The 143,699-nt window shown below is 45.3% G+C and overlaps 2 protein-coding genes across 3 annotated transcripts in view; one reads left to right on the forward strand and one right to left on the reverse strand.

Annotated features, from left to right (window-relative positions):
• The first annotated feature begins 2,607 nt into the window (after positions 1–2,607).
• Positions 2,608–118,431, forward strand: MYO1E (myosin IE). Its single transcript, XM_034660908.1, has 28 exons — positions 2,608–2,709; positions 7,860–8,003; positions 15,534–15,623; positions 17,767–17,861; positions 39,301–39,388; positions 42,936–43,025; positions 47,321–47,452; positions 49,244–49,378; positions 50,635–50,767; positions 56,759–56,955; positions 59,809–59,889; positions 60,187–60,273; positions 62,682–62,768; positions 63,984–64,151; positions 65,284–65,369; positions 67,750–67,831; positions 72,518–72,624; positions 78,982–79,080; positions 86,013–86,157; positions 89,628–89,742; positions 89,954–90,123; positions 90,207–90,352; positions 97,597–97,743; positions 98,598–98,755; positions 99,711–99,803; positions 102,347–102,548; positions 113,427–113,596; positions 117,336–118,431. The coding sequence occupies exons 1-28, from the start codon at positions 2,623–2,625 to the stop codon at positions 117,410–117,412; spliced, it is 3,411 nt and encodes a 1,136-aa protein (XP_034516799.1). The 5' UTR covers positions 2,608–2,622; the 3' UTR covers positions 117,413–118,431.
• A 5,261-nt stretch (positions 118,432–123,692) lies between these two features.
• CCNB2 (cyclin B2) overlaps positions 123,693–143,699 on the reverse strand; it is a 20,754-nt gene continuing 747 nt past the window's right edge. Inside the window, exons 2-9 of one of the 2 annotated variants that reach the window (XM_002926550.4) lie at positions 141,702–141,830; positions 141,486–141,596; positions 132,883–133,053; positions 132,621–132,779; positions 130,724–130,960; positions 130,280–130,420; positions 125,057–125,167; positions 123,693–123,971 (exon numbers count right to left, since the gene is read on the reverse strand). In XM_002926550.4, coding sequence (XP_002926596.1) covers positions 123,861–123,971; positions 125,057–125,167; positions 130,280–130,420; positions 130,724–130,960; positions 132,621–132,779; positions 132,883–133,053; positions 141,486–141,596; positions 141,702–141,830 — 1,170 coding nt within the window. In that variant the 3' untranslated portion in view covers positions 123,693–123,860. Of the gene's footprint in view, positions 123,985–125,056; positions 125,168–130,279; positions 130,421–130,723; positions 130,961–132,620; positions 132,780–132,882; positions 133,054–141,485; positions 141,597–141,701; positions 141,831–143,699 lie in introns of both variants that reach the window. The other variant, XM_011233985.3, reaches the window with a different exon arrangement.

The following is a 143,699-nucleotide window of genomic DNA, read 5'->3' on the forward strand; positions in this document are numbered from 1 at the left end:
GAGATTGCTTTAAAGAAAGAAAAAGACATCCTAATTACAGAATATTAGGATATGAAGAAAATGCATCTTGGAATTGATGAACTGTGTTACTGTTCATTTATAACATCTTGATTTACGCTGTCCCTTGATACAGAAAAATGGTCCTTTGGGAACAACATTTCAGGCTAAGTGAAAGAAAGTCTGCTGCTTTTCCTTCTGGGGGTCCCTTGCTGTTTAAAGACCATAACTGCAACCCGGGATGGACAACAAGATTTGGAGACCTGAGCTGACACGGATTAACAACAAATATGGAAAATAGTGTTGTGTATGTGTTTCATTTCACTTCACAGAGTACTTTCCTGTCCCTTATCTGATCTTTTTTCCCTGAAAACCAGTATATATGTGTGTGCCCATTTTATAAATATATGCTCAGTAGAAAAATAAAACCATACAGAAAGGACACGTAGAGATACAACTGTAACCTTTTAACAACCGTATTTCCCACAGACACTTCATATAAAAATATCACATATGCAATTAAAATTTGGGCACTTCACCATCTCTCATTATTTGTTCACACACCTTTTTCCCTCCCCCCACTCAGTGTTGCCCGCCTGGTATGTGCCATCCACACATTGCCCTCTGATTATGTCATCGCATAAAACCAACTCTACCCCGAGAGCCATTGGGGGTTGGGGCCATTGGCAGTCTTACTCGATCTTCAGGATCTTCATGGCAGCCCCTGGGGGGTCGTGTGATGGCAGGAACCTCCTTCTGTTGAGCAGGTGGCTCAGAGGTCCCAGAGACGGAGCGATCTGTGACAGACCTGCGGTTAAGTAGCACAGGATCCTGGCTGGGAAGGCTTGTCCTTGAAAGCTGCTCGTGACTTTTCTGAGATCAAGTTGGTTCCAGATAGAGCCATGCAACCCGAGACAGCCCGGGTTCATGCCTCACGTTCCAGCTTTATTATTAACAACACTCCCTTCTGCACTCAGAGTGTCCCTGTTTAGATGATAAATTACGTCTGCTCTAGTTGCTTCCAGGAAGATTGAGTCGGGCCAACCCTGGCTAGGAGGCTGCTGGCCCTAGGGATCCTGGAGTCAACATCTATCTACGCTTGGCCTTGACGATCCTGTTGGAAGTGAGTTCTGGTGTAGCAGAAAGAATAAAGACAAGGAAGTCAGCCCTGGCCCTTTGTCACAGGGATTAACTGAGATTGTGTTAGTGGAAATGTTACACAAATATGGAACTTTTGGTCAGGTCGCATACACTTAACATGAACGATAACTAATGAGCACATCTTCTGTATTCCTTGAGGGCTGCCCACACTGTGTGTGCAAACCCCAGTGTACTTTCCCTTCCCCAGCCTTTCCAAGCAGAGGCAACTTGGTACATTATAATCCCAGGACTCACCATTTGTGAAATAGTGACAGAGGGATTATAATATTCATGTCTTGCAGGGCCGTGAGAATTAAATGAGATCATGTAAAGTACATTGGCACGTCTTTATGGGTTCAGTAAATGTCAGTTCTGTTTACCCCAAGGATTGAGGGAATTGTTGGCTACAGACTGCCTCAACCCCACCCCACCCTACTCTACCAGAAACACTTCTTTGCACTCCGGTCACTGCAGTTCAACATACCCACACATGCCTGCTTCGAATATACATGTTCGCATCACCAAAATAGTGGAGGGTCTGAATTCCATAAAGTTGAAAGACATTGCAAGCCCAGTATGGGTTTACAGTGCCGGGCTCAGAGGAAACAAATATTTATGGTTGATTTTTTTTTTTCTCCCATCATGTGCCATAGAAGTGTTTCATTCCAGTTAAATAGCAGAACTTCAAAAGGTAGAAATCCTAGACTGTCAATTAAAAGATTAAAGTACAACAGAGAGTTCTGTTCCTTTCCTGTTATGACTCACTAGGACAGAAAAATCCCATTAAAGAACAAGCCCCGTTCAACAGCAGGCCAGAGCATTACCCATTGTCCATTGTTCACACTCAGAATATGGTTTATCTGCCTTTTAGGGTGATACACTTGAAACATTGGGAGTATTCTAGTCCCAGGTTTTTTGGAAATCAGATCTGCTGTCCTGTTTTGCTTGGGGACCAGCTAAACGTCCCGGACATGATGATATCTTGTCATCCAGGCACCATCTCCCAATCCACTGTTCAAACCTGGAAGGGGCACAGAACCCAGGTTTACGATGATGATCCCAGCTTTGGGATAGGCCCTATCAACACCCTGGCATCACCCCCGGAAAATTCTCGAATGTATCGGCAGCCTTTTCAACATTTCTGTTTATTTGGTTATTTTACTAACACATGCCTATATGGTTAGGAAAAAAAAAAAAGTAAACTGCAGAAAAGTTTAAAATGGAAAGTAGAAGCCACCCTTCTCCCAAAACCCCAGGCTTTCTTCCCTATGGAATCTTGTGTATTTTTCAAGAAAGCAATTAAACACGTGTCTTTTAAGAACTTTAGACAACGGCAGTCATTCTATGCTTCAGTCCACACATTGGTTGTTGTTTTCATGAAACTGGGTATCTTGAAGATGTGTCTATGTCAGCATAAACAGATTCCTTTTAATGACTGCCACGACTTCTTTGTAGGGTCTGCCATACTCTCATCGGCCCCAAATCATGTGTCCAGTTTTCCCCTACACAAACTTTGCAACAGTGAGCAGGCTTGTACATACATCATGGCATACACACTTGGTATATTTTAAGGTAAATTCCTAAAAATAATTACTGCAACAAAGACTGTGACTTTTATTTTTATTTAAGTAACTATATATTGGTCTGCATGATTAGAATTTTGATACCTATTTCCACAATGCTCTCAAAAAATACTGTGCAGTGTACTCTTCCTGGAAGAGGGTAAGGTATTTATGATCACCCCCTCCCAGCCAGGCCCTGCCCAACACTAGGCCTATTGCATTTACACAGCGCATTTCATAGCCTCCCTGTTCTGGGTGTCTGAAGGGCGTTGAAGACTGTAGTTACCCAGTATATGGTCTCCTCCTCGCTCCTGGATGAACCAAAGAAGAAAAACGCTGGCTGAGACACTAGTGAGAGTGTCTGCAGCACCGCGGCTGTGGCAGGCCAGGGCTCCCCCAGAGCTGAGAGAAGGTAGGGTTTCAGTGGAGAACAATCCCTACCATTGTGTGCTGACTCACCTTTGCTCTTCCTGGTCCCCACCCTGGTAAACACACACCAGTGAGGGACACTCCACCTTCTAAAATCAGAGTCAGCGAGCGGACTTCTTCCTTGGCATGAGGGACTCCTGCGTCTTGGTGCCATCTCGTAAATGTGAGGAACAAACCAGGCCATTATGTGGACATGGGTATACTCCACTTTCTAGAACTTGTGTGTGATTGCTTTTCAACAAACTGAATCATCATTAGAAACCACATGTGGAGGGGCACGGTGGTGGCAAGTGGCTTCAGCAACTGACTCTTGACTTGGGCTCAGGTTGTGATCTCAGGGTCATGGGATCAAGCCCTGTGTCAGGCTGCTCGCTCAGCTGGGGTCTGCTTGAGGTCTTCTCCCACCCCCCATGCTCCTGTGCACGCGCGCTCTCAAATAAATAAATAAATAAATAAATAAAATCTTTAAAAAAAAGAAGCCAAATATGGACCCAAGAAAGTCTGCATTCAATCCTTATTAATGGGAAATAGCTCCCTCCCTCATAATTTGTAGGAACTGTCAGGGCTAAGAATAACATATCATCATCATTACTGTGCTTTTTATGATCATTTTTATTTCCTAGTTCGCACATCAGCAGCTATATTCCTTCCTTTGTACAGTGAGGCCGTGCTCTTTAAGGACTTTTGAATGTGTAATTCCTGAGTACCCCTACTTGTTTAAAATGTTCCTATTTTTAGTGTGGAAACAAAGGTGAGCTACCTACCCAAGAAGAAGCCCACAGAAGAGAAGGAGGCTGACTCTTGTTAAGAGGGGATAGCCTGGTAAGCCAGGCCTTTGCCAGGTGAAGAAAATGGCCCTTCTCCCACAGATGGGGAAGTCCCTGTCACTGTCCTTCCTCGTCCCAGCACACATGGCAGCCAGTCCTGCTACCACCCTCTCAGTCAGGAGGGGGAGGAAGAAGCAAAGGGGTGAAGGTTATTTGTCAGAAATACAGTTCCTATTCTTGCAGTCGTAGCACAGTAGTTTGTGGTCTGAAGGTCATGTCCAGCCTCTGCTTCTGGGAACATTGTCTAGGATTGTAAAATGATAACCATTTCCCACTGTGTTCTCACTTGCTGCCTGTCCGCAGCTGTGTTCCAGGGAAGACCTCTAGAAAAGTCATGCTATGATCAAACTCGATTGTCCCCTATAGAAAAACAGAAAACAGTTTTCTGTTTCACTGTGGGGAACTTTCAAGAAAGGATGAGAGCCTGCGTATCTGTGTTCAGTTCCTAGCTTCCCTGACAAAGTTCTCACCCTGTGCTAGAATGGCCCAGCTTAGCCCTGGCCTAGCTTTCATTTACCTACGGGGTGGATTCTGATCTTGTCCTTGATAATCCAAGCAGGTCAGTTTTCCCCCAAAGACTCTGATTATTCCCACCATTTCTAGCTACTTTCCCTCCTTCCCTTTACCTCATTTGAATTGTTTTTTTTAGGGGGGGTGATATGAGGTAAGAGGAAGGAGAAAGGAATAGTAAGGTGGGGGTCATTAAAGACAGAGAAGTTACAATTAGAAGACCTTGGACAATTAACAGTTTTTTTCATTAGTAAAATAGAGATAATCATATACAGTATGGGGAATGATTGTGAAGGTTGAATGAGTTCCCATATATTATTTCCTCAGGGAAGGAGGGGCAGAGAGGCAAGGGAGGGAAAAGATACATGTGACCAGCTGGATATAGGAAATGCGTCAAATAAAAAATAACTCCCGTGTTTTAGTCTTTGATGCTAGGAGAAAGTGGTCATTAACAAAGATTATAGGTCTTTGTAATGATGTATTCAGTTTGGGAGACAGTCTATCATTCTGTGGCCATCTTAAACTTAACAGGTGGAAATATCCAGGAAAGTTGCCAGGGAGACAGTGTGAAGAAACTATGATGTTTGAATGAATTTGCAATCATAGAGACTTGGGTTCACATCTTGCGTTTGCTGCTTACTGGTTGGGAAGTCTGTTTCCTTCTACGTAGCGTGGGAATATTAACCCCTCTCTCATTGAGTTGATTGCAGTAGTAAAAGGAGCAGCCACCGCAAGTCAAATGGCTGATTGCTTTGCTTATAGTAACTGCTCGGTGTCACTATTGGTTCCTTATCCTTTTATGGATAGAGGTCTGGAGACCCACACGTGGGACTCTGGTGTCGAGGGATATTTGAGACCCTGAGAGTCAATGAAATCCACAAGGAGCCCTGTTTTAATGAGGAATCACTGCCATTAGAAGGAGGACAGTGCCTCTGGAATGGGACAGACAGTAATATATCACTCTGCAGTGAGACAGAGAAGACAGTTGGATTGGATACCAAGACCAACTTGGGTTACCTTGAGAAGGCAGTTTCTGTGGATCAGTACCAACACATACACTGTGACACAGAGCTCCTCCATTTCTTGTCCTTCACGGACGTTAAATAACAGCTTGTTAATACCCTTCTGTTTTATTAAACTGTGCTTACATTTTTCAAAGAGAAAATAACATTTTTGGCCTCGTAAGTAGGTGGATATTTATTGGGATTAAAAACAACCAAACATACCTACTGGTTAGTTACTCGGTGGCCTTAGTTTTCTATGCAGAATAATTTTTGTGAGTGCCCAGAGAATAATCAAGAAAAGAAGGGAAGGCAGAGGAGGGGAGGAGTTGCCAGGAATCTTTATCTGGTTGGCAGTAGACTGTGGACATTTGATTGAGATCCAGTGAGTCATGCGGTAGCCAGTGCTTTTTCTCTTTTTCTGCTTTGCCACAAGAGGAAGAAGGTGTGGTGAGGTCAGGGGTAGTTTTGTAGAAGTGATGCCGCATGTGGTTCTGCAGAAGCCAAATATATCATATAAAGAGTCCCTGTGCAAGGCAGCATGGGTAGCAAGCCTTCCAGAGCCCTTTTCTGGAGCATCAACCCATGGCACTGGTTTCCTGGCTGGTTTTTAAAAACTGCTTTTCCCAGAGCCCCTTAGAATTGCCCTTATAAAGGACCCACATCTTCTACAGAGAAGACATTGAGCAGTTTTTTTAAAAGTGAAATTTAAAATGGTATTTATCTTGTTTCCTTCCACCTTCCCTTTCTCTTGAAGAACCACCTTATGACTCTTTCTCATCCTACTTTTGTAGTCTGAGCATGTGGCCTTTCTAGATACCCTTAATCAGAAATGTCTCTCTCCTTTATCTAAACTCCCCAAAACAGTGAGCTCCCAGGAAGGGGGGCAGGAGCTGAGTCTCACTCAGGTCGATGCCTAGCACACTCGTGTAGCACGTGACATCTCCAGTAAGATGCATGAAGGGTGTGAAGGGAAGGGAGGATCTTGTCATGTATCGTTTGCCATTATCTCACATGTATTAGATTGTTGCCCTAGTGAGTGTAGATTACAATGACTGTCCCTCCTTGTCTCGTCTTTTCTGGCAAATGAAAAATATTTTAGATCCACTTCAAATGGCACTTTCTCCAGGAAGTTGGTCTGTCTTTCCTAGGACAAAGAAGTCGTCTGCACTCCCGAACACCCGTTTGACATGTGTTTACGTATTAACTGTTGCTGAAGCATGAGTTACTAGTTCTGTCAATATCTAGGTGTCCGTCAGTGGACATGAGCTCCCCGAGTGCAGCCACCACGGTGCTTCCAGCCGCCTCTAACTCCAGGACTTGGCACGTAGCTGAACATACAGGGATCCCACTGCAGAAGTGCCAAGTGGAAGGAGGTCCTGCAGGCCACAGGGCGGTCAGAGCCATTTCTGGTGTTAGGTCGTAAATCCAGGGAGCAGACAAGGTTTACAGCTTCATCTCTCCAAGGAGGCTGTGGGGCTGGATGAGGTCCTCCTGGCCACAGCATGTTCTGTAATCACGTTTAGGCTATCTTGTCCATTTCCTTGTTAATATCAGTGATCAGCCATCAAAATGTAGCTTATCTTTTGAATCTGGAAGGCCAGTATTACGTTGACAGTGATAAGTTTATGGAGGGAAAATAATTTAGAGGGCTTGAGAAATTAGGCCAATGTGACCTAGCCATTGTGTGATACGTATTGCTTCTGCTTCTGAGTTCTGTCATACAATTTGCAAAACAAGTCCAGAAGGTTTCTGCTTATTTTATTGTTAATTCTACAAAACAGTAAGGTTGAAGGAATTACTGGAGACCATTGATCATTTTTTAAAAAGATTTTATTTATTTGAGAGAGAGCATGAGAGAAAGAGAGCAGGAGTGGGGTGAGGGGCAGAGGGAGAAGCAGGCTCCCCGCTGAACAGGGAGCCCAATGTGGGACTCGATCCCAGGACACTGGGATCATGACCTGACCTGAAGGCAGTTGCTTAACCGACTGAGCCACCTAGGCGCCCGACCATCGATCATTTATTGTGTTATACTCAAGATACTCTTTGGTACTTTATATATGTTATTTTATTTAATCCTTACAGCAACTCTATGAAGTGGGTCTTAATTTCTCCCATTTTACAGATGAGGGAAGAGCAGCTTAAGTGACACAGTGAATGTATATAACTTTTCCGCACTTCTCTTAGTTTGTAGGTGGGCAAAGCTGAATTTGAATCCAGGTCTTTTTTTTTTTTTANCCAGGTCTTTTGATAACAAAATCTTTGTTCTGCTCATTCTGCAGCATTTGATATAAGGAATATTTGGGAACTTAGTGGATTTTTTAGTTGTTGTTTTTTTTTTTACACCAGGAGAAAATAAAGCATCCTAATAATTGTGCATTCTCTGTTCGCAGGGAAGCAAAGGTGCCTACCGTTACCACTGGCAGAGCCACAATGTTAAGCACAGCGGCGTGGATGACATGGTCCTGCTCTCCAAGATCACAGAGAATGCCATTGTGGAGAATCTAAAGAAGAGATACATGGATGACTACATTTTTGTATCCTTTATTAGTTCCTGTGGACTTTTCTAAGTAAGACGACCATATCCGTAGTAAAATGCCATGTATTCCCAGCGTGAGAAGATCTATCTGAAATTCTGAACCTGACACTAGGTGCTCAGGTCCTTTTCACCGTGTCAGAACGTGGTTTTATACTTTGCTGTCCCTTTGTGGAGGTTGTGGGAAGGGCAAAGATGACAGTAAATTATTTTCCTGGCATTTCACGAAATCGAGATGCAGCCGGTATTCATCTGTTTCAGTCGATGGCGCTGTACCTTTGACGAGCTTTAGCCACGCACGTGGTGACTAAAACGTCTGCTGTTCCTAGGGGAAAGTCCTGATCTGCAGAGAAGTCTGTCGATAGAGCTCCCTAATTGCAAAGCAGACAGTTAAGTCCAGACCTAAAAGGTTTTAAAAAGATTGCCTCATGCAAAGAATATGCAATTTTGCCAGTTTTTCTGCATTCTTATGTTTACTAAAGGAAACACGAGAAGTGAAGATCAACTATTGAAAAAGCCTGACATTCTTGAGTTGTTCTTTATGTTTCAGTTTTAGCTTGCCAGATGCCATTTTTTATAGGGCTTTAAAAAATTCAGAATGGAAATTTGATTCAAATGTGTGTTGACTTCATTATAAACAGAGAACTGTGATATTTGCTTAAGTTCCTACAGGATTCAATTTTGTTTGGTACAGCTATATAAAGATCTCTTAGTGAGATTATTGTAGAGTTTTAGATATGCAAAGATCTGTGCAAATCTATATTGCAGTACCAGGAGGTTTAACTGTGATGCACTTGGTGACTTCTAAAGGCCTGGTGACGCGGAGGACCATTAGAGGTAGAGTCTTTGTATCTGTTGTTGCATACATTTTAGATTTTCACCCCCAAAGCTAGAAGAGGTATAGTTTTCACATCTGTAGCTTCTGTTTGTTATTTATACCACTCATTTGACTATTAGTTAAAAGTGCCCATATGTATGCAGCAATACTTTGCAGGGAATGCCTTTCGCATCATTGGTGAGTGGGAAGTTCCACACACCAGGATAGACTAATACATATATTCAGTACATCAGGCAATGCTAATTAACAAAATTATTCCAAGACACTTGGATGGTTCTGACCAATACTGTGCTATTTCTTACTTACCACAGGAAATTTTACCAAATCTCTGCATAGTTAAAGGCCTAAACCCCTGCTTTTAAGCATTAACAGATATATTTGGATTTGTTAGCTATGTTAATAATAGCATCTTGATTGGGGGAGGTGGTCTACCGCCTACAAATGAAATCTGCCCACTGTCCATTTTATACCAAAGGTGTTATTGAAATATAGCCATACTCATTCTTCTACTCATTGTCAATGCCTGCTTGCAGTCTACAAAGGCCGAGGTGAGTCATTGCCACAGGACCATAGGGCCTAGAATAATTGCTTTCTGGCCCTTTACAGAAACGTTTTGCTGACTCCTAGATACCGGTGCAGGGCTGCCTTTTAATTTAATTGTATGGAAGCAGTTGTTTTCAGTGGTAAGTTTTCCTTTCATTTGGTCAAACTTTGAAATACGCTCACTTTAATCTGGGCTTATCATCATGAAAACGTGTTAATCACTTTTACGTGCAAGTCCCGTGGCACAGGTGTGCAAGTCTCGTGGCACAGGGGAACTGGCAGGGGCTAAGGGTTGGGTGCAGGCGGTGGGTCTGGACAGTCTGGCTTCAAGCCTTACCCTTCACAGCCTTGGTGACCTCATGGAAGTTTTGTGATCTGCGTGCCTTGATTTCCTCACCTGTAACACGGGAATGATAATGAAATCTCCCACATGAGGCTATTGTAGGGTTAAATGAAATAATGAATGCAGTAAGTAACAGGAAGCATTACTTGTTATTATCATATACGAAGGCAAGTGTGTAAGTTCCTTCCGCATTTCTGAGTTATGTTCCAAAAATTCAATTTTAAAGTTGCTTATTGAAAATTCAAATACATTTTACCATAGAAACTGTTTTAAATGGAGGATTGGTTTATTGACAAGCCCATAAAAGGTGAATTTCCACTGAATATAGTTGAACAAATTATTTATTGGAATGTTCTTAGAACATGGGCTCAGCTTATTATGTTATTTACATAGAAACATGGTTTTTGAAAAACCGAGTAAGAGAAAAAAATGATATTAGTGGCTATCAGCAGCCAGTCCGTTGTCAAGCCGGACAGACTCACTTCTCCCCATAAAGATAGTTTACCTCTAAAACTAGGGACTTTCTTTCATGTCCTTCTTAAAAACCAAAAACTCTTTAAGGCAATACGTGTTCATTTAACATGATTTAGAAAATGCAGTCAACCAGAAAGGAGAACATTAACATCACCTCCAATCCCACCATAACCTCTTGATGTATATTTTTTAATTTAACCACATATAGACATGCATACATAAATATAAATATACATATTTGGGGAGTTTCTTGTTAATTTTAACAAAAACGGCATCATCTTGCCTTGCATATTTTTTAGTTTCTTGCATAATTCTTGGCATGGTACATCGTATTAAGTATTCATTGAAAATCCATTGACTATCAAGATTTGCTTTTTATATTCAGACAGCAGAATTTTTAAATGACTCACACGGAGGGGGCTGATTACGAGCCTTTGAATTAATGCATTTGAATCCATGGCTGAGTAATCGTGTCTTCTACCAAGGAAATGAGTTAGTTGACCACTAATGGCTTCGTGTTTTAGAAATCTCTACCCACTCAGTACACGAGAGACTCAGCATCCGTGTGCTTTCCATCAAGAGCACAGAGCAGCTTTCAGCTCTGAGGAAGCTGGATGATTTTTTTGGGTGTTTATGAAATAATACCCGGGGTCTAACTGTAGATCCTTGCCTCCGCTAAGTGATAAAAGCCTCCTTTATCTGTTCAAGGCTGCGGGAATATTATTAGGATAGCGTAAGATTATTTTAAACAAGAGGATTTTTTCCCCTCTCACTCCTAAGCTTAATAGTTAAGGCAAGAAGTGATTCGATTTCAAATTAAGTTATAAATTGCTTATTGTATCTCTTCTATGTCCAATGCCAGCACATTGCTTCATATTGAAGGTCCGCGCTTGAAACAATCGGTTGTTAATGCATTCAGGCTGAATGCACATTTCTTTGTTCTACATTAGGGAAAATATCTGCTTAGAAAATGCTAACACTGTTTACCAATAAAACCCTGTAATTTTCAGCTATTTATCCTAAGACAAGGAAGGTTTAATTTGCCATCCGTTTTTTTCCTGAATGTTGCCACACTTCTTAAAATTACATTCTAAAATACATGAGGAAAACATTGCAGTATTCACTCTGGTGCTTGGCGAGACATCATTTATAGGCACTTCGCTGACGAAAATAGTTCCTGTGCAGAGCACTCCACGCTTATTTGGTCCAACTTTCTCCCAACTTGCTTTTACTCAAAGACCACACTCAAGTGTGTTTGGCATTTTCAGCCCTTGATTAGTTGAGGCTCTTGTGCCAGACCAACTGGAGCCCAAGGCAGTGCAGTTGTTTGCAGGGGGGTTTGCCCCACGGGCAGTCCGTTCACGTGGAGGGGGTGGCGTGCTGCAGGGACATGTGTGTCGGTCTGGTGGCTGGAGTCAGGGGCTCAGGGTCCAGCTCCACCGGTCTCCCCATATGTGACTTCAGACAAGTCACCTCACCATCCCATCCCTCCTCAGTGATAAATCCAGGGAAGTCAACTAGATCAGTGTGGGTGGTTTTGGGGGAATTCACCGACTATTAAAAACATTTTTTTAAGTTAAACTCAACTTGGCCTATAAGACCATGAAAAACAAACTTACAGAAGTTGTACTACCATCACATTTAATAGAAGGAAGACAATTCTAATACCGCAAAAGTAGAAAGGAAATAATCTAAGAATAAAGGACGGTCCTTTCTATTGAATACATTGAGCTTTTTGAAAAATTCAGGGCATGTTTCTCTTTTTGTCATCCTTGCTGCAAGAACAATGAAAATTCATAGATCCACCAAGTGTTTGAGAACCCATCAATGAGGGATCTGTTGGGTCTTTTCTGTAAATGGCTTGTATTTTGTTTTTGTCTGGTTGGTGCGTGTGTGTGTCTGTGTGTGTGCATAATATCATAGCCTCATATCTCCATACATTCTGGAAATTAACCTTGGGCCACACCTTCACAGCCAAGGGTAGAGACAGTTTACGTTCCGATTCTGCTCGAGCAGCTTTTTCCAAAGGCACACCTGAATTATGTAGTAGGGAGTGGGAGTGAGTTGTCTGGGAAATGACCCAACCCAGTAGGAGACCTGGGCTCTCAGAGAAGCAGCTGAGGTCTCTGTAGACACAGCAAGGTGGAAAACAGGGCAGGCCGTTAGACAAACAATGAGGCCAAATTCACACCTGAAATAACTAACATATGTGTGTTTTCTTCAAATTCTGAACTAATTCTCTTCTCTCAGTTCTTCTGACTTAGGTAAGTGTGTAGCTACTTAGCATAGACACCAGCGGCATTATGCACCTCAGACCAAACTTTATTTTTCAGGAATCCTTCCAAATACTATTGACTTCGAGGCCCCTACTGGGAGATGAAGGGAATAACTGTAATTTCCCCCCTTCTACTGAGTCATTGATTCAGGATTGGCTTAGCATAATCTGACAGAGGTTTTCTTCTGTCTTCTTACCAGACCTTTACCTAGAATTCATGTAGACAACTTAGTGAAAATTGAGACGTTCTAAGATGTTTTTTTCACAGAGCAGATTATTAATATTTAAAAAAAAAGAAAGAAAGAAAGTGTTGGTTCGTACAGGAGCTCTCCTGCAGCCCAGTCCATGTTTATCCAATAGCTAAGGGCCTGGTGGGTAGGAAGGGCTTGGTGGGGAGCTGATCCCTGTGGCTCATGTCCTCAGGCAGCTCTTTCTTTGCACGCAGTGCTGATTTCTCCAGGACAGGTGGCATTCAAAGCATTCCCTTTACAACTAAGGGAAGGTGCTCCCTCCTCCATGAAGAGATCCTGCTTGGCCAGGTGTGTTTTCATCTCGAGGTAAATGGACACCTAGACCTCTTCCCTTCTGAAATGAGGATGGCTGCAGCAGTGCTGTATTTCTTGAAAATTGGGTTTATCATAAGAATGACTGTATTTGTTTCGCATGAGAGTCAGAATGAGGGCCAGACCGCATTCATTCAGTTTTCATTTGGTCCCTATCATGTGAAAAAGATACTAAAAAAATCAGCCAAGGGTTGTAGAATTTTGAGTTCCCAAAGAATCACAGAATCTGAATTACACAAGACATAAAGCTATCAGATGGCGCCCCTGTCCACCCTGCGTGAAATCCCCGTGCTTCCAACCTCGCATTGCCAGGATGCCTGGTTAAATTTGAATTTCAGATAAACATCAAATTACTTTTTTAGTGTAAGCGGGGGTATGCTTGGGGCATACCCATTTGGGGGGTGGGGTGGAATATATATATATAAAACAAATTATTCATTGTTTATCTGAACTTCAAATTTAAATGGGCATTTTGTATTTTATTTGATAAATATTGGCAATGCTACCAATAGTAATAGCAATATTAACAGTAACAATACTTGCTAACTTAGAAAGACATGATAGCTTGTGGATTAAGAGTGGACTCGAGAACCAGACTGGGTTTGAATCCTAGCTCTGCCACTTACTACCTTATGACGTCAAGCGAGTTTTGTGGGGTTTTTTCCGAGCAAGTCTTAAAATTTCTCTATGCCTCAGTTTCCTCATAGTAAAGCAGGAGTAAAAGGGTAATAGGGATGTCATTAGGAGTTTAATTTGTACCCCGTAAGTGTGTTTGTGTTCGATTGGTGTTCCTATGACCAATACTTACAGGGTCCTGGCTACATCATGGGCATTCTTACCTGCTTAATAATTTTAATAATAAATTTATCTGTTCTAAATTTTGCCTCAAAAAACAAGGAGGGCACTACTAATCTATCATTGGCCTCACCTGACTTTGGCACTTGGACTCGGCCATTCTTGCGGTTCTTTAGTGATTTTCAGTTAGGATTCCCCAGGTCGTGGGCATTTGCTCTTAGTGCCATGAGCTGCTCCCAGCTTAGTGTTGGGTGCATCCCGCTGCTGTTCCGATGGCCCTTTTCTCCTTGACTGCTCTTTCATATGCAGCCCTTTCGAGTCTGGAGACTGTTCTGGTCAGTGAAAAGGGAAGCAAAATTGCCACGGAATCATTCCATGTGTCCACCTTCTTGTATAAATATTGATTTTCAAGTATTATCTGGCCCGTCCCACACTTGGCTCATTTGTGTTCAGTAATAATACCAAAGCCGTGTCTCACAGATGTTAGCACGGGGCACAACCAGCATCTTGAAGCAGACAAATCATGGAAATTGCCGAGCCTTCTATACTGTTGGTTGAATTCTCATTATAAGCCTATCAAGTAGGTGGTATAATTCCCCATCATCCATTAGCCACAGCTTAGCAACGTGACTTCCCAAGGTCAGAGGCCAGCTGGGCTTGGGGAAACTCAGGCAATCTGACTGGATTCCCTTTGCTGCCCTATTTGACACCCAGGTCCTTTATATAAATATATAAATGTCCCCTTTGGGGAGGAAATGTCACAGCTTTGCATCTTTAACTTCAAGTTTTCCAAACATTTTGAAATCATTGATTAAAAGAAACGATTTTGAGTATGTGGATCTTGTGTTTGTTTTCTCTCTCTCTCTTTTTAAATGATTGCTTTTCCTCTGTGAGGGGAGGGAGTTTAACTCTTCTGTCTGTTTTGTTCACCGCTGTATCCCCAGCATCCAGAACAGTGCCTGGTATGTTGTGAACACCCCATTCAAACTGGTCGATTATTGAATAAACGGAAATATTTTTTATGTTATAATAATACATCTCTTGGGGCATATTAAAGTGTATTGTATAAAACAGTTAAGACTCAGCATAAATGCTTTCTCTTCTGAAAGGCCTTCCTGGATTCCCCATGCAGAAATAATACCTTCTTCCCCTACACCTGATCTGTGTGGGTTGTGATTTTCTGCTGCAAATAACGTCTTACAGATGTAACTCAGTTCCCCATAGCTTCTCAGGAGTAGGACTGTTCGGTTCATCTTGTATCTCTCTATTTGTTAAACGAGTAAGTGAGTACATTTTTAGTCTACCTGAGAGATATGAGAGTTTCCAGGACAAAATATTATTTGAGCAAAGGAATGATAACTGCTCTTTTTACTCCTAGATCATTTCTGGTTTGTGTTGTTTTGTGTTTTCCTAGCCATACATGTCACCGGTGTTAAAAGGATGTGCTTCAAATCATGCAAAATAATGATTTCTTTTTGGAGCACCTTGGTCATTAAGCTCATTACTCTTCCTGGGGAGGAGCAAAGCCTGAGCTAGTTGGTAATTGCTTTTGTCTTTATTTGTAATCTTTTAGAAAACAAGTATCTGAGCTTTTTTTGTTTGAACAGTCATTATAAATTATTGATAACATCTGGTTACTTAATTTGAAAAATGTGTAGCTATGAAGATTAACACTGGACCTTAACTGGATATAAATTCAGACATATATAGGATCCGTATTAATCTCAGTCAACCCCTTCAAGCAGATGCCATATTTTGGGGAAAAGGAAATTGAAATGTACCAAGGAGCGGTAAGTTATAGGCCACATAAATTTCAGTAGTGTTTGGGGCTTTTATGATGCATGGGTAATTTTTCTTGAAGTTGGCAATACATTTGCATTTTCTTATTGTGAATTATTTATTGGGGAAACTCAAATGGGTGACGTAGTTTGATTTTTAATGATGTGCTGCTCTTTAGAATACAGCTCAAAAGAGCATAGGGCTATCTAGTATAGGAATATTATATACAGAATTACGCAAATAGGATGTAGGACCTACAGCTTGGGTGGGGGAGGGAAAGTTCCTCCTTCCACACAGGCCACAAAATTCTAAGGACTGAAAAATCAGTAATGGATAAAAAATAAATAGGGTGATGAGAACCATTCCCTCCAAATCAGAACCTTAGTTAAGCTGTGGCTCTGAATGGAACCTGGAAATTGAATCTTTTTATTACTTCTTTATTAATGTGACTCTGGTCCCTATTCGGATCCAGCTCCGTAGCCATTTTAGTTGTGTGATAAAAATAGAAACTGTAAATCTGATGACTATATTTCATTATGTGGTTCAGCACTTCTCCAGGCCTCCCCTTCCCTGCATCTTTCCCCTTCTTCCCTCTGCAGCAGAAGCACGAGAGCGTTCATTAATCCTGACCCCTGGAAAACAAACAAAAGAGAGCCCACACAAATTCATCAGTTGAAGTGGAAGGCAATTTACCCAGAGCAAGAGCCCACCCCATTGTTGCCAGATGAATGGTTCTGGTAGCTGGAGCCCAAGGAGGCTGCCACTGCCACGGGAAAGACCTTTGATAATGCTGCCTTTATGGGAGCCCAACACAAGGGAAACACTGTCAGCGGAGGCTGGGCCCTGCCTTGGCGCCCCGAGCCGCGAGGCCCCGGGGCAGCAGGCTCGGAGGGGGCTCGGCATTCTCAATGACAGCCAAGGCCAAGGTGGGGTGGCTGGGAGTGGTGCATTCATGCTGTTTCGCTCCCGTTCTCTGAAAAACGATGTTACCTGAGTCCCTTTTGGACCATTTATCTCTTAAAAAGTTCTCTTTAAAAAATTTGCCCTCGAATTTTTAAAAATACATTTATTCTTAACTGCTAGTGCTAAAGTGTTGTAAAATTGGTAATTGCTGAATGCTAGGTACCTTGTTCTGCCACAACCATAATTAAACAACCCTGGGTGCTGACTGTGTGTTACTGTGCAGCCCCATTTCACAGATGAGGAGAATAAGGCTCAGAGAAGTTCAGTCCGCAACTCTGTTGAGTGTGGGACAGTATTATCCCCACTTGAGAGATGGGACCAGGGAAGGGTAAGACAGAGTCTCAATGTCTTCTCACTGGGTCTGCCATGTTCTTCACTCTTTGATGTTAGATAGTCTTAAATGTAAGGCAAGTTCTTTCTTCGGCTTTATAGCACATGAAGTATTTTTCTTTTTAGTAATTTTTGAGGTAGTGGTGTTCAACTTCAGGAGATTGAGGGAAGTGGGGCCGAAGTCATCCTGACAAGATGAATGTATTGGCCAATTTGTATTTAGGCATAGCTAAGGTAAGGTAGCCCATGAGACTAAAGCACCAGGAGAATATCTTGGTGTGGTAGGATTTTTTTTCCCTGCCCATTGAGATGAAGCAAACTGGCCAAATCAGTTTATCCCTTCAAAGAGCTACCCCTCTTGCCCTCTTCTTAGAGAAAATGTTTAGGTTTTCTCCTCCTTCACACACAGTTTCACTTCATTTCCTCTGGGCTTCCAGCATCTCCAACTTACCTCTTAGAAAAAAAAATGACGTAGGAATTTAGAATTCTAGTAAAAGCCAGATCCGGGTTTTTAGTAGGCTCTCTTAAGACCTGTTGGCCAGATGTCTTCAGAAACATTTAGAGATGGAATGTCACCTGCAGAGGCGTGTGGGAGGAAGGGTATGGTGCCGCAGCGTCTGAAGACGTCTTCACATCTGAAGGCTGAATCACACACCTGCCGACGGAGGAGTCCTTCCCAGTCCCGTCTGCGTTTTCTTAGGTGTGACTCCTGCTGACCTAGGCAAGCTTATGAATTCTTGTGCTACCCAGGCCTTGAGATTGGAACTGTACTGGGGCAAATTCATTGCTAAGACCAAGAAAAGAAATGCGACGTGTTGTTCTATCTGACCATGGTTTTGCTTTTGTTTTTTGCTTCTCTAGGCACAGTATGAAAACCCACCGCATATCTATGCTCTTGCAGATAATATGTACAGAAACATGATCATTGACAGAGAGAACCAGTGTGTCATCATCAGGTATGGGAAAGAGCCTTATTAGGAATAGAGGGCATGAGACCTTGCCAGAGTGAGCGTTCCCGGTCAAGGACAGTGCTTTTTCATAGCTGCTGGTGTCAGAAGCTGGTTAACAGCAGGTTGTCTCCTTTGCCTTGCTTTTTTTTATAACTCCAGATCATAGAAACTTTGCTTCCATGGGGTTGTGGTTTATACTGCTGTGGCTTAGGGCATTAAGGCTCGAGGGCACATGGTGCTCGCCTGACCTCTTTCTGATTGGGCCCTGAACTAGCATCATAAGACATCTCTCCTCCCATTTGACCGTGGCTTCACTCTGAATTGGAGATCCTTTATGTCAGGAGGACAATAAATGTCCTTCACTATTTTATCAGCTGGAGTCCTTTTCCCTAGGTCCCTCTTTTTCCTTCTTTAATAATTTAGTAGTTCAAGTTTGAACGTCTTTAGTATACTTTGTCATTTGCTTTTAATCTTCTGAGGGCATCCCTGGCACACACCGGCCTTTGGTGTCTATGGCCACATCTCAGAATCCTTCTAACCCAAGCCAGCTCTGAGTCTTTGTTGGGTTTAAATGCTTTCAGGATTTTGTTTATTATTATGAACGTTTTCAAACATACAGAAAATAGAAGCATCCATATTCCCATCACTTAGAACTTGGCAGTTATTAACATTCTATATCTTTTTAGTTCTGCCATTTTTTAACTGAAGCACTTTGGAAAATTTTTAAGCTCTGGTTATTTACAGACAAAGGCAGGATGAGAAAGAGTATTTTAATAAGCTTCTGTCAATCTGTCACTCAGCTTGTACAGATAGTATGTATATGGCCAGTCCTCTGGTCCTTTCCTCCTGCCCCTACTTGGTTATTTAAAGCAAATCGTAGGTTGAGAATCATGTCCCTTGTCACTGAATTAGGGTGTGCCTCTCAACGATCATTCTCATCATACCTGAAAAATGAATAATCCTTTTAACATTATCTAATGTTACCAGTGTTCCAATTCCACATCCTGTTTATAGTTGGTTTGTTTTTATACTCAGGTGCCAAACAGGGCTCACACATGGCTCTTGGATGTATGTGTCTCAAGTCTCCTAATCATTGACAGTTTTCTCTGATTCTTTTGTTTACTTGGCACTTGTTTGTTAAAAGAAAAAGTTGTTTGTCCTGCAGAATTTTCCACAGTCCGGGATTGGCTGGTTGTGTACCATAACATTGCACTATCCCCTGTATTTCCTGTAAATTTGTAATTAGATCTGAAAGTTTGGTCAGGTTGAGATTTACTGTTTTGGCAAAAATGTTTCATCCATGATTCTGTGCCCTTAATGCCTATTGGTCTCTCTTTGTGTGATCTTCAGATTACCAGCGGGTCCGTCCATTATAAATTCTCATTTCACATTGTGGTTTAATTAGTGGTTGAAAAATAGCTATTTTCTAATTCTGTTATTCTTTCTACATTTATTACTTGGAAGTCTTTTATTTGGTTACCCTACAATATAATTTATTTAGGAAAACTAGATACAAGGCTTGATTTGTTGTCTTTATTTACCAAGTTTTGAGGCAATGAGTTGATGCCCTAGCAACTCCCAAGGTGAAATGTTATTTTCAGTATCTTTCCAAACTAATGGATTTTAAATATCTTACCTGTTTACTTACGTGGTGATTTTTCTTTGGGGCTCAAAAGGTCTTGTCTTTGGCCATTGAGAGCCATTTGTATTGGCTCCTGTGTCCCTTTGACAAGACCCCAGTAGATGTGGATAGTTTCCTTATTTAAGATGTCAGGATCTCAGGGTGCCTGGCAGGCTCAGTTGGTGGAGCATGTGACTCTTGATCTCAGGGATTTGAGTTTGAGCCCCACGTTGGGTGTAGAGATTACTTAAAAAAAAGAAAAAGAAAGAAAGAAAGAAAGAAAGAAAGAAAGAAAGAAAGAAAGAAAGAAAGAAAGAAAGAAAGAAAAGAAAAGAAAGAAGGAANGAAAGAAAGAAAGAAAAGAAAAGAAGGAAGGAAAGAAAGGAAAGAAAGAAAGAAAAGAAAGAAGGAAGGAAAGAAAGAAAAAGAAAAGAAGAAAAGAAAAGAAAAGAAAAGAAAAGAAAANGAAAGAAAGAAAGAAAAGAAAAGAAAGAAGGAAGGAAAGAAAGAAAAAGAAAAGAAGAAAAGAAAAGAAAAGAAAAGAAAAGAAAAGAAAAGAAAAGAAAAGAAAAGAAAGAAAAGAAAAGAGAAAGAAAGGTATCAGGCTCTCTTGTGCATTTTCTTCTGAGCCCTGGAGTCAGTGATTTGACCAAAAAGTCCTGGTTCATTTTACCAGGAAATGGCACTTACAGACCACCAATCTAGTCAGTAAGAGTGCTAAAAGGCAAAGAAAATGAACTTTTTTTAGAAAAACAATGAAACATGAGTTCATAATGATAATTTCCAGTTCATTTTTAAGATTATAGGGTTTTTACTTCTTTGATGTTTATAAGAATGAGTGAGAGTGAGGGGAGGGGCAGAGGGAGAGAATCTCAAGCAGAGTCCCCACCAAGCACAGAGCCCGACTCTGGGCTCGATCCCACCACCCATGAGGTCATGACCTGAGCTGAAACCAAGAGTCAGACACTCAATCAACTGAGCCACCCAGGTGCCCCTGTACCCCATTTTTCTTATGCTGAAAATCTTGGTTCCTGATGACATTATCACAATTGTTTGTTTTATACTGTGTGCGTTAAAAGTATAAATATAAATGAATAAGCATATATAATAGATAAAGCAAATAAGTAGTTTTGTTAATGCTTTAAAATAACTTCCAATATTATTAATAGTAATACTGAGTTCACTTCAAAATTTGTCACTTTTTTTTTTTTAAGATTTCATTTAATTATTTGACAGAGAGAGAGACAGCTAGCGAGAGAGGGAACACAAGCAGGGGGAGTGGGAGAGGAAGAAGCAGGCTCCCAGCGGAGGAGCCTGATTCGGGGCTCAATCCCATAACGCCGGGATCACGCGCTGAGCTGAAGGCAGACGCCTAACAACTGAGCCACCCAGGCGCCCCATAAATTTGTCATTCTTTTTTGTCCTCAGGATGCACAGTTAAAATATTGGGTTTTAAAAGAATCCTTTTCTGTGTCATTTGTGCCAACCTAACCTAAGAGTTAGGTTCATTTATTTTATTTTGGATTTTAGGGGTTTAAAATTTTGAATTTTAATTTTGTTTTATAATTCTATAAAACATTTACATGATTCCAAAGTCCAAGCTATAAAGCAGGAACACTGAAGCCTTTCAAGGTAAATACAGATTTCAGGTATTTCAAGGTAAATATGGACTTCGTGACCTTTTGCCTCTAAATATTTCCATATATATCTTTGGAAAATAAAAACATTTTCTTTCTCGGGCGCCTGGGTGGCTCAGTTGGTTAAGCGTTCCGACTCTTGGTTTAAGCTCAGGTCCTGATCTCGCGATCGGGGATCAAGCCCTGCCTTGGGCTCCAAGCTGAGTGTGGAGTCCAGTTCAGATTCTCTATCCCTCTCTTTCTCTGTCTCTAAAATAAATAAAATCTTAAAAACAAAACAAAAAACATTTTCTTTCTTAGCACCAGGACCATTATCACAACTAAATAATTAGTAGTAAATTAATATCGTCTAAAAATAAGCTGGCCACATTCCAATTTCTTTGATTGTTACAAACATGTCCTTACCTGCTGGTTTATGTAAATCAAGGAACACTGGATGCATGGGGTCATGAATCTTTCTTTTTTATTCTACCATAGTTTCCCTACTCCCACCATTGTTTTTTCATGATGTTGACTTGGTGAAGAGAACAACCCCATTTCCCTATAGACACACCTTCTAGATTTGTCTAATTGCTCCCTGATGGTCTCATTACACTAATTCCTTCAACGGGATTTTCTGTAAATTGGAAGTTAGATCTAAATACTTAATTAGATTCAGGTTAAGCCCCTTTGGGAGGGGTACTTGGGTGCTGAACAGTTATTGCTTAGTAGGAAATGCTTCTGTGTGTTTCCAAGTGGAGGTCACTGACCAGTAGATAGGTAGGATGTGTTTTCTTGACCGGAATTAAATGAGAGAATATAAGGTGAGTTTTCTGACACACTCCCTTGCCCTTTGCCCTTCCTTCTGGGACCCTAGTGAGATGAGAAGGAAGGAAGGGAATGGTCTTGTTGCCTGAGCTTCACAAGTCTGGAAGCCGCTTCAGAGACCCAGCCCACATCTCTCCCTCTCAAAATCCCCCTCATCGTCCCTGCAGGTGCACAGGCACTGAAGCAGGACACGTGCCTTTTCTAGAATCCTTTTTCAGCTGTTCAGTGGCAAAGACTTGAAGACCCTGCTCCAAGGATTTCTGCGGTGGCGGCTACGCTGTAATCCAGGAGTTGGTAGAACAGGGAGCTCCTGACACGAACTACCCAGCGTTAGGCCAAACTCCCCAGGTTAAGACAGAGTCCTGCAGAAGGCTGTGTGTACTTCAGACTCCGGCTGCAGGTTTGGGGGTTCCCAGGCCACCCTCACTTCTGACCAGCTGGATTCAAGTTCAGGGGTTCCCACCACCCTCTTGGGTTCAATAATTTACCAGATTGGCTCAAAGAACTTAAAAAAGTGCTATGCTTGCAATCCCAGTGTTATTATAGCAAAAGGATACACATCAGAACCAGACAAAAAAAGGTCTGGGATGGGTCCAAATGTGAAGCTTCTGGTCATCCTCTCCCCCTGGAGTCATGGATGGTGTTACCTTCTTCCAGTTATGATATGTGAGTTGGCAGTAGCCTTGCCAACCAGGGAAATTTACCCAAACCTTTGTTATCTAGAGTTTTAATCTGGGTTCAGTCACATACTGCCTGCACAGCTGACTTTAGTCTCCAGCCCCCCATGATGTTTCGGGCTAACACCTGTAGTCTCTAGTTCCTCCAGGGGCCAGTACTTCTATGACGCTTTCCAAAGCCCTTACCATAAATCATTGTCCAGTTCCCAAAGTCCACAGGCAAACAGAGGCACTCGAATCCAGGGCCCTTAGAAATTCCCTCCTGAGGCATAAGGCTAAAACCTGACGTCCCTTTGTGTTAATTCTTTACTACCTAAGAGCTATGCTTCATCTGCTCTGAAAAAGTAGTTTTGCTGTCTCTGAGGTGCTGTGGTTCCCTCTCCCCAGCCCTGGGATTCTGGGCAGCAAACCTAACACTTGTCTGGGCTTCAGTGCCTTCCTTTATGGGTGAGCTGGTTGACCAGATGACCTCTGAGGTCTCTCCTGGTTTTGGAACTCTTTCTTCAGAATAATACTAGAGGGAAGGGAAAACAGGGAAATGTCGTTTTTGGTAGAGAGGCCCAAGTTTGCAGCCACTGGTGCTGGGAGAGCTGAGGGCTGAGTGGAATGCTGCTTGCCTGAATGCATTTGGGAACAGAAAGCAAACCCATTTTCCTGGGGGCTGGAAGAGAAGCCTGCTCCTTGTATTAAGGGCTCCTGCCATGGCTGGTAAGATGGGGAGTTTTTAGAATCATTTCATTAGGATGTAAAAAATTAATGATGACCTCATCTCTCCCATGTTCTTATAGACCTTCACCTCCCAGTTTCCCAGGTGTGACTTTGTCTACACGATGAAATGCACACTCTTTACAGGGGATGATGGCAGCACATAGAGGCAGTATTGTCAGCTTCCTCTCAGACCTACTCATGTTTTCCTAAGAGGTGGATATGAGGACAGCATGGGTTGGCTGACTATTCCGGGACTAGAAATCAGTGTAGCAAATGGAATTTAAAAAGAAAGAAAGAAGTCAGGCTGCTTTCTCAAGTGAAGGCCTCCATCCAAGCTTTGGTCCTGAGTTTTGCAAACGTTTATAGACTTGCTTTGTCAAAAAAGATGGACTTGAGCAGTCTCAGGGAGACTCACTCTGGCCAGCCACACTCACGAATGAGTGTGCATTAGACTTCAGTTCGTGATTTTATAAGGAGAATTCTGCCCTGGACAGCTCAGTGAATTATTCCCCCGGGACATAGTCCACGAGGGGAGCCACATTCCCACTTTAGGGTGGACTTCAGGGCAGAAGGATGGACATATTGGCTCATGCCATCAGATCACGGCCCCTACCTCCGTCTGCAGACAGTGAAGTAGGGTGTTGCTCTACTCCTCAGTGGTCTGTGTGCCCGGGGAAAACCCAGCATTTCTGCTGTTTATTTTCCTGTCCTGACTCCCAGGTAGGTCAGCCCCCTTTTAGTAACCTACACTCTCCTGCCAGCCCCTGCCATCCGTCAGGTCAAGTCCTAGTCAGGAATACACACCCAGGATTCACCTTAGGTGATCCCCGAGTCTTCCCCAACACAGGCCGGGCGAGTGGCTGCTGTGGATGTTAATTTCATCCACCGTCCCTTGCATTCTCTAATTTAACTTTCCAGGGATAACAATTTCCAATTCCCGAATTGCCTTATTAATAAGTTCAGTGGCTACAAAGATATTTAGGCTCCATATCCAGAGATTCTGTTTCAACTGATTTATGGTGGTGGGCCCAGAGCATCGATATCTTTCTTCAAGCTCCCCAATTTTTCTGGTTGAGAACCAAGTTTAAGGCAACTGGAATCCTAATTCCTAGTCACCTCTTGTGTTGAAGCATCAATGGTGCGGGCAAGGTGCACTCCCCTGAGTGCCGGCCCTCTGCGGGGCGCTCTTCACACAGGTCGTCTCGTCCTCACAGCTGCTCTGCGGCTCGGCATTTTTGTTTCTCAAGGTTTCATCCAGAAAAGGAGGCTTAAGAGAACTCTGAGATCCTCTAACTAGTAAGTGGCAGAGTCTCTATTTGAACTAAGCCCATCTGACTTTAAGCCCCATGCACTTTCTCTGCACCCTACAGTCAGTGACAGCTCTCTGTGTCTCAGATGTCCCACATTTCCCTGGAGGTAGTAAAGCTTCCATATGCTATGAGGTCAGGTTAGTTATTGAGGAACCCCTATGGTGAAGGTCTCCCCCCGCAAACCACAGATGCTTGTTTTAACCTAATCCTCTCTAAGTTGTTGGCCACGATGCCTTTTGCAACCCAGAAGGCCAATGGTTGTGTGTTGTCATCCATGGAAGACAGACAGATGGACTCACTGAATGAACATGACCTTATGAATATGTCAGTTTCTTCCTGAGAAGTGGACATGCACGTATGTAGTAGATGGCCCTGCCTGGGCCATTTCTTTATCCTGGTTTACTTGTTCGTGCTGGACACGTGTGAGGGAATTATGGGTGTGTATTGATCCGTGCGTTTGGTGCATTCTGTTAAAGAAGGCTTCGTCCATGGAGGAAGCCAGCAGGTCAGTTTTACAGATAACCCTGCTTTTCACCCCATGCATGTAGCCTGCAAGCCATGTAGATTTACATGTGTGCACTTATCAAAGATACCCTCGTGTGCTTTCAAAAATTATGTGTATTTGGCACATAAAAATAACAGTGTACTATAAAGTTCACCTATAGGAAATAATAGAATTCTAATAATTATTAAGTAGACAGTTAATAAGTATTCATTTTGTTTATCTTTTAGAACTTAGGAAATCTCTTCATGATGTACATGGTTAATATCTGTTTAAGAAGCTATTTTGAGGGGTGCCTGGGTGGCTCAGTCGTTAAGTGTCTGCCTTCGGCTCAGGGCGTGATCCCAGCGTTCTGGGATCGAGCCCCACATTGGGCTCCTCTGCTGGGAGCCTGCTTCTTCCTCTCCCACTCCCCCTGCTTGTGTTCCCTCTCTCGCTGCCTGTCTCTCTCTCTCTGTCAAATAAATAAATAAAATCTCTAAAAAAAAAAAAAGCTATTTTGAAAAGTTTCAATGGATATGTTCTTTTGATAAATTTATAAGGAGGCATATTTAAATTATTTGAGTTCTTCTCAACTATAAGTTGGGATCATTCTTTATCAAATGGGCGTTAACACTATCATGTTACGTGAAGACATGGGAAAGAATTCCTATTGTGAGAAATGAGAGAGGCTCTATCCCTGGTGTAGGCCTTTCTCCTAACCTGCAGGTTCAAAAACTGTGGCCCATTGCATGTTTTTGTAAATAAAGTGTCAATGGAGCAAAGCTACATCCATTTGTGCCCATATTATCTTTGACTGCTTCTGTGCTTTAGTGGCACAGTTGGGTAGTGACAGAGACCATATCCGGGCCTTTATGGGAAAAGTTTGCCAACTCCTGCCTGAAGCACGAGTTATCATTGTAATAATCCCATTTATGTGACGTACCAGCATCTCAAATTTCACAAATCCATAATGGTTCTTTTTATTTTACCCCCATACTTACTCCTTCACCAGCTCTCTCTTCCAAACATGGTTTCTAGATGAAAGCTCTTAAGCTGTTGTATCATTTGAACAGTTCTGCCAAAACATCTCAGTGGCTCTCCGCTGCTTTAGGAGGGTCCAAAGTCCCTAGCTTGAGTAGAGACCAGAGTCCCTAGCTTGGCACACCTTCCACTCTGTTTTCTGCTTCTCTAACCAAATTGCTCTATTTTATTCCCCCCCAATGGGTCAGGTTCACTTCTGCTTCCAAGTCCTTGCCTGGGTAGTTCTCCCCGCCAACCCCCCAAACCTTTCTGATCAACCTCAAGCCAGTGCTCTCTCCATTTCCTGAATTTCAGTAGCACCTCACATGGCCCTCGTTTTCACCTACTTAGTATTAGGATTATTTAATTTGCATGTGCTTATTTTAAGCAGTTTTTCTTTCGATCCTTGATGACTAGAAACTGGTGTTAGGCTTCTTGGTTTCTCTGGTACACAATAAATGTTTATTTCATGATACTTTTGAAACCGAAACACTTGAAATAAGGTATAAATGCTATTTGCGTTTAGGTAAGGGGGAGACCACTTTGGACTAATACAGTCAGCAAAGGTGACATGGAGATGTTGGGGCTTGATTTGAGCCCTCCCCACCGGATGTGTAGAAGGAAGAAAACATGAATGGCTTGAGAGCCTCTGGAACCCACACCGTGTGATGGGGAGAAAGTGACGAGGGTATCAGTGTGGTTGTTAACAGTTTCTATTGACAAATTGTCCTTGTAAATTACTCGTGGGCCAGTCCTACTTCTGTTTCTATATTACAGCCACGTAGCATTTGTGTAGCAGTGCCGGGTTGGTCGATTTGGGGAGGTAAGTGTGATTGGGTGACAGGTCCCTCCTTGAACGACAGGCCATGTGATCTGGGTCAGGTAGACCTGCAGGCCTTGGTGGTGTCTTGCAGGTCTCTGAGCAGGGACATGATGCACAAAAGGCTGGTGGACAAAAGTAAGTCTATGGGTAGAAAAGAGATGGGATCTTGAGAGCATACAGATAGCTGGTGAGGTTATGAGGCCCTGACCTGGGCTGGAAAGGCGAGAAACTGATGTGACATTCAGTAAGCCCGTGAAGCACTAAGAGTACAGGACGGGCGCGGGCACTCCGGACAGCGCTGATAGATAAACACAACCACTCTAGGTCCATCAGGGTCATTGACGATGTTGAGCTCCTGAAGACACAAGTAGACACCTGTGAGTCCAGTACATGGCAGCCCATGTCCGCTTAGCTCATTCGTCTTCTGTGCTACAAAATCCAGAATTCGGATTTGTGTTATAGAATTACGTATGTGATGCCTTTGGCTCTCCAAGAGACATCGTTGCCAGTCTATTTAATAAAATTATCATATGGGCATGATCCCAGGGTCCTGGAATCAAGTCACGCGTCAGGCTCCCTGCTCAGCAGTCTGCTTCTCCCTCCTCTTGCTCATGTATGTGCTGCCTTTCCCTTTCTCACTCTCTCTCTGTCTCTCTCTCCCTCTCAAATAAATAAATAAAATCTTTTTTTAAAAAATTAAAATAAAATAAAATAAAATAATCATGTGATAAGAGGGGAAGAAGAACCAGCAAGTTTTTCGTGTATTCTTTACCGTCTCTATATTACCAGACAAGAGCTTGGCGGTATGGCTGGAGCTGTTTCTGGGGCCCTTGCCAGGTGACCTCTGTAGGGACATACGAGGCCATAGAGAACATAGATGTGGCAGTTTTACTGCTGCCATCAAAAGTGAATTCCTATCATAACTTTCGGCCCACTTCAGCTCTTGCCATCCTGGCTTGTTTTAAAACTGTGTCGTCAATTTGAAAGCATCACGTTGTGTGCAGTTCCTAATTTTAAATTTAATTTAAATTTAAATTAATTTAATTTAAATTAAATTAATTTTAATTTAATTTTTAATTTAATTTTTTAAATATTCTGCTGCAGTTGTCTTCCAAAGACTAGGGCCTTCTGTCCTTCGTGTGTCCAACACCAGTGTGTAAAGTCTTGGCAGGTTGCATCCTGAATCCGTGCCAAATAAATATTGTTTTAGGAATAAATAAAGACATGAGAGATTTTGAAGATACATCGCTAGCATTTGGTGACTGATTGAATATGAAAATTTTCATAGAGGAGATAGCTGTCACTATTGGGCCTAAGATTTCTGAATTATCTGCTTCAAAAAACATTTGGATTTGGAATCCCTAAGATTTGGAGTAGTAAAGGTTAAAGATGAAAGGATTAAAAAAATCAGAGCCCCTCTAACATTTGGCTTGTGTCCCGTCTCTGCTCTCTGCGTCTGCACCATCAAGTGTCTCATGGAGATTCTCAAGCTACCTTCCTGTCTTTGATGTATTTCAGGAACCTTTTATTATTAGCATTGGAACGCTTCTGTTTCTGTTGGTCCACCCAACTTCTTGTTTATCCCAGCAGCATTGGCCTTTGAGGCTCCCGGTCCCTCTGGTCTGGCTTTGGGAGGCCCTGGCAGCTCACACCCCGGACTGGGGTCTGCATGAGAACTGCCTTCTGGCTATGGGCTTGAAGAGCACGACCTCAAATCTACCCTTTCCCCCAAGCTCACTGCTACTCTTACCTTCCAGCCTGTGTGACTGTAGAAATTCCTTTATCACCAAAGAATGTTATTCAGGAAGGCTGACTCACTAGCTAATTAATATATTATCCCCAATCATAATAGTAGCCCCTTTTTGAGTCCTTGCTTTGAGTCTCAACATCTTTCACTTAAATCATTTACAACTTGGCAGACAAAGTGTTACTGCCCACCTTTTTTTGCACCTCAAGAAATTGAGTCTCAGAGGTAAAGGAACCATGTTAAACATCTCACATTTGCAATGTGGCAAAGCCGCGCTCTGAGCTGGGGCTGCCTGGCTCCATTGTTACACTCCTTCCACTTCTCCCTGATGCCCTGAGCCAGCAGGTGTCAGGTTATCTGGGTGATAATCTGTTAGTCACGTGGTGTAGTGGAAAGAAAGACCTGGGGGGGGGCGCCTGGGTGGCACAGCGGTTAAGCGTCTGTCTTCGGCTCAGGGCGTGATCCCAGCGTTCTGGGATCGAGCCCCACATCAGGCTCTTCTGCTGGGAGCCTGCTTCTTCCTCTCCCACTCCCCCTGCTTGTGTTCCCTCTCTCCCTGGCTCTCTCTGTCTCTGTCGAATAAATAAATAAAATCTTTAAAATAAAAAAAAAAAAAAAGNTAAAAAAAATAAAGTTTAAATGGTATTGTAGCTTCATGAGCCTTCTAGTGAACAGATGCTGTTAGGAAGACAAGCTCCCAAGCATCGACTCCATACAGCCTTGTGCAGATTACAGATCATAAAGACGACTACTATTCTAAACCCTGGGGAGCTTTCACTAGTAGTAAGGGGTAATCAAGTAGGACCGAGAAACATGGGGTTTNGTTCTGTATAAAGTGTGTGACCTCTGCAAGCTTCAGGCAGTTCATCTGCAAAATGAGGATTAATGCCTTAAAGGAATGTAGGGAAAGCCGAATAAAGAAATACACATAAATATGGGTTTTCTTAAAAGATTTTATTTTTATTTATTTGAGAGAGAGAGTGAGAGAGAGAGCGCGCGTGCGCATGAGTGGGGGGAGGGGCAGAGGGGGAGGAGAGGCAGACTCCCCACTGAGCAGGGAGCCTGACCTAGGGCTCCATCCCGGGACCCTGGGATCATGACCTGAGCCCGAGACAGACACTTCACCGAGTGAGCCATGCAGGCGCCCCAGAGATGTTTTTAAACTGTTAAGAGTGCTGCAGAGTATCTGCTAATCACACTGAAAAGAATTTCAAAGCCAGTACGCTGTTGAGCGGGGGCTGGAATTTGGTCCTCAGACTAAACATTGGGCTCTTCCTCCTGCGTCGGTTTGGGCCAAGAAGAGCGCTGCCATGAGGCCGTTTTCTTGGCAGACTGTAGGTGAACATTTTGTCTGCTTGACAATACTAATTGGGAAGAAATAAGAGCTCTCTGTCTTGTTCACACTTTCCTCATTATGTTGAAGAATGAATTCTTATCATTTACTCAGCAGCTTTAGCAGGTCTCTGTGATTATTTTACACACTCAGCTATTGCACGTACTTGAGGATTTCTTCCTCAGTGTCAGGACAGGGTCTGACAGATCAGCCCTTTCTCTGCAGCCCTGGAATGCCCCAGGTGGGTAACAGAGATGCTTCCCCTTGGACTTGCTTCTTTCCCAGGTGCAGTAAGGCTGCCAGGGAGGGAGCGTGTGAATTCAGTCTTTGGAGAAGGCTGTCCCGAACCTTCTCTGATGTATTTCTCCTTCTGGATCACATGTTGTCATGTGATCACAGGGATGCAGGCTATTATTTGTTACTTCTCACTGCATGTGAGATAATAGATGTTTTTGGCAGAAGCCTTAATTAAAGAGGTGTCTATCAGTAAAGACTCAGGGGTAGTGAAAAGTTTGATTATACTACGAACCGTGCTATTCATGGAGTGACTTTGCAAAGCACCGTAGATTGTAATGGACCAGCTAACCCATATATGCCCTGATGCGAAGCATTAGAGACAGGCTCCTTTCCTAGCAATGCTGCTCACTAGCTCTGTGTCCCAGAGCGAGTTGTGTAGCATTTCTCATCAAAGAACGGGGTCAGAGCACCTTCCCCACAGGGCTCACTCAGGTCAAATGACTGATGGGTGCGAAGCCTGTACAACCGTCCCTGGTATGCCTCAGCTGCTCGCTCACTGGGCAGTGCTACAGTGATGACATCCACTAGTTTGTTCCTTTCAGATCTCCTTTGGAATTGATGTTATTTCTCATCTTCTAGACTATTTCTCAGACACACATATGTTCATCTTTGAACTCTGGAATTGGGAAACAAATTTTTTCAACTATCTCTGTTTCTTATCCTTGGGTTAGACCTTTTGAACTAAGAGTCAAGTTCAGTACTGATACATCCCTATATCCAAAAGTAGGGCTCAAGCCCTCAAGGATCGGTGCCAGAAGATTTCAGAACTTCGTCGTCTTCTCAGTCTCCCTGCGACGTTGACACAGTCAGCCTCCCGTGACGCTGTATTCGTCCTCCTCCTTTCCCTCTTGCCTCTCCAGCCTTTCCAGCTTGTTCTTTCTCCTCAGTGCTCCCAAAATGTCAGTGGTCTCCATTTCATTCGACACGCTTTGAGCTGCCAGCAACAGAAAATCTAACTCAAAGTGGTTGAGAAATTAAGGCAACTTGTTATCCCACATAACAGAACATGCAGAAAGGTTGTGCAGACCTCAGGGCTGGTGCTCGGTGGTCCATTGATGTCATCAAGGACCCAGGTTCTTTCCAGCTCTCTGCTTCACAGTCCAGACATCCTAAGATTTGTCCTGGTTCCCCTTGGTGGCTGCGGGTGGCTGCCAGGGGCAATCAGAGTAACGTACTTCCTTATATCCTAGAGGGGAGAGGAGCCTCTTGCATGAGTCCTTCCCTTCCATCTAATGGGGCAGCTTTGTTCATATGGACTCTTGAGTTGCTGGGGGTGGCGGGTCAGGTGGCAATGGGCTCAGCTGAGTGTGGGACCAGCATCTCTATGCCTGGTGTCCCGGGCAAGATATCTGAACCAAGTCAGGAAATTGTCAGGCGAGGGGAGGTGGGGAAAAGAGCTTGAGTGGGAACCAGTAGTGGCCACTACAGTCCCCACGGTCCCAGTGCGGCCTGTGCTCAAGCATGCTTCTCCTTGGTAGTCCCACTTACTCTCACTCTCATCCTGGAATTTTCATCCAGAACCTTTCTCTGTGCTTCAGACTCACATTTTCAACATCTGCTGCCCATCCCTTTTAGCCACTGATCAAAACAACTTAAAAGGGGGAGAATATATATATATTCACATGTACACAGGTGAACAGATAATTCCTTCCATCTGCTTCTTCCTCCCCATCCTCAGATTTGCAACATTTCCTATATACTCTCCTTTAAACAATTTATTTTCAAATAATTCCAGTTGTACAGGAAAACGGGCAGAATAGTTCAAGCAACTCTTGTATCTTCTTCACCTGGTTTCCCCAGCTGGTAACATTTGACCACATTCATGCTCTCTCCCACCTCTTCCTCCAACCATATGCACCCACACTCAGCAATTATTGATTTTACCAGTGATATTAATATCTTTCTGAACGTTTTAACATCAGGCTGCAGTTGTGATAACTCATCACCCCTAAACTCTCCAGTGAGTATTTCCTGAAAACAAGATGCTTTCTACATAACCAGTTACAATACTCCAAATCGGGACGCTGATAAGGGTACAGTGCCACCTAACCCCCAGACCCCATTTACATTTTACCGGTTCTCCCCCAAATATCTCTTTCCATTCTGCTCCAGGATTCTTTCCAGGAATACATGTCTCTTCAGACGCTTGTCATTTTGGAACAGTTCCTCAGATTGCAGGGGACACATTGCAGGGTTTACCCAATATGTGTATTTCCTGCTCTTTCCAGTTTGGAAGAGTGCAGGCATTAAATGCAGTAGGCTGACCTCAGCGTGGCTCTGTCTCGTGATTCCTTCTGACCAGACTCAGGTCATTCCTGCTGAGCAGGACTTCCTCAGAAACAACGCTGTGCTCTCGAGCAACTGGTTGGGCCTGTTCCTTCTGATTGAGCTCACCATGTTTTCTTTTAGGACATGTTAGTGTTTTGTGGGCCTGTTTTGAGATGATGGCAGCATCCTGCTTCTCATCGAACCTCCACCAATCATAGCATCCAGTGATGACTCTGGCCCAGACCAGTCACCTAAATGACAGTCTCCAAATGGTGATGCTCCATTTTCATCATTTCTTCTTTGTTCATTAGTTGGCAGTCTGTGATAAGGAAGAGTTTTCCCTTCTCCCTTGTGAACCGATTTATCTTGTTTTATGGCAGTACGTACGGGCCATAGTCAGTGGGTCATAACCCAGTACTGTGACGCTCTTGATCAGCGGGAGCCCTTTCAAACTGGTTCTTGTGTGCTTGACCCTGTCCCCATCAGACACTGTACTTTTGTACCTTTTGACACAGCTATGTGTTCTAGGCTCGGCTTGCATTTTCCCTGGCCCAGCCCTGGAATGGACCATTTCTCCAAGAAGCCATGGTCCCTTCTATTTGTTATAATATATATATACACTATACACCACACACACACACACACACACACAGAGTTACGAAGTGTCTGTGTGTGTGTGTGTACTGATTCCTTTCATTCCCACAGTTAAAATGAATGCCTTTAATACCAATCCAAGCCCTCAGGGTTCTTTCTTCTTTTCAAATTTGTTATACTTTCTCTGACGAGAGTCTTGTTTCACATTATTTTCAATGTATTTATCTATTGGTCAATCTGATCAGTCCCCCAATCCCCAGCCATCTCTTCCATTCATTACCTCCGTGCTCCCCTCAACCCCCCTCAGTGGCTCTGAGACCCAGCCCACCATGCCCACTGGCCCCCACCTCTGGGTGGTCCCTCGGATGCCCTTCACAGCTCTGTGTCCTTGTCTCTGGGCTCCTACAACCACATGAGATAACCCCCAACCCTGTCCCGGGGATTAGAGAAACTCTTATCTTAGTATCTACCGGCTCCTGAGGCCCCAAACCAGGATGCCATTCTTCATTCCTTCTTATCCATCTTCTGTCAAAACCCATCCCTTGTGCAGTTCTACCAATTTTATTTCCTAATAGGGCAGGACTTTACCATCTTCCATCTTTTGCCACCAGCACTGCCCTCATGGAGGCCTTCATCCCCCCTCCCCTGGATCCTGCACACCCTTCTAACCTGGCCGTGTCCTTCCAGCGTGGCCTCCACGCTCCACACCTGCTTCCCGTTGATGACTGCAGCGCTTCCCAGCTATGCAGGGCGTGCGTGATATTAACGTACGAACAGAACACAGTCCCATGTTTAGTTTTATTTCAATGTTCCTGCTTCTATCAGAGAGTGAGTCTGTTTTGTGCTGGTATGTTTTAAAACCTCTTGCTGATCTCTTTGTTAAAGAGAGTGGGCTTCAGGCTCAAGGCTTTTGGCAAGGCCAGCTAGAATTCAACCACTTCCAAAATGGTTCATGTGAGCTCTTGAGGACATTAAAATTATTTCTGTAAAATACATGCACATTTAAAGAGTAAGGATCCAAAAAGATCACGCACCACTTCACTTTTAAGTTAAAAGAACATCCCCGGAGGGGCGCCTGGCTGACTCAGTTGGTGGTGTGACTCTTGATCTCGGGGTTGTGAGTTCGAGCCCCACATTGGGTATAGACGTTACTTAAAAATAAAATTTCTAAAAAAAGAAAAAGAATATCCTCTGAGCTGACCCTCCTTTTATGCTGTCCATCCTGGCTCCTTTCCCATCCCTATTCACAGGGAAATAACCATTGTCCTGAATTCTAAATGTCTCCTTCCCTTTTCCTTATGGTCTTACTACTTACATTTGCTTCTCTAACCAGCCTCTTGACTGTCTTTGCGTTGTTGAACTTGATGTAAATGGAATCCTGCTCGATGCGGTCCATGTGTTCTTCTGCAGCTTTTTTTTCACACAACATTCAAGTTCCTGAAATTTACGGAGAGAGTAGCTGTAATTTCTTTTTTTTTTTCCCTTCCAAGAATTCCACTTTTGAATATGTCACAGTTTATTTATCTAGTCTGTGTTGGTAGAAATTTGAATTATTTTCACAAATAACTTTTATTTTTGTGGTATTTATTTTTAAAGTTGCCAATTTGGGGCAAGCCCTGGTGGTTTTCTATTTATCATAGTCCTATATATGTTCCTTTAAAAAATAAATTTAAGTAAATTGAGTCAATTTAGAGAAAAATACTAAATCAATAATAGATCAGTTGGTCTTTAGAAGAGAGGTAAAGGCAAAATTCGTGAACAGGATGCAGAAAGGACTGGAGTCTGGTCTGTATAAAATCAAAAACACTGGCTGCTGCTGACCAGATCCCTTGGTCCTTCCTCAAAACCGATACCCAAGGCACTGTCCTGGAGCTTTCATCCCCTCCCAGCTTCTCTCCTATCCCTCCAGCTCCCATTCAAGTCCTTTTCCCCTGTGGTGGTTCCTTTCAGTTGCACCCAGTGGGGTTTTTGTCTGCAGCTAGGACTCAGGCTTCACCCTTCATCCCTGGGTCCGACTGCACATGGGCTCCACACCCCACCTGGCTAATGTTACTTGTCTTGTTGAGACTTAAAACAGTTGTGACTTTCTTTAAGAATCTTTTCTTAACATGCACTCCAATCAGGGATACATGTCCCCCAGGAGGCCCTAAAACCATACCCCCATCTACACGGTTTTCTTACAGCCTGTGTGCACTCCCCTTCCCCAGCAGACAGTGAGCTCCTTCGGGGCAGGAGCCATCTCTCCTTCCAGCCTCCAGCCCAGAGTTTGGAACGTGGAGGGGCTTAGACAATACATGTAAGGTAAACAAACACATATACAGTTTTTGTTTTAAGTGTTTATCCTTCGTAAAGTGCAAACAAATCTAAAGTTGGAAAAGCAACATTTCAGTAACACGAACTTGATCAGTTATAAAGGAACGGTAGTTACTGTGGTAAGAACTATTAGAGAGGGACACCTGGGTGGCTCAGTCAGTTGGGTGGGCATCCGACTCTTGGTTTCAGCTCACGTCATGATCTCAGGGTCCTGGGATCAAGCCCTGCATAGGGCTCCACACTCAGCACAGAGCCTGCTTGAGTTTCTCTCCCTCTGCCCCTCCCCTAGCTCTCGCTCTCTCTCTTTCAAATAAATAAATAAGTCTTAAAAAAAAAAAAAGAACCATTACAGATTATTTTGAGACTAGGAAGGGGGAGATGGGAGTAGATTGGTGAATCTTTGAGCAGTAGAAAAGATCGAATCTCCTTATTCTATGGGAAATCTGCCCGAAAATAAGACAGAAATGTTTTTATATTTGCTAGAGTAAGTTGAAATGAATTGAAAACACTATTGATTTCTAAGCGAGAAATAACTTTCAGACTTGTAAAAGCAATTGTGGTCCTTGAATCCAATTATTAATATACCACTGTAAGTAGCTTTTTCCCCCAGAACATTCTTTCCATTTCTTTGAAATTTTAGCATATGTTTCCATTTCTATAGCTAGTGCACACAGAACTTTATTTCTTAGTTGAATTGATATTTCCTATGAAGTCTGTCTTGACTTTGTTTTCAATTTGTTTGGTTGGGTCCCAGCCAGTTATATAAGAACTACAGAGTTAGTTAAAAAATCTTATTTCTATGTCCTGTCCTTGGAGACTGGGATTGGAGGCAGGTCAGAAAAGGAGCCCAAACATGAGCATTTTAAAAGTACTGTGAGGATTCTGGTAGGCTGCTGGATTTAGGGACCAACGGGGCATTTTTCTAATTTAAAGCACATACGCTTCTAGAGTATTTTTTGGTCCGCATTGAAGTCAAGTGCAGGCAGTGGAATTAAGAAAGACTGCCTGTAACCATAAGCAAAGCAAATTCCCTAACTGCTGTGAGATGCAAAGTAAATAATGTTGGGCATGCTGTATAATGTCTGAAGCCTTCACATTCTTTTAACTTGCGTTTTAGTCCAGAGGAAGAAATGATATTTTCCCATCCCAGAAGGGCCAGTATAGTTATGGTTGTATATACTATAAGCTTCAAGTAATTATGTAACATTCCATTATTGTACCATATTCTGAGCAAATTACCAACCTCTGATCAATAGAACTTTTTTTTAAGCGTTTGTAAATGGAAACCAAGAAATGAAATTTCCAGTCAATGTTCAGCCAGAACTAATTATTTTAAAGCTTCTGAAAAATATCACAATTACTAGAATGTCGATGTTCTATTTTGGACCTGGCATACTTATTTTAATACATGGAATGAATTATGCTCTATTATTCTTCTGTCCTTTTGCTTCTAACAAAAGAGATAAAATAGTTCATGTCTGATCACACTATTAACGAAAGACACAGTGAGGGAATCACTATACTTTTATTTCCTAATTCTAATAGGATTTGTTACTTTTTCCTTTCTCTTTCTTACAAACACACACACACACACACACACACACACACACACACACACACAGAGCTTGCTCCGAGGAATTCTGAACATGAAAATATGTTTATTCATCCTGATAAAGGAAGTTGAAGAATAATTTAAAGAAATTGATCAGTGTTAATCATCACTGTCATGTGTGGTTCCACTTTTTCCAGAAATCCTGTCTTTAAAAATCTGAAATATATGGGTAATTACCTCTCGAAAATTTAAGCGTAAAAAGAAATCACATCCAAAGAAAAAAGAATCATCTATTGTATCGGCCCCTCAATAAGTCAGAAATAGTTCTTTTTTAAAAAAATTTATGTATTTACTTGAGAGAGAGCATGGGAGCACAGGTGGAGGGGCAGAGGGAGAGAATCTCAAGCAGACTCCTTATGAGCGCGGAGCCCAATGTGGGGCACGATCTCACGACCCCAAGATCATGACCTGAGCCAAAATCAAGAATCAGACGCTCAACCAACTGAGCCACCCAGGCACCCCAAGTCAGAAATATTTCTTTTTCTTTGTTCCATTTCTATTCGTGTCCATACATTATTTTTACATAGTTGTGTTCACAGTATAGATACATTGTCTTCGGCTTATGTTGCCATGAACCTTAGCTGAAGTCCTGTGTATGTTGCCACATAGTTTTCTACTAGTTATTTTAAATGTCTGTGTGATATTAGATTAGGTGGTTGTCGCTTTGCACTTTTGGACTTTACAATATTCTTGAATGTTCACATTATTTACAACATTATAAAATGGAGTTTCATCTGTCGACAAAAACCTGTGCTTCCAGTGAGCAAGAGTGCGTGTTTTGACTCTGGGTCTTGCATATAAATCATTTGATTACATGGACCGTTTAAACCGATCATTTCCTCATGGGGCTGAAATATTTGCTCTACCTACTTGTGCCTGCGAGTAAGCATGTCCTCTAAAAACAATGTGCCATTTCATGCCAGATTTGCTGGTTTTCTTCTTGCCACCACATCTTAATGGAATTTCAGTTTGGGTTTCCTGGTCACCTGGAAGCCGGGAGCTCTGTGTGCTGGGATGGTGAATGAGTCGCATTGGTGGATTCAGAGCCCCTCAAAGAGTATTGTTCCCTTATTCTTCCCTCTAATCTCTCTAATTAAACGTGTATTACGTCAAGGAAACTCAACCAAGTTCTGAGTTCTGCTCTGATGGCTACCTTAATCCTTTTTGTGTTTGTTGTGTTTCGAAATAGCAAATTATTTCCAAATTTATTTCAGTTTCCTTTTGAAGGTAAGGGGTCACCTGGCTTGAATGTACCCTAAGCAGGCGTTTCCTCTTTTCTTGAGTAACCGAGCCGTTGATAACACAAAGGCAACCAGTAGCGAGATGAGAAGTCTGACCGACTTCAGCGTGTTGTGAGTTGAGGTCATCATCAGTTCGAGGGGATTTTGAAGGAAGAATGGGTATTTTGAAGAGCAGACTATACACTAATAACAAAAGGGTTTCCCCGTGCAGTGAGGCCCCCAAAACGGAAGGTAGTCTTTGTTATGCAGGATGTGATTAATATTGCCTCATCGTTTAATTTTAGAACTTCTAAAATAAAGTCGCTTGCATCAGGTCAGGGCACACGGTTTGAAACCTGAGAGTGCCTACAGTTTCCTTTTTTTTTTTTTTTAATTACAGAAGTAATTCGTGCATTACTAAAAGTTTGGGAAATAATGATCTGAAAGGAGTCTTCCATGATATCTTTCCCTTTTCCAGAACTTCTGCTAATATTTTGTGGTAGTTCTAGTCTTTCTCTTTTTTTTTTTAGTGTTTTTTTCCCTTACATTTTGTAACATGTTTTCATATATAATTTTATCTGATTTATTTCACTCAACATTATTTCCTATGCTTTTTTCTCTAAGTTTACAATCTTCCTGTCAGTGGTAATTTCTGTATAACATTCCATCCTTCTGATATCCCGTCACGTTCCTAAGCGTGTTCTCCATTCTTGGGCACGTCGAATGCTTCATTGTCTCTTCTGGACGCGATCGTTATCAAGACCTTGGTCCACAGAGCACGTTGACGTCGCTCATACACGTCAGCGAGGTGACCCCATCCTGGCACGGATTTGCCTTTCTCAGCCACTGCTGTGCATTTATTACTGAATACCTTTCTGCTTGCTTGCTTTTTTTGTTTTTGTTTGTTTTGTCACAGGGAGGGACCTGGTTGTGATCCACTTCATGGGTGGGTATTTTTGTCTGTCTTTTCTCAGTGGTGAAAGTGGTGCCGGAAAGACAGTGGCTGCCAAATACATCATGAGCTACGTCTCCAGAGTATCTGGAGGAGGGCCCAAAGTCCAGGTGAGTTCGTGAGAGGGCCCATTTTGAGGCCCTGTATTAGGCAAAATTTAAGTCTCCATTTGCTGTTTAAAAACATTTTTCCCCCACAGAAAAGACATAGGTTCTATAACCAAGCAGCTTGAAATCTGCAAAGAAATAGCAGGAGATGGAGACACCTCATATAGAATGAGCTCTTACAAATCAATAAAAAGCTCAAAAATCCAAAAAGGAAACAAATAAAGGGCATGAAGGACAGACGACTCATCAAGCATGAAAACATGCTCCCCTCATGATAAGAAGGGTAATGCAAATTAAGACCTCGCTGAAAAGCTATTTCTTAACTGTTGGAATGGCAACAATGTTCAAGTGTTTTAAACACTTTGTTGGTAAAAATATAGGAGCGTAGTTCCTCTTACACATTACTGGTAGGAGCATGAACTAGTATGCTTTTATGGAGGGCATTTCAGCAAAATGTGTCAACTCTGTGTGTATGCACCCTCTGATTCATCAGTTCTGCTTAAGAGAATATATCCTTTAGATGTACTGAAATGTATGTGAAATGATAGTTATTTGATATGGCATTTTTTAGTAATAGAAAAGCCTGGAAACAACTTGAAGGTTCATCATTCGGAGACTGGTGAAATAATTTATGGTTCATAATAGAATAGAATATTAGCCATAAAAATTAAACTTCATGTGTACTGATAGGGAATGATCTCCAAGATAATGACGAATTGCAAAAAGCAAGGTTTAAAAACATTGTGTATAATGTGTTGCCATTTGAGGAGAATAAGAGAACATATATCCATATTTGTTTGGGTAGGTATAACATACCTCTGGAAGGATAGATAAGAAACTGATAATGGGTTCTTCAGGGAGGGGAAACTGGGAGATCAACGGAAGGGCACACCCTCCCCTATATCCTTTTGAGACTTTTATATTTTGAACTATGTGACGACACTTCCAATTCAAGACATTGACAAAAATCTTAAAATAAAGTGGGGGAAGGGGCAGGGGAGAGAAAGGAAGAAGGAAAATTTAGAGGGTAACATTAGGAAAGCAGGAAGATCCAGAAAAATGAGGACGCAGGAGAGATGAAAAAGGAGAGGAATACAGTATGGGCCGAGAAGCAGCACGTTCAAGGGTGTGGTATGGAGAACAGTAGATACTGTCTGTCTTTAGTTTGACCCGTCAGCATCAGCAGGAGTGGGTGAAGCCCCCTCCCCAGAGAGCAATGGATGATGGCGGAGGTGGGCTAGGTCCACAGGGGTCTCCCAAACACATAGGGCTCATCGCTCAGACCACTGGGAGCACTTTCCTCCTGGTACTCATGCTCCCAGGTAGATTTCACCATCAATATTAATTTTTTAATCCGAATCACTGAGTAAGTGCAGTCACCTGTAGACTTTAAAAAGATACATCAAAATTCTTTTCACTGTGGTTCTGTCTGCTAATTAAATGGTGCTCTGTCATGTTATGTCCTGCTGGGTCAGAAAGCTTCAGGCAGCATCCAAAATTCCTTTCATAGAGTAAAAGGGTCTTAGAGTGGCCTCTTTCGCGGAATGAAAGGAAGGTCTAGAGTAGCACTGTCCAGTGGAAAGACGGCACAAGTCACATGTGTAACTGAACATTTTCAAGTGGCTACATTTTAATCAATTTTAAAATTAATTTTGATTAATTTTAATTAATTTTAAAATTAACTTTAAAAATACATTTTATTTCACTCAGCATATCCCAAACACGATCATTTTGGCATATAATCAATATCAAGAAACTACCAAGATATTCTACATTCTTTTTGATATTAAATCTTTGAAATCTGGTGTGTAATCTACACTTAACAGTACATCTCAGTTGGGAGTAGCCTTCTTGGAACTCAGTGCGACACGTGGCTCATGGCTTCGGTGTTGGACAGTGAGTGTGATTCAAGAACTTGGGTTGGTGTGATGCCACTTGATTGTCTCTGTTCATGGGATCACACTCTATCCCTAAAAGGTTGACACGAAGACAAACTCAGGATGCTGTTTTATGGGTGGGGGGCACCTTTACCTTTATGTGTTCTTTGTCTTTTCCCCAAATGCTGACCACATGCCACAGAATTCTGTTGGACATCTTGATAGTTGATGGCTGGATGGTGGATGCACGCATAGGGATTCTCAGCTTCAAAGTCAATAATTAAAGAAGGGAAGAGACAAGGAAGAGCCCTTCTTTTGTTCTGCCCCTATGAGAGTGTTGATAAAAGGTGTCCAATAACAGATACAAAGGACTGATGAAGAACCACAAAGTCAAAATTACAAAGAAAGCACTGTTTGTGTAAATCCATGACTTTTTAAAGGAGAGTAGGCAGCTTGGAAGATGTTTCTAAGCTTTGGACTTGACCCCATGGAGGGACCACCCAGAACTTGCCTTTGGTGCCATTGCTAACCTCCGTTAGTGAAATTCCCATTCTCGTTCCTCTCCTGCATGTTCGGGAGGGTGCCAACGGAACAGCTCCAGCTGTTACATAGTTAATTAGTAGTTAGTGCCTTAATCTAGTCCTGTTTGCTCCAGACCACGACCTAGTGGCCAGACTGCAGACGTTTATTGTTGACTTTTCCCTTCCTGTTTTCCTATGAGGACAATGATACAGAGCTCTTGGCTTGAAATTAGTCAATAGCTAAAGAGCACAAACCAAAGACTTGTTATTTCTGGAACATGTTTAACCATAGCATGTGAATAATTAGAACTACAGGGAATGACTCACTTGTTGAAAGACCTCTCCAACATCAACTCCTATCTGTTGAGCTGTCTTACCCGTAGAGTGTTTTGCACACTTTTCAGTCTGGCGCAGAAGTGGGGTGTTTGAAAAACCAAATCCTTCCTCTCTAGTAGGCCAGGAATTGTTCCATACAATCCAGTGTTGGCCCTTGCTGCTCAAAACGTGGTTCCACGCTGGCAAAACCAGTAGAACAGGGAGCTGGTTAGGAACGCAGACTCTCAGGCCCTGCCTCAGACCGCCTGAATCTGCATTTGCATTTGAACAAGATCCCTTGGTGATTCATGAACAGGAAAGTTTGGGAAGCACAGGACTATGTGCCCACAACCTTGTCTGGGAGGAGACACTATTTCATTTCCCCTAAGCTGCCTCTCCCTTGCAATGAAGAGGGTGGGGTGGGGATGTGATAGGCAGGTGGAGAAGGGGTTGGGGACAGTAAAGACTGGTCAGCGTGGCAACGAGATGCCCCTTCCTACTTCGTTCTCCTTCCCACTGTGACTCCTGGCATGCCTGTGAATGCAGGGTCAAGCTCCACCATCCAATTTGGAAACCCAGTCCTGGGACATCTGTAGATCCCATTTTCCTGCTGGTACCCTGGTTCCAGGGAATCAGGCATCAAGTCAAGGGAGTTGGAAGACACGAGCACACAAGCACGTTTAGGTCTGTTGAGAGAAAAGCATAAATCTTCCAGAAACCCCAGGACCGTGTAGATTTGAGACCTCATCTTATCTGGGTCCTTACGGAAAGTTTGGCTTCACGTTGCGTGGTTGGTGCTTGCAACCTTCCTAACCTCTGGCCTGTCTGCCGTGACAGCACGTCAAGGACATTATCCTGCAGTCCAACCCGCTCCTGGAGGCCTTCGGGAACGCCAAGACCGTCCGGAACAACAACTCCAGCCGATTTGTGAGTCTCTTCCCTGTTTCAGAGAATGTCACCTGATGGATGACATCGATATTCCTGATTTAAGTCTGGTATCCCCAAGGAAATGGGAGCTTTTCACATTTCATCAGGAGGCTGCCTTTTCAATCTCGTCTTCATTTTCTGTAGCGGTGTGCTGTCGGGCATCCATTTGCCCTTTCCCTGAAGTTAGTTTTAGCCTCGGGATAGAAGATGATTTTTGAAAACAGTTCTCAATGCAAGTTGCCTTACTAGGGAAAATGAAAATTGATAGAAGTGTCAGCTTTGGTCCTGGAGGGGTTTGCTTTGTGCCCTAGAGGAAAGACATTCTTTCCCAGACAAACAAGTGAGTCGACTAGATTTGCAGGTCTTCTTGCCTTACTTTTGCTTCCTGGAACTTGGGCCGTGGACATGCAAGGGAACAGAAACTTTGATCCTGTACCTTGGAGAGAACCTTCCTCCTCTCTGTCAGCCACAGTGAGCCAGTTGTCTACCCACCCCTCAGAGCTCTGTGTGTTTGTTTTAGATATATTCTTGTAACCTAATCACATCCAGAAGCCACTGGATACGGCCTGTCAGATGGCCTCCTAACTGGTCCACTTAACCCAAGGCAATGAAAGTGTCAGCCAAATGCATTGTCATGAATACCCATTTGGACATTTTTCTGCCCGAGCGTCTCCTCAGGGGGTGAATTGGAAAGCTTGGCAAGGATGCATATGAATATATTCCCCTTGACAAAAAGCCACATTTACAAAGAAATGGGTATTTGGCCAGTAGCTTTGATTTATGTAGATTTTATATCTTATCTCAACCATAGATTATGTCTGGCAGTAAAGCAGTCAGGGAGCCATCTGTGAGGCTGATTCCAGACCATTTTAAAATAAATAGTGGGAATTTTGGAGAAAAACAATTTCTTTTTCACCCTTCTATTTTGGAAGGAAGCTTCTATCTCCAAGAGAATTCTTACTAAGGTCTCATGCAGTGATTGTTAGATTCCCTGGTGAGTTATATCTGTCCTTATTGCCCTCACTTTCCTTGCTGTTCAATACTATTCAAACTATTTACTCATTCGTTCACCACTCATATTTTTCTGCGCGGTGCCTAGGTTGTGTTATCTTGAGGAAGTTTCTAGGTAATGAAATACAAAAGACAATGTGAATGAATTTTCCACTTGACCTTTTTTTCCTAATTGTCTATCTCAGTGTGCCCTGTAAAAATGCACTGACCAAATTTAAGTCTCTAGCTACCCACCCCCTTTTGCCTTCTTTAGCAAAAGAATAATTAAATCAGTATTTTGATGTTTCCAATATAAATTGTTCTTTATCCTTGGACAAGGAGGATACATCAGTCATTTTTTATAAAACAAAACAAAAATACCCAGGATTTATTATTTTTCCGATTATAAAATTTCACGTAACCCTGATGGAAAGATGAGAAAGAGTATGAGTGCGCAAACACACACACACACGCGCGCACACACACACACACACACACACACACACACGCAGTAATGTCTGATGGGGCATCCAAAGATGTTTCCATTAATAATGAGAGAAATGTAAATTAAAACCATAAATCATTTGCTGTCTTTCAGATGAGCAAACATTAAGGAGATTGATAATACCAGAGAAAACACACTATTGGTTGAAGCCTGACACATTCCCCTAGGAGAGCAATTTGGCAATTTTTATCAACATTTAAAATGTTCAGGGGCACCTGGGTTGCTCAGTCAGTTAAGTGCCCAATGCCTAATCTCGGCTCAGGTCTCAATCTCAGGGTTGTGAGTTCAAGCCTTGTGTTGGGCTCACACTGGGTGTGGAGCCTACTTTAAAAAAAAATTTGAAATGTTCGTTTTCTTTTAATTATTCTTTTAAGATGTTATATCTAAGTCCTGTTAATAATGACTTATTTAAAAAGATATCCATAATATATTATTAAATTTAAAAAAAGAACAGGCTACAGAACAATATAATACTTATAATATGGTCTCATTTTTTATTTTATAAGGCACATTATATAAAACTTAACTAAGGTGTCTGTAAGTCAGAGTTTGAATATACTGTTAACAAGTGATTATTTAGTAGGAGGGAGTAGAAGGGGCTTCAGGGTCGGAATATAGGTAATTTCTCCAGCAGGGGAGCCTGGATGGCTCAGTCCATAGAGCATGTGACTCTTGATCTCAGGGTTATGAGTTCGAGCCTCATATTGGTTGTAGAGCTTACATAAAAATAAGATCTCTGAAAAAAGGGACATGCGGTATGAATCATAAAAACTCCATATTTCCACTTACCAATCTTTTCAAGTTTTAAGAAATATATTATGAAATATTTCAAACACTATTTAAAAATAATACAACCAACACCAGCATACCCAGTACCTAGCTTAAGGAATAACACGTTACCAAGAATCAACGTTTCTGTCCATCTGATTATGAAAACACAATATCCTTTCTTCATACAAGTTCCTCTTTTCCCCCAGGCTGCTCTACAACAAAACTAAACTTTTGGTCTCTCATTGGGGTTTTAACTTTTATATAATAATTTTGAATTGTATAGTAGCATTTCTGTCCATTGGAACAGTGGTTCTCCACCTTGGCCACATATAAAAATCACCCAGGCTCTTAGAACTGCTCAGGTTTGGGTGCCAGTCCCTAGAGATGGATTTACTTCTCTGGGGCACCTGGGTGGCTCAGTCGGTTAAGCATCTGCCTTCACCTCAGGTCGTGATCCTGGGGCCCTGGGATCCAGTTCCACATGGGGCTCCCTGCTCAGTGGGGAGTCTGCCTTTCCTCTCCCTCTGCCACTCTCTCTGCTCTGCTCGTGCTCTCTCTCTCAAATGAATATATAAAATCTTAAAAAAAAAAAAAAAAAAGCCTCCCCAGCTCTTTGCAACAGGGCAGCCAAGGGTTCAAACCACTTCTGAAAGGGCTTGAGAGTTTGCCATATCCTACATCTGCCCTTCCTGGATTTGATGTCCTGTTTGGTTTCATTCCCATGGCCAGATTGATGGGGAATGGTTAGGGGGTACACATGGACAGACACTGATTTATTCCCTCCAAAACGTGACAAAAGGAAAAGATGGTGAAGGAATAGTCATCATCATAGGAAGCATGGGGAATCTTGTTCAGCATTCGTGTCTCCGGAAGCACTGTAATTTGGGATAGCAGTGGTTTGTGGTCCTTCTGTCTGTCTGGTGCTTCTAGGTGTTTGTTTTTGGATTTATTTGGGGGAAGGGGAGGAGTCATCAGAATAAGACACATAGACAGTTAGAGGGTGGCCTTCTTTTGTAGCCTTTCTGATACCTGGAATCTGCAGTTGACTTAGCACGAACGCAGCAGCTAGTGGAGGCCATAGGCTGCAGGAAAAACGTGAAATGTGCTTTGCTTGTCCTTAATGAGTTTATGGTTCTAGTCCCAGACTTGCGGCCTGGCAGGAGCCAGCCCTGAAATGGGTGGATTTCATCAGTGTACACATTTTAAAACTACTTAATGTTGTAAAATATTAAAATTTTAAAATGTGAAGCGCAGTTAGGCTGGGCATGCTCTCCAGTTTGACCCCAGGCCATACCACTCCCTAACACCCACATTCTCATCTTTTCCTTCGTCTACATTTACGCTCCTGGCCCTTTCCAAGGATGGGAGAGCAACCAGGTTCTAGTGAGAAAAATAGTGTCATTTCTTTAACAATCTGGACACCTTTCCAGCTAAATCCCAGGGCTTTATTCTCCTTTGTTCCTTCCGAGCAGTAATTTAAAAGGAAATAATTAACAACAGTAGCAAAAATCTCCACACCCACAACTAGCTGGAAAGAACATTGTTTATAATCAAGTGTTTTTACTTTATGTAAGAACGCTGGATGGTCCAGAGGTAAAAGGACGCCTTTTGCTCAAAGCCATGAAAATAGTCTGGCAGAGGGAAAATTTGCTCTCCCTGAAAGAGGCTGATAGAGTTCGCTCTTTTTAGATCAAGGGAACATTGAGATTTTCTATCCCATTCTTTACAGCTTCCGGCTTAGCAGGCAAGTACCCACTGGGGGGAAATGGGCAAGGAATACAGCATATCCTTATTTAGTCGGGCTAGAAGGGTGGATTCTCTCTCTCAGTGTAGAATCGTGTGAGTGGACAAAAGCCCTGATTATGGTCTGAAAGGAAGAAGTGAGGAAGTCTTGATCAGAACTAGGAATAATTCAGAATGTATCTTTCATTAATGAATTTCCTTGAATTATATGCTGTGTTCAAAGCCTGTTTGGAACATCATGTTTCTGCTCACCGACCATTGAAGGAAATCCCTAACTTTCTTGCAGGGAAAATACTTTGAAATCCAGTTCAGTCCAGGTGGGGAACCAGATGGTGGAAAGATCTCCAACTTCCTTCTGGAAAAATCCAGGGTGGTGATGAGGAACCCCGGAGAGCGGAGTTTTCACATATTTTACCAGGTTTTCCTTTATATTTTTTCTATTTCCTTATTCCTTCTCCACGTTAACAAAAAAATTTTTTTCCTCTCAGTTCCCAGGTTTAGACAATCTAGCCTGCCAAGCCAAGGGGTGTTTATTACTATAGTGTATATAAATCAGTGTGCAAAAAATGGTGAGGGTGTCCCTACCTGCGAGGAGAGTAAGTTCTTGGGTAAAGAAGACAAGAATTTCCCAAAGGTTAAATAATCAAGAAAGTGGTAATATAACGGCAGAACAAACATAGGAGTGCTTGATTCTTTGCCAGGCAGGAGTCCCTGTGGGGAGGTGTGGCTGGGAGGGCAAGGAGAGGTGCGGAAGGCGCACAAGGGAGCGAGGTGGGGAGTCTGCCCTGGCAAGTCAGGTGGCCCAAACAGCGCCTGGACCAGTTGGCAAGGGCGGAAGTCTCCCGAAGGAGAGCTCGGAGGAAAGACTAGAGGGGGCTAAGGATCTTTAGGAATCCTGGACCTGGACGTCCAGAAGCCACGGAGAGTGGGTCAGATTTCTTGATGTAGGAGTTTACGTATTAGCATTTCATATATCGGGGATCCACTCAGATTTTCTTTGAAGAAAGGCCTGCAGCTGTTTTTGGTGTTAGGTTTACTTTGTTATAGTTTGAAGATCATTGGATTAGAAGCAAGTTAAAGCTGTGTCGGGAGCTCGTACACAGTCTTTTCAATTAGCTAGCTCTCTCAGATGATGGCACATCACTCTTGCAGGTGGCTAGCGCGTGATGAGGAAGTCTGCTCTGAGGCTTGGAGAAGTTCAGAGTCAAGGAAAAGCTTACGGCCAAGAGCAGCATGTGTCTGCAGGCAGGAGAGGGTTGGGGGGGGTTGAAAATGGAAACGAGGGGCTCTGTGGTGTGGATGGGGAGGAAAAACAGAAGGGGGAAAATAGGAAGGGGGTGACACAAAGATATTTTGAGGAGGCAGAAGAAAGCGAAGGGACCCTGATGTCACGGGTGACCTAGAACTTCTCTGTAATGGAGATGATGTTCCCTCCTTGCGGGGTGTGGAGCTGAGATGACAGGAGGAACTTGACAGGGATGGAGAAGTGTGGCAAGGCCCTCTCTTTTCCTAAATCCCTCCGGACTGGAGCAGGTGGCTGCTGGAGCCAGCCTGCCCGGGCGAGTGCTTCCCTTCCCACTTCCTCCTTCGGTGCTATTTTCTTGGTAGTCTGAAGTCAGTCGTGGTAGGAGTGTTTACACCGTGACAGTCAGCAAACGCTACAAATCCATTCTTCTCCCCACGAGCTGATTGTTGGATATTTTTCTAGCACACCACTGGTGGGAGCCCTTTAAGAGGACCTCGCTCAGACCGAAGGTGAATATCAAAGTGGGACAGCCCGTTGGTTAGGAGGTTCCAGAACGCCGGAGAGCAGGACCCGGGCCGCTGCTCTAACAGGCATCCGTAGGGAGTAGCATGAGGGGCCGCTGCACTTCATAAAGCCATTAGCACGCTGAGCAGAAACGAAGTGCTTATAACCTGGCTTGTTTTCCGCTCTTCTGGGGGGTCTCACCAGCACGGCACCGCAGTTCTCCTCCTTGGATGCGGGGAAGTTCTCAGCTCTTGTAGGTCTCACCAGAGTTGAGAACGAGATTTTGCAGAGATGACCGGGGCTACCACAAGCAGAGCAGCCATCCTGAAGCCCACGTTTTGGAGACGAGGATCCCCGTCATTGTAGAGGGCAGGGTCAGAGCGTGCTCGTCGCCGGGGCCCGGGAGTGGGGCCTCGGCTTGGTGGGCCGCACCACACACACCCCGCTTGCCTCCTGCAGCTCATCGAGGGCGCCTCTGCAGAGCAGAAGCACAGCCTGGGCATCACCAGCATGGACTATTACTACTACCTGAGCCTCTCGGGGTCCTACAAGGTGGACGACATTGACGACAAGCGGGAGTTTCAGGAAACACTGGTAAGGGCTGGCTCAGGGCCACGCAGGAGGGGCTCGGCGGCGCTGGCGGGGCCTGGGGTAGGCAGGGCAGGGACGGCTAAGAGTGAAGAGCAGCCGCTTGAGGACCACCGAATGAGTTGCAAGGGGGGAAGAAGTGAATTCCCATCCCCGCCCCCACCCCGCAGGTGCTCGAACAGGTGAGCGCTGTTGTAGGTAGATTGACCATCCCTGTTTGCCTAGAGCTTATGCCCTTGCTGAGCTGCTTCCTCAGAAAGCTGAAGCGAAGACCGCCCTTCTGATCTTTTCCAACACCTCCAAGCGGGTTCCCTTCACCCCCACGCTGAACGGGCAGACGGCAGCCCTTGCCTCCATGTCCCTCACGCAGTGTGCATGTTATGGTCCCAAGTGTCAACCCCGGTACCTTATTGAGGGGTCACATCTTCAGGGAAACAACTCAGTAAGTCAATCTAGAACTTTCTGGGGCTGAGCTGTTCACCCGTTTAGCCTCAAAGAACTACATACCCTCTGCCTTTTGAGTCAGTTTCCTGCCAGGCCTGTCCCTCAGCCCAGACCCAGGTGTGAGGTGGGGACCCGACAGGGCAAGTGGGGGTGCGGTTTGAGGGGGGGCAGGAATGAAGACCGCCATCAAGGGGCCACATGGCTACAAAGGAGGGGAGAGAAGGAATGCAGATGAGAGGTCTGCATTGGTCCTAGCATATGTTTCTTTTAGGGTTCAGATAAATCTTGGCATTTCAGCTATTTTTACTGAAGTTAACGAACTCAGAAACAAGACTTTTCTATTGACGCTTTGATTTGATTTGCTGGAGGTCTTTAACCAAGATCCTTTCGCAAGTACCATCTATTCTCACCCTCCTGGTGAGGCGAAAGATCTCCAAAATCTCCTTGGAGTAAGTGGAAAGGGGGACCTCCGTGCCCTTGGAGGGAGGTGGGTGGCCGTGAGGACACTGCAGGGCACAAGGACAGGGTGCTGATTGTGGATATGGCTGTGGTCCCTGTGTATCTTTGCTCCTGGAGAGCTCCTGCCGGGGGATCGCGTGCTGCATCTAAAGACACAAGTGCCTTTCCAGCCTGCCCCTGACACTTGAGAAGAGGGGATGAGTGCCTTGGGCAGTGACCGCGTCCTACAGCGCCTTCCAGCCGCCGCTGCCAGCTAAGCCCCCTGTGACCGCACAACTCGGTCTAAGCTTTGGCTTCTTCATCACGTGCTTAGCAAGCTGGGGCCAACCCACCTGGATGATTTCTCGCTTCTCTCTCAGCACGCAATGAACGTGATCGGGATCTTCGCGGAGGAGCAGACGTTGGTGCTGCAGATTGTGGCGGGCGTCCTCCACCTAGGGAACATCAGCTTCAAGGAGGTTGGCAATTACGCGGCCGTGGAGAGTGAGGAGTGTGAGTAGCTCTGGCACGTGGCGGGTGAACAACCGCTTAGCTCTGCCCCAGGTAACCAGCCATGTCCTTTGCTAGGGTCTCAGCTGGGCATTTGGGGAAGACACGAGGAGTCTTCGGTCCTGTTGGGGCAGAACAAATGGCCTTAAGAGCGTCTGGGCCTCTCCTGGCCACCTGGCCTCCTCGCCACATCCCACACTGGTAGACCTTTCATGAGATTGTTTGTTTCAATGTGCCATCAACCTTGGGGGAGTCTGGCAGAATTTCACACCTAGGTTTACAAATAAAGTGATACTTCAATGACGATGAGAGTGAGAGCCAAATAACTCCACGAAGATGGGCCTCCTAAGAAAAATCTTCTCTGTACCTGACCTGGAGCGTCTCCATTCACCTCACGGTCCTGAAGAGCCGTGATGGGGTTTATGTCAGTATGGAAAGCTCGCAGGTGCAGCTTGTCTGTGGGCTGGTTTAGACTTCGTTCTGAAAACAAACACATGGGCCCTGGCTCTTGTGTCAATACTGCTGGCGATCACCTTTCATGGTCACCTCTCTAACAAAGCCTGAAGGCTGAGTGATCGGGTTTGTGCTTTGGGAAGAAATCGGTCCTTCCTGCGGGCACGTTGTTGGTTGTGTGAGCTGCAATCTGCCACTGACACTGTGACGGGCGACTTTAGCCTCCAAGGCATCAGATGGCTTTCCAGGCTGCTCTCAACCCACACAGCCTTTAACCACCCAGGAAGGCATTTCTTCCTTTCTCAGCATTCTTCCAGAATGATAAATTTAGATGCTTAGTAATAAATAGTATCCCACTCATTGCTGACAATGCAGGGAGGCTATTTCCATTCCAAATAAGGTTCTTTTTTTATATTTTTGTTTTCTTTTGTGATAAAAGAGGGAAGTTCTGCTAACTTCTGATGTCTGTCTGATAAAAAGAAAGATGAATTATGTTGACCAGGGAAGTGAGTGTGTGTTGGTGTGTGTGTGGGGGGAATGACAATGAATATACATGGTGTGCATAAAGTCTAGAAATAGCATCTAATAATAATCACTGTTTCTAGACTCATATTTTCCTTCACATTTAACAAATGCACATATGTATCCAGGAGGGTCGTTAACACTTGCCCTTTTAACAATGACCGTGTAGGTTTCTTGGTGGTTGCTGTGGAAGCAGAATGACTTTCTCTTGCCTTCTTGGGTAGTACGGTCCTATTGCCTCTTCATGCTGGGGAACAAAACAACTGTGACACAGCGAGCCCTCCCCCGCGTGCTTGAGCCAGGAAGTGGTTCCTTGCACACTGAGGTCTGGAGGAAGCAGCCCCCTCAGCCAACCGGGGAAGGCCCAGGATTGGCACCTGCCTGGCAATGCCCTGATTGGAGGTGCTGGCGTGCTGGAGGCCAGGAGAGGCTGTGCTTGGGCCCAGAGAGCTCGAGCAGAGACTTGGGCCCTCCTCCTGAGAATCCGTTTCCTGCTAACTTGGTATACCTTAACATGAGTCATTACCTTAGCAGAGTGTCGTGTCTGCCCCTTTGCTTGTCACCTTGTTCCCTTCCCCAGAGGGCACCAGGGTTTCCAGTCTCTTGTATTCCTTTCAGGGGATATGTGTTCCAGAGCCACAATGCTCATCCATTGTTTCTCACTTTTGTGCATTAATGGGAGCATAACGCATCACGTTCTATGGTTGCTTTTTCACTTCCCATTATGTCTTGGAGACTATTCTATTCATTAAGAACTTGATGAAGCTCTTTTTATTTTTTCTTTTTATTTAAAAAAAATTTTGTTAGTCACCATACAGTACATCCTTAGTTTTTGATGTAAAGTTCCATGATTCGTTGTTTGCGTATAACACCCAGCGCACCATGCAATACGTGTCCTCCTTACTACCCATCACCAGCCTATCCCAATCCCCCACCCCCTCCCCTCTGAAGCCCTCAGTTTCCCAGAGTCCATAGTCTCTCATGCTTCATTCCCCCTTCTGATTACCCCCCCTTTCTTTATCCCTTTCTTCCCCTACCGATCTTCCTAGTTCTTGTGTTCCATAGTTGAGAGAAATCATATGATAATTGTCTTTCTCTGCTTGACTTATTTCACTTAGCATAATCTCCTCCAGTCCCGTCCATGTTGATGCAAATGTTGGGTAATCATTCTTTCTGATGGCTGAGTAATATTCCATTGTATATATGGACCACAGCTTCTTAATCCAATCATCTGTTGAAGGGCATCTTGGCTCCTTCCACAATTTAGCTATTGTGGACAACGCTGCTGTGAACATTGGGGTGCCTATGGCCCTTCTCTTCACTACGTCTGTATCCTTGAGGTAAACACCCAGTAGTGCAATGGCTGGGTCATAGGGTAGCTCTATGAGCTTCATCCCTTTTTAGTTACATAGAATTCCGTTGCTTGGCTGTTTGTACTTTCACTGAACCAGTCATCCGTTGGTGGGTATCAGGGCAGAGCCTCTGCTGTTACAGCACTGAAGGCACACACTAAAATGAACTCACCTGGTTTGTGTCCTCTTTCTCATGTTTGAGTACATCCCATGGAATAAATTTTTTTAATCTTTTAAAATTTTTAAAAAGTTTTTATTGATTTATCTGACACAGAGAGAGTACAAGCATGGAGAGTGATAGGCAGAGGGAGAGGGAGACGCAGGCTCCCCGCTGAGCAGGGAGCCCAACATAGGGCTCCATTGCAGGACCCCGGGATCAGGACCTGAGCCAAAGGCAGACGCTCAACCGACTGAGCCACCCAGGTACCACCCCCGCCCACCTCAACGTGGACTAAATTTTTAGAAGAAAGTGTTAGCCCATATTTTTATAACAGAAGAAAGCAGACAGGTTCTCTAGCTGTTGTAGAAAAAAGATGGTAAGATTCCCGTCACAGCTGACCTAATAAAGCAAAACAGCCATCAGTGACAACAGATTTTGTTATTGACCTGACCTTAGACTAGTGGAGCTGTAGGATTTCCTGAGTCAAACCTGTATGTTGCTGAGAAGTCAAGAAAACCTCAGCTTAGGCACGTGTATATCCATCATAGTCACTATAGTAAGATGACATACTTTTGGAAACAAGTCTTGCTCCAAAGACGTTAACCTGTGAATTTTGTTGAAGGGAAAAAATACGTAAATGGGAATGGAAAGTACAAGGGACAATGCCCATCTTTTTTGCTGTGTACCTGATGGATTAGAGAGCATGGAACCTCAACACCGAAGACCGCCCACATTTACCTTGCCATTTCTTTTAGATTTGTAAAACAGCATTTTGTGTTTGCTACATCTTTTTAGTTTATCTCCTCTGTACTTCAGATGTACACAGAAAAGTTAATCCAACTTTGTCTTACACTTTAATGCAATAACAGAAATCTATTCTCATCAAAATGTGTTGAAGTGTTACTTTCTGGCAGGTTCTTTTATGTTCTCCATAACTGATTAACGATACCAGAGTTATAGCAGGTTTTTGAAATTAATCAGTGCCTCCTCCCTCCCTCGCTGCGTCCCCACAGCCTCCTAGCTTCTGTACTGACGTCCTTCTCCAGCCACACCTGCACACACCCTCATGGAAATTCATAGCCTGCAGGAAGTCCATATGAGCAGCCCTGTAATTTCAGCACCAGGGCAGCCACTGAAGAAAATGTAGGGCCATAAAAGCTTGTACTTGAAAAACATGGCATGGATTTTTTTCCAAGCAAGTACTAGATTTCCTCTCTAAACTTCTTAGGGGTCTCCCTAAGCTTGTGGCTCTGATTCTTGGCTAGATTCCATGCCTTGTTTTTCAAGTGCCTGTGGTCCTTCACTCCTGCCTTCCTCTGCAGTAGCTTGGGGGACTCAGACTTTAGTAAGTTTCTTTTTCAGTCTTATGTAAGGACCCAAGGACTTAGCCCTTATGTTGTGTTTCTTTAGTTATGGTCATAAAGACAATGGCATAAACATTTTTACCAAATATTTTAACTGTGTCCCTATTTTAACAAGATAGGGGCTTGGCAGAAGCCCACATTTTACAAAACAGACAAATGGAGGCTAATTATTCATTGTATCAAGGTATTCACTGTGTGTAGTTACCATGAACAGTGAGGGGCCCCTGGTGAATTTACTACACACCATTGGTAACAATATCCACTTTATCAAGTGAGATGTGTATGTATCGCCTAACTGCCTGGTGGTGGTGATAATAACCAACGTTATAGCTTCCCCTTAGTAAAGGCCTCTTGTATGTCAGACACTTTGGTAAATGTCTCTCGATTCTTCCAACAACCACGCATGAGTCTAGTCTGGCTTATGGGCATCTTAGGTCCTTGCCCTGTGCAAAGGTTAAGTTTCAGTTTTGTGGAAGACACGTCCAGATTCCTAAACATGTGTGTTAACATGAAAACCAAACTAAAGGAATTGGCCTTTGGCAAATGGCCCTTTGTAAAAGGAAGCCCTTCTACTAGTCAGAGCATTTCTGTAGAATGCTAGCATAGATAATAAATACCTTGTTCTGGCATTACGCTTCTTCAAAATGCATTCACTGACTTAATCTCGTTGGAAGGTACCTACTGAGAAATGTCAGCCCGTTCATTCTAACACCATCTGTGAAATTCAGATTATCTTTTATTGGGAGGCTTGTGATTTTTGAGCATTATCATAAAATGTTTAACAAAATCCTTTTATCAGAAACTCCTGATACAGTTTTATGGGGAAAAAGAAGACTCCTATCCAAGTTTAGAGTTTGGATTTGTGTGCATGAAAATCTTTCATTCATACTACAAAAAAATCTGAGCATTCTTTCATGACCCAGAATGGTGTCCTTTATTCACTTTAGAGTGTTTTGAGCAGAAATCAAGAAAATCCATTTATATCCCTGGTCCTCCTCTTGGCAAGTTTCATGGCCTGAAGCGAGTTACGAAGCCGCTCTTCAGCTCTTCTCTTCGAAGACCAGAGCTATGTTACTCCGTGTCCTTACGACAGGATGGGTCTGCTGTGAGATGAATAGCGCCTGTGCCTTCTTCCATTTTGTGCCATCTGCCTCTCCCAGAGAAATCTCATAGCTCCCATCCCCACCCCCACCCCCTCCCAGAAGTCATTCAGGCCCCCTTTGACTCCAGCCCAAATTTATCCTGCCATTCAAGGACCTCCACTGTCAGAGTTCACCCTAACCTTGTAACCACCTACCTTTTCAGCTAGAGCAGTGCTGGTCTGCTTGCTGCACCTTGACCGTGTCTCCTACCCTGCTTCCTCCACCCCATGCACATCCCGTTGCACTCCCCTCTTCTCTCTTCCTCTGCATCTGTACAAATCCTGTTCATCCTTTCAGGCCCCACAAGAATCCCACGTTTTCCTTGACTACCCCAGCAAGTCATAATAGCTTCCTGTTCTAAATGCCTCTAGGACTTTATTATCTAGACTTCTTAATTTGGTAAGCTATCCATGCCTCGTCTAGACTGTCTTCAAGATTTCTTAATATTTTGTGTTCTGTCCTCTCTAGTAACCCTACGTGTGGTAAGCACTCAAGAAATAGGTGATTATTATGATATTGTAATTATTACTTCATGATTCCAGGTGCCTCAACATCTTTGGGAATGATGCTATGAAAACACCATACAAGAAAGGAAGAAAACAATTTTTGGAGCCAAAGAAATGTCTCTTAATTTAGTTCCTTCCGGGCTGCCTTGCTGCAGGCCTGGAAAGATGTCCATTTTAGGCTTGTTAGCTGTGATCTCAGCAGGGGGGGTTGGTTCACCATCCTTCTTGGATCACCGATTGGTATTATTGGAAGTCTCAGCCGTCATAGGAATTGACTCATGTAATAGAACAATTGAGAAAAACAAAATGGATGTGTGTGTGTGGGACTGCAGATAAGCAGTCTCCAGTAGGGTGAAAGTTTTTTTGGAGGGGGGGGCAGTGCTGGTGTCTTGTAAATGTACGTGTGTGTGCGCGCACACAAAAGTGCCTCCACGTGTTTGCAAAATGAATTGTTAAAATTCCAAAGACAATCATGTTTTATTTTGTTTTCTATAGTTTTGGCTTTTCCTGCATATCTTCTGGGGATAAACCAGGACAGGTTGAAAGAAAAGCTTACAAGCCGGCAGATGGACAGCAAGTGGGGAGGCAAGTCCGAGTCCATCCACGTGACACTCAACGTGGAGCAGGCCTGTTACACCAGGGATGCCCTCGCCAAGGCTCTGCACGCCCGAGTCTTTGATTTCTTGGTAGATGTAAGTAAACACGAGTGAATGTTGGTGGCATTTCACATCTCAGCTATAAAGAGTAAAACTACCAAGGGCTTTGTTTTCATGTTTTGGCCTGTTCCTTATAACCATTAGCTTACTCTTCCACTTTTTATCCTTTCACCCTGGATCACTGAATCCCACTTTTGCTTCTAGAATTGTCCAGCAAGACATTTAATATGGTAACAGCTTCTTAGGGCCACGATATTTAGTAAAGCCAGAGCTACAGAACAGAAAAAGGGGAGACCCATGGTCATGAAACTTGGTTGACCCTTGAGCCTAAATCTTTAGAATACTGTATTGGTCATATTAACCCAAAAATTTAGTGGCTTAAAACAATAGACATTTTTTTTCTGTCACAGTTTCAAAGCAAGTGACTTAGCTTAGTGGTTCTTAGTGGATAAGGCCGAAGTCAAGATGTTGATTGGAGCTACGGTCATTTCAAGGCTTGACTAGGCGTGGAAGGTCTCATTCTAAGATGGTGCGCTCTTATGGCTGTTGGCAGGACACCTCAGATCCCTGTTGCATGAGCCTTCTTTTGGGCTGTTTGAATATCCTCCCAGCACGGCAGTTGGTTTCCCCCAGCGGGAGTGATCTAAGAGAGAAAACACAGAAGAAGCCACGAAGCTTTTAATTTGTAAGCTTGGACTCAAATATTGACACTCTGCCATATTTTGTTTGTTAGAAGCAAGTCACTAAGTACAGCCCACAGTTAAGGGGAGAAGAATTAAGCTCTACCTTTTTAAGGGAAGAGTATCAAAGAGTTTTTAGATATATTTTAAAACTATCATAAGGGCGCCTGGGTGGCTCAGTCGGTAAGCGTCTGCCTTCGGCTCAGGTCATGATCCCAGCGTTCTGGGATCGAGCCCCGCGTCGTGCTCCATGCTCAGCCAGAAGCCTGCTTCTCCTTCTCCCACTCCCCCTGCTTGTGTTCCCTCTCTCGCTGCCTTTCTCTCTGTCAAATAAATAAATAAAATCTTTAGAAAAAGTAAAAAATAAAAAAATAAAACTACCATAGACTGATTTCATAATGGCATAAGCATATATACTTGTATACATATCTATATGCATATGTATACATGTGTAACGCATATAGATTACGAAAATTAATCTTTCAGCAGTATGGAATTGCCAGTGTCCGGGTGTGCTAATCACTGTAGCCTGTAAATGGTAGAATAAAATAGCAAACACTTCTACAACCCTTACTACGTGCCAGATGCCATTCTAAGTATTTTAGAGGAAAAATAATGTGATTCTTCCGACCGCTGCGTGACTTAGTATTATTATCCCTGTTTCACAGACAGTTGAGGCACAGAGAGGCTGAGGGGCTTAGCCAAAGTCACCCTACTAGTACGTGATAAACCTAGGAATTACACCGAGGTAATTGGGCCGTGTTCTAGCTGTTCTACTCCTCTGCCTTTTATATCGTCAAGCTAGAAAGAACCGTAGGGGGACCCTCAGGCAAGAACAGCAGCATGGCCGTGCGCTCCAAAAAATCCGTTTGAATCCTGGCAACAAGGTCTGTAAGGCCTAATGTGTGGTTAGGTGTGGTTAGGGTTGAGTAGGGCAGGGCAGGGTAGGGTACTTATTTTGTGTACTTTCTGTGGAAGGTCAGGGTCATACTAAACATTAGTCATCCTTTTAACTTGTCCAGACTCCTCATTTTACTGACAAGGGAATCTCAAGCCTAGGGACTGGTGGATTTGCCCGAGGCCGTTCAGCAAGAGAGTGGTGCAGAATGGACAGTAGAGCCCACGTCTCTCGTCTCTCTCGTCTCTTTGTTCACCGTGCCTTCCGGTGCCGGGCTTCCTACCTGACTTTCTTTTTGCCTGCCCTTTATTGTTTGTGTGGTAAAAGCAGATGACGCCCCATGTAATAAGAGCTGACATTTCCTGGGCACTGAGCACGCACCAGGCACTGGCCGAGGGCTGTGTGTCATGACGCATTAGCTCACGAAAGAGGCCACGTCATTTTCTTGGCCCCAAATGCACCTCTGGTGCTTCCACACTCATCCAGGTGCTCACCACCCCTGGGAACTTTTCTCCCCTGTCCCTCCCTGCCTCGCCGCCCTTCCTGAGGCCCCTGGTGGAACCTGCACGCACCCTCTCTCGTTAAGTCTGGCCATTGGCTTGTGTGTCCCTTCTCACAGTGATCCAGAACACAGGTGTAGTGGACGTCATGCCATTCCAGGGAACCCCAGACCCTGCCTCTGGCCCGGGGCAGCCTTGGGGATTCTAACGTCACTGTCGTTGGCAAAATCATAGCAAGGATTCAATGAAACACATGGAAAGCGCTGAGCAAAGCCTGGCAAGTGAATGGTAAATATACGGAGGCTGCTTATATTCTCATCACTTTCATAATAGTTGCTGGTATTATTATCTGCAGCCCACTCACCCTCTCTCTAAGCTCCCGGCACCAGACATTGATGTCCCTCCCAGCTGTGTTAGGGGCCATTAAATGGCTACTGGACATGCTCAGTGGAAATAATACCTATTGGATGTTGTCTTTTTTGGTTTTTTATAAGAAGTAGGTTTTACTTCAGTCATCCAAGATGACATTTTCTTCCAATTCGCCAGACTTCCTGAGAAAAACGAAATGCTGGAAGTTAATAGCTTTCATCATTAAGCAATAGTAGCTTTTTCAGATCCTGGTGGTTTCCCGGAGTACTTGACCTTGCAGCAAACCTCTTTTTGAAGCTGCACGTCCCCTCTCTTCTTGTCCTGTTTCCATCAGGCCGTAGCATTTGCTGTTTATAGTCTTGCTTCCCTTTCCCCCCATGCTTGCCCCCTTTCTAATAGGAAAGAAAAGGAGTTAATTGCTGTGCTGCTTACTTTCTTCTAGTCCATCAACAAAGCAATGGAGAAGGACCATGAAGAATACAACATTGGTGTCCTGGACATCTATGGCTTTGAAATATTCCAGGTAAGACCAGTTTGAACAACTGGGGCCGTGGGAGGGTGATGCATTTCATCTGGCTTGAAAGAAACAATTCTAGGTAATGGGAAAAAACCCACTACAGTTCATTTTTGCCTCTGTAAGTTGTTCATGTCCCTTTACTAAATTAGTTTCTCCTAAATATAAGCTATGTTGCTGTCTACCGATGCCTCCAAGATTTCTGTTAAGGCTTCTCACATTGAAACATTGCACTTAACCACTTAAGAAATGACTTTATAATGATTTCACAGAAACAGTTACATGCAAGTAACTTTTTTTTTCCAGAAAAATGGCTTTGAACAGTTCTGTATCAATTTTGTCAATGAAAAATTACAGCAGATTTTTATTGAACTGACATTAAAGGCAGAACAGGTAAGCAGTCCCTCTTCTTTCTTCTTGTGTTATTTCCAGTGTGTTGTGTTTAAAAGATATGAAAGTCTCTCTTTTGGTACTAGATTCAAGTTTTAGTCTTGTATTAGGAAATGTACTTAATAAAGTCAGGCAGAAAAACCATATGCCATTGTGACATTTTAGTCTATGAAATGTAAACACCATCTGCTACAGTTTCTTTCTCTTTTAAGCAAATGATGTTGTGAAGTTGGACTTATTACTGGCTCCTTTTACTACTCTGACTCATTGACCGGGTGGAAAATGGAAACCTAGTTCCAACCCCAATTGTCGATGGCATGCACCGTGTTCCAGAAGAAAAACTTGGGTTTTCTCAGATTTGCTCTTCTCCCAGTCTCCCTTGAAAATCAGTGTGGCTTTAATGGAGCTCGCAGTTTTCATTCTGACTTGAAGTCACATGCCTGGTTATAGTTTCTCCTCAAAGTTCAGGACAGGCTCCCTTTGATTCTGGGTTCCACGTTGTTTTGGATTCCTAGGGTTGCTGTTCAGCGTACCACCAACCGAGTGGCTTAAAACAACAGAAGCATCTTCTCTCACAGCTCAGGAGACCGGAGTCTGAAGCCAAAGTGTCCCTAGGGCCACACGCCTTCCTGGCCTCTTCCAGTTTCTGAGGCTCCTGGCGGTGTTTGTCCTGTGTCAGGTGTAACTCTGGGCTCTGCCTCTCCATTCATGTGACTTTTCCCCCTGTGTCTCTCTGTGCCCAAATCTCCCTCTTCTTTCTCTTGTAAAGACACCAGCCATTGGATTAAGGGGTCTCCCTACATCCAGGATGACTTCATTTACAAGATCCTTAGCTTACCTATATCTCAAAGACCCTGTTTCCAAACCTCACATTTCGAAGTTCTAGGTGGACATGAAAAATCGGGAGACCCATTCAACCCACTACACAGGTGAAAGCTATTTGGGGGACATTAAGTCACAGAAGTGTTCGTGCCTCTGCTTGGGAATCCCAGTGAGCAACGGTTTCCACATAAATCTCTGCCCTGATGTTCTAGCCTTCCATCCCGTCAGAGCAGCTAGAGCAGAACAGCCAGGATAAAGGGTGGTAGGGACTGAGACTGGATGATGTAGGCAGAGGCTAGGTCATATAGGAACGTTGTCCAGCATGGCGAAAGCCTCAGCTTTTGTAGGAAGTATGATGGGAAACCCTGGGGGAATTTTGAGCAGAGTGACATGGTCTGATTTGTATTTTTGAAAAGGTTATTCAGGCTCTCTAGACTTATGGAGTGGGCTGAGGAGAAGACAAACAGGAGTGGAAGTTTAAAAACCAGTTAGGAGACTGGGCAAGAAATGGCAGAGGTGTGGACAATGATGGTAGCAGTAGAGGCGGTAATACCATGAGAGGTGGTCAGATTGGGCATGTGTTTTGGAAAGTGAGTCAACATGACTCGCTTAAAATAATTAGCAAGGAGCCAAGAAGGAAGGAGGAATTAAAGATGATTGCTCCCTTTGTAGCTTGAATCACAGGGCCGGTGGTGAGGCAATTTGCTGAAGAGTGAAATTAGGAGAGTTGGTTGGTGATGGTGGGGAAATGCAGAATCAGATCTCCGCTGAACAAGTTAGATTTATAAGGCCCATGACACATCTGAACAGAGACTCTAATGTATAAAATATGCATGACCCTGGAACTCAGTGGGGAGGTCTAGACTAGAGAAATGAATTCAGGGGACATTCACCTCCAGGTTCTATTTAAAACCATAGGATTGATTGAAATCCCCCTAGAGAAGCAGGGCTGAGCATACAGGAAGGCTGGAAGATTGAGTCCAGAGACTCCATCAGGTAAAGATCGGGAAAGAAGCTAACAAAGCAAGACTGGTGGGGAAGGAGGGAAACCAGAAGAACATGGTGGTGTTCATCAAGTTAAATGAGCAACTGGCCTGACTGATGGGCCCTCCCCTGGGGTTCCTAGAGGCTAATCCGTACTGCCGTCCTTACGTTAAATTCAGAGATGATTTTGTAACTGGACCTATAGGTTAAGCCATATTAAATTGCTATTGCTTCTATATCAAAAATGATTGTGTGGTAACAAATTTCATAGGGTTCAAATGAAAAATTAGACATCTGGCTGGCTCAGTTGGGAGAGCATTGGACGCTGCATCTCAGGGTCGTGCGTTCGAGCCCCGCATTGGGCGTAGAGTTTACTTTAAAAAAACAAAGAAAGAAAGAAAAAGAAGAAAAGAAAATTACCAAACAATGAAATGTCCCTTTTCTGTCCCTCTTAGAAAAAAAAAAAAAGAACATTCCCATTTTATGTCAAAGGGCATTCAGATTTTTCTTTCATGGCTATCTCTGTGCCTTTGGTAGTCGTCTGCATGGATCTCCAGCTAATCTTCACTGGGTCATAATGTGAGTCCCCACTTTCTGTCCCTCAGGAAGAGTATGTTCAAGAGGGCATAAGATGGACACCCATTGAGTACTTCAATAACAAAATCGTGTGTGACCTCATAGAGAACAAAGTTGTAAGTACCAGGCTGGTGTGTCTCTTCATTGCACGTGGATTTATGTCAAGTGGGTGTGTATTGTCTTGTGTCATTGTTTTAGAGTAGGGGAGGTGACAACTCTGATTTGCAGAGAATTTTAGCAATCCCATCAGTTGTGTGTATAGATGTCAGTGTAGTAATATGAACACGTGTGTATGAATAAAATGCCAATTTACAAATGGCAGTTGTCACTGAATTCTGAGAGAAGACGTCCATGACTTAAATGGGTAGCACAGAATGAAGAGGCACAGAATTGACCCTGCTTTCTGGACAGTCTATACAGCTTCTAGGACTTAGCCCTAAAATTTATCCAAAAGAAAACAAGAAGGGTGTAGGCAGCGATCCCCACAGTACTGTTTGTTTGGTTTGGTTTTTTACACAAGTCCAAAACTGGAAGCCGTAAAACCATCCAAAAGACAATTCAGGTGTTAAATAAACTATAGCATATCAGAGCAGGAAAATATAGGCATTAAAATAGTAAGTATGGGGGCACCTGGGTGGCGCAGTCATTAAGCGTCTGCCTTCGGCTCAGGGCGTGATCCCGGCGTTCTGGGATCGAGCCCCCATATCAGGCTCCTCCGCTATGAGCCTGCTTCTTCCTCTCCCACTCCCCCTGCTTGTGTTCCCTCTCTTGCTGGCTGTCTCTATCTCAGTCAAATAAATAAATAAAATCTTTAAAAAATAAATAAATAAAATAGTAAGTATGAAGGCTATGAAAACATGAAGATTGTTTATAAAATAGTGCTATGCGAAAAAATAATGCATGAGAGAATGTGTCCGCTCTGTAACTGTGTAAACCATGCCTCTGTGGGTAACAGGCTAAAAGCGAACATTAAGAAATGAATTAGGGTCAAGGAAAATGTCTTCATTTTTCTTTTGGGTTTTTAACAACTTGGTACAAATAGGAGTCAGCAGATAGTGATCCATATAAGAGTTTGGATAGAACTTCAGGGAAGTTAAACCTTTTTTTTGTTTTTTTTTTTTTAAATGGACTTTCCTCCATCATTAGCTCTAAGTGGTAACTCCCATATGGGATTATTAATGGCATTCTTGCTCAAAGGGAAAGACTGACTTTCAAGATGGTATCTTGAGTCTGGGGAACTGTTTCCTTGCTTAAGAAAAGACCTGATAAGCCACTGAACTGGGGCTTTCAACAGTCACTGAACTGGGGCTTTGCTGTCTTGGTCCCATCAGAACCCTCCCGGGATCATGAGCATCCTGGACGACGTGTGCGCCACGATGCACGCGGTGGGGGAGGGGGCAGATCAGACGCTGCTGCAGAAACTTCAGATGCAGATCGGGAATCACGAGCACTTCAACAGCTGGAATCAAGGCTTCATTATTCACCATTATGCTGGAAAGGTATGTTCAGAGAGCGGGGGTCCCACGGGAAAGTGGAAGTTACCCTTCCCAATGTCTGCCTTTATGTTTTAAGCCTTTGGGTCTGTGACCTGTTTTCTCATGAAGCAGCTGATAAATAGCCATATAGTTTCATCTGCTTCGCTGTATTTTGTTCATTCAGCATCCATCCATTCGTTCAACAACATGGGACCTATGGAGTACTTGCAGAGGCAGGACAAAGGGTAGTAGACACTACTGCATATTTTTAAATCATGAATCGCCCTGGCGTGTGTATTAACTGCTGAAGGAATGGATTTTCGTCTTGCGTCTTGCCGCAGTCACAAGCCTGTTTCCCTCACCTGCCTATGCCTGCTGGGAGTATACATAAGGCTTGCTTTGGGGTCCCCTTGGCTGGCTCACTGGTAGAGCATCGACTCTTGATCTTAGGATCATGAGTTCAAGCCCCATGTTAAGCATGGAGCCTACTTAAAATAAGTAAATAAAAATAAGGCTTGTTTTTGATGTTGGTCCTCATAAGATGCATAATTACTGGGTACCAGGCTTTGTCTAGGTGCCACCGATACAAAGATAAGTAAGTCGAGGCATGATATTTAGGGTTTTCTAATCCTATGGACATCCACTGGTCCCACCTTTCATCCCATCTAATCTCTTGTTAACTGGGGTCCCTGAGCATGAGTTTTATGCTGACTTGATCCAATTATGATGCCATTTGTAGAAAAAATTGCAGAACCTCAGATGACATGCCCCCTTTCAATGGATTAATGAGCAGAAGTTGTTTTCTTTTATTCTGCTGTAGTGAAAATTTAGGGAAAGAATTAGGTTTATTGCTTCGACACTCCTGTGGCTTCACTGGAGAAGGGGTATGTGGTCATGTTAGCTGAAGTCCTGGTCGTAGATCATCTGGGCCATGTAGGCAGCCGGATACCATTCATCAGCTCCACAGACCGTCACCACGTACGTTAGCTAACAAGTTAAATAAAACATGCCCAGCCTTAATGTGACAGTTCATGATGAAATCCCAGTTGTACATCTGGAAATATTCACATTCTGGTAAGAGCCATGCCAACTTGAATTTTTTGGTTCAATGAAATACTTAGAGGATAAAATTAGATTTCTTTCCATTCCTGGCCAGGTATCCTATGACATGGATGGCTTTTGTGAAAGGAACCGTGATGTGCTTTTCATGGATCTGATCGAGCTTATGCAGAGCAGTGAGCTGTAAGTGTGTTTTGTCTTATCTGACATGGAATAGAGGTCTGATCAAATTTTTAGTATTAAAAAAGAAAACAAACTTGTGGCATTCCAGTGGTCAGCAGTTTGTTCCTTTGAACTCTCTGGTGTGGATTATCGTGGACAATTTGGTTATTCAAAATAATTTTTTTTCTCCAATCCCATGTACTCCTAACCCCTCCTGCCTCCAGATTCTACATGCTATGTGCGTGCCCTTCAGGGCTCCTAGCTTCATCGTTTTCAGCAGTGTCATCAGGGAGAGGCGACTATCCTGGGGTTGGGTTGGGATGGCCATTTCTGACTAAGAGTGGAATGTTCTGGTTCTGTGATACTTTGCCTTCAGAATATCATCCTAAGAATTTTCCATGGTCACTTAATTTTTTGAATGGCTAATGGCTTAGCAGGCTGTGAGATGACGTGTCCCCAAAGCATTTGGGAAATGGCTCAAGAAGTTTGGGAGGGGCAACTTAAGAGGGATTTCCTCAGAGGTTTGTTTTAACTCCCAAGACCCTGTCTGAGCTCTAGGGGTAGAAACAGGAGCGGTGTCCATCTGCCTGGCAACCTGCAGGAGCTCCCAGGACCAGCCCTGCTCTGTCCTCTCCTCCCTTCTTCCCTGCAAAGGTTCCCAAGATCTTGGGTAATGGATATAAAGTATGATTTACACGGTCAGGCCTGGATATGCCAGGCAAACACAATATTGTACAATCTTCCAGATTTTACAGTTTTTAGAGTGGCCTCCAAGTGGGAGCTGCCCTTGGAGGCCCTGTTACTCAAGTTGTTGTAAGATTAAGGTGAACTTCCTTAGTTAACAGCCCTGCGCCTGACAATTTTCTAAAAAAACCCGAGCATGCTTTTCAGGCTTTGGCTGGAAGTTGTTCTTCTCCATTTCATTCTCTTCCCCTCCCCGCCTCCCACCTTCCGTGGCCCTCATCTCCCTGTGCCGTACTTCCCTGAGCTCACGCCCCCAGCTTTGGAGCTCCCGAATTTGTTTTCATTTGAAAACGCAGAAAATCGATTTGCTCCTCTCTTAAAAAGGTCAGCCGCAAGTCCTGCCTCATGGATTTTTATGCCTGTCAGGTGCAGACACGCTTTCAGATTTTATTTGAATTATTAAAATTCAATTTGAGAGCCGAATTTGAGAGCTGTTGACACATCCACGTAAACTCCTGTCCTATAGACACGGACTATTGTTTATTAAACACATTTGCTGCAAAAATCTATAATCGCGTCTGGTCAAGTTAAAAGTAGATTGTGAGGGGCGCCTGGGTGGCACAGCGGTTAAGCGTCTGCCTTCGGCTCAGGGTGTGATCCCGGCGTTACGGGATCGAGCCCCACATCAGGCTCCTCCACTATGAGCCTGCTTCTTCCTCTCCCACTCCCCCTGCTTGTGTTCCCTCTCTCGCTGGCTGTCTCTATCTCTGTCGAATAAATAAAAAATAAAAAATCTTTTAAAAAAAAAAAAAAAGTAGATTGTGAGGAGACTTCCTAGAAAATTCGAGATGGCTCCAGAGCCATTTAGGAGGAATTGAATTTGAGTGTCAGATTGCTGGTTTACATGGATGACTTTATTCAGTCAGCACATATTGTCAGGCACCCACTGTGTGCCAGGCTGTGTTCCAGGCACGAGGGACACTGAGTTTGCTGGGACATCGTCCCTGCCCTGTGTCTTGGTGCATACGAACAAATGCAACTCGATTGGAGCGACTAATGAAAATCTATTCAACATGCAAAGGCCTGGTGAATTACTACTGCTCTGCTTAAAATGACTTGTACTCAAAAGCACAGTTTGTCAGCGTTTTTGGCAGGGGTGAGAGGCACCGTGTACTACTGGCACCGAGTAGGCAAAAGTCACCAATGCTGCAAGATATCCTACAATGTAGAGGGCAGCCTACCCCTCCCCCACCGAAGAATTCTCCAGCCCCAGATCCCAGTATCAGTAGCGCCAAGGTGGAGGAACCCTGCCTTAGATCAGAGCAGAATCTGCACTGGATCTCAACAGTTCATACACACGCCCGAGCTGCAGTCTGTCGGACTAATCTTAACTCAGCAAATCCGTACTGACCCCTCCATGTGTCCTCTGGTCAAGGTGTACCTCGGTCCCAGTGAGTGGGCAAGTTCGAAAGGCAGAGTTTTAAAATGTATTTTCCAGGCTTAGATGCTAAGATCCTTAGATCTTAGAATTCTTCGTTGCTCTTGTCCACTGCTTATTTCCCTGGGTCACACCTTGATGGCTCGTGCTTTGAGTCCGATGGCCTTTCTGGAGCCCAGGTTATGTGCTTCTGGCCTTCCTTTCCATTCTCCACGGAAGCAGGCTTTCAGCCCCCGAGGTACCCCTGATTGCTAATCCGTTCTCTTTCTTCCTTTCCAGACCTTTTATAAAGTCCTTATTTCCGGAAAATCTGCAGGCTGACAAGAAAGGGCGCCCAACTACTGCCGGGAGCAAAATAAAGGTTTGTTCTATTTGGGGAGGTAGGGTTCTCTAGGAGTCGGGAACGGCACCCCAGGCCAGGATGAGGTCAGTGAGCTGCAACAGCCTGGTTACAGAAGATGCCCAGAGGTAATGCTGCTGCTTGAAAAAAAGGGACAGGGTGCAGGCCGAATATGACTCGGGCCATCCTGAAACCCCAAACGGATATTACATACCTCATAGCTTCATAGTCAGCAGATGGTAATCAGCTACTTTCTAAGAGGAAATGGTTGTAATCAGAATCTGGAATCAGAATTCACATTAAACGATCAGAGAAAATTTTAGGATGGCGAGCCACGTTTTAGATTTTGATGACCTTTTTCCAGACTGGACCCCAACACTTGCCGATTACAGAACTTCACGTACCTGGAGTCCTCCCGGGTCTCACGGGGGCGGTTTATGCCCCCTCCCCACTGGATGTTGCAGACCCCTCCTTCCTGCAGAAGGGAAGGGGCCTTGACGTCTAGAAGGAGTTCCTCCCATGATTTTGGGGGAGCCCCTGTGGAGAGTGCACTGTCATCTCAGCCACTGTGTGATGAAATTCATTGTCCCTAATTACACTCAGAATTTAGAGGTTGTGTCAAGCACACTTAATCATGTAATTCTGTGAGGAAGTCACTAAACTATTTTTAAAAAATCATACCAGTTAAGCACCACCCCAATTTTATAATCCATAGGGCCATCGAATGAGTAACAGTAGGGCTCGGGGCGTGGGGGTGCATCCATCGCATGTGTTGAAATCCCAGCTCTGGCTTTTATTAGCTGTGATTGCCAGCAAATTGCCTAAACTCTCGGGGCCTCTTTTGCTTCATCTGTAAGGTGGAGATCTGTGTACCCATCTCAAGGGGGGGCTGTGGTCTTGAATTCGAGGATCCATCTAAGGCATGTAGCACACTGCCCGGGACGTCACACACACCATGTACCGGGTCTCCTGTTACGCTCTGCTCCGTCGGCTCCTCCCCGTGCGCCACGCTTACTCCTCTTGGCTTCATTCGTGGTGGACTCTTGTCTGCGCGTGTCGGTGCCCCCTCCCTGGCTCTGTGCTCAGAGACCCTGCTCCACTTCCACAACCCCGGCCGTTGGACACCACGGTGGTTGTGGTCTGTTCTTGTCGCTGGCTCTCGGAGCGTTTCCGGTGTGGCAGCCTGCCTCCCCAGCCCCTGAGGGCAAGAACACTGGCTGGAGTAAAGGAAACAATGGATCATCAAAAGCTCATAGCAATGAGAAGATTCCAGGCAGGAGCAGCCTTCGGGTTTGGAGGAGGAAGTCAGGCGAGCTCGGTTTTGAGCTAGAGGGTAGAGTCCTCTGGGACTAGGGACAATCCTGTTCAGAGTGCTAGAGATGTGTGGTCGCCCTGGGCCGGTCTCTGGATGGGGTTCACTGGGGCAGGGAGTCCACGGCAGAGAGCAGATGCCATTCTCGTGAGGCCCCAGATAGTAATGTCTGTGTGAAGCTTCTGACTCATGCCTTTACTTCAAGGTCCTGGATAAGGATTAGCTCTGGGCTGGAAAATCTAGTCACAAGACTGTCACATTCAGATCCAAGGGCCCAGATCATCAAGGTTACGGTGACTCACTTTCAAGTGGTCTGGATTCTCAGTCGAGCTTATTCCCTATAAAACAGAGGGTGGAGATAGAGGCATTTTTCTCCTTGTTGGAAGACTTAACCTCTTTCTTCATATTCTGGTCCAGTTGAATGCTCAGAATTGCCACCTTCTGGGTCTACTCAAAATGCTCAGGATTGCAGGGACTGCAAAGCTGGCTGTTGTCTGGGGAAGTCCACCTCAAGTCAGCCAGCTTAAGTAGGATTGGTAATACTGTCCATATTCTCACCCCCAGGGGTCCCCTCCTTCATGGATTGACCCTTGTCCATCTGATGCTTTACCTCCACGTAGGAATGAAATCCTCCCTGTTCTGTAATCCCCTCTAGAACACCTCTTAGAGACACATAGCCATGGCTAATTTCTTAGACCTCTCATATCCACAGTATTTTGCAGATATTAAGTATCATCTTAATGATATCCCTGAAGTGCACACATTTAAAGGGACGTGGAATTCCTTAAAGGTGAAATTAACGTCCGAGGTAGTTTTCGTGTTGGGTATTCTATTATATTCTAATTCTTTAAAATCCAAACTGATATGTAGGATCTAACTAATGAATATTCATTTGGTGAGAACTCTGTTTTCTTATTTATAAATCATACTATGCTATATTTAATAGCACTTACTGATGTTGGGTTTTCACTAAATTCTATACTGTTGTGGTGAGAAGGGACCAGTTTTGTAATGAGAGTCAAGGAGCGACGCTATGGAAGATTGCACTGAGCTCAGCACTGCCCAGGGGGCCGGGCCTGCGGCTTCATCTAAGCAAGAGCGGACTCTGGAGGAGTAGATGTGTCAGGAGGCGAAAGCATCATGCAGGGACTGGACTCGCTGACTTTTAACATCTTTTCCAACTTTCAGATGAAGATATTAGAGGTCTTCTAGTTCAATCCACTTCATTTACAGATGGGGAAACTGAGGCCCAGAGAAATTTAGTGATTTGTCATGTAGCTTGCAAATAGTAGAGGCGGAACGCCAGCTCAGGCTTGCTAGTAATCTGTGTTGAAGGTGGAAGAACAGGGAACCTTCACCCTCACCCTTTTCTCGCTGTCCTGTCTGCATATTTTGCCTTATGCTTCTGTTGGGCAAGTGCCTTTGGTAGCCTTCTGTCCTCAATCCTGGACTGTTCCTGTCTAGAGTCTGGATAAATCCAGTTGCTGCTTCCCAACCACCTCAGGAGACATCTAAAGTTGACCCATAGATGAATTCAGGATAATTTGGATGGTCAGAGTATATTCCTATTTGCCAAACTGATTTTTTTCCCACAACCTCAAGGCTTTATCTACTCCTCACTCATTCTGTTAACTCCTCGTCTGTCACACCGAACTATCTCCTGTCTTCCTCAGGAAGGCAGGATAGCTTTGTGGTTAAGGAACAGACTTGGTATGCTGCACGCTTGAGTTCAAGCCTCAATGCTTGTCATTAAGTGCGCCATCTTGAGCAATACTTTATTTCTTTAGGGTGCCGTTTCCTTGTCTAAAAAAATCAGAATAGTAATATATCACTTAGAATCGTGAGGCAGAAATGAGAGGGTCCATGTGCCTCGCCCCTCGTGCACGTTCAGTAAGTGTCATCCCGTTACTGCTTGGAGCTAGGGAGACCCATGTCAGGTTCCAGGTCACTCAGTCACGCTTGCCCCTCTCTGCACTCACACTAAGGTGAAAAGAAGGTGTGCTGTTAAAAGCTTAGGACTGAGGAGTCTGCCAAGTCATTCTTGGAAATTAAAAAGGTTTGATAAAAGTAAAATATAAAAAATAAAAATAACAAGTTTGGGGACTGAAAAAGAAGCTTTGTTACGAGCAGGCCCTGCCCAGCTCCACCTCCAGTGTTGCAAAGATCATCAGATTTGTTCTCAAATACAATCGACTTCGACAGAGGAGATGGGAGTCCACTTACTTTTTCACTGTAGGGCTTTGCGTTGACCGTACCACCTCTGCAGCTTTGTCCTTGCTGCTAAGCATTGCCAAACATGCTATATTCTGCACATCTAAACAGAACATAATTCACCAGTGAACATCTTGCTTTGAATATACTCAAGAGTTTTTCTCAAGGGTTTCAGATTTCCCAAACCCATGAAAACAGCAAAGCCCTAATTGCAAGAGGGCCGTCTCCTGCAGACGGATCTCTTCTGCTGACTTGGTCATGGTTTTCCCTTCTTTCTATTTTCCTTTAGAGGTTTTCTCTCTTCACACTGATTTGCTCAGAAGGAGAGTTTGCGTGGGCCCCCTCCTCGGTCCCACAAGGGCTCAGCTGCGTGGTGGTGGGAATGCTGATGTGGGCCTTGCTCCTGTTTCTTCCGATTTGGAGATGCTCATGATGTGAAATGCATCATAAGCAATTCCAGCTTTATTTATGTAGCTTTCTCTGCTTGAGCGCAGTTTCCTTTCGGGAGCCCAGTACGCAGGTGGTGAGAGAGGATTTCATATGAGTATTTGGTGAAGGAGCAGGTTACCTACCTCTCAGAAGGCAGGTTTGTAAAAGGACATGCTGAGGAAGGTGAATGAAGTGAGATTTTTGATGTATGCCCCACCTTTTATGAATTTCCATCATTTTAATATGGTGATTCTTCATTGGTTGGATTGCCCAGAAAGAGAGTACAGGGGCCTTTGATGCTTTATTTTTGCAAATCGTTTCTCCTCCCCGCCCCATCCTGGCACCAAAAAAAGTTTATGAGAACCTTGTGTTTGCAAAGGCCCTCAATCAATATAAACTTAATTTGTTAATAACTGGCATGCTTCCTTGTTCCTCATGAAAAGAACTGTATGTGAAGATTTACTGGTTTTGTTGTGTTGCTTTATTTTATTAACAATACTAAAAAGACCTGGTTGTTTTCAAAAATCTAATTTCAAACCCGTGTGTGTTAAAATCATCATGTTAAAAATCATCATAAAAGTCAGTAGACCCTTAAGAAAGGAAGCAGACCAGAGGCAAGCTTAATGAACAAGTTGTCACGAAGGTTAATTTCTAGCTGTCTGTTTCTGCACTGGAGTTTCACAGCTCCCCTTTGAACGTCGGTCTGCTTGAGAGAAGGTTCCATGTTTCTGTCTGATGTTACTCTTCCTTTCTAGAAACAAGCCAACGACCTCGTGAGCACCCTGATGAAATGCACGCCACACTACATCCGATGTATAAAACCGAACGAAACCAAGAAGCCCAGAGACTGGGAGGAAAGCAGGTACGGTCAAGACGGCAGACGGGGAGGCTGAAGCCAGCTGAGGTGGGCCCCGCACAAGTTCCCTCTGCTCAAGACGTGCTACCCGATGCCAAGGGCAGAGGCAGTTTAAATGGTTTTCAGATGCATTTCATGTCCTTGTGTCTTAACTTTTTCATGACAAACAAGGCCTTTTCCCCCTTCCCCTTGTCTTTTCCTAAAATGTTACCAGTGCCATTCAGGTCAGAATTAGCAATTTATACTGTTGATCTTGGCTAGTCTGGGGACAGACGGGGGGAAAAAAAACAGCTTAATACTGCAGAGTCAGGATGGTTTTAAAATTAGTTTGAGGCCCTGTGTAGACATTCTTAGTCCACTTAGCTCCTTACTGGTACCCACAGGATGGGGCCTCGCATGCTCAGCTCAGGGTTCAGAGTGAAGGTCTAAAGAGCTGGTTACAAAGCAGTGTGTCATTTACTGTTGCTCTTGGGGGTCCTGGGGGCATACGCTAGGTTCGGTACCTGCCCCTGACGACTGACCGTGTTCCTGAGCAGAGCGGTGACTCCCACTGGAGGGAACAAGCCCCAGGGAGGCGTGTGACGTATGGCACGCTGCCAGCCCTCCCCGCTCTGGGTCCTGAGGAATCCTGGGCCACCATTCCTCCTCCAGCTGGCATTTAGGGATGTGGCCTGTGCAGGCTGGAATGGGGATGTTGAGTGGGAAAATGTTAAGGATGACTAGAGAATACAGTTTTATCCAACGGGGGGATCCATGGGCACATGGGGACCAGGACTGAGGCGAGGCGTTACGGTGATTGGACGGGCGGGAGGAGCCTGCCATTGTCACCGGACGGTCAGATCCCTGGACAGGAGCATACAGAATTACTGTCTTTTTTTCTTTTCTCTCTTGGAGAAAAGTAGATAGACTTAGGTGTCCAGTGACATATCAAGGTTAAGCTCCATGACGGCAAGACCAGGAGGGAAAGTCATGGCTGCAGCCACCCTCTCCGAGAGACGTGTGTAGGTCCATTCCCATCCTGCCGGCGAGATCCTTTCTGAGCACGGCAGGCGGACGAGACCTGGTCCGTTACAAGAGGGAATTCACTGTCGGCCGGTCGTTGTTTGTGTTTTGCCACTTCTTGGGCAGCCTGAGTCTGCTTTCTCACTCATGATGCTGCAGGACGTAGCAGCCGTCCGTTTCATCAGTCTGCAGTATTCTGGGGAAGCTCGTCAGTAGAGACACGCTCCCTCGAGTGTCGTTTCTGTCGAATGGCTGACCTGATTCCTCGTAAACACCGTCCGATCATGATACGGAGGCTCCATGAGCCACCCGCTGCCCCTAGCTGATCGGTCCAGCTTCCGATGACTCTTGCATTATTAGGCTCTACAGTCTTTCTCTCCATCGGTGTGACCTAGTCCGACATCTCTAATCTGCCCGAATAGTTATTCTCATGAATTTTCCATCTGACACCTTTTGTGTTGGCTCCCAGCAGTCATCACGGTTCCCTGCAATCTTCTCTCCCAGTGCAGTTTCTCTGGAGGAACCGGACGTGGAATCTGACCATCGCCCTTCTTGGTCATTCCCCTGGATGTACTTAATTTGCCTTCTGCTTTTCTGAAACGTGTCACTCAGTTTCTCCTTTGAGGCTAAGAGGGTAGTGGCACCATCACCCCTTCCCACCTGAAGATAGAAAATGTCTATTTATCTATCTATTTTGCCCTCCTACACTAGTCCTCAGGCTTGCGGATGCACCCGAGTGTCCCTTAGAGGCTTGTGAAAACTCCGGTTCCTGGGCCCTGCTTCTAGAGATGCTGATCCAGTGGGTCTGGGCGGGGCCCAGGAATGGGCATTTTTTTAACATTTATTTGAGAGAGAGCGCGCGCGCGCGAGCATGAATGGGGGAGGGACAGGGGGCAAGCAGACACCCCACTGAGCAGGGAGCCCGATGCAGGGCTCTATCCCAGGACCCTGGGATCAGGACCTGAGCTGAAGGAAGACGCTTAACGACTGAGCCACCCAGGTGCCCCAGGAACGTGCAGTTTTGAGAAGCTCCTCGGTGATGCTAGTGTGGATGGTCTGGGCCTCGTACTTTGACAACAGCTGATCTACAGCAAAGAGCTGGCCTGGGATTTGGAAGGACTGTATCGTGGTGCTGGCCTGTCACTAAGTGGTTTGAGTGAGAGACTTCATCTCCTCAGTCCTCAGTTTCTTCCTCAATAAACTAAGAGGGTCGGTTCAGATTTTGATCTCGTTCAGTCTGACAGAATGTCTCTCCCAGACCTGGGTGAGCTGTCAGCCTACCTCTGCCTGTCTCTGTGTCACTCCCACACTCCCCCCTCGCACATTCACGTGCACACGCACCGTTTACATCCTGTGCACGCATACACACACAGTAGAAGAGGGGTGACGTCAGCATCCTCGGAAACAGATTATGGGATCTTGGAAGCAGATGTAGTGCTAAGGGGTGTTTTAGGCCACCTGTCCCCCTACATCAAATCCCATCCAGCTCCCCTTCCCTGGCCCTTTGCAGTCAACATCATCTTAAATGAAAAAATCTCGCTCCCCCACAAATGTAACACCTCCCAGCACGCTCTCCCTTAGCCCGTATAGACGGCTCTGCTCCAAGTCCCTCGAGTACAGAAGTTTTGCAATAGCTGCTGGTTGAACATTTCCTAGTCCAGACGCTCTCTTCTCATAAAATCCAAACTGAGTCATTGAAATAGCAAAAACTGGAGAAATTAAAACAAAAATACATTTATTCAGTGAATCCCCATAGAATCCCCCACAGTGGTGTTTTCCATTTATTTATTTATTTATTTATTTATAAAATCACATCACTTACTTGAATTGCAGTAAGGAACTTCATAACATCCATTCGTGTAAACAGGTGTGAAGAAGTCTAAGGTATTTGTTGGTCAAGTGTTGATTTATATTGTATATAGGATTGCTTCTTGGGATGCACCCCTCCCCCATCCCGGTTTTCAGGTTTATTGTGTGATAGATGGTTTCACTTCCTCTGAGTGTGAAGAGTTAGGGGCTGTGAAAGGACACTGCTTCGTTGGTGGGGATTACACGGTCAATTGAAGTTCTCGGTGGACAGGGTTACTCATTCCACAAGTTTATGGGGTGTGGTTTATTTTTCTTTTCCTGTTGAAAATGTGTTTTTGTTTGGCTCTGGCAAAGTTGCCTGCCCTGGGTTCTGAATTGCTGTTCTAGCAGAGTTCTCAGGCCTTGACCTACTTGCGTTAACGGCCAAGGGAACCACTGGGCATTGCCAGCCTGGCTGGTGTTTACTGAGAAGGGGACAGCACTCCAAGGATGTGCAAAAGTCAACTTGGATCCTTTGGTTACATAAAATGCTAAATAGTACAGAATTTGCTAAACTGATCGTCCCGTGGAAGAAAATTTCTATAAGATAATTTCCCGGTGATGGAAGTTACTGTGAATGAAACAGTGTTTTAACATGAGGCATATTCTTTCCTATGGGATTTATGGAAATGAAACGTTTCTACTTGAACGAGTGGGTGATGCAGTCCCTGCCTCAAAAGCTTGGGATAAAGCCAAAATTTACGAAAAATACTTAAAATGAGCAAATACCCGGGGCACCTGGGTGGCTCAGTTAAGCATCCGTCTCTTGGTTTCGGCTCAGGTGGCGATCTCAGGGCCCTGGCATCAAGCCCTGCATCGGGCTTCTCGATCAATGGGGAGTCTGCTTAAGATTCTCTTGGGGTCCCTGGGTGGCTCAGTGATTAAGCGTCTGCCTTCGGCTCAGGTCATGATCCCGGGGTCCTGGGATTGAGCCCCGCATCAGGCTCCCTCTTCAGCAGGAATCCTGCTTCTCCCTCTCCCTCTGCCCCTGCTTGTGTTCCCTCTCTTAATGTCTCTGTCTCTGTCAAATAATAAAATCTTAAAAATAAAAAAAAGATTCTTTCTCCCTCTGCCCCTCCCTCTGCTCATATGCTCTCTCTCTCTCTAAAATAACATCTTTTTAGGGGCGCCTGGGTGGCACAGCGGTTAAGCGTCTACCTTCGCTCAGGGTGTGATCCCGGCGTTATGGGATCGAGCCCCACGTCAGGCTCCTCTGCTATGAGCCTGCTTCTTCCTCTCCCACTCCCCCTGCTTGTGTTCCCTCTCTCGCTGGCTGTCTCTATCTCTGTCAAATAAATAAATAAAATCTTTAAAAAATATATAAATAAAATTAAATAACATCTTTTTAAAAAAATGACCAAATACCTCTGATTGACACCCTCATGTGTATTTTCCTTAGCAGAGAAAAGGCCAGTGGTGAGTTTTGGATTTGGAGGATAGGAGAAAAGAAAATTATTTTCCTGAATCTGATTTCTACTCCTTTTATTAACCGGATACGTGTCATGAATCAAGTGTGGATATTGAATATTACGTCTTTCTATAATGGTTGTTTTAAAAAGTAATTTTCTTGAGGGAGCTGACATTTCTGGATACTGGTCAAGTAAGACCAATCAGACTCAAGACTTTTCTTACACTTCCCTCCTTGTGTGACCTCATCCTTCCCGGGGCAGTCTAGGCTGCACCCCCTCTTCCAGATTAGTTTCCCACCTGCTCCTCTCCCACCTCCCTGGGCCACAGCCTTTCCCGCCTCTGTGCCTTTGTTTCCACTGTGCCCTCTGCCTTTCCCTCCTCTGCACCTGGTGATTTCAAGTCCTCCTTCCAGACCCAGGCACATGTCACCGTCTGAGAATCTCCTCCCTCTGAGAAATCCATTTCTTTCTCTAGTCTTCTGTCCTGGTTTACTTATTGTACCTGTGAATATATTAGCATAATAGCAGCTTTGTGTCATGCATGCCAGGAGCCAGCTCAGAGCTTTACATGGAATGTACCCAGTTAGGCAGAAAGAACTAACGTCACCACCCTCACTTTCCAGACGTGGAAAGTGAGGCATGGAGTGGTTACACAGGGGCAGAGCCAGGGCCATACCGGGAAGCCAGCCCAGAACCTGGCTGTGAGCCCCTGTTCCTCCTGCAAGGGCTTCAGCGGGAGCCACACTGTCCATTCTCGGCTCCCTAGCAGCTTGCGGGGTGCAGTGCAGAGCGGGGAATGCGGCTTGCTGAGAGCCTTGCTGGAGAGCCCAGCGTCAGCCCTGCGTGAGGCTGGAGGAAGCTGCTGCTATTAGCTTTCCAATGCAGCCGGTCATGAGGGGCCGTTCTCGGGGAGCCGTCGCCAGTGCAGCTTCACCCCAAATGTACTCAGTGGGGAGAAGGCGGGCTTCGTGCCTGCCGCAGCATAATTTCTCATTTCCCTCCAATACCGTGTTTCCGAGTGTCGGTATTCAACCAGCCCGGGGCATGTATGGCAAAGACCCCGCTCACCTCCCGGGCGGACGATCAGAAGCTGGTGGCCGGGATCTGCCACACAGTTTCCAGGACACTTTGTGTCTCAGGAAGGGGGAAGGCATTTTCACCAGTGCACCCCCCCCCCAAATCTACTAAGCCCTAATCCCCAAGGGACGGGGCGGGGGCATTTGCTCTGATGAGAAAATCCCGGGTGAGAACACAATCTAGGAGGACCAGCATCCACTTCCCAAAACCCACTGGCAGTTGTTTACTCTCATAAAAACCAACTAGAACTCTAATTTACATGTGTTACTAGAGCATTTTTAATTTAGGTCTTTGAAATTATTTCATCTGCCCTTTCTTACGTTGCATTTGATAAAGCTTCGATGTGTTAGGTCTAGAATCACTATTAAATTTAGGTGGAGAACAAAAGTAGCTATGGTGTCATTTAATTCCAAAGTTAGTCTTTTGAAAAAGGGATACTTTTGTTCATAATTTGAATGATAGGCGTGTGGCTTTTTGTTTTACTGTTTTTTAAAATGTGTAAAGTCTTCGGTAATTGCTGTATTTCACAATAAAATATTTTTTAAATTAATATTATAGAACCTGAGGGTCAGCGCAGACTCTGAACACCATAAGTTATAGCTTGTTTGGTTTTAGAGAAGGGGGGTGCAGAGGGAAAGGGAAAGAGAGAATCCCAAGCAGGCTCCGTGCCCAGCAAGGAGCTCAATGTGGGGCTCGACCTCACAACCCTGAGATCATGACCCCTGCTGAAATCAAGAGTCAGATGCTTAACCGACTGAGCTCCAGGTGCCCCTGTAGTCTTTATATATACGTTTATATTTATATGTGATTCAGTTGAGTACATTTAAAGATCAGATTGGCTTTATTCAGTGACTCATGAATTGGGCAGCATCCCATCTAGTCTGTTTGCATAAAGTGGAGCTCCTAAATTGGAGTCTTTGTAACGTGTCCCTGCTGCTTGTAACTGGGGGTTTGAGGGGGTGGTGGCTAGGAGAGCCAGGCGGAAGAATTAGCCAATAACGTCCTGGCTCTCTTTTCTCCTGTACAGGGTGAAGCATCAGGTAGAATACCTGGGTCTGAAAGAAAACATCCGAGTGAGAAGAGCTGGTTACGCTTATCGGCGCATCTTCCAAAAATTCCTCCAGAGGTAAGAACCTGGTGACTGTGGACTCTTTTTGCTTTCAACAGGTTTATTGAGCTGTAACTCACCATAGCATTCACTCCTTGGAAGTATATGATTTTTGGCTTTTACCATATTCGTAGAGTTGTACATCCATCACCAGTTAGTTTGAGGACATCTTCATCACCCCAAAAAGTAACCCCACTTCCCTAGTCACCAACCCCCAATTCTCCCCTCCCCTCCTGCCCTAGGCACACACTTCCTTCCGTCTTTGTAGAAAGAATTTCAGAATATTGCCTTATTCTGGGCATTGTGTAGAAATAGAATCTCACAGTATGTGGGCTCCGGGTCTGGCTGCTTTCCGTCCGCTAATGTTTTCGGGTCGTCCACACTGCAGTGTGTATCCGCGCTTCGTTCCTACCCACTGCCCAGTAATACTCGCTTGCACCGATATGGCAATACTGTGTTACATTTTACTTGTTCATCCATCAGCTAACTGATCGGTGTCAGTTTCCGCTTCTTGGCTCTGATGAATAACAGAGAATGCTGCTGTCAACATTCACGTACACATTTTCCTGTGGACATAAGGTTTTACTTCTCTTGGGTGCTTACCTAACAGTGGAATTACTGGGTCCTCTGGTAACTCTCTGTTTGACCTTTTTGATGAACTGCGAGCTTGGTTTCCAGCATGGCCGTACCCTTTTCTATCCCCACCAGCAGCATTCGAGGGTTCGAGTTTATCTGTGTCCTTGCCAAATTTGCTAGTATCTGACTTTGATAATATCCATCCTAGTGGGAACGAGGTGGTATCTTGTTGTGGTTTTGATTTCACGTCCCTGATGGGAATGATGTTGACCATATTTCATGTGCTTATTGGCCATTAGAGAAGTGTCTGTTCAGCTCCTTTGCCCATTTTTAAAATTCAGCTATTTGTCCTTTTTAATTAAGTTTAACAATTCTTTTTACCATTGTTTATTGTAGAATAAATCAGTAGCCACAAGTATTTGGTCTGCTTAGTGTAACACATAAGTTTGGGAATTCATGACAATTTTGACACGGGAAGGTTTAACTTGACTGCCCAAGTTAATAGTATGAAGATGATTTCAGGAAAGTATTTAACTTACTTGAAGTAAGTATTTAACTTACTTGAGAAAATAAGCTTAAAGTATTTAACCTCAAAATTTTTGTAGAGTCCATGTATAAACTTAAACTGATTTTCACGTTTCCATTAAAGTGTATTTGGCAAGACCTGCACTTAAATCGCTCTTATTTTGTGCTAATTGTTTTTGAAAGGGATAGAATTTAGTGTCCTTAAAATACTGCATGGTTTTAACTTCTCTTAAAGATTCTAAGTTAATGGGATCCCGCTGTATTTTCTATGTCTATTCACTCTCGTTTAAGAGAGAAGGAAGCCATATTTAGCATTTTAATCAGAAAATAATTATGTCTCCAGGGTATATAAGTAGAGAAGCAGGATGTAAGAATTTTTTTTTAACTCAAATTTTAGGTAACGAAGCAGTAGCTGGCGGAAGAAGAGCTTCATTACGGTTTTTGAAATAGAAAGTAGTGATTCCTTCAGGACTGTCCTTGTTTCTTGTGTCCTGAGATTGGGATAGCTGGCCTACAGGTCACCGGTGTGGGAGGTTGTAGGTGGAAGGTCATTGATGGGGGAGGTCGAGAGACGCCTAACAGAAGGGTGGATCTTTCATACTTTAAGCCCCGTTGACTCCGTCTTCACACAGTCAAGATTCCTGGTCATTTGAGAGGCAGACTAGACTAGGCATGAAGCCCACCTGCGTGGCTCTCCTGATGCAAGGGCCCACTCCGCCTAGAGTGGAAACAACGGTATGGAAAGACGTATTTAGGAAGTTGAGAAAGCAAGTCTGTCAAGTTCTTGCATGACTATAGCAGCAAACATTAGCCGATGAACAACTGAGATGTTAATTATGAAAGACGACTCTCCTTGAACGAGATCGGTAACACTAGCTAGAATGGGCTTTCTCCACCGCAGCTATGGACATTTGGGGCTGGGTGAGTCTTCATCGTGGGGCCATCCTGTGTGTGGTGGGGGGGTACCCTCTATCCCTCCCGAGTTGTGACAGCCAAAAGTGTATCCAGATGCTGCTTAAAGCCCCCAGCTGGGAGTGGGCTGGGGGTAAAGCCAGTTGAGAACCACAGCTTAGGTAATCATTAAAGTTTTTGCAAAACTGCACGTCTTTGACAAATACCCTTTATGTAATTAAGAGAAAAAAATTAAATACAGAAAACGGTGAATGAAAAGTATTCCCTCCATCTTTCCCTAACCCAGAAGGGCCTGCCCTTAACAATTCCAAAGCATTCATCATTTTATCCTCCTTCAGTAGTTTTTCCTGTATTTAAAAACTGTTTAATCTGCGGAGTCTCTCCAATTGCCATTACTCTTGATAACTAATCAGATATTTTTAAAAATTTAAACTTGGTTTTTTGGGGGGGATTTTTGGGGGTGTTTTGTTTGTTGTTTGGTTGTTTGGTTTTTGAAGAAACTGATTCTGAAAGACCTCGTTCCTTCCATATTATTTAAAAACAGATAAGCCATTGGGGCGCCTGAGTGACTTGGTCAGTAAGCATCCGATTCTTGATCTCAGTTCAGGTCATGATCTGAGGGTTGTGAGTTCAAACACCGCCATCAGACTTGACTTCCATAAGCAATGCTGTGAGCCTCCACGCTGGGGAGAGCAGGCATCCTTGCTCCCCGGCAGGGACATCTGAGCTACCCTGAGCAGGCTGTGTTACGGTTTGCAGCAGCTCCGTAAATGAGCTGTGAGATGACCTGGTTGATGGTAACATCCGGGCCTCTGTTGAATGCCGTCCTGACCCCATGCATGAGACTTTCTTCTGCACCTGACACGGAGTAAACGTTCAGCGAATCTCTTTTGCCCCTTTATGTTGAGGGACTTTGACTGAAGTGATTCTATCCTTGGATGTCTCCCCTCGAGCTCTCCTGCTGTGGACTTTTCCTTTTGGAAGAGACAAGTGGGCAGCCCTGTCTTACACAGAGAGGGCTCTTTTGATGTCATATATCTTTTGATTTGAGAATGCTAGGAGAGTAATAAAAAAAAAGTCTGGAAGATAATTTGTTTCTCAATAAAAAGTACTCAAAAATGGCTAGCAGGCCATCTGTGTCCATGGGCAGGGAATATTTCCAGAGACAGTGCTGTTTTCCGTACGGTGTGTGAGTCTGAGATCCTGGTCGTGCAGAATAGGGCCAGAGTCCGCCACTGTCTGTCTTGTCCCGTGATCCTCTGTGAGTAGTTGAACCATGTCATACTTTTATTCTCCTCAGGGCTGAGAAAAAAGGCTTTGTGTATAAAGCTGCTTTCTAGATGCCCTCAGAAAGCCTGCAAAGTGCGACAGTAAGAAGCTAAGGGAAAAGGATGACTGCCTATGTGCGTGCCTACTACACCACTCCCTGGGAAGGAAGCCCACAGGTCTAAACAGAGCAGTGGTTCACACACAACCTAGCACTCAGAAAATAGGCTTAGCCAATGGGAAATGGGCCTGTGTGTGTGTTCATTTCCTCTCTGAAAAATCCTTTATGTTTGTCAAAACCGTCCTTCTTGACTCTGAATTGGAGACTAAAAATCAAAAGATGCCTTAATGTCCCCACTGGTGGGCCACGTGCTCTTGAAGTGAGTCCTGCGCTGCCTCCAGGAGGAACACTGTATTCGCCACCCCCACTACAACTTTCATATCCTTAGGAAGTGTCAAATAGCTATTAGAAATGGCAGCCACTTTGAGTCTCGGCTAGTGAAAATATCTGTAAATTCTCAGAAAACAACTTTTCGAGCTAGGCAGCACATGCCCCTGACTGTGGCTGGAGAAATAAGCCCAAATGTGGGTCCTAATTCTTAGGGGGAAAAAATCTGATAGGAACATAAGAGCTTTCTAAATTTTTTTTTTAAAGATTTTTTATTTATTTATTTGACAGAGATAGAGACAGCCAGCGAGAGAGGGAACACAAGCAGGGGGAGTGGGAGAGGAAGAAGCAGGCTCACAGCAGAGGAGCCTGATGTGGGGCTCGATCCCATAACGCTGGGATCACGCCCTGAGCCGAAGGCAGACGCTTAACCGCTTTGCCATCCAGGCGCCCCAGAGCTTTCTAAAATTTATCTTATGGCCCCATTTACACTCCTCACAAACATACTTGCTTTGACCTTGACCCAGCCTCTCAGAATGTGGGGAGTGGGGAAAGGGGACATCTGTGAGGAAAGTCAGTCCATATCCTGGGCAAGCGAGATGAAAGAATAGAAGGCTCAGGAAAACATGGGGTGTCAAGAGTGTCCTACGAGCTGCCAAGACTTCTGTGTCCTTGAATATCAGAAACATCCTCTACTCCAGTGCCAACAGCTAGAGGTCACTGGGGTCAGGGCTGCATTTCCTCTGAGGAGGAAACGTTGATTGGTCATCTGAGATAACACGGAGCCCATGACCCACCAGTCAGAGGCGAAGAGAACAGTCAGTACACAGGCCTTGAGATGAAATGTTGGCAGAGTTGGGTCTCAAACTGAAAGTGCTTGCTGAGAGGCATGTAAGCTATAATCCTCATCTCGCCAAAACTACCACAGGCACGGCGTAGGCAGCACCAATGGCCTTCTGCCACCCGTTCCCAGCAACATGTCCTGGAGAAGGACAAGTGAACTGGGGTGCTTCCTTAGTGGGAGAGCCTTATATGAGAATTGGGCCCTGGTCTCCCCAGTGAACACAAAAGGAAGTGAGGAGGGCACCTCAGGCTTCATGAAAGCTAGGGGGCCACAGCCATGGTCCGTGGTCAGAGGGCCCTGGGAACACCATGCAGACCCCACGTCTCACCCAGACCCAAACTATTAGAAGCCTTGCCTTGTCAGCTAAAGGGAGAGAAAGTCTCTGCAAAACAACTTCCTTCCTATAAAAAAAATCGACGAGAAATGCAGTGCCATTTTAATAGGGGTGGGAGTATGTGAATTGCAGAGAGCTGCCCGTTTGCAGCCACGTGATATGGATACTTGCTTTTAGAATTTTGATTAGGTGGAACCAAGCAGAATTGTACTCTTAGAGACTTATCGCCATGGAGGCCTGGTTTTTTCTTCTCTCTCATAGCCTGCATGAATTTTTCTCCATCCATTTTGATTGCCAGTACATTCCGACCTTTCAGCAGGTCCTCCAGTGGCATCTAGCAAGGTTCTGCTATCCATCATTTATATGCGACTTCTTTTGTTTGACTTCATTATGCCACACGTGAAATATATTCATGCAAATGGATGGCTTCAACTAGGTATTTTCCAGTTTTTTAAATCTCTAATTAGGGAATAGTAGGGTTTGCTTCTCCAAGACATTTAAGACATAAGCAAAACATGGATATTTGGAAGTAGCAGAGAGGGTCCCTAGAATCACCTTAGTCCCAGCCAACCAACCCTAAGGATAATAACCTATGTCTGTCCTCTTAGTGAGCTCTGGATCCTGAAGGCATGGTGGCTCTTATATCAAGATTCCTTTCTCCCTTCGGTGCCATAAGTCAGTCTAATCCTGGTAGACGCTTCTGGAAACAAAGCGTCTGGCTTCTCTAGAGGTCTGGAGCCCATTCATTGCCTGTGTTCTAGATGTGCCTCCACAAAGGCCATGCCCTCCAGCTTTCCTTCTACACTTCTCTCTGATTCTCCCCCTCCTTTCTTTCCTTCCTTCCACCTTAAGTCTTTGGGACCTTCGATATTCGACATCCCGGAGTGTTTCTGTCTCTGGTATGTCAGCCTCTTGCATAATTACCATGTTTGTAGCACAGACGTGTAGTAGACTGTATGGTCTTTCAAAGAAACACATAAGCCACTCCATGGCTTATAGTTGGTGTTGTGATTAAAGACACAGATTCGGGTTCACATCTCAGCTCTGACAGTTACTAGCTAAGCAGCCGTAGGTGAGTCCCTGTTTTCCTCTGTCTCGTACTCTGCAAAATGGAAAGACCAGCGGAATCAGGTGGCTGTAAGAATAAAACGAGAGCCTACATCTGAAGCACCAAGGACAGCGCTTGATGCAGAGAGAGCCCCGTAGACGTTGGCCCTTTGCTGTTAGTGATGACCTCTGAGCCCCGGACATTGGGAAGGTGCTAGGTGTGTAGTATGAACTACACGGGTGTGGCATCCGTGTGCAGAGCTCTTGTCCTCATGGAGGAGGCATAAATGAATTAAGTGCAAACATGAATAGAATTACAGACTATAATATATGCTGGGAAGGAAAAATATAATTTTCTATGAGAGAAACGAGTGGGGGGGGTGTTGTTCGAGTAGTCCAGAAAGGCCTCTCTGGAATGGCCCCTGAAGGGTGGTCCCCTACACTGGAGCCCACCACATGAGGCCTTTGCAGAACGGCACAGCTGGTAGAGGGAACAGCATGGGCCAGGCCCCAAGGAGGGGAAGTTTAGTGTGTGCGAAGAAGAGGCCATCCTCCCAGGAACACAGTGAGTAGGAGAGAACGTAGAGAGAAGAGCCAAGGACCAGATCACCTGGGCCTTGGACTCAAGCTGCACAGAATTCCGAAGATGAAAGTGGATACTTTGTAATAACCGATGCTTATAGGAGCTTTATAAGACTCTTTGCATTAACTGTTAAGTGCACAGAAGAATTCAGGGGAAATCACCACTGAGAAAAGAAGGTTTGATTTTGCCCAAAGATTGTCACTGGCCACCTTCAGGAGTGCTATTTTTAGATGGTGGTAGAAAGGAAAAGCAGATTTTCACCGGGGCGTTAACATGGAAACGGTCGGATAGGAAGTGGGGAGGAGGGATGCTCCGAAATGGGAATACCAGACCCGCTGGATTTTTGCAGCCTTCGAGACCCGTGCCTCGGCCCTAGAACAGAGGTGAGTGGATCTCCAGGACCCCATGCTACCAGGTGCCTTTGGTGGGTAGTCCTGTCCGAGTCTCACTCTTCTCTCCCCGACCGTCCTCACAGGTACGCCATTCTGACCAAAGCCACCTGGCCCTCGTGGAGAGGGGATGAGAAACAGGGTGTTCTCCACTTGCTGCAGTCCGTCAACATGGACAGTGACCAGTTCCAGCTCGGGAGGAGCAAAGTGTTCATCAAAGCCCCCGAGTCTGTGAGTGCGCAGCTGACCTCCCCCCGTCATTGCCCCCTGGTCGTTTCCTCGGGGCCACCCCTCTCCCCGCAGCACCTCTGCTACCCCTGTCCACACACGGCTAGCTGCATTCTCCCCCTGTTCCGTCTGTGGGTGCCTTCGGTGTCCTCTCCCCTGCTCCCGATCTCTGCGTAGGTCGTTCCCCACATCCCTGCTCCTCGGAGCCTCAGAGCATGCAGCAGGTGCACGAACTCATCGTAGAGTAGCGTCTCTCCTTTCTCATTGTCTCTCTAATTCTAGATGGTCATCCCCTCTTGTCCCTGTGATGGGCCATTGTGTACTCAGAGCCTCGTACAGAACGTGGCTCATAGCAGGTGCCCACCAGCTACTTAAAATGTCCACGAGTGTCTAAGCTGAAAGGGACTTCTTTGTCCCACACAGGAGGCTTGGGTAAACATACATCCTTCCCTGGGGGACACCAGTTGGGTCACTGACACACGGACACAGGATTCCTCCTCAAAGGCAGAACAGAGCTCAGGGTGGGAAGTCTCAGGACTATATCTTGAAGATCATGAGGGAGCCTGGAAAGAACATTGAGGAGACAGGGAGGAGGAGAAACCTCTGGGTTCATGGAACACGAATATTTACCAGTAAGAGAATCAAACATGCATTTTACAATTCACAAACATATTAGACCTCCACAGATTCTTTGGAGAAACTTCTTTATCTTTCCTGATGGGGAGGTGGCCACTGCGAGCCTAATGAATGTCTGTAGGAAGTTCTCAACTCCTAAGCTGGATTCCTCAGAGCAGAACCCGTCAGTTCTTCTGCCCAGTTAGCTCCGGGACTATGGAATGAAGGCTACTTTTTAAGCTGGAGAAACTTCTGGAACTAACCGAAGTTAGGCATCATCATTTCCTGAGGTTCCTTGAACAATCACAAGACTCCATTTCAAGAGTCTATGGTGAACTTGGCAAAATTAGTCATCAGATCAAGGGGAAATAACATGAGAACTGGCAGTGTTGGTGTTAGTGGCAACACTTGAACTTGAGGCAAATCCCAGTCTTGCCGTGAGTTCCCTCTTCTAGAATGGGCCCCACGGCCACTGTTCTGCCTCAGAGGATCAGCCTGAGACCCAGAAATGATAATGGCTATAACTGAATGGCTTTAAGAACCACGAAAATTATTAAATAAATAAGTGGCACACATCAATAGAACCCGTTTATGAAAAGTTTGTGGTAGCATTTTCCACTTTGAGTTATTTGTAGCTTCACAGCAATTTCATTTCCAAATATAAAAAGAAAATGTTGTGTCATACACCATTAAGCAACCCACAGAGCAGTTCCTGTTCTTTCTAAAATGGGATGGAGTGATTTATCAGTACAATGCAGAACTCCTCTGTTGTTTTATACCCGCTTTTACTTTTTTGTCTTGCTAAATTTTCACATATAATTAGAACAGCCTCAATATTTTTCATATTTTTTTTTTCTGATTTAGTTGAGCTGTGGTTTTACTTCCAAAGTCAAGGTTTATTTTGGGTTTTGCTTTTCCTTGTCTTCCTCCCAAATGCTTTGTTACCATCACCTGATTCTGCTTTTCCCCATCTTTTTACGCACACAAAAACACAAATGCGTGCGCGCACGCACCCTCACCACTAATCTCTCCCCTCCCCCATCACTCATCCATCCACGTCGAGCCCTGACATTGCAAACACTTTTACAAAAACTGGTTTTTAAAAATCAACCTTATGATTTTGTCTCGACTTTTGTAGTAAATGTGCTGACTGTACAAAATAACCCATGTGCTTTAAGAACCCACATTAGACATCAGACACCAAAAGGTTTGGTTTTGCTTATTTGTTACATGTGTCCGTGATTTGGGTTTTATTTTTCTCTCTCTTTTTTTCCATTTTTTTCTTGAACCTCCCTCTCACCCCCATGACTTGTGGAAAAAACCTAAAACCAGCTAATTGTTGATAATGTATAGGAAGTTGGGAATTGGTTGCCTCCTGCTTTCTGAGTCACAAGTGTATTTTCTGTGACGCTCCCAGAATAGTTCTGGGAAAGAAGAAAACAAGGCTTACTCAGAAACCCAACACGCAAGATAAGAAAGACCAACGAATATTCTTCAAACAAGCAACCTCAGGGCTCAGATTTTAAACATTCTGTCGCAGTGTGCGACCATGTCTTCTTTTGTTTTTAGAAATCCGCTCCTCGTGCCTGTTGTCAGCAGCGCTGAAAGCCGCGGAATGAGGCGGCCCCTTCCCTTTTGAGTTTGAGATGTTGTTTTTGCACAGCTGGCGCTGTGAGAAGCAGAAGCTGAGTGACAGGAGGGGACAGGTGTGGCTCCTGAGTATAGACCCAGATAAACAGAGGCAACCCGTCAAGCCTGGCTGCCTTCAAGCCGAATTCACTTGTTTGCTGCTGGAACATTTCTGCCCTGACTTGTCATCATCTTTACTTGTTTTCATTGGTACATCTTATTCTGTTTCCTAGAGAGTCATGAAAACCACTTCCTAGGTGAATGAGAAAGTTCCCCACCATTTCATGAGTTGATCGAAGGCAGATTTACAAAGACGGACTTGCATGTTCCAGTGAGGAGCCTGGCAGGGCCTGGAAGACCTTGGTTCACTTTCCAGACCCACCCAACCTTAGTTCCAGAGATAACAGAAAGAGGTGTCTGGTGTCGTCGCTGATGAGCTGAATGAAAGGAGGTGTTTTAGAATATAAATCTAGACTGCTTCCTGAGCCGCAGTGGGCACTCGGCACATTACAGCTGTTTGCTCTCATCTTCATTATTCCAGAGCTCCGTTGAGGAGGGTGGAGCAGGCAGGACTGTCACGGTGGCCTGAGTGTCAGGACGTGCCAGTGTCTGATACGGGCCTGTAAGCGCCGCAGTCTCGGTCCCCCTCGGTGAGCCCACGTCCGCTAATTGCACATCGTAAGCCCAGCTCCAGTTGCGCTGGCTATTACGCCGTGGCCCAGTGAGTCCCTGGGGACTGTGTGCAGCAGGACGTCGGTACTTTCATGGAACTGAAAGTAGGGCAGCCCTCTTTCCACGGCAGGCCAGTCAGAGCTGGGAACTCTGTGAGGAGGCCACACACAGCAGTAAACAACAGCCTCCTCAGCTCCGTTTGGCCGGCTAATATCCTCTTGGGATCGAGGCGGGGGACCAGTGGGTAAATGGTGAATCACCTGTTTGATGCGCACAGATGACGAGCCAGGCAGGGCACGCGTTGTCAGGGTCGCCTGACGCTCAGACACAGCGATTTTCCATTATGTTTTTTGTGAAATGAAGAAAACAGAGAGAAAGACGTTCTAGTGACTGTAAACAATATGCCCTAGTAATCGTGTTTTCACGTTTGTCCGTGAGTCTGAGAAGCTGCTTCCCGTGTTCTGTCCTTGACTAAAGTGAGTGTCCCTGAAATAACCAAAGAAAGCGACGCTCAGGTCTTGTGAGTTGGCTCACCTTTGCCTTCTCTACGTTCACAGCTATTTCTTCTAGAAGAAATGAGAGAGAGAAAGTATGATGGGTATGCTCGAGTGATACAGAAATCATGGAGGAAATTTGTGGCCCGGAAGAAATACGTCCAAATGAGAGAAGAAGGTATTTTGGGTGTTCTGTTTTGTCCATTTAACAACTCTTGAGAATAATTTTGAGCCTAGATGAAGTTACAGGTTCACTTTGCTCTGCATATAACGTCATGTGTTAAAAACCTTACATGCGTGTAGAGTTTCTCTGTGTATTTCCACACGATTTTCCTCCTCTTTCCGGGGGACTGACCCTCCCATCTTCTCTGTCCTTTCGGTTATTCCAGCCTCAGACCTCCTGTTGAACAAGAAGGAGAGAAGGAGAAACAGTATTAACAGGAACTTCATTGGGGATTACATCGGGATGGACGAGCACCCAGAGCTCCAGCAGTTTGTGGGGAAGAGAGAGAAGATCGATTTTGCAGACACAGTGACCAAGTACGACAGGAGGTTCAAGGTACACACTGCCCACTGCCCGTTGTGGGGGAAGCTGCCACTCTGACACGTCTGTGCAGCTTCTCAAAGCTCCTCTCCTTACAGGGTGTAAAGCGAGACTTGCTTCTTACTCCCAAGTGCTTGTACTTAATTGGGCGAGAGAAGGTCAAACAGGGCCCGGATAAAGGCCTGGTGAAGGAAGTGCTGAAGCGGAGAATCGAGATGGAGAGAATCTTGTCCGTGTCCCTCAGGTGAGTGGCAAGTGTTGGAGGCACAGGGCTGCCCATCCCTCCTCATCACCGCCATCCGCCGTTCCAAACGCAGCCTGGAGAAAGGCCTGGCTGGGTTCCCCAGTTGTGAAAATCATGGTGAAGAGAACTGAGTTTCCTCTTCTTCCCTGAGAAGACCTGACCTTCATAGGTCTCAAGAATGAGATTCCAAGAAGAGCTGGCCAGAAGGCCAGCTCTACTAGTCATGGGTTACTCAGATCCTTTGTTCTCATAAAATGTGAGAGAAAAACCTGATATCCGAAACTGAGTGTAACAGCTTTGACTGAAGTGGGGCCAAGGGACCAGAGTCCTGTCTCCAAGCCCACCTCACCCATGTCGAAGACCTAACCCATTTCAAGCCAAAAGCCCAAGCAGAGGTGGCCTTCCACCCATCAGTATTGCTTTTTAGTTTGTTGTGACCATGGATTGTCCCGGGAGGGAAGTGTCTTTGGACTCCTGAAGTTCCTTTTTGCCCGTTCGTGCGTGGAGAGATCTCCGTAATCTGCAGCCCTGGAGTCATTGCCAAATGCTCCCTTCAAGCCCAGGTTCACAGGCAAGGGCCCTGGCTCTTGCTGTCAGCACTCGGGCTTTCTTTGACAGAGGGGCTCGTATGTGTGAGGAGACTTCCCTAAATCCTCCCGTGCTCAGATCTCCCAGACTAAGTTCCCTCTGATGAGAGGAAATTCTCCCAGTCCACAGAATCCTCCCAGCCCACAGAAAGCTAAGACAAAAGGAAGAAAGGCCTCTTTGAGCTTAGTAGCTTCCCCCTTGGGTTGTGTCCCTGGACCCCTCTGAGGAGATTGTTGCTTCTGTCAGGGCTGCCATGGCATTTAAAGCAGTGATGTTCTGGCTGCTTATGAACATGTGTTCTAGAATTGGGACACCTCTCAACTCTTCTTCCACACAGAAGACAAAACCGCTGCTCTCAGGGAAAAGCCAGGGTTTTGTGCGCTCAGGCATCCGACCTACCAGGCTGGAAAGCCTGGCTCCAGTGTGTAATCCAAAACACATTTCAAGTTGGGTCCGTTCTTGCCTGTGTCCCTGTGGTTTCTGATTCTCTCTGTTCCCAGTTTTCCTAACCAAGGGCCAGGTGGTGCTGTGAGGTTAAGTGTTTAAAACACTTGTAAGCAGACGAGTCCATCAGCAGCCTTTCTCGAGGCCCCACGTCGGGGGCGGGGGGGAAGGTGGTCAGTGCCGTGGGTTTCGGGGAAGAGCTCTGGGGCATGGTCCCATGTTCGGAAGGTCTGCCTGAGCATTCAGGTCACCGGCTGGGTCACAACCTGAGCTGCACAGCCTGCTGGCCACACTTTCTGGCTAGCTGGGCTCTGAGGCTGCCCTCGTTGTTCCAAGGAACCCCACTGGAAGCTGCTTGTTTTCTCGGATGGGGACCAGCTACACCTGGGCTAAGCGGGGTTAGCCGAAACACTCCGTGTACTCTTGACAGGAGCTGGGGCTGAACGGCAGGGAATCCTAGCTCCGGGGCATATGTGCTCATTACTCCCGGAGTGCTGCTGATTCTTCCTGTTATTACTGCCCAGGCCTGTCTTTAGCCTTCAGACCGCTCTAGCAGTCCTTGATCATAAATAATCATACGTCTACGTTTGTATCAGCTGCTTCGACACTATCTTGTCTAGTCCTTGAGATTTATCAAGGTGTGTGGGATTTCCCCACTCAAATTTTTTTCCTTTTGTCTTGTCTTCTCTCTCAGCCTCTGGGGACACAGTGTCTCATGGCCAAACCACCTTCCTCTGCCTCCTCTCGAGTAGTCATGGTCTGGACATTGCTCCCTTATGGCCTTTCCTTATTAGTGGATGTAATAAAAGGAGGTACTTAGCCTAAAAGTTACTCTGGCTCTCCGGAAAGAAAGGAGTCTGAGTCACTGTCACTTGTGATCTGTGCATGTTAAAGAGCCTCACACTCGCCGCGTGTGACACGGTTCCCTCATTTCCTCCTTCCACTGGGTTCAGCCAGGAATCTAAACCAAGTGAGGAATGCAACCAGATGGGTGACGGTATGTCCAGAATCAAACCCAGAGGAGAAACTGGTACCAGACCACCAAACGTGTGTGTGTGTGTGTGTGTTTGTGTGTGTGTGTGTGTGTGTGTGTGCACACACGCTCTCAAAATACTTCAATACTGGTATAGAGAAGGATTTTAACAGTCGTAATTCAGGGAAAAATTTGTATCACGTGTATGTTCGTTGAAGACTGAGGCGTAGTGCTTGACTCCTGGCTGGAATGATTGCCCAGTGGCTGCTTCTAGTAAAGACCGTCAGAGTGCCCACAGGCTTGGTCTTCTGGACCACCTTGAACTCTTACAATCACTGTGAAAGCAGAACGGGCTTGCAGCTCCCAGTCCAACCAGCCAACAGCGCAAAAACAACCAAATGACAGTTTGGGAAATGAGAGCATGGCTATTTAATATGAAGGATTTAGCGTTGATTTCTGGAGGTGTGATCATGGTATGGCGGTTATTTTTTCCTAAAGAGGCTTTGTCTGGGACACCTGGCTGGCTCAGTTGGTAGAGCATGCGACTCTTGATCTCAGGGTTGTGAGTTCGAGCCCTACGTTGGGTGTAGGGATTACTGGGGAAAAAATCTTAAAAAAGAGAGGGGGGCGCCTGGGTGGCTCAGTCAGTAAAGTGTCTGCCTTCACTCAGGTCATGATCCCAGGGTCCTGGGACTGAGTCCCACATTGGGCTCCTTGCTCAGGGGGGAGCCTGCTTCTCCCTCTGCCTGCCGCTCCCCTTGCTTGTGCTTTCTCTTTCTCTCTCACTGACAAATAAATAAATAAAATCTTTTAAAAATAAAAAAAAGAAATCGGGATGGCACAGCAACATGTAGGTGAGACATTGGATTTCCGGGGCTTGGGGTGTCTGCTCACGTAGGCCAATGACTGTCAGTTTTTGAAGGATCCTTCAGGAGCTGCTTCTTGACCACATACTCAGCGGGCTTTGCTCTTATTTGAAAAACTCAGTTTGCTGGAACACTGACCCCAGGTGTAACAGCCTGTGTTCTTTGTTCTCGCATTGTAGGTGATGAGAGTGGTACCATCACATCTCCTACTCGGGGTTCTGTCCAGTGAGGCTTCTAACAGTCCTTGTCATTCCAACAGCTGACCACCAGAGGCCCGAGACCCAAAAGCACATGGCTGCCTGTCTGGGTCGGTAGATTTTCCAATACTTACATGCGATGGGAGAAGCAACCTGTAAGAGGACCTCAGGCAGGTGCTCCCCTGGTCACAGCATTCTTGCCCAGAACGCTTCCCTGCCCAGTGGCCTAAATGTGGCAGTAAGAACAGCCTGCTTCCCACTGCTCAGCTGACCCGAAGCATTACTGAAATCTTGACCTGATGTGACGTTTGAGCTTTGGGAACCTGCAGGCTGTCCACATTTTCTGTTCAGCTCTGGGATTCGAAGGTGAATGAGAACACAGTCACTGCCTCAAGGAGCTCCCTGTCCTTCTGAAAGGGGGAGCAGACATCTGAGTAGCCAGGTGCCATACAGGGCACTCCTGGGATACAAAAGGCGGGAATGAGCCTTCTCCCCTCCTTCCCTAGGGGGCCAGTGTTGAGGCCGGACCCAGCACTTCTACAGTCCCAGAGAAGTCAGGTAGGACCCAAGCTGGTGCTGTTGGTTTCTCTGAATGGTAGAATTCTGGGTAAGGTTTATTTTCTTCTTTAACCACCCCTGGACTTTCCAGTTTGTTAAAAGAAGATATTTCATAATTAGGAAGAAAATCGTATAAAGATTTAAATAAAGGCAGGGCTGGCCTTGGAAATTGCCTTTTCAGCTTAAGGAGGGGGAAAAAAAAACCTTTAAGTCTTTACTCGGTGTTTTGTAACATTTTTGTGAAAAAGACATTGGTTAAGGGAGTGAAACAAGATTTTCTAGTGTTGTCAACAGTACAACAATAAGCCACAAAGATGAGGGGATAAAAGTCAGGTGGAGAGCCAAACCAGGGACTAATAAAGGATCTTTCAACACGGGGTCCTACATCAAACATCTGTAAGGAATTGTAGCCTGAGCATATGAATAAGACAGGGGTGAGGTCCAAAGATAAGTCTGAGTTTTTAGAATAAATAAATGTAAAAGCTTTGTTTTCCGACCCTGGAGCATGGGCTGAGGAGAGGCAAATGAACTGAAACTCTGGCCTGGCTGGGGATAGCTGCACTGACTCCCATGCCTGGGTCACCGGAGGGAGGGGATTTTGAATGTGATGGTTGAAGTCAAAGTGTCCAAACACTTTTTCTCATTTCCAGACTCCTGCTGATAATTGACCCTGAAGTTTTGGCCTGCTTTTTCTTTTTCTTTATGGTCACGAAACTCTTAATAAATCTCAGTACATTAGACTACTCAAGGTTACTTGCTTGGGTTCACTTAGCCCTGTTGAATAAGCACTGTCCCGCCTACAGTACAGCCGGGCAGACAGGCACATCCAGACATGCCCAAGAGCTCTGCGTCAAGCAGCTCAAACAGGAGTTTGGTCCCTCACCCCACACACTGAAAGGGGGCTTCTTGTTTTAGTCTCTCCCTATTGCTTACGCTCTCTTCCTCATGCAACAGTCTTCTTACCCCTGGGCCACGATGTGAGGATGCTTGGATTTTATTTCATTCATTCCAAGTAACTTCTACGTAAGTACCTTTGTCGGGAGTTCTGAAGTGCTATAGTTGAAGCGATTAAGATAATTCCAGAATTTTCATCTGCCTAGGAACAGGAAGATGATAATAGCTTTGTGGCTACACCCTCAGAGGTGCATTCTCAGACTTCCAGAAAAGATTCCAGCTCCTAGTTTGGAACAGTTTATGAACAAGGAGGTGTAGTAGAGATTGTGAGCTGTCCTGCAAGACCTGTTCTCTCCTCTCCACATGAAGAGCTGACTGGCCAACCCAAAGACTCCATTTCCCAGGCTTCCTTGCAAGCTAGGGGTAACCATGTGACATAGTGCTGGCCAGTGGGGTGTGAGCAGAAGTGACTCGTACAACTTCCTGATCGTACTTGGAAAAGGAAAGTGTAGATGCCTGGCTCCCAGGCGCTGTAGCCCGGTCATGTTGGCCCTGAATTGCTTTTGCACCTTCCATGAAGTAACGAGATAAAAAGACAGAGTTGTTTAAACCACCAGTTGCCATGGTCTTCATCACGATGGAAAAACCTGTATCCCAATTATAACAAGAGTGTACAGGAAACTAGTTGTGACGGAGGGAAGTTTGAAAACAAACTCTTGAGGTGATAGTAATAGCCGAGTGTTCCATGCAGATGGCCATCATGTGTTCAAACCTGCCTGTGAAGTATTCTGACTTCACATGCAAGAAGAACTCTTGGGGGGGGGGGGCAGGGCGCCTGGGTGGCTCAGTCATTAAGCGTCTGCCTTCGGCTCAGGGCGTGATCCCAGGGTCCTGGGATCGAGCCCCGCATCGGGCTCCGTACTCCGCTGGGAGCCTGCTTCTTCCTCTCCCACTCCCCCTGCTTGTGTTCCCTCTCTCACTGTATCTCTCTCTCTGTCAAATAAATGAATAAAATCTTAAAAAAAAAAAAAACTACTCTTGGGCATACCCATGTAAAGGAAGCAGGCAATGAAAGGCCAAGCTCCCCCTCCCTGGTGAGGGTATTGCCACCAGTTTACTCCTCCCTCCCCTGTGGTTTGTGCTGCCGTTCTGTGCCTTTCAGTCCTGGCTGCGTGGTGGTCCTCCCTTCAACCTTTCTTCTCCTGTGGATTACCAAGCTCCTTTCCTGTAGGAAGACTGAGAGGCTGAGGTTTCAGGGGGAGAGGCTATGGCTCGATCAGGTACAGGTCATGAGCTCCCTGCCTCAGCCCAGAGAGAAGGTTCCTGACAAGCCACGAAGGCTCTGCGCAAAGGAGAACTCTCTGGTCCAACCCAACCTCATCATACTTGTGGGACGAGAGAGGCCACAAGAGTTGCAGTTTAAATGGATCAAAGTCTATGTGGAAGAAGAATCCTTCCTCTCGAAGCTTCTCTGTGTCCTCGTCTCCCATACTTGCCTTCCTGTCTGGCTTGGTGACTGCATGGTCATCTGCCGGTACCGGGGGCCCCGAGAGCAGGCACAGCTCCTGTGTGATACAGCTCAGCTCTGGTTACTAAAAAGAAAAAAAGACCACGTTGTTAGCATTTCCTGCGCTTGGGGGAATTAAAACATTACCGTGGCCAGCTCGTTGAAGCAGGTTTACTTTGTTTTTCATACCTGGAAAAACACCATCCCTAATTAAATGTTCTTCAGAGGGTTATCTTAGATATTTGACGGTGGTACTTGGAGGTCGTTGTAAGCGTGTGTATTACAGAATCTATGGGGTGGGTGGCCTCCTTCAACTGAACTATGCATCTAGTAGGGAATAAGAAGTCTCAGTTACATGTGTTGTCATTTCCACGACGTCTAGCTGGGCCTGGACATGGAACGTAGTCTAATCAATCCCCTCTACCACGAAGCATTTTCCCCAGGACTGGGTTTGCTTGGCCTCTTCCGTTCTTCCTGCAGCTCCTCACGTGCCCTCCCTCCAGGCCCAAGTTTTCCCCCCACCCCAGCCCTAGGCTATCCAGACACGCAGTTCCCGCAGTGGTGTGTTCTTTCCCTGCCCCACGAAATTCAGTAGCTCGATGGTGAAAACTCGTGCTTGCTTGCTGTTGGCCTACCTGTCTTGTCTATCTCTGTGGTTTGGTGTGTTTGTGCGTTCAGTAGCCCGTGGCTCGCAGCTTAAGCAGAGCCCCGAATACCCAAAGACTCCTAATAAGTGTGTACAAAGCCCAGGACATTGTCTTCCCTGTTGATAACTGAATTACGATTCTTCGAGTTTAGGATTTATTACAGTAGCTACAGCTGTACTGGAAATTCTACCAACATGGCACTATTGTGGCATTGTTGATTTTCAGCCACATTCTATTCGTAACAGTTTGGATTTTTGTGATCTTAAGAACATAGAATCTGAATTTAAAAGTGGGGTTTTTTTTCTTTTTAATATGGACTAAATAATCCTTAAATTCCTGATTTTAGGAGTCATGTGGGAGATTTATTTTGATTATGCTTTTGGTGGGTTAAAAGCTTCCTTCAGAAGCAGATTTCAGCAATTATATTATGTCATTCATTGTTGTGTTTTGTTCTAAAGGTTGTCATTTGTAGAAAGATTGTAGAAACCTAGTGATATCTTACAGGAGGTAAAAAAAAAATGGAATAAACAGAAGTACAACTTTCATTAAGTCTTTCCAATCTCTTCTCAGTACTATGCAGGATGACATCTTCATTCTTCATGAACAAGAGTATGACAGTTTGCTTGAGTCCGTCTTCAAAACTGAATTCTTGAGCCTCTTAGCAAAGCGTTATGAGGAAAAAACCCAGAAGCAACTACCTCTGAAGTTTAGCAATACGTAAGTGGGGACCTGGGGCCCAAAATTCTGCGTAAAGCTTGATCTCCCCACTGTAGTCCAGGCTGAGAAGGGGGGAAGCCTGTGGGGTGGAGCAGGGGTCTGACTTCTGCAGGGGTGTCAGGGAAGCCCAGCCCTGCATGCTGCTGCTTACCCCAGACAGTCCTGGGGCCTGCAGAAGACAGTCCTGATGGGTGTTACAGACATGGAAAGACCACTTTTGAGTTTCTGTGAAGTAATATGGACAGCTACTTAAAATGAGGATTTTTCTGTCGTATGGCATAAGAAAATACAAGCTAAAAGAGCAGAATATGGAATTGTGTCATGGAGACATATAGGCAGTCTGAAAAATAAAACTGGCTGGGTAGTTTTGGAGTTGTGAGTACACTTCCCTTCTATTTGGATTTTGGTTACTAGTGTGGAAGGGAATTTAATTAAATAATAACCACTTTCTGTGCTGGGGAGACATGGGCTATCTTGTGTCTGGCATCTCTCAGTTCTCCCCGAACACAACTGAGGGAAATCAGAGTGGCACAGTGACACATCACAGTAGGTGTGGCCTGGGAATTGTCCCCTTCCTGCTGTTCCATGGGCAGGCACACCTGCGTTCACCTGGAGCGACACCGGTACCTGTAACGGCCTGCCTCCCTCACCAGCCGGTTTCTCCCAGGCGCTGGGCCCCACATGCCCCTGCCTCTGGGGTCAGTGGCTCACCGAGGGCCGGTGGCTCCACCTATCTGGGCTGGCCTCGTTCTATCGCACGCTTGCCCAGCAGCAGATGTCCACGCTGGGGTCCGCAAGCGCCACTTTCTCACTGTTACATCCCTGCCCGTTACCAACAAATGTCGTTGTCGCAGGCTTGAACTCAAGTTGAAAAAGGAAAACTGGGGTCCCTGGAGTGCAGGGGGCTCCCGGCAAGTGCAGTTCCACCAAGGCTTTGGTGACCTGGCCATCCTGAAGCCCAGTAACAAAGTGCTGCAGGTCAGCATCGGACCGGGGCTGCCCAAGAACTCCCGTAAGTGTCCCTGCCCTCCCCCACCCTGCTCCGTGCCAGAATCGCTTCTCACCCGGTGCTCATGGGGCGTGCACACATCTGCGGGGCGGACAACCAGGGCGTCCCTCAGCAGGCCGCTTCCCCCTGCCCCGGACCCCGAGACCCCGGGACCCAGCTCCTTCGTTTTGTGTTATTCATGCCTTGTCAGTTCCTGCTCTTCTCCTCAGCCCAGAAGGAATTCCCTCTGTACCCCTCTTCCTACAAGGAATTCCCTCTGCACCCTCTTCCAGCTGGATTAATCCTACCGTCTTTCGTGTCCTCCCTGAGACCTTATTTATTAGTTTCCTTTGCAATACACCTGTCTCTGCAGAGACGTCCCCTGCCCCGCAGAGTGCCTGCCGCCCCGCCCTTATTCCGGACCGCAGTGATGCTCCCGGCAGCACCGGCTTGCTTTCTAACCCCTCGTGTCTGTGTCAAGGGGACAAGTCGGCTTCCAGCTTTGTGGTCTGTGTTTAACTGAAGATAGGATGCAAGCTCCTGCAGGAAAGGCTCTTGAGCGAAGCGGAGGGGCGGCGAGTGCTGAAACGCGCTGCACGCCAGCGACCGTGACGCGCGCCTCTCTGCGCCGTGTTAGAACACGAGTGGGAACCGGAAAATTCCCCCACTTTCTTTTTTGAAAGCCTACGAGAATAGAAACTCTTGTAAGAGTGTGAATATCTCTTTGTAAAGCCATGGTCTCTAACATTCCAAAAACCATCGTTCCGTGGACGTATCTTCCGGCCACTCCCGCCCGAGGGCTCCCGAGACAGTCCCCCCCTCGAGCATCCCTCCTGCACCGCCCGCCGCTCCCGCAGATCCGGCTGGACCCCGGGTTCCACACTTCGCCAAAGTTTCCCATAAGCAAAACACCAGCAGAAGTCCTAAAACCAGCCAGTGGCACTGATTTTGACGACTTTGTCTCGCTTGTTTATTTCAGGTCCCACCAGAAGGAACACAACTCAGAACAGAAGTTACTCCAGTGGGAGGCACAATGCCAGCTACCCAATGAGAGCTGCCCCTCCCCCTCCAGGTAAGCCGAGCATGCGCCGTGGAGCAGGACCGCTACTCGGGACCCCATAACCTGGAAAACGTATTTGGGAAGAAACCCAGGAGCATACAAGTGCACACATATCAGCCAGCCGTGAGCCATTTCGGTGCCAGATACACTCCTACTAACACAATGGCTCTGCTTGTGACCCTGCAACGCAGGAAAAGTATGAGCTTGTGAGACTGGACTGTGGCTGAGTTAACGATCTGGATTTCATTACCTAGCAATATTACTCCCTGAGGAAAGGCTTCATACATCGATAAGAGAAAAAGGAGTTCCTTGTCCATGGCAACCAGAGTGTTGTCAGCTTTGCAGTTATAGGATGCGGCCTTTGTGGAGCTAGGAGCCCGCGGGCTATGCCCGCGAACCCCCTACTCAGAGCCAGCCAAACATCACAGGGATATTTTGCAACTAGGTAATACCTTAATGAATAAGTCAAAAATTTTTATTTTCAGTCAGATAGGCTCTAGGACAAGTGCTCCAAAAATTAAAGTAATATCTAAAAGGATTACAAAATGGACACAGAACATTTTTTAGATCCTCCATTTCATATTTCTCATTTTTTATGATAAAACTATATAGCACGCAGGTCAGTAAAATCCAGACCTGAGTAAATGCAAGACTTCTTGCCTGTAAAAATCCATTTAGTGCTTTAGGAGCGATCTCAAAATTCACAAACTGTTTTTCCATCACAAAATTCAGTCAAAATTCAGTCAATAAAAAACTGTCAAAATTCAGTCAATAAAAAACTGTCCCCAGAATATTTGGTATTCATAAGCTCAGGCATCTAGGTCTGAAAGGGTTATCTTAGGACTACACTGAACTCAGATCATCCCAGACAAGGGAATCCTATCTGTAACCATGTCCGAAGGAAGCAGTGAAAAGCATTTCTTTTCTCTCCAGTTCTGGAATCTCACCGTTGTGTGCTAAATTATGAACACCCGTGCCTAGCAGTAAGAAAGTAATTCTCCTCTCTTCTGGAGTCCCCATGCTGCCTGGCCCGGCTCTCTCTCCCCACCTCTGCCTTCACCCTTGAAGAAAATCCAAGCACAAAAGAACCTACGAGAACCAGTGTAGGGTTGTGTTACTGCTTATGTGCTGCCCCCCACCCCCCGCCCGCAAATCCTGGGCAGACCACCTGGAAAGCTCATTTGCCTCAGCTAGGTTGGCCAAAGTTGCCTTAGACCAAATACCTGACCTTGAGCTCAGCTCCCACCCTCTCTGCGTGACCGTTTCTCCATCAATAAAATGAGGCAGTTGGACCTGAATCCCTTGTATCAGCCTTTCTCATACTATCTGTGGTGAAGGAACAAGGTCCGTTGTTGGTTTTTTTTTCCTCTTTCTTTTCTTAATTTCTTTCTTTTCAACCCATCGCAAACCGTACTTTTGTAAGATATAATAAAAATCACTCGAAGAATGGAATTTTGAAAGCATTTAAAATTGAAGCCCAAATTTCTTACTGGATTCAAAAGATACAAAATATGTCTACGAAACTGCTGTGAACCTTTCTAAGTGCTTATTCTTAATTTCTGAACTCAGAGAGAGCGAGTGGCCCATCCGAGAACCTCCCACTTCGAGTATCCCAGCCCTAGAGCACGCCCCTCTCCTTGGCAACCGTGGCAGCAAGTAGGGGCTCACCACACTCCTTGTTTCCTTCGGGAAGAAACTGACACGCTGAAGGGTCACAGATCTTATCTTGCTCAAGGTCATCAGAGCTGACGAAGGCGGAGCCAAACCTGACCGGCTAGTCCCTCTTAGAAACTAGGGGTCGTCCCATCTTTCCATAATTTGGTTGGAAGAGGTTATGGTAGGTTCACCAAACTGTGCCTTGGGGAGTCTTGTTCTCCTTCATTCTTGCCCAGATCTGTCAGTGGGAGAAGAGAGGAGAGACCATACACACAATGGAGTGATGATGCTCCTTTCAGCGCGGGCCTGTGGCTTGGAAACCATCACCATATTCCATCATTTACCAGATAATGTGATCTTGACTAGGAACAGTTGTTTGGCTAAGAGAGCTTGCTGTATCTGGATCGATCCACGCAGTGGCCACATTTCCCCTGCCTGTGTGGAGTGCTCCCTCTGCCTCCCACAACGGCCTCCTGCAGGGGACACCTGAAGCTGACCCCTTGAAAATGGATGTCCAGCTGTTTAAACAGCTGCCTGCCAGCCCTCTTGAATCACAACCTCAGAATTTTTCTTAGATCGGAGAATGTGCCTGCCAGCTCGTTGCAAGCGTACCTTTCCTTGCATGTGGGCTTTGAAACCCTGAACATCTGGTGATTCTGATGTCAGATTCAGCAAGCACGTGTGAGTGTCTGCTACGTTCCAGGGACTTGCTCGGCAGCTTACAGTGTATTATTCCTCCTGATATATTTGCAGTCATGCCCTCTGTATTTTCAGATGGGAAAACAGAGTCCTAGAGAAGTTAAGGAGCTTGCACTTGGCTAAGAGATGGAATGAATTTGGAGAGCCTTTTAGCAGAAGATAGAAAATTTAAGCGCCGTTTTCTCCCCTTCTCTCTCTAGGATACCATCAGAATGGAGTCCTCAAAAACCAGTTTCCGCCACATCCCCATGCTGCTGGCAACCAGAGGTTAAATCAGAAAAGTCTGAACACCTCCATGGCCCGCCCACCCTTGCCACGACAACAGTCTACCGGCTCAGACCGAGTGTCCCAGACGCCAGAGAGCTTGGATTTCCTTAAGGTCCCAGACCAGGGTGCCGCCGGGTAAGAGTCCCGCCTCCTCTAGATGAAGCTGGTGACCCCCTCTCCCTCGATCACAGCAGGGTCCAGGGCGTTCTTTGGGCAGACTCTGCATGAGTCTAGAGTTGTTTTCCACCTGCGTGTTGTAATCTGGGATCCAGAGCCAAGGCCACGGGGCTCTTGGTTGACGTTTCTGAAAGTACAGCCAGGTTGATAGTGCACGACTCCTTTTCTGGAGACGGCTTATCATGAACCTCAGAAGAGGGTCCCCTTCCACGCTGAGAGTCCATTACTCTGTGACCTGTCTGACGTGGCTGAGGAGTGATGATAGGGTTTTGATCTCGGTCTGTGCCTGCAGTTGCATAAACACTGCAGCTCCAAGTATCCTTAGAAACATGAAGGATAACATCCCAGCCTTCTATGAGGTGTGGATGTTTTTATGCATACTGGTCTTCAGGGCTTCCAGATGAGAGCCTCTCTGCCTTTCTAGAACTGGAAGTGAAGACTGGTAAAAAGAAACCCAGGGTTTTTAGCTGGAGGAAGGGAACTCTGTATTGATATTCCAAGGAGTTCTCGCTGTGGAAAGGGGGTTGGACATGTCCTGCAGAGTCGCCAGGAATAAAACAGGCCAACTTTAAGGCCAGTTGGGGAACTCTGCCAGGTGGTAGATTTTGGCGTCAGTGAACAAAAGAGCATTCTAGAAGCCCAAAGACGAACTGCCCTGGGTTATAAGGAGTGCCTTGCCCTTGGAAGTGTTCAGGCACAAGGTGGATGGAAATAATCAGGCAAAAAGACTGTAGAGTGATGTTGTCAAACACCAGATCATGGTGAGGGTCTCATTTCAATCACTTTTCAAACCCGTCTAACGTCGGACCTGCCGCGTACCCTCTCTGAGCTTCATCTTCCTCATCCGTGCACTGATGTGATGCGACCAGGCTGCGGGGGTGTTGGGAGGACTAGGAAGAATGTACATAAAATCCCTGGCCCCGGGGCACCTGGGTGGCACAGTCGTTGGGCGTCTGCCTTCGGCGCAGGGCGTGATCCCGGCATTCTGGGATCGAGCCCCACATCAGGCTCTTCCGCTATGAGCCTGCTTCTTCCTCTCCCACTCCCCCTGCTTGTGTTCCCTCTCTCGCTGGCTGTCTCTATCTCTGTCAAATAAATATATAAAATCTTAAAAAAAAAAAAAATCCCTGGCCCGGTACTAGACGTGTAAGGGGCTACTCAGTCAGCCGTGGCTTGATGATGATGGTGACGGTGATAGTAGTGACTTGTCAGTTGTCATCCAACCCCGCACGATCCTCAGGGGTGGGGTGGTTTTCCCTGCTGAACCCCAGAATGGCCTGCTCCAGCCCCTGCTCTTCCCCTCCCTGGTGCCCACCTCCATTTTCCATTCTCTCGGTGTCTCTAGAATGCTGAAGTTTCGTGTGTGGTCAGGACACTCATGTATGAAATAGAGCCATGCTGGGAGAGAAACAGCAGCTCCTCCCATTCCCTTCTAGGCCCCATTACAGGATGTTTTTCCTGCCTTGTCAGCTTCCTTCTAAAAGACCACGAAGTTCTTAGAAACGTAACCACGTTCTCCTGGGGTTCCTTTTCCCCTGGCATGTCTCACCTCACGTGGGCGCCAGATAGGAAGGCAGCTCAGTTTTGTACAGACGGCTGTCAGTAGAGGGGTTGCCGCCCTTCGCTGGGTCTCTCCCCACCTACCCCCACGCTTGCTTAACTAGCTGCCCCCCCGCCCCAGTTCCAGTGATCATGGCTTACCTGACTGGCTTGATCCAGAGCAGTAGAGCTCAGACTTTAATGTGCACAGACTCACCTGGAGAACTTTCGGGTCCACTTCCAGAATTTTTGATTTAGTGGGTCCAGAGCGCTGCCCAAGAATTTACATTTCTATCAAGTCCTCAGATGCTGTTGCTGCTGATCCAGGGACCACATTTTGAAAACCACTCATAAGGCATCTGTTGTCTAATTGATAAAGCCAGGAAAGAGTCTATGTACAAGTGAATTCAACGGGTACTGTGGAAGCAATAGGATTGTACCCCATAACCCAGACCTACACTGTCCAGATGGATGGACGTAGTGAAAATACTCAACCCTTACTGAGCCCAGGTTGATGTCCCAAAGTAAGCAGGGGATGAAAATCAGTCAACAAAACGCACCAAATCTCTTAGCTCTGTCTGTTAGCTTCCTACTTGCTTTGGCAAGCAAGACCATCTTTCCAGCCCTGCTTTGCAAGTTACAGACTTGCACACCAGCCAACTGGGAGCATCTGTCAGCCAAAAGCAGGCAATTTAGGAACATTGTGTCTTAACTGAGGCTGCTCCCTTCCAGCCCTTGGCTGCCTGGCTCCCTATTGAAATCTCATCACGCCCTCTGCCCCCTCTGGGTCTGGGCACACGTGATGGCATACGTGATGGTGTATCAGGCGTACGTGACAGTGGCGTGGCAGTGGCCATGAAGCTGGACGGGGAGGGCGCCTTCGAAGCCGTCCACCGGGCAGGAAGATGTTCCTGACCTCCTGTGGTGTGCGTACCCTTGCTCAGCACACTGAGCCCCGGTAGCTACGAGAATCCCAGCCAGCCTCTTCTCTGCACACTTAGATCTGCTCTGACACAAACATTCCTTGAGAAATCGCACTCCAGTCAAAGGGCTGAGCTTCTTCCTAGTATTTATTTTCTAAAACACATGAAGTGAAAGTTGAAATAATTTCTAATGTGATCAGAGACCTTAGGCCTGAAGCATTTCGGGATCCTTGGGGTCAGCTGCGTTTAAAAGGGGCTCTTCGCCAAGAAAACACAAATTGGGTTCATTTCATAGCAGCCTATTGGAGCGAACAGCGGCCTCTGGGATCCCAAACCTTTCCGCAAATACGAGCTCTCTTGTATACGTCACAGTTCCAAACAGTGACCTTGAATGTGCCAGTCTGTAAGAGCCAGGTAAGCGCAGTCTTTCTCTGCTTGGGCGTTCACACCCTTGGGCTTATCTTTTCCCTCTCCCGCCCCCAGTGCACTTTTCTGTCTGGGCATATTTAGCATAGGCAATCATTTCTTTTGGATCATGTAATGCGGATAAAATCAAATGGTGTAATTAGCACCTCAAGTTAATTCAGGAAAGTCTTGGTCAGTTTATTTTAGGTTCAGCCAGGTTTTTTGGCGAGAGCATGAAGCCTTCACTAAATTACCATCCCAACGGGGTTCTCTACCCTTGCCTTGCCATGTTTGTGACACAGAAGCTATTCTTGGTGGCATCCTCGTTGTTACTGGCCAAGAAGACTAAGAGAGATGTATCGTGCAGTCTCTCAGCATACCTTTTGAAATGTCTAATGCAGGTTCAAGGTCTTTCCTGATCCTTAGGAAGGAGGACAGTTTAAGCAGGAATCATACAGACGGTTCATTCATCAGCCTTTGCTCTGACTTCACAGGAACGCTGTCTTTTCAGTTGGCCTCTTTAATCCTGTGGTCCATTTCACAGGAGGACAACTTCACGAAATTTCGAGGTAACTCCAGAGAGTAATCCAACTAGAAGTCGGAGAAACAGAAAACTATTGAAAGTGCTCAGTGCTAGGGCTTCTGGCCATGCCACAAAGGGGAGGGATCGATAGAAAAATTCAAATGCTGCCTGTATGTCTCTTGACAAGATTCTCCTAATGGAGTCATATTTTCAAGGGGCTTAGAATTTCCAGCGAGTGTCCAATAGCAATATTTCTCAACCCATAATCTACGGGAGCAGTGGCCGTATCCTGGCCCAGGCAGACATGAGGCTTAGGAATTCCTGGCATCCATTCCCACATTTCCAGTAATGTTTATAGATTCAACCTTTTGGAACAGAACATATTTTAAAGAGCCAGTGAAATAAAATGCCATTATTTTCCTTCTTGGAATTTCAAGACATAAATCTCACATCTGCAGAACAAAGAGGTGATATTAGAAAGCTTAATCCCAGCTCACCCTGAGGTCGGCTAGGTACACCCGGCTGCCTCAGAGGTGTGGGAGCTGCGGAGACGCTCACAGAGGTGGCCTGGCATTGTGCAGAGGGCATAGGAGTCACAGCTGCAGGGACTGGGTGTCGGTCCCCCATTTGTTCATCCTTCATTGATTCACCTTCATTGATTCGGTCATCAGATATTTACTGAGCCCCGCGCCTTCTCTGGGCCGCACGCCGGGCACGTAGATCGCTTCCCTGATTACCAGCTGTGCCCCCTCCTGTTTGTCCCGAAGTCTCTCCACACCTTGGGGTCCTCACCTGAGTCATAAGGATAATAATCTCATGTGAAAGCCCGCTCCCCGGGGCGGCTTGAAGATGACGTAAGGGCTTTGTAACTGGCAGGTGGTGTGCAATGCGACTCGAAAGTTTATTTGTATTGGTTTTATCACTGTTACTTGTGTGCTTTGGTCTTATCGGGAGATACTCCTGTTCTACCAGGATGGAAAGGCAGCTTAATTCTCAAGGACTCAGATCTCTGGACTCCTTGTGGTTTGAAGCTTCAGGCATTGCAGGCTTTGGGGGGGCGGGGGGGCTAGGGACAAGGGGACCAGTCCGGGAGGCACCTTCCCCCTGACACATGTGGGCAGGGCCTGCTGCTGTCTGTGGGCACAGAGCAACAGCAAAACGGAGAGCCACGAGGTACCATTACAACAGACACCAGCTGCACTTGGACGATGTCAGTAAAGTCCCAGGCTTCTTCTCCAGCTGTCCCGTTCCCCTGTCTTTTTCTAGCTAAACATCCTTTGCTCCTTTCCCGGCAACAGCTCACGTCCCACGGACAGTGACGTTAGCAGGGGAGAGCCAGTGCACGAACGCTCACTTCAGAGAACTTTGTCGTCATTGACGGCATCTGGGGTTTTGCTTTCTTGTGGATCTGGGCATCTTGTGAGATCGGGCAGCTGTCCGTGAGGGGGCAGCCGTCTGTCGGCAGCCTGTGGTCTCAGGGCAGAGGCCCACCTCGGTCTTCCCCAGTCAGTGACACGGGGCTTCCCCAGCGGTGCGGCTTGCACACAGCAACCTGGATGGGAGGCGCTGGGGACTCGGCCAACCTCGTGGGGTGGGTGAGACCGCGATTGCGGCCCCAGTCCGATGCCCCGCTCCGAAAAACGACCCGCTGTCCGAGCAAGTTGCTGTAGCTCGCCTCTCCGCAGGCCTGCTTTCTCCATGGGGAAGAGAGACAAGGACTCAACTGGTAATGATGCAAGTCTGACGGTAGCTGGATTGCATCGCGCTGAAGTCACACGGAAGGAGACACGGAATTGGCCTAGGGATGGGGAGTTTGTCTTAATACATATATATATATATATATATATATATATATATAGGGAAAAATAACTTACTGTGAGTCTGAAATTCTTGCTCCAACCCCTGTGATCCCAATGAAATAATTGCTTTTATAACAGTGTTCGTGATGTAAAGCTGGTTAGGAGTGCGCATGTCGGAAAACACCAGAGGCACCGAAATGATCTAATTCCTGCACGTGCCTTACAAAACCAGTTTAGGCAGAACACTTGTAGACAAGTGAACAGGGGTCCCCACGACCGTGTGGGGACGGCAGTGTGCTGGTGAGTGGCCAGCTGTCCAGAGATAGAAGGGCCTGAGTTGCACTCCGTTGGCCAGTTTCCACCCGCCGTGGCCAAGGGCAAGCTACCAGCATGACCCCACTGGTCTCAGAGCTGGGAAGAGAGGCGCAGCCGCACACCCTCACGGAATAGTGCTTCCGCCATCCTTCAGCAACCAGACATCCTTCAGCAACCAGACATTTGTCATGTCAAGAGCGTAGACAGAAGTAAAATGTGGTAGAGTAATCGGGAAGGATTGAGTTTTGAGCGTTTATTCCCTTTGCTTGTAATTTATTCAAAATTGCAAGTGTGTTCCGTTTCATCTGTCACAATGGCCGTGTTTAACAACTGACTCGCAGAATTACTGAGGTGTAACAGCCCTCTGTCCGGGCTGGACTGAGCCAGGCCCAGCGTCCCGTGCGGGTGAGTCGGAATCCCTTCTTCGAGCATTGACCAGGCCCCCCTTGGCTGCACGTGGAGGGGTCCAAGCCCCTAAAAGGCCCCATTAATCAGCTTCTGGCATTCGTCGTCGGTCTCCTCCCTCATTATTGATGACACAGGATCGCCACCTAGTGCTGTAGAGGAGATGGTGTGGGTTTAGGCTGAGGTTCAGACACAGCTGGGAAAATGGCTGTTGCTGCCGTCGGGTTTCTGGGACTGTTTCTGGGTCCGCGCAGTGGTGAAGATAGAGGCAGCGATCCCGTCGTCGGCACAGACTTCCTGTGCTCCGTGGTCCATCTGACAGTAGGGAGTTTGGTGAGAGCGTGCTATAAAGCATCCTAAGAATTAGAAAAAGGACCCGGACCATTGCCTGAGTCTCCCTTTTTTACAGTTGAAGACACTGATCTTTAAAGAGGTGAAGCGTGGGGCGACTGGGTGGTTCAGTTGGTTTAGCATCTGCTTTCGGCTCAGGTTAGGGTCCCAGGGTCCTGAGGTCGAGTCCCACATCGGGCTCCTTGCTCGGGGGGGAGCCTGCTTCTCCTTCTGCCTGCCGTTCCTCCTGCTTGTGCGCGCTCTCTAATAAATAACTAAAATCTTTAAAAATATAATAATAGGCAAAGCGACATACCCGAGTCACATGCCAGCCGGTGGCCGAGCCGGGCCTCGAACCCAGTGTGCTGACTTCTGTGCCAGCGCCATGTCCCCTCCCCTGCTGCACACTGTTGCTCCATCAGAATGTGCAGACTCAGGCTGCACAGTGTTCCCGGGCCAGGTGCCAGACGCAGGGGCTATAGTAGTGAGCACAGAGAGGCACTGGCCCTGCCCCCCCCAGAACCTACTGTCCCAAGAGGGTGTCAGCTGAATGGTGACACAAGGTCGTGTGCCACTGCTTCAATCCCCCGCTTGGAGCTGGTGTGGGCTACCCAGGATGTGGCCGGGGGGTTTGAGATGCCATCCGAAGGCTGGGCAGGAGTTAGCAGTGCTGGTGGGGGGTGGGGCGGGCCAGACCCTGGGACCAGAAAGGTGTGTGCAGCTGGAGCTCTGGGAGCCTGGCGCGTCTGCCGTTGTGCCATCCGGGCCTGAGACCAGCAGGAAGCCACGGGAACCCGGGAGCGCCGTGAGGTGTGATGAAGCGGGACCCGCGAAGATGCCCAGCGCGGCGTCTTGCCTGGAGCAGCCACGGCCGATGCGAGATCTGACCTCATACGGCTGCAGGGAGGGGTTCCCCAGTGACAGGCCTTTTGCTGAGTCGCACACAAAGGGTGAAAACAAGCTGAGATGGGAGAATGGGGCTGACTGGCTGCCCCACTGGAGACTTGTGCTCCTTCCTGGTCACAGAGGACATTTCAACAGGGAAGAGCTGGATCACAGTGACCTCAGGGTTGGTTGTCTAAACAGACGCTTCCTTAATGCAAAATGCAAAGCTGTTCCCCACCTCCCTGTCCGTCCCTCTCAGACACAGCCCCCCAGTCCCCACTCTGCTCCCCAGCACCCAGCGCCTCATCTCAAAGCTGTCTGGACTCTCCCTGCTCCCAAATGTGGGGTACTGTGAACCCTGTTTACCCAAGTGATAAATAACCAGATGGCTTTATGTTGTTGGTAAAGCATGGTGGCCATGGTCCAGCGCCTGGGACAACCAAGCCCACGTTGCCAAGGGCCTACAAAGGAGCCCAAATCCCCCAGTAATCCCTGAGGTTTTGTTTTGATTGGTTTTGCTTGGACTTATATTCTCTGAGGCCTTGGGACCAAATACCATCCAGTGGTTGTGTTCGCACGGGTGTTTAGATGGTCCTTTCCTCCGCCAGTCTGCCCTGGTTCTGGCGCATCCAGGGCCGGTGGGCAGACAGACGGGCCGAGGTCACTCTGGGTGTCGGTGGTGAGCTGCCGAGCCCAAAGGGGTCTATGTCATTTACTTGCTTTTTTTTTTTTAAAGCAGTTTTGAGATATAATTTATATACTATTAAATCAACCCATTTAAAGTACCATTCAACAGTATTTAGTGCAGAGTTATACAACCATCCTTGTAATCTAATTAAAAAAAATTTTTAAGTAAACTCTATAGCCAACATGGGGTGCACACTCATGAGCCCAGATCGAGTTGAATGCTCTGACTTGAGCCAGCCAGGCGCCCCCTCATAATCTAATTTTAGAATGTTCATCCCAAAAAGAAACCTCCTTTCCCCAGTCCTCAGCCCCAGCCCTAGGAAACCACTAGTCTACTTTCTTTCATTATAGATTAGCTTTCTATTCTGGGTATGCCATAGGAGTCGAATAATCCTTTTGTTAAATTCACTCCGACGTAGTATATTCTTTTGTATGTATTGTAATGGAATTGTTTTCTCAATCTTGTATTCTCTAATCTTGCTGGACTTGTTTATTGGTTCTAATAGTTTTTTAGTGCATTCCTTAGGTTTTTCTATATGCAAGATCATCTCATCTGCAAATAGAGGTATTTTTACTTCTTTTCCAGTCGGAATGCCTTTTATTTTTCTTGACTAATTGCTCTGGCTGGATCTTGCAGTGCAGTATGGAACAGAAATGGTGTGAGAGCTGACATCCCTGTTTTGTTCCTGGTCTTGTCCCCTAAAGCCAGGGTGTAAGCTAGGAGTACGTGAGCAAGGTGTCCTAACCCCCACCAGGGCTCGTTAAGAAAGGTAGGAAGGTACCAGTGTGGCCTGCGGCAGGACTTGAGGCTGGAAGCCAGCAGGGGCCACACCAGGCAGGGACTTTGTAGGCCCCATGCAGGGTTTGGTCCATGTCCCAAGAGCAGGGAAAGGCTGTTGGGATTTTTAGTGGAGGGTGAAGTGAACTAATAGACACTGAGTTGGGACATATTCAGGGAGCCCAGGAAGCAAGCAGCTGGCAGCAGAGACGTGGAGGAGGAGGAACTGCCAGGGCTTGGTCAAAGCTGGAGGCTATGGGCAGAGCAGCCGGTGGGGGGGGGGGGCTCCCAGGACTGCTGCGGGAAGGACAGTCCTACATTTCAGAGTCATGTACCTTCTTCTCCCCACTAAGAAGCTTCCTGGCCCCTTTTCCTCGGGGACTACACCTAATTGCCAATATTCGGGGGTCCAGACGCTTCATCAACTGCACTAATGTCGGCAGGTTCCCCCCCGGACATAAGAGAGACCAGATCCCCATCTACGAGTATTTGAGGGGGAGAGTGTGCATGCACCCTTCCCACCCTGCACCCTGGACCTAGCAGGCTGGAGGCTTTCCTCCATCCCAGGGTATTCTAACGCACACCCCTCCTCTGCAACCCCCTTCCTTGTTGCTGGGAAATCAGCTGACTTCTGGTATCCAGGCTAATGGCTCTTATTAACCAGATGCTGACACATCCTCATGTATAGGTTGCTTAATTAGAAGCCTGCTTGCCTGGCCGGCTTTCAGAGAAGCAAGCACTTCTCGAACAGGGAATGGGGATTTCCAGCCGCCTAGGGAGGAAATGATGTCATGCTAATGATCTACAAGATGCCTTTCCTCTATGGTGAAAGGAAAGTGCTTGGTGGTGGGTGGGTAGGCGGGGACAGGGGTTGACCGAAGAAGAGTAGAGCCTGAGAAACCGTGGGGTTTGCTCCCCAGGCAGCCCCCTGAAACCCCACCCAGCTGGCTGCCCCCCCCCCCAGATACTCCCTCATGATCTAACCTGCTCGTCAGCACCCAGCGAACATCTGTTTGTTATCATGGGACCTCAGCAAAAACAGAGCAGCTCTGGCCTCCTGAGAGCACAGCTCAAAGCTGGGGGTGCTTTTCTCCTCCGCAACTCAGGCCGGGAGGCGGGGTGGGGGGGACCCTCCCTTCTCCTTCTTTCTGCCACAGGTATGAACACACCTGGCCAGACCTAACAGCCCCCCCACTGAGTTGAGTACAGCCCAGTCTCCAAGAAGAAATCTTCAACTTATGTTTGGTTTGTGAGTAAATGAATTGTAGGCTTTTCCTGGTTTCGTCCTCAAGCAAAGTGGGAAAGAAAAGGTTTTCTACCTTTTTTTTTTTATTAAATGCCTTGTATATTTAACAGAGTTGTTTCAGATAGAAGTTTGAAGGTCTCTCAAGCTCTAGTTCTCTGCCTTTGAGACGATGTATGAACGGAGGCGGTTGGCAGTATAGTGTGTAGAAGGGATACGTGTAAAGCTAGAAGACCCGGATGAGGGTGCTGGTGATGGANTGCCGAGGCTGACAAACTGCTCGCACAAGAGTATTCAAAGCAGCATTTTTATTTTTATTTTTCACAATACTAGAAACTGAAATCATTCCAAATGACCATCAACAGGGGACTGGAGAAGTAAATTGTGACATATTCATGCCACGGAAGAGGATAAGGCCATGAGAATGCATGCATCACCAGGGCACATCTCAAGAATAGAGTGAATGATTCCTTTTGGGGCATCTGGGTGGCTCAGTGGGTTAAGCGTCGGACTCATGATTTCGGCTCAGGTCATGGTCTCAGGGTCGTGAGATCAAGCCCTGCGTCGGGTTCTGTGTTGGGCATGGAGTCTGCTTAAGATTGTCTCTCTCTTTCCCTCTGTCCCTCCCCTCCTTAAAAAAAAAAAAATTAACCCTTTTATACAGTTAAAAAACAGGCAAACTATGTGTGCTGTTGAGGATACTTGTGTGTGGTAAAACCACAAAGAAAAGCAGACGTAATACAAAATTCAGGGTGGTGGTTGATCCTGGGAAGGATTGCTGTTGGGGAGAGGCACCTGCAGGCTTCTGGGGCACTGGCAAAAGTTCTGTCTCCAAGTTGGGGGTGGGGCTGTTTTTATTCTCAAAATTTGGGGATTGGCATATCTTGTAAGGATGGAGCTGGATTTGAACTTGAGCAGGCCAGCGCTGGCCCCATGCTCCAGACCACCACACGGTGCTGCCTCCTGTTAGGTCTGTCTCTCACCTCCCTCCACTCTTTCCACAGCATCCGGAGACAAACAAGCAGTCGGCCTCCCCCAGCCGGGGGCAGACCCAAGCCCCAGCCGAAGCCCAAGCCTCAGGTGCCACAGTGCAAGGCTCTCTATGCCTATGATGCTCAGGACACAGATGAACTCAGCTTCAACGCCAATGACATTATCGATATTATCAAAGAAGGTAAGTGTATGGCTGGCTGGGACAGCCTCCTGAAGAACATTCAGTCATGTTGCTATAAAAACTAGTTTAAACAAGGGAATTTATAGGCTGCTCTAACTGAGACTTGTAGCAGGAGGCTAGGCTTCAGGCTCAGTTTGATCAAGGATCCTTTTTTTTTTTTTTTTAATCTTTCTGCTCTGCCTTCTTTGTGTTTGTTCCCTTATTGGCTGTTTTCCCTCATGACAGCAAAACGGCTACATCAGTTCCAGCAAACAGATCAAACTATGTCTGAAATCTGCTTTATCTCTGAAACTTCTCTTAGCCATTGGACAAAAGTCCTAGGTTTTACTCTGATTAGACCAAATTGGTCATGTGCCCATCCCTGAATCTCTATAGCAAGACAAGAGCTGTACCCTAGTAGATCAGGCACGGCAGGGACTTGTGTAGGAAATGGGAGTTAGGACTATCCCACCCAAACGTGATGGCCTCCTCACAGGGAAGGCAGATGGAATGGAAGTCCTGGAGGCAACCTGTAACATCTATTATAAAAGTCTGTGGGCTTGGCTGAGTGCTTTATTAATTTGGTAGAGAAGGTAAGTTAGAATATAATCTACATATGACCAAACATTACTGCTTATGGAAGTGTTTTTTTAAAGTATAACTCCAGGGCGCCTGGGAATCACAGTTGGCTGAGTGTCTTGATTTTGGCTCAGGTCATGATCTCAGGGTCATGGGCTGAAGCCCCATGTCAGGCTCTGCGCTCAGAGGGGAATCTGCTTGGGATTCTCTCTACCTCTCCCTGTACCCCTCCCCTCCCCACTGTCTGTCTCTAAAGTAAATTTTTTTTTTTAAGATTTTATTTATTTATTTGACAGAGATAGAGACAGCCAGCGAGAGAGGGAACACAAGCAGGGGGAGTGGGAGAGGAAGAAGCAGGCTCATAGCGGAAGAGCCTGATGTGGGGCTCGACCACAACGCCGGGATCACGCCCTGAGCCGAAGGCAGACGCTTAACCGCTGTGCCACCCAGGCGCCCCATAAATCTTAAAAAAAAAAATAGGTAACGCCTGACTTAGCATGTTAAAAAAGCACCATGAAGGAAATGGCATGTGTGGTGAGGAATGGGGAGACAGACAGAGAAGCCGGGGAGGCTAGAAAGAGCAGGTCATTTTAGGAAAATGAGCCGATGCTCAACCTTATGGCAGGGTCCCCCAGGGGATGTCACAGGAGACGAGATGAAGCTAGGAGTGGCCTGACGGTGGAGGGCCCTGAGTGTCGGGCTCAAGAGGACTTGGGGGCAGTGCAGAGCCGTCCATTACTAGCAGAGCAAGGACAGCCTGAGGGAAGTGGGCCTTGGTGATTAAGCCTTCAGGAAGAGGTGGCCAAGGACAGACAGTTCCAGGAATGGTGTTTTGTTGTTGCTGCTGCTGTTTTGTGGTTTTTTTTTTTTTTTATTTGACAGAGACAGCGAGAGAAGGAACACAAGCAGGGGGAGTGTGAGAGGGAGGAGCAGGGAGCCCGATGCAGGGCTCGATCCCAGAATCCCAGGATCATGACCTATGCTGAAGGCAGACGCTTAATGGCTGAGCCACCCAGGCACCCCAGGAATGGTGTTTTTAACCGACTCCTTCATCACAGGGGCTCACTCTGAGGAGACTTGTAGGTCCCTGGGCTGACCTCCTTAACAGCCTCTGGGCATTATTTTGACCTCCCTGAGCCATCTAGTTTGCTGTTAGATTTTAATATTTTAGCCACTTAGTGTCCTTCCTAGAAAGTGTTGGGAGTAAAAGTAAAGGTTGAAATAAATGCTTAGTAAACACAAAATTTTTATCACCAGCTTTGTTCAGCAAAAATACTGGAAATGACCAATTATCCAGTAACAAAGATTGGCTAAATAAGCTTTGCTCTATCCATTCAGTGAACTTTGATGACATTTTTATTAGAGATGATAATGATGCAGTAATACGGTATGTGAGCCTAGAGGTACGCTTGTTGAAATGGAAAGATGTTCATGGGAAAAAAAAGGTTATAGACTATGGGCTGTAGTCTCATGTTTGTAAAAATATAAAACATACAGCTGTCTGCGTATATATCTTCACACATTCATACGTGGTCTCCTTAAGTGTTGAATTTTGAGGATTGCTTTCTTTTCATTTCTCTATTTCAGATTTTCCTAGAAATAAAACGTGTTTTGGCTATAATCAAAACAATTACATATTTGTGTAAAATGTAGAGTCCTAGGGGCGCCTGGGTGGCACAGCGGTTGGGCGTCTGCCTTCGGCTCAGGGTGTGATCCCGGCGTTATGGGATCGAGCCCCACATCAGGCTCCTCCACTATGAGCCTGCTTCTTCCTCTCCCACTCCCCCCGCTTGTGTTCCCTCTCTCACTGGCTATCTCTATCTCTGTCAAATAAATAAATAGAATCTTTAAAAAAAAAAAAATGTAGAGTCCTAGAAGTTCTCAGAAAATACTATAAATTATCACTGTACTTGGTGCAGTCCAGTGTGAGTACAGGAATAGACATATAAATGGGACAGAATAGAATCCAGAAACAGATCCAGGTCTATACAGGTGTTTAATATAGGATAAATGTGGCATTTGAAATCAGGGGAAAGGAGAGACAATGACTCCATTTTGAAAAAAAAAAAAAATAGAGCTCTACCTTGTATGCAGAAAAATAGATGAATCAGAGAGCTAAACTAAACTACATAACTGAATTATTATGATCTGAGCCAAAATCAAGAGTCAGACATTTAACCGACTGAGCCACCCAGGCACCCTTTTGTACTTTTAAAAGTCCATGGAAGAGTATTAGCTATTATATCAATGAACTATGTTGTCTTACAGAATAAAAGGTCTATATTCTTTGAGGCAGGAATCGCTCCTATAGACCTACTTGAGATGTAAGTATGGACGTTTATTCCGTCAGTAGTGGAAAAAGTGGAAACAAATGTCCATCAACAAGTAAATGATTCTATAAATCTTGGTATACAACACAGCTGTTTAAAAATGAGATGTAGACATGGAAAGACAGTATCTATTAAGTAGTGAAAAGCAAGATGCAGAATTCTAAGAGTGGCCCATTTCTGGAAGAATGTAGACCACATTGCCTCACTCCTGGTCAAGCGCCTGGGGTTGCAGACCAGGTTCTCCCAGAAGCCTTCCACACTGGAGGAAGGAGTGGGAAAGGTGTGGTGGGGGAGTAGCCCTGTGTGAGGAAAATGCGGAGACGGGACTGGGGGACTGCCCGCCACCCCCCGGCCAGCCTCTGGCAGCCCAGTGGCTGCCCCGCCTGGGCTCCGAGAAGGAGTGATCAGCCTCCTTTCAGAGGCTGGGCACTCCTAGAGGCTTCTAGCTGTCGGCAGAGCCTCACGTGGGAACAGCACATTCTTCCTTGAATGGGACCCTGAGTGGTCTGTGCTGTGGGGGAGGGGTTACTTTTTACAACAGACACGTTTAAAAGAAAATAAAGGGATGCCCGGGAGGCTCCGTCGGGGTAAGCATCTGCCTCATGGGATAGAGCCCCACATCGGGCTCCCTGCTCGGCCGAGAGCCTGCCTCTCCCTCCGCTGCTCACTCGCTCTCTCTCGCTTGCTCATTCAAATAAATTTTTAAACATAAATAAAAGAAGGACAAAGAACACAGGTGGAGGGAGCCAAACCACCTTTGCCCACGTGATGCGACCACAGGAGCGGGGTGTGTTTGGCCCAGGCAGAACCACCTTGCTCACCCTCACTCTTGCCATCTCTGTCTCCTGCAGATCCTTCTGGCTGGTGGACGGGTCGACTACGAGGCAAGCAGGGCCTGTTCCCCAACAACTATGTGACCAAGATCTGAGGCGCATGGAGACTCTCACGGGTGAAGGAGCTCCAGGCAGGGAAGGGGACGTTTGGGGTTCTCCTTCTGATCCAGAGCAAGCAACTGCTTCCTTCTCTAAGGCCTGGAGTTTTTCTGGCACCTTCCCCATGGAGGACATGGAAATGCTGGGTTGGGGACAGGGAGTGTCACTCCATAAACGATCCTAAAAGGTAGCCCTATTCATAGGAGCCCAGGAGGGCCATACCACCACCCACCAAGATTTATTTATTGTATTTAAACCTGGTGAAAGGACAGGCGAGGTCCACTCAGACCTTGTTGGCTCTATCAGAACAGCTCCCCGCTCGCTCACCAGGCCCAGGGAATGGCTGTAGGCGGCCACTGACAAGTGCCTTTAGTCAAAGAGCACATTTCTTTCATCCTTCTTTTCCTTACCTGAAACACATTCCTCTCTGCCACTTTCCCTCAGGTAGGACCTGCCCTCTACAGGCTGGGCTTGGCATGAGTGGGCACTTCCCGTGCAGATGCCAAGGGCCAGCGTGGCCTACGTGGCCTGCAGAGCCCACAGGTGCAGAGGGGTGCTGGTTTACGCTTCACCAGGACCACGAGGCTGCCGGACTGGGCAGGGGCTGGGCTGTTGGCCTTCCCTTTCTCTGGGTCTTCAGTTGGAATGTGGCTGGCCCATGTTGGTTTTATGTTTAATGCTGTACCTATTACAAGAAGGATCTCTTTTTTCAAGCTGTACATTTATAAGAACAGATCATATACTGTATATATAAAAATCGTAAAATGGTGGAAACATGTATGAATGTACTAAGTAGTACCCCGCTGTACTTATCAATGAGGCGGCTTTATTACAAAACCCCCACCAGGTACTTACGGATGTGCACTACCCCTCCTCAGCTACAGAATCAGTGTTACTGCTTTCTAGCCCGGCCCCTGCAAACCCTCTCAGCCCTTTCCCTGTAGGTAATTTTCCTCTGCCCCCTGTACCCCTCCCCCTACCTCCTAAATAAATAAAGGAATCAGTGAACCACCTATTCTTTTGTGACATTTGTTATAGGTTGAATTTGTCTCCCCACCACCTCAAAAGTTACGTTGAAGCCCTAAACCCCAGTACCCCACAACATGACCTTATTTGGAACTAGAGGGTCTTTACAAAGATAAGTTAAAATGACATCATTAGGGTGGGCCCCAATCCAATATAACTGGTGTCTTGATAAATAGGGGACATTTGGACACGGACACAGAAACGGAAGAGGACATGAAGGGACAGCCATCTACAGCCAAGGAGAGAGGCCTGGCCCAGATGTGCTCCCTTCATAGCCCTCAGAAGGAACCAGCCTTACCCACACACAGATCTTGAACTTCTAGCTTGCACACTCGGAGGACGGTACATTTCTGTTGGTAAGCCACCGTCTGTGGCACTTTGTGAAGGCGAGCCTCGTAGGCCAGTGCGGTAGTTACTGCCGTAGTAGTGAAAAGTCAGAAACGATGGAATGTCTATCGATGAGGCATTGGTTCTTGGGGGAGACTCACTTCTCTGCCTCTCCTTCTCCTGGTTGCCTCAGCCTTTCTGAAGCTATTGGGAAAGTAGGGTTTGTTTGACCAGCACACACCTTTTTGTCATTCCAAGATTCCTGAGCCCATGGGAAAAATTATCAGGGGTTACACGTAAGGAAAAAAAACGTATCTGAACTTAGAACAAAGTAAACCACTTAAATCGTTGTGCTCAAGAATAGAACAGTAACAAATAATGTTTAAAGTATATTTTGGTTCCAGGACACCTGGGTGGCTCAGTCGGTTGAATGGCCGACTCTTGATTTCAGTTCAGGTCATGTTCTCAGGGTCTTAAAAAAAAAAAAAGAATTTGGGGCCAAGTGACAGGACAACCTGAATTAAGCATAGGTTATTTTCAAAAGGCCTATCTTGAAGATAAATGTGAACTCCAGCTTTGGAGGAACTAAGGTGACCTTGAGCAGTGGAAGGAATCACTTGTGAAATTCCTTAAATAAAAATGTATTCATAAAAAAGGATGAGATCGTGCCACTTGAGGCAACATGGACAGACCTAGAGGGTATCATGGTAAGTCAGGCTGAGAAAGACAAATACCATATGATTCCGTTACTAAGTAGAATCTAGGAAAAAAAGGAATGAACAAAAAACAGAATGAGATGTATAAACACGGCACAAACTGGTGGTTGGCTGAGGTGGGGGGGGGGAGGTTCCAGGCTTCCAGCCATAGAATGAATAAGTCATTCTTCATGAATAAAAGGCACAGCATAAGAATGCAATGACATTGGAATAGGGATGTAATGAGAGATGGCAGCTACACTTGTGAACAGTTTAATGTATAAAACTGTCAAATCACTAAATTGTACACCTGAAACTGCTATAGCATTGTGTGTCAGCTATACTCAAATAAGTTGGCTTTACATAATTTTCCTAATGCAATGCTTTAAAAAACAACAACAACAACAACAAACCACTGGGGGGGGAATCAGTCTTGACTGCTTTTAATGATTGGACTTTAAAACTGGTGTGTAACTGGAACCCCTCAGGCTCTAGGTGACAATATAGGAACAGAGTCTAACAACCACACAAGCAGTGAGAACAGCCCAGACTCATGGAAGTCACAGAGCAAGCCCCAGCCCTGCACCCATGTGCCTTACGTAGTGCCAGGCTTGAGGACGTCCCCAATGTTGCTTACACAGGTGAGTAAATCTACTGAAGTCATGATCCTAGGTTTCTCTTGGCTCTGCATCTAGCTGGGCCTGCCGTTTTGTTCCCTGTTCAGTTAGGTCTAGAGTCATTTCACCCGGGAGAACGTATGTAAAGAGGATAAAGGGGCCACCCCTGCCTTCTAGAACACACCATCCTGTTTGGGATGATGGTGTGCTTGTGCACATACACCACACGTGTCCAGCAGCAGAAAACACAGTGTAAAGATGTGACAGATCCCTTCAACCAAAGATTTAAAGTAACCAAGCACCTTGAGCAGCCTTGAACGTTCCCGCAGGCGGAGATGTTCAAATGAGTAGCGGACCAGTTCTCAAACCTTCTGGCCTCAGAACCCCTTTACACTCTTCGGTATTATTGAAGACCTCAGAGTTCTGCTTTTGTCCTTCACAGCTATCTGTATTGACCATATTAGAAATTCAAACGGGAAATTTTTAAAACACCAAAAACACATACAGATTCTACTCACCACTAGAGTGATATCATCACCACATGTCCTGTAGCTTCTGGAAGATTCCACCATACGCTAATGACAAGAATGAAAAAAGGAACGAACATCCTAGTATTACCATGAAAATAGTTTTGACTTCAAGGCCTTCTTCAAGGAGTCTCAAGGACCCCCAGGCCACATTCTGAGAAGCAGCAGAGGGGCTAAGTGCTAATGAACAAGGGATGGAGCAGGCAGTGCAGCTGGCTCTCTGAAATCATGCGAAAGGGCCATCTCTTGCACGGTGCTTCAGGAAGCGAGATGATGCCCATGCAGAGGGCAAAGGGTGAGGCCTCTCTTATAACCTGTTCCGCCAACAGGCGTGCAAACCACGCACACGTATTATCCCAGCCCATCTAATCAAGCGTGACTCACAGCCGTTGCCAAGTCCAGCCCTCGGAAGGTAAAGGAGGATGAGAAGCAGTTTCTTTTTTAAAGAACATTCCTTGCAAAGTGCACACACCATGTCCACTCATAGTCTAGTGGCTGGAACTTAGTCACGTGGCCTCAACTGCCAGGGAAGCTGGGAGTCTCTTGCTGGGGACAGCGAGTCTCAGGGCAGAGAGCAGCTTATCCAGGGCGCTGGGGGGAGATCATCCTCCTCCTTCCGGCCTGGCTCCTTCCAGGCAGAGACGTCCACGAGAACAAGTGCGAGACAATGTGGCCGCATACCCACGTAGCTGCCGACCTCCACTGGCTTGGCAAACGGCAGGGCTCGTACAGCATCCAAATCTTTTCCCTTCCAGACTGTTTCCAAACTCCCCTGCGTGGAGCAGGGCAGACCAGGCTGGCCCTGCCTCTACTGGCTGCTTTTCCGGCGGTTTCAGCGGCAGGTGGGGGCAGAGTCCGGTGTCAAGAGTACAGTGTGCGCAGGGTGCATCTTTGGTGGAGAACCTAATGATGTCCCTGGTACCCTTCACTTTTATGGTCAAAGAGTGGGAACCATTCTGCCATGTCGCTGGCTCCCTTCCTGCCTCATTTTGTGTTTCTCCCAACGCCTAGCTGGCCTCCACAGCTGCTCCTAAATTTTGGAGCTTATTTTCCTCTTACCAGCAACTTGACGCCTTTTCTTCCTACAGTACTGTACCTGTCCCTCTGATAGGCATGGCCTAGTCTAAAACCACGTTGCAACGAGAAGGCTCAGTACAGGTCACTCCCTTGCCCAGGTCACATAGCTTTTAAGGAGAGGAGCCATCATTTGACCGCTGATCTGACCCCAAGGCCCGTGCTTTCCATCTGTCTTCAATCCAGCTAATATCAAGGAGTTTGAGAGTCTGTCAACCTTCCAACTTCCAATTATCCTTTTCTCAAAAATCAAGAACCAAAATTAAAAAGAAAAACTCACAAATAGGACTCAACAGCTTTAAATTTGCAAACTCCTTTGATGAGCAAGAGCGGTGTCTAACGTATCCTTGAATACCAAGAGTCCCATCTCTTTCCAAGACCAACAACCTCCTTAAAATAACAGCCATTAACATTCGAACACGTCCAGACGCTTTGCCATACCTTACTCAGTACAACACTATGGGGGAGATGCTCGTACGCCCATTCTACGGACACAGACACAGGCACAGAGATCCAACAGCAGCCAAGGAGACTGCAACCCGTGCAACCCAGCTTCGAGATCTGTGCTCTTCAACTACTGTGGTTACATCATCTCATCTTCTAATTTCAGTGTTTTTACGATATTATGATTTCTACTTTTACGGCTTCTTTCACATTTACAACACTTCAGTCTTGGGTGCCTGCTGTGGCACAGGAGGAAGTATCTTAAAGGTCTTTCTTTACAACATCCTGGAAGTACGCATTTCCTGAATCGGGGTAGATATTTAACTAAGCAAAATATGTAATAAGCTATAAAACGTCTTCAGAATATTCCCACAAAACCCATCCCTTTCTTGATGAGAAGCTGGAGCTCAAACATCCCTGGGAAATAACTGGCCTTTTCCCAGTTTTCCTGGGCAGGAAAGCTCCCTGCATGGCCTCACCTCACTACTATTCACACGTGTGACCCAAGTCAGTCTAAGGCTGCCATGGGAGCAAGTCTCGCTCAACAAGGGATGCGTAGGAGCTTTACCCCAGGACTTCAATATACACAGCTTCCAGGTTCCCGGCTTTTTAGTGCTTGGCACCTGAAGACTTCCATAGGTGGCCCTGACCTGCCTAGGGAGAGAGGTGGGGAGCAACCTACCTGGAGCCAGCCAGGCTCTGCTCCCGGGCCAATCACAAGCCACAGCGGCGTCATGGAACCAGCACCCGCAGACCTCGCTGTCCCACAGAAGGCAGCTTTTACCACACTCTCCACTGGGGAAGAACAGAGTTTACTGCAAAGCTCTCAGAGCCTGTATGAATCTCAATGTGAGTTTGCAATGTTTCCCAAATGTATTTGACTAGCTCCTTTCTCTCCAAAAGCAATTAACATGTATTGAACTAATAGTTTGGGAAGCTGTCACTATAAGGCACTCATCTATTTTATGGTGGTTCTTTTTTTTTAAGTTAGTGGTTGGAGACCGAGAATGCATTCCCCCATAGAGAATAATGTTAAATACGATCAACTGCCCGCCAAAAAAATAATAACAAATAGTAACCTACGATTTAGCTGAAATAGGAAAATGCATTCCAACCTTCAACTCTAACAAGGTGCCGCAGGCCCATTTTCGTTTTCCAGCGGTGGTCCTTTAGGACTGACATTCCTGGTCCCCACCATGCCCTTGAGACAGAGACACATTATGAGGGTTGCTTCTGGTGGCCCTCACCCCAGTGGGCCAGGCGTTCCTGTGTAGGAATAAGAAGATAGTTGAGTAGGTCTAGAAAGAGAATTGTCATGGCTATCCTCCCATTTTCAATTTTCATAATGAATCAATTTTTGTATATTTCAGAAGTTTAGAAATGGGTTAGCAATCACTGGAGGCAAGTTCTAGTTTGTTCCATTTGAGAAAATGGAAGGAAGGTCTTTCTCAAAGCCACAAAGGCAATAATTTACGCGCTACTCATAACAGCTCAAAAAGTAATTAGTCAAACCAAACTTCTACTGACCTTGTTCGGTAGAGACCGCACAAATAAAAACACACAGGATGCCTTAAGAAAAATTAATAGCTTTATTTTTCCTCAATATACATTTAGAAAATAGGTCTAAGGAAAGTTTTCATGAAATAGACCAGAGGACTATATACAAAGTGAAGAGTTCCAAATCAGCGAGACCAAGTCACGGACGGAGCACTCTTCCCCGAGGGCCATGGCAGCCTAGGACCGTCCCATCAGAGGGGAGGCAAGCTCTCGGATGGTTTTTGAGTTCAGCTGAGGAAGTGTGCTGATCTGCAGGAGTTTGCTGCTTGCGTACTTATTCTTGATGGCCTGCAGAAGTCATCTGTGATTAAGCACACATCAGGACCCCCACCTTCTACCTTGCTCCCAGCCTAATTCACAAGTATTTAAGGGCCAGACCCACAATGTCCAATTGGTGTGATGATGGCGAATCACTGAAGCCAGCGAGCACTCTGAGGTCCTAATGTGGGGCACCTGACAATTTCCTTCCATGCCCAGCAACAGATAACACCCAGCTGGTAGCACTGGTGATGGGGGAATAAATGATGTCAAGGTCCAAGGAGTAGGCTCTCTCTCCCATGTTGCCAGAGGAGTGGGAGGTGTTTATCATACCTAAGTGCCACCAGGACATAACAGGTCTGCCAGGACAGGCAGCAACAACGGCAATAAAAGCCAAGTGGCAACCAGTGCCTAGCAGACCCCAGACAACACCCTCAGGACTGAAGACACATTACACCTCCGTGGTGTGCTAAATTATACAGAAACTACATGCCAGGGAGCAAAATAGGTTGTCGGGACACTTGGCACAAATGCCTTGCTCTTTGTCACCAGATCCTTGGTGATATTCAGTGTCACACAAGCACAGGACAGCATCCAATCGGTGCTGATTCCACCGCTCAGGTGGGCTGCACGGAGACAGACACCAGGCCCCCAGGAAGCTTTCTGAATGGGCTTCTTGCCCTTCCTTCACCAGGCCTGCATTCAGGGGCCTTTCGGTCATTTTCCCAGAAGATCAGAGGCCCTGAGCACCCAAGCTTTCCACAGGGCCCTTTGAGGGGTTCCAGACAACACGGTGAGCACATGCCCTGACCACTGCGTGCCCTCCCCAGGACGCCGGGATGAGCGTGGGTAAATGCGTGGAATGGCTATCTGGCTGACTACACTGGGCCTGGACACCGTTAGCCTAGCTACCTTGTTTTAAAGAAAGTCTGTTTTTTGGAGTGTATCAGTAAGCTCCATCCCCTGCTGTACTAGAAAAGAGTTCGAGCTAAAACAGACTCTCACAAACGCTAGTATTACATTTCCATGAAAACACAAAGTCACACACATACGCATACCCTCATTCACAAAACCCCTAATCTAATGCTTTCCACAGTTTAGGAAGGAGTACTTACGATGAATTTCGTTAAGTTTTCATTAACTTTCACTACATTTTTGGCCATGTGCTGCATGACTTCCAATACTTCATTCTCTGTGTATCCAGTGTAATACTGCTGCTTTAAGTTCTGGAATGCAATGCAAAGAGAAGGGGCAAGATAAACCCTCCACTTCATTAGAAGAGCACATCCGACACAGGCTGACATCACTCACCACTTATGTAAAAGCTATAAAATGATATTCTTACCTACTGAAAATTTAACAACAGCCCTAAACACTACCATGGTCCCAGCAAAGCAGCCATAAATGCAAGCTGACTCTGGCTTGGAGCAAGACTAAATTCAGACGCTGTGCACCTTCAGCTAAATCAAGTGTCAAAGGTCCCATATTATTTTTCAAAGGTTGCACAGGTATGTACAGTACTCCAAGCAACACACTTTCATGCTAACCTCTCTGAAAGGTGATGGAGAGTGGGACAAAATAAAAACAAAACCCAACAAAGGGGGGCGCCTGGGTGGCACAGCGGTTAAGCGTCTGCCTTCGGCTCAGGGCGTGATCCCGGCGTTGTGGGATCGGAGCCCCACGTCAGGCTCCTCTGCTATGAGCCTGCTTCTTCCTCTCCCACTCCCCCTGCTTGTGTTCCCTCTCTCGCTGGCTGTCTCTATCTCTGTCGAATAAATAAACAAAACCTTAAAAAAAAAAAAAAAAGAAAAAACCCAATTTCGGAATGCCCCCTTCACAGGACGGGCAGAGACCCAGGACTAGCACATCTCACACGTAACCCCCGCCCCCATCAAAGCCCTACTGGGCAGCGGCTGGTGGGGAGCTCGAGAGCCCAGACACCCATATCGTCAGTCAGGGAAAGAGGTTCAGAATTAAGAAATAAACTGGGCCACAGGCGGCAAGCTAATGTACAAAATTTAGAAGAACTAAGACTACTCAGGATTCTCTTGTTGGGCCCTGTGTAGTTAAGCACCGGATAACAGAGAATAGAGAAGCTTCAACCCCCAGCCTTATGACCCAGCCACCCGGAGAACAAAAATCAAGCAACAGGACAGTTGCTGATTGATAATAAGACCTATCATGTATGAAGATATGTAAGCTGACTTTATTTCAGTTCTGTGATAAAATTCTAAAGGCTAAAATAAATCTGTCTCATATGCACAATATGATTGGGAAAATAAATCACAATTTAATCTTAATCCTAAAGTAGTTTAAAGAAAAAAAGGACGAAGCAAGAGCAATCCTGAAATAACACACAACTACTGGTCTTTTGAAATCAATTCCCAGAAAATAAGGAGACCTGTAGTTAATGGGTTGAGTTCAACATCATTAGCCATTAGGGAAAGACAAATCAAAAAACCACAGTGAGACACTGCCTCACACTAGTCAGAATGGCTAATGTGAACAAGTCAGGAAACGACAAATGTTGGCGAGGTTGTAGAGAAAGGAGATCCCTCTTACACTGTTGGTGGGAATCCAAGCTGGTGCAGCCACTTTGGGAAACAGTATGGAGGTTCCTCAAAAAGTTAAAAATAGAGATGCCCTATGAACCAGCCATTGCACTACTGCATATATACCTCAAAGGCACAGATGTAGTGAAAAGAAGGGACACATGCACCCCAATGTTCATAGCAGCATTGTCCACAATAGCCGAACTGTGGAAGGAGCCAAGATGCCCTTCAACAGACGATGGATAAAGAAGATGTGGTCCATACATACAATGGAATATTACTCAGCCATCAGAAAAGATGATTACCCAACATTTGCATCAATGTGGATGGGACTGGAGGAGATTATGCTAAGTGAAATAAGTTAAGCAGAGAAAGACAATTTTCATATGGTTTCACTCATTTGTGGAACATAAGGAATAGCACGGAGGACATTAGGGGAAGGAAGGGAAAACTGAAAGGGGGGAAATCAGAGGGGGAGACGAACCAGGACTAGCACATCTCACACGTAACCCCCGCCCCCATCAAAGCCCTACTGGGCAGCGGCTGGTGGGGAGCTCGAGAGCCCAGACACCCATATCGTCAGTCAGGGAAAGAGGTTCAGAATTAAGAAATAAACTGGGCCACAGGCGGCAAGCTAATGTACAAAATTTAGAAGAACTAAGACTACTCAGGATTCTCTTGTTGGGCCCTGTGTAGTTAAGCACCGGATAACAGAGAATAGAGAAGCTTCAACCCCCAGCCTTATGACCCAGCCACCCGGAGAACAAAAATCAAGCAACAGGACAGTTGCTGATTGATAATAAGACCTATCATGTATGAAGATATGTAAGCTGACTTTATTTCAGTTCTGTGATAAAATTCTAAAGGCTAAAATAAATCTGTCTCATATGCACAATATGATTGGGAAAATAAATCACAATTTAATCTTAATCCTAAAGTAGTTTAAAGAAAAAAAGGACGAAGCAAGAGCAATCCTGAAATAACACACAACTACTGGTCTTTTGAAATCAATTCCCAGAAAATAAGGAGACCTGTAGTTAATGGGTTGAGTTCAACATCATTAGCCATTAGGGAAAGACAAATCAAAAAACCACAGTGAGACACTGCCTCACACTAGTCAGAATGGCTAATGTGAACAAGTCAGGAAACGACAAATGTTGGCGAGGTTGTAGAGAAAGGAGATCCCTCTTACACTGTTGGTGGGAATCCAAGCTGGTGCAGCCACTTTGGGAAACAGTATGGAGGTTCCTCAAAAAGTTAAAAATAGAGATGCCCTATGAACCAGCCATTGCACTACTGCATATATACCTCAAAGGCACAGATGTAGTGAAAAGAAGGGACACATGCACCCCAATGTTCATAGCAGCATTGTCCACAATAGCCGAACTGTGGAAGGAGCCAAGATGCCCTTCAACAGACGATGGATAAAGAAGATGTGGTCCATACATACAATGGAATATTACTCAGCCATCAGAAAAGATGATTACCCAACATTTGCATCAATGTGGATGGGACTGGAGGAGATTATGCTAAGTGAAATAAGTTAAGCAGAGAAAGACAATTTTCATATGGTTTCACTCATTTGTGGAACATAAGGAATAGCACGGAGGACATTAGGGGAAGGAAGGGAAAACTGAAAGGGGGGAAATCAGAGGGGGAGACGAACCATGAGAGACTATGGACTCTGGGAAACAAACTGAGGCTTTCAGAGGGGAGGGGGTGGGGGGATGGGTTAGCCCAGTATTAAGGAGGGCACATGATGTGATGAGCACTGGGTGTTATACACAAACAATGAATCATGGAACACTGCATCAGAAACTAATGATGTACTGTATGCTGACTAACATAATAAAAGAAGTAGTGAAAAAAAAAAAAAGAAGAAAAGAAAAAGAAATGCTGACCAGATGAAACTACAAAAAAAAAAAAAAAAGGTTTAGAGCCCAAGGCAGGCAGGTCTAAGAGTAATTTAGCTAAAATGAGCCCCTGGTACCAGGACCATGTATCATTCATGTACCAGCAGCCTTGTTGCCTCAAGCTTTTAATTTCAAAATATTTCAAATCTACAGAAAAACTGAAATATTATAATGAACATCTATATATTCTTTGTGTAGATTAATCTTTTTTTTTTTAAGATTTTATTTATTTATTTGACAGAGAGAGAGACAGCCAGCAAGAGAGGGAACACAAGCAGGGGGAGTGGGAGAGGAAGAAGCAGGCTCCCAGCAGAGGAGCCCGATGTGGGGCTCCATCCCAGAACGCCGGGATCACGCCCTGAGCCGAAGGCAGACGCTTAACGACTGCACCACCCAGGCGCCCCTGCGTAATCTATTATTAACATTTTGCCACTTTCCCTCTCACGGTGTCTACAACTAACTCAATATCAAATGGTTCAGCAAAAATTATGTATTATGTATTCACACACAATTTTTGCACCATTTGAAAATGAGTTGCACACACTATGACACATCACTTCTAATGTTTCAGAAATATCGCTAGGAAGTATTTTCCTCTCTAGTCACAAACCATTATCACAGAAAGAGCATCTATCGTCTACTACACTATCGTCTGGTACATAGTCTATATTCAGATTTCTCCCATTGTTCCTAAATATCTTGTACAGATTTTTCTTTTTAGATCCAGGTCCAATCAAGTTACCTGCAGTGTATCCGATCTTTAATTTTTTTTTAATTTAAAAACGACTCCTATTTTCCTTGGCTTTAAATGACAACTTGTTTGATGGATCCAAGGCCAGTCGCTTTTAGAGTGGCTCACATTTTAAATCTGCGTGTTTCCTGACGATTGGATTTGTGTCAAACATTTTGGGCATGAATTTCATACAGGCGATCATTTATACATCCTACTGTATATCGTGAAATAACACCCAACTACTGGTTGTTCCTACCCAACCCCACAGGTATCATTTTCATTAGTTTCTGGTCTACCTGTAGTTTTGAAAAATTAGAAAATACATAAGCCCACATACATACACTCGCTTATTGCCTTTCTTTCTCATGTAAGATGTCAAATGTGTACACTTGTGTAGAGGAACGGCTCGGCCAAGGCGGCCTGGCAATCTCACATGTATCCACACAGGGCCACCCAGGCAAAGGCCCGAACCACAGCTTATCTGTGGTGGCAAAATGCTCTGTGATCCTCCTGGAACACGAGAGGTTAGGGGTGTGGGAAGAGCTTCTCCCATTCCCTTCCGTATCTCCCCTGAGAGGCTATCATGAGACTTGTTTCTTAACACCCGGCTTCTGATGAGGCTTTCGTTCTGCCGCTCTTGGGGTACATCTACAGGATATAAAACTGCTTAGTGGCAATCTAGAATTGGTTCATCTCCAAAAGGTACCCCACGACTCACACCGCAGTCATCTGATCCCTGTGGTTTCGGTGGTTGTCCTTTTTTGGTGTGTGAGACAGCTGGCAGCTATGGCTACTTGTACGAATCTAAAAGTGGCTCCTTTTATCTTTACTGGTGACGTCAGTCAGGCCTTGGCCTTGCTTTGTCTTAGATGCTTGACGACTTGCTTCCTTCACTTAACCAAAGATCCCAGAAACCTTAGCACCCCGGTTGCCGGCGGCCTGGCTCAATCTTCACAACTCGGGAGCACACTTGGTGCCATGCTGCGGTCACCTCGTCTCCATCTGAAGCATCCCAAGCAGCCTTCTTATAGGCTCTGGAGTTTAACCATTGCTTCGAGGATAGTGTGGTGAAAATGCTAAGGCCTTTCATATCAAGGGGGCCGAAAATATAACCTAATTTCTTCTTAATCCAACACTTACCCATTTTCCTTGGCCCAGAACCTTCTGGGACAGGCAGGACGCAGCCGCTGCCACCTTTGAAGGGTGATAATGCACCATATCGTAGTCAATGAGAGTCAACTCCATCAGGTATTTGGCTAAAGTGTGCTGTTCCACATCGACCTATGAGAGAACAGCCGGGGACAATCAGAGCGTGGCTACTATTACCCTCTTGCAAAATCTTGGGCAAAGGCCTCGGAGCTCAAAGCCACCCGACTCACCAGTCTGCCCAAGAACTGCCCTATTTCACAGTATGGTACAAACACAGAGCATGAGGTCTTTTTTCTGAAGAACTGATAAGCGTTAGGACCTATCAAAAAGGTGTTTCCTATAAATGCCGAAGTTTTCCTTTAACTGGATCAATGTTTCTAGGATAAGGCAACAAACAGCAAAAATCAAGTCTCATACAGAACCGGGGGCACTTACCTCCCCGGCTTTTGATGCCCGCCTTAAGAAATGTAGTGGCAAAGGTCGACCCAACTCAAATTTCAGTTCTTTCAAAATCAGTGTTTCCATCTCTCGGATTTGGGAACTGGTATAAGCATTGTCTGTGATGTAAACGAAGTCTTCAATATTTGGAGAAAACATCTCCTCGTACTTGGAAGCCAGGAGCAGAGCTGTAATCCCAACCAGCTGAAGCTTCTTACGAGAAACCGGCTGAACCTAATTGAAGAAGAATGTGTCAAAAGTCCTACCTAACAAGAGGACTAGGGCTCTGGGCAGAAGGAAGTGAGAAGGAACCACGTCCTGGAGAAGTACACGTCATCTCTGCTCACACCCCTCTTACGAGCTCAGGTAACCTCCATGTTAATAGCAGGTACCATCAGGGGCGCCTGGCTGACCCAGTTGGAGCGTGTGACTCGATCTCGAGGCTGTGGGTTCGAGCCCCACACTGGGTAGACAGATTACTTAAAAACAGCAGGTACCACCACTACTCCCAGCAGCCGTCTGTTATTTGAGTACTCAGTACGTGCAAAGATGCCAACAATCACCTCATTGAATCCTCGCAAAAATCCGAGGAAGCGCATTTATTTCTCCCCACTTACAAAGAGACGGCCTGTGAAGAGATTCCGACACCAGCTCCAGATCACTCAATTGCTCAGTAGGGAAGAATTATGCCTGAGAACCAAGCACCTGGTCTGCTCCAACCCCGTCATCCTGGCTTGAGGGTCTGGGGACAGCCCCGACATGGCATTCAACATGTCTACCTCGAGATGAGGCCAAGCCAAACAGCAGGATTAAAATAATGGATGCCTAGAGATGAGGAAGGGGGTCTCTCAAACACTTCCTTAATCCTTACCAAAAGTACACTCGTTATTCAGTGTCAAGAATGTCCAAAGAGGCTCCAGAGTCCAGGAAAATCTCAGTTCCGGGTATACTCGTTTCCCTTAAATTCCCTTCTCTTTTAAAAGGGACTTTGCTTTCCTTGCCTCAACTCTCATTATTGAAAATCTACCTAAAATATAACTGCTCTCCTACCCAGTGAGGAATGTATAATGCAAACCACTGACTTGCATTTCTTAGGATTGCACGGATTTCTTAGGATTTTGCGGTATCTCAGGGTGATTATTATAATAATCACCATTATTTCTGTACTGTTGGGGCCGCATCTGTACCTGAGCTGTGTCATAAACACTGACTTTAAATACATAAATCCTCATCTGCAGGGCTCCTGGCTGGTGGATCACACACGAGCGCTTTCTGTCTGGCTTTTCTTCTAAGCGGTCAGCATTTTGTGGAACCAGGCGGTAACTATTTCGATGACCACTCTGTCTCGCAGCTGAATCTCTTACATTCCTCTCCTTCAGACCTCCCATTCTCAGTACACCACCCACACATATCCCGAACCCCTTTCTTAATAATTCTGCCTCCTCTCTTTTCTACAGAGATTCATGTCACAGGTGGCTGGAAATGGCCAAGCTCTCTAGCCAAACTCCTCATTGTTCAGACCAGGAAACAACACCGAGGAGGACCAAACCACGAGCTACGGGGAAATCGCGGAAGCAGTCCTGGAAAACCAGCACCCACAGACACCACAGGCTTCGGGCTGACATTCAGACCTCCTGCTGGTATGGTTGCTTTGAGGAACGACTGGCCATGCAGTGCCCACCGCACGACCCCCCAGCACTTTCCTGCTGGCTGACCTAGCAGAAACGCCCAGCTTTGGTCAGCATCACCAGAGGCTGAACATATCTGGCTACTTCCCCCTGTGGCACCTCAAGTGCCTCGGTTTCTCACCAAGTGGCTTTTGATCTTTTCTTCCAGGTATCACCCTTCGGTGTTGCAGAATGCCATTACAGTGAGCCCCTAAAGCCGCGCTCACCTGCAGAAACCGGTCCATGATGGCGACGCACATGTACAGAGTCTCCTGCAGCAGCCTAAACTTGGAGTGGACTTGCACCAGCCAGTCCACCAGGATGGCGCGCATGCGTCCGTTTATCTCTCTTCCATTTAAGAAGTGCGGACTTATGGATTGCAGAATCTGTAGGCGGAATTCGGAGTTTAAAAAGCTGACCTCATTTCCTTCCCTGCTGTGTGGTAAATGCCACGTTGCTTGCACAACCAAAACACAAAGGCCCACTCACCTCAAGCTGCCTTAGATACTGGTAGATATCCTTAACGTAGTCGCTGCAGAGCTGAGGGTTCTCCCAGTCCTCGTGATCAATGTCCTCGATTTTGCAGAGCAAGGCATCAGAGAAAGCTTGGCAGAGTTTCTCTTCCTTCATGGAGATATCCTCTGATGGGGGGGAAGGACCCTACGTGAACAAATTAACGTGCGTGCATCACTACCTTGGCAGTAGGTTGAATCACTAATCAGAACCAAATACGTGCAGAGTCAACGGGTTTAAAAGTATCAAACGCATTTTTAAAATATGTGAAAGCCAAAACAAATATATTTCAGAGTAAGAGGTGAATAATTCAAGATGTAGCAGATGAAGTTTTTAGAGATATACTCCTCTGTTTAAAATTCTAGAACTTCACTCCAAGGGAAAACCTGAGTCGTCACAATGGCCTGGAGGTTGCGTGATCCGGCTTGGCCCTCTTCCTCTGCTGACCCGTCTCCTATTTCTCTCCCCTTGGTTTGCCTCCTGGCAGCCACCCTCACTGCAAGCGGGCTCCCTCTTCCCACAAGGCTCTTGCTCTTGTCCCTGCACCCCCATGAGCAACTCTCTCATCTTCAAGTTTTGTTTAAATGTTACCTTCTCAATTTGGTCTATCCTGACCCCTCTTTTAAATTACCATCCGCAGCCTATTCCCCGCCCCCACTCGCATCATGTCTCTACGTTTTTCCCCATAGAACCTATAACCTTGTAACACACTTTGGAGTTTACTTATATATGATGTATATATTATTTTCTGTCTACCTCTGCTAGACCGTCAGCCTTACAGAGCTTACAGAGTTAGCAGAGGCAGAAAATAATATATTTATAATTACATTTATAAATAAATTTATAAATAAATAATACATTTATTAAACTGATTTTGTCCCCTACAGCAGCTCAAATGCCCATATCATCCCAAACGCATAGTAGGTGCTCAGTATTTACTGAATGAACCAAACTTAAATAGCTGGTTGCAGAAACTCTTAGAGCTGACAGTTCACTTCAGCTGTAGCCTCTTCTATGAGTATACAGATATCCTCTCATAAAGTAATTTATTCTAAATTGAGAAACTATTTGGCAACTAAAAAGCAGAAAAGCACATTCTGGCCTATGAATAAAATAGAAGGAAGCAAAGCCCAAGCAAGTACACACCCAGTGTTTTCTCATGCTGACAGGGTGACTATTTAAAAAAAAAAAAAATCACACAAATTAAAAATTTATAAAGTAAGTTAAAACGAGTGTTTAGTAATGAAGTATAAATAACCCATTACTTTTTAAAAGAATAAGAGGTACTTCTCAAAGTAAAACCTAGCAAGACTGCCAGGCTATAAAGACTATGTATTAAAGAAATAAAATATAGAAAGAGAAGACTGTGTAATAAACAATTTTAATTGACATTAAAGCTCAGTGATGACAGTTTCCAGGCTTAAAGAAGGATGAAACAGCAGCAGTAAAATATATATAGCAGTTCAAAACCCATCCTTCCCTCCTACAACAGAGTTCTCAAACCGAGGAGGGACCAGCCGAGAAAGGCTCACCCATGCCATGTATTCAAAAACTTCCGAACCTCAAGGGACTAGAAAGACTAAGAGCTACTTGGGGCACCAGGGAAAAACCTAGATAAGGTGACCAGAGAGGTTAAGACCTCAAGGAAAATGAGTAGGGAAAGGTACGCAAGTACAAAGTCCCAGAGGAAGCCAAGAAACAAAAGCAAGCCTGGGAAGGGCACGTTACTTGGGATGGCAGGAGCTAGTGCACAACGTGTGAGAAGATGGGCTGGAAAGGTGAGCGAGAACCCGGCTAAGGAGTTTAACACATTTTACTCGAAGGGAAGTGAACCCACTGAAAAACTGAGCAAGAGTGGCAAAAATCAGTGGCGCCTGCCTGGCTCAGCTGGTAGTGCGAGCAACTCTTGATCTTGGGGTTGTGGGTTCGAGCCCCATGTAGGGTGTAGAGATTAAAAATAGAATCTTCTTGGGGCGCCTGGGTGGCACAGCGGTTAAGCGTCTGCCTTCGGCTCAGGGCGTGATCCCGGCGTTATGGGATCGAGCCCCACGTCAGGCTCCTCTGCTGTGAGCCTGCTTCTTCCTCTCCCGCTCCCCCTGCTTGTGTTCCCTCTTTCGCTGGCTGTCTCTATCTCTGTCAAATAAATAAATAAAAAAATCTTTAAAAAAAAAAAAAATAGAATCTTCTTTAAAAAAAGAGTGACTAGAGTCAGATGTACATTTTAATGAGCACATACAGCTAGGTTAAGCTCAAGGATAAGCATCATCGGTGTCCCTGGGAAATGCAGTCAGTACTAGGAAGCCTGGTTTAAGGAGGCAGACGTTATGGTCGTGTGCTATGTGTGCTGTCTCAGCAGCTTGAAATGTTTACCTGTGTCTATTCAGAGGTACACCTGAGTTTAGCCATATCCCAAAACTAACAGGAGAAGACATGGATCATTGCTCTGGCCCTTAATGGAGAATTTCTTGAAAGCATTCCTCTTGGGCCCCGACGTAATTTAACGATTATAAAGATTCCAATTTAACGATTATAAAGATTCCGCTGTGCGTGCAGGTAGAGCCTAAGCCCCCCAGGCCAACTGTGTAATGCTCATTCAGTGTCTGTTGCACGCAAAGCTACAAGCTTTATCAGCTAACTATCACAAACTTTTGAATGACAAAAGTGGTCTGAAGATAAAAACCTTCCAATTAGGTTAATGAATCAATTCTGTTGGTTGTTAGAGACAAGTGAAAAGTCATATCAGAAATAATAAATGTGATGGGGCGCCTGGGTGGCACAGCGGTTAAGCGTCTGCCTTCCGCTCAGGGCGTGATCCCGGCGTTATGGGATTGAGCCCCACATCAGGCTCCTCCGCTATGAGCCTGCTTCTTCCTCTCCCACTCCCCCTGCTTGTGTTCCCTCTCCAACTGTGTCTGTCAAATAAGTAACAATTTAAGAAAAAAGAAAGAATAAATGTGAGATTTTGCTGATTTTTTTTTTGGCTCCAGGTTTGAGTGGAGTCTGAGTAAAGGCTACTGCAATCCTCTTACTACTGAGTTGGGTTTGGGGAGAGAATTTACTACTATTAATATGCAAACATGTAGGTGTTTGTACAAGTTTTGGTAACCAGGGTTCCTTTATTTACTAGATTTATAATAAACAATGTCAATTAAGTGCACCAGGGAAGGACTCCCAGAAAATTTGTTGTTTCCAATTAGACAGCTCATGATTTGTAGCACTAAGTGTGTACTTGTGCATACATAGGCACAATTATAGACAGGCAGAATCATTCATTGGGAATAGCTTTAGGGAATACAGTAAAATGGAATTTGGAGGGTAGAGAGAGTAATAAAACTAAACTGACTTTCCAGTCTACTTAATATATTTCTGTAGTATTTTGCTTTGTTATGACTGTTTCTTGTGTGATTAAAAATAAAAGGCACTCTTTTTTTTTTTTTTAATGTGAAAAGTTGTGCTTACTTCCCCTTTATTTGTAGTTTTTGTATTAGGGATAGTTAGCCATAAAACATTCTCATAGTTGAATAATGACTACTGTAGAGGCAATAGGCTGGAGCAGTGGAACTTGATCAAGGTAAAATGGCCCACCGCGACCAGCGAGCGGAATGCCAACAGGCTCATTAAGCAAACCACCTGGAAATAGCCATAGGCCCTACCTAGGCACAGTTCTGAAGATTACCAAAAATGGGAAAACAGGGGCACCCGGGTGGCTCATCTGGTTAAACAGCTGCTTTCAACTCAGGTCATGATCTCAGGGTCCTGGGATGGAGCCCCATAACGGGCTCCATACTCAGTAGGGAGTCTGCTTCTCCCTCTCCCTCTGCTGCTCTCTTGCTCGTGCTCTCTCTCAAATAAATGAATAAAATCTTAAAAAAAAAAAAAAGCAAAAAAATGGGAAAATTCTATACATTCCCATACTCCCTCATTCCACCCTGTAACTGTGGCCCCTCACCACCACCTTTTGGCAGACAGTCTCTCCTTTGCTGTCCTGCCCACTGCTCTTCAATAACCTTCTCTCTTGTTCTGCCATGGGTGAATTCTTTCACCACGCACACTGCTAGCCCCCACCCAATTAGCACCCCACATTTGGTGGCCTCCCATCTGATCGGAGTGTCCCACAACTATCACTGAACTTAGTGTTTAGATCCAATCTGTAAATCTAAAACTTCATCTGAATTTCTAGCTCTGACCCCCAGCACCTCTCCGAAGTGTGTGTGCTCAGGCATTTCTCCACTTGACTGGGGACTCCTTGAAAACAGAGTTGGTGGCTCATTCCTTCAGTGCCCAGCAAACAAGGGGGCTAGGAAAAAACCTTCTCCTTCCTTTCACATACAACTCAGTGTTTGCCAAAGCCTCATTGGTCAGGAAAAAAAAAAAAAAACCACTCTTTTCTCTAAAAATTGCAGGATAATCACTTCTGCAAACACCTGTGAATGGCTGAAACCCTTTCAAGTCCTCAGCCAGAGCCCTTTGTGATTCAGTTGCTTCCTTTGCTACAAAGAAACCTGCCCTCTAGTCTTGCAGTGTATAATAAATGGATTTGGCTAGAATCATCTGCTTTCATGAGCACATGGCTTATAAATTTTCCAGGGCTCTCTGTTGCTAGAACCCTGTGCTCAACTGGCATCTCCACATCCCCAGGGACCAGCTATAAAGGAGCAGCAATGACTGCAGATAGAGCAGATGACAAAGTAAAAGCCAGATGGCTGACCAGAGCCAGGCAAGCAGAGGGGCTCATCTGGCAGGATGAGGAGCTTGCCCTAAACTGGGGACTTAGTGATCTCTTCTGTACTACGTTTCTCAGAGAAAAGTGTATTTGAATTGGAAATAATTATTGTTCATTAATCCCTGATGTCTTCTAAAATGAGCAGCACGTTTCAGCCATGGAAGTGATATTTATATGAATGGAGTTACAGGTTCATCATTCTTTATCTGAAACACAGTGGCCTCAAATTTGTCAGGAAGCTAAAGCAAAGGAGTCACCAAGGAAAGGTGGAGTAATTCAGAAAGAGCGGAATTGCAAAAGTCACAGGAGGAAAGGTCTCTTTGGTTCATAACATTTTTGGTTGTTTTTCTTTTAATTTGCCTTTTTCCCTTCTTCTCTAATTAGAAAAGTAATATGTACCTATGGTGAAAAAAATCTGAAAATTTTTAAGAAGAAAATGAAAATGAATCTTAAGCCCAACGTAATACTCAAAAATAACTACCACCAAATTTTGTATACAAATGCACACTTTTAGGGGCGCCTGGGGGCTCAGTCGGTTAAGCATCCAACTCTTGATTTCAGCCACGTCATGATCTCAGAGTTGTGAGATCAAACCCTGCATAAGATGGAGCCTGCGTAAGATTCTCTCTCCCTCTACCCCTCCCCCTCTCAAAAAATGCACACTTTGTGCACTTTTAAAAGCAAATCTGGGGCGCCCGGGTGGCTCAGTCAGTTAAGCATCCAACTCTTGATTTCACCTCAGGTTGTGATCTCAGGGTTGTGAAATCAAACTCTGCATAAGATGGAGCCTGTGTAAGATTCTCTCTCTCCCTCTCCCTCTGCCCTTCGCCTTCCATCCCCGGCCTCCCCCTGCCCCATATGCACACACTCTCTCTCTCTCTCTGAAAAATAAATAATTTCTTAAAAATCTGGGGTTGTACTGCATTCTATTGTGTTATAACCTGATTTTTCTACTAATGTAACATGCATTTTGACATCTTTAAATATTCTACTAAAACATGATATTACTGGTCCATGTATTTCATTAAATGGATTTAAGCTGCTCCATTAATTCTACTGCTGGGTATTTACCCAAAGAAGATGAAAACACTAATTTGAGAAGATAGATGCAGCCCTAGGTTTATTGCAACATCATTTATAATAACCAAGATATGGAAGCAACCCAAGCGTCCATCCGCAGATGAATGATATAGAAGGGGTGGTATATACACAATGGAATATTACTCAGCCCCTAAAAAAGAATGAAATCTTGCCATTTGCAACAACATGGATTGATCTAGAGAGTGTAATGCTAAGTGAAAGAAGTCAGACAGAGAAAAATACCATATGATTTCACTCATATGTGGATTTTAAGAAACAAAACTAAGGGGGAACAAAAAGGGCACCTGGCTGGCTCAGTCAGAAAAGCAGGTTGTGAGTTCAAGCCCCATGTTGGGTATAGAGATTTCATACATAAATAAACTTAAAAAAAAAAAAGAGAGAGAGAAAAAGAGACAAACCAAAAAAACTAAGCTCTTAAATATAGAGTACAAACTGGTGGTTGCCATAGAGGAGTTGGGTAGAGGGAACGGGTGAACTAGGTGAAGGGGATTAAGAATATACTTATCATGGTGAGCAGTGAGTCAAGTATAGGATCACTATATTGGAACTAATGTAACACTGTACGTTAATTATACTTGAACTTAAATAGATTAAACCAATCTTCTAATATTTCTCTATTATATAAGAGCTATTCATTACAGCACTATTTAAAAATCCTTGGTGTGCCTCTAATAATTTTCTTAGGATAAAAACAGACTTACTGGGTATGGAGAATAACCTTTTGAAAGACGCTGCCAAATCGCCTTCCAGACATGTGGGAGGAGCCACATTCAAACAGTCACCTGTATCAAATGCTGCATAATGGTTAAGAGGTCAAAGCTGAAAAGCTGCTTAGGGTTTGGCATTTAGGGACTAGAAACCTCCAAGGAAAGGCCTGTGAAAGGAAGGCCGATCTTCAGGATTTGTTCTGAGCTTTAGTTCTTGATTGGACGCTCTCTGCCCTGGCTTACAACCATTGCCTGCAAGCAGAAGGCTCCCACGTCTGCCCTTCTCCCTCAGATGCTGCTGCCACATTTCTGACTGCCTTCCCCCGTGGATGTTTCTCTCTTACCTCAACTAATCTAAAGCCAAATGAGGTGCCTTCCCCAGAAATACCTCTCTTCCCTGACTTTCCCATTTCTTTAGTAATTCACTGCATAAATCCTTTCTTAAATACTCAAGTGCTTGCTTAAGGGTCTTATTCTTTCTGTGCAAACAACACAGCCAAAGAATTCCTTCTAAATACAGGATGATGTCCCTGGAACAAGTTGTACACCCCCAACACATTCCATGTTGTTTCTTGGCACCCTATAGATTGTGGTATGTGGGTGAGTGCTTTGGGAGATCCAGGCTAGTTCAAGACCCTCCATCAGCTCTTGCTTGGACAATTGCAATACCTCCTCATTTACGTCCCTCCCATGGCCAGCCTACACTGCTTTCATCATTTCCCACCTCCTCAAAACTTTCCACACGTTCTTCACTGCCTAATGGGATAAAATCTAAATTCCAAGGCCTTCAAATCTAACTGCAACCTTTTCCCCAACTTTATGTTCTGCTTATTCATGCAAACCTTCTGACCCAACTTAGATGTGCTGACTTCTTAGCCCAAAGACAAGATTACAGGCCTATTTCTGCTTTGTTCCCCAAAAAGGTGTTCTTTCCTACCAGCATCTCTCTATCCTCAAAAATCCCACTGATTCCATGAAGTTTCCCCTGACCACTCCATTCCTTAGCGTTCTCTCCCTCCTGTAGAAGCACTTTCTGAAGGATGGTGCCTCCATCCACCCCAGACATTTGAAGCTCAATCATCCACTGCCCAGGGGCATCTGGCATCATTCCCTGGGACTACTAATTTAATTTCAGGTGCATGTGCCCCGTCTGGATAAGTCTCCTCAAGGCAAGATCTCTCTTTAACAGCCTTAACACTACCAGATGGGTATCATAAATGCTCAATATATATATATCTCTTGAATATATCCAATGTATTACTCTGAAAATTTTTCAAAAAGTTATAGACATGTTATTAATGTATATTATATATAAATTAAATGCACGCACACACACATATATATATTGAGCTGGAAAGAACAAAGTAGTTATTGTTGTATTCTCAGCACCTGCAACAGTGCCTGTCCTGTAGTAATTACAGGCCAATCAGACCATTAGCATTCTAACTCCAATTGAGTTAACCAGTCACAGAGACCACAATTTATCAACACAGAATTTTGGCATTACCTTATTCCTCCATTATAAGTATGAGTCTCAGAACCGCGAGATTCCACAACCTTCATGGGCAAGCTCATTCTTATAATGGATTATAAAACCTACCAAATTGCACTTTGAGATCACTAAATTTATTTGAATATCAAGGTAATTAATTTTGTTATTCAAGGTCAAAACATTATAGTATAGTAAGTACCATCACTAAAAAAATGTGCATGTTCAATTTGCACACTGTTGTTTCAAAGTAGAGCTCTAGTTATGAATGCTCTTCAGAAGTTGCAGTGGCTGGGGCGCCTGGGTGGCTCAGTCAGTTAAGCATCCGCCTTCAGCTCAGGTCATGATCTCAGGGTCCTGGGATTGAGCCCTGCATTGGGCTCCATGCTCAGCAGGGAGTCTGCCTCTCCTTCTCTCTCTCCTTCTGCCCCTCTCCCTGTTCATGCTCTCTTTCGCACTCTCTCTCAAATAAATAAATAAAATATTAAAAAAAAAAAAAAGGTTGGAGTCTAGCCAAAAACAAGCTACTTCGTACATTTGTAAATACAGAACATCCTACCTTTGGAGCCAACACTTCCATCTGCACTGGTTTCACAGATGCAGTAGGTTTCAGTTGTTTGTTGACATTTGTTTTGGTGGGTTGAGCAGGTATTTTGGTGTTCTGAGCTTTCTACAAGGAAAAAGAAACACAAATAGGGCAAGAGAGTCAGTGTTGTTCCTCAGAGCTGTACACAATCAGCCTAGTGTGCACATGGACAGTCCTCACGGCTGTTACCTTAGCTACTTGTGTAGCTCTGGTTGTAACTCTATTTCCAATTTCTTCCAAAACTGCCCGTCTGATTGTCACATGACTCTTAGCTTTAGAATTAACTCCAGTGTCAGCATTCTCCAAATCAGTGGACACCTTAAAAAAAAAAAAAAAGTTAATGATGAATTAAAACAACTTACAATACTTTGCTAATGTCAGCTATCCAAATGCAGAATTTGGGAAAGGTAAATATGTGGAGATCTATTTGTGAGAGGGAAAAAATACATATTTTAGGAAGACTAAAAATGCCATTTGTGATTGATCACATCACTTGATATTAGGCAAATCACTTATCCACCTTATCTGTAAAATAAACATTCTCATTAAGAGGTTTCAAGATAAGTGATTATTTTTTTATATAGCACCCACTTGTTAAAGATCCCTGTATACTAAATTCATCTATTTAAAAATCTTTCTTTAGAGTAGCTCAGTCAGTTAAGAGTCCTACTCTTGCTACTCTTGATTTCAGCTCAGGTCATGCTCTCAGGGTCATGAGATCCTGCCCTCCCTCGGGCTCTGCTCTGGGCATGAAGCCTGCTGAAGATTCTCTCTCTCCCTCTCTCTCTGCCCCTCCTCAACCACATGTGCAAGCTCTCGCTAAAATAAAAACTTTTCTTTAGAGAGATTAATAACAAGTACAATTAAAACACCATTAAAAAGTTATAATAGGTCCAGATGTTTAAAACCTGAATTAGCTTTGATTCTTCTGCCATTCTACAAACAAGAAGCGCTCCTATAGACATGATCTTTAGAGATACTCCCTTTTAAAATGAGGTTGCCATAGCATGAACTCTCTTATATTAAGGATACTTAGAAGGAAACTGTTTTCACAGGTAAAATAGTTGTACTCTCAAATTCAGAGAAAGTTGAAATGGTATGGAACAAAAAATCATCAGTTGACCTTAGCCTACTTTTGACAGAATGTGCTTAAAAACAAAAACTTGCTAGAAAAAGCAATTCATACCAAAAAAGTTTATTTTATTGTAGAGGTGATAAACATTTCATGAGAAAAAAACAGCATGTTCTATCCCTGGGAATTGTGGGTCCTAATCCTTAAAATCTCCCAACAGGGGCTTTGAATGGATCTACAAGGACTGACAGTGGGGCAGGGGAAAACTCAAGCCTTCCCTGAATACAATAGAATTTGACAATGAAAGAACTTTATGGGACAGATTAGACAAAAATTCCTTGTCAGTTCAACTTAGACTCACAAAAGAATAAGAATTAAATACTGAATGTATTCAACTTATTAGGATTCTCAAAAGCACACTATTCAATTTTTTCCAGCAGTAATTGCCAATTTTAAAAAGTGTTTGAAATTTTAATGCTTAAGGGTTGAGGCCTGGTAATCTAAGTTTAAATTCATCTGGAGGGGAAAACTGGTAGCTTTTAACTAGCCTTATAGCCAGGAGGATGGAACTCAGGTGTGGCAGGGCCCTCTATTTTCCAGCAAAGGATAAGTAGACCCAGATACAATTCAAGCCCACAGAAAGAAGAAAAAAACAAAACGTTCAAAACACAATTAACGCTCCCACTTTTGCACAGATGAAACAAATGAATCTGAACCCTTCTGTTTGCCATATTGTTCCAAATTATATGCAAAATCTTTATTATACTTGAGTAAAGAAATTTTTTAAATGATTTTTTATTATGTTAGTCACCATACAGTACATCCCCGGTTTCCGATATAAGTTCGATGATTCATTAGTTGCTATAACACCCAGTGCACCATGCAATACGTGCCCTCCTTACTACCCATCACTGGTCTACCCATTCCCCCACCCCCTCCCCTCTGAGGCCCTCAGTTCGTTTCTCATAGTCTCTCATGTTTCATTCCCCCTTCTGATTACCCCCCCTTTCTTTATCCCTTTCTTCCCCTACCGATCATCCTAGTTCTTATGTTCCATAGATGAGAGAAATCATATAATTGTCTTTCTCTGACTCATAAGAAATAAATTTTTTAAA

Source organism: Ailuropoda melanoleuca, chromosome 5 (genome assembly GCF_002007445.2).
Source record: "Ailuropoda melanoleuca isolate Jingjing chromosome 5, ASM200744v2, whole genome shotgun sequence".
NCBI classification, from domain to species: Eukaryota; Metazoa; Chordata; class Mammalia; order Carnivora; family Ursidae; genus Ailuropoda; species Ailuropoda melanoleuca.

Coding starts and splice junctions, on each gene's coding strand:
- MYO1E (XM_034660908.1), top strand. CDS start 2,623: ATGTGTCCAGTTTTCCCCTACACAAACTTTGCAACAGTGAGCAGGCTT. Junction 90,124..90,206: donor AGTACGACAGGAGGTTCAAG/GTACACACTGCC, acceptor CTCTCCTTACAG/GGTGTAAAGCGAGACTTGCT. Junction 102,549..113,426: donor CCAGACCAGGGTGCCGCCGG/GTAAGAGTCCCG, acceptor CTCTTTCCACAG/CATCCGGAGACAAACAAGCA.